Source organism: Macaca mulatta, chromosome 7, assembly GCF_049350105.2.
Source record: "Macaca mulatta isolate MMU2019108-1 chromosome 7, T2T-MMU8v2.0, whole genome shotgun sequence".
NCBI classification, from domain to species: domain Eukaryota; kingdom Metazoa; phylum Chordata; class Mammalia; order Primates; family Cercopithecidae; genus Macaca; species Macaca mulatta.
Window position 1 is genome coordinate 123,781,512 of NC_133412.1, and position 121,896 is coordinate 123,903,407.

The 121,896-nt window shown below is 37.6% G+C and overlaps 2 protein-coding genes and 1 pseudogene across 3 annotated transcripts; 1 reads left to right on the plus strand and 2 right to left on the minus strand.

Annotated features, from left to right (window-relative positions):
- The first annotated feature begins 12,298 nt into the window (after positions 1 to 12,298).
- ATL1 (atlastin GTPase 1) lies at positions 12,299 to 85,760 on the plus strand. 2 transcript variants are annotated; one of them, XM_015143636.3, is made up of 14 exons: positions 12,393 to 12,547; positions 40,598 to 40,845; positions 43,693 to 43,827; positions 44,290 to 44,394; positions 46,551 to 46,601; positions 48,241 to 48,297; positions 65,909 to 66,001; positions 67,014 to 67,152; positions 73,368 to 73,495; positions 74,593 to 74,649; positions 76,227 to 76,298; positions 80,771 to 81,202; positions 82,728 to 82,742; positions 84,931 to 85,375. In XM_015143636.3, exons 1-14 carry the CDS (start codon positions 12,514 to 12,516, stop codon positions 85,039 to 85,041), a joined length of 1,677 nt encoding a protein of 558 aa, XP_014999122.1. In that variant the 5' UTR covers positions 12,393 to 12,513; the 3' UTR covers positions 85,042 to 85,375.
- On the minus strand, positions 24,406 to 24,630 carry LOC100426629 (small nuclear ribonucleoprotein G pseudogene; annotated as a pseudogene).
- A 2,107-nt stretch (positions 85,761 to 87,867) lies between the features above and the next one.
- Positions 87,868 to 121,554, minus strand: SAV1 (salvador family WW domain containing protein 1). Its single transcript, NM_001261241.2, is given in 5 exon segments — positions 87,868 to 88,073; positions 93,994 to 94,137; positions 98,022 to 98,292; positions 118,645 to 119,088; positions 121,334 to 121,554. Coding segments are annotated over 5 exon segments (1,155 nt in total). The 5' UTR covers positions 121,428 to 121,554; the 3' UTR covers positions 87,868 to 87,871.
- Positions 121,555 to 121,896: the final 342 nt, after the last annotated feature.

Genomic DNA, 121,896 nt, shown 5'->3' on the forward strand with positions numbered 1-121,896 from the left:
ATCTGGAGACTACCCTACAAACCACCTCGGATGGCCTAAAGGACAGGGGATGGGAAGCCAACCCCAAAAAGATACAGAGGCCCAGGATAGCCATCAAATTCCTGGGAGTTACCTGGTCTACTAAGATGTGAAACATACCTGGAGCTGTCATTGATAAGATAGTACAGCAGCTTGTTCCCCAGACAGTAAAGCAACTGTAGGTTTTCCTAGGTTTACTGGGCTACTGGAGGATATTCATTCCTCATTTGGCACAAACCCTCAGCTCATTATATACCCTAATAAAGAAGGGTAAAAAATGGGACTGAACACACATAGAGCAAGAGCCATTTGACAAAGCAAAAATATTGGTGAAACAAGCCCAAGCACTAGAGGTCCCACTGCCACAGGATCCTTTTGTATTAGAAGTCACTAGAGATGCCACAAGGATGACTTAGGGTTTGTGGCAAAAGCAGCCAATGGGAATGGTAACTGTAGGGTTTTGGTCTCAATTATGTTTCTTTGTTTGTTTGTTTGTTTTGAGACGGAGTCTTGCTCTGTCACCCAGGCTGGAGTGCAGTGGCACACTCCCGGCTCACTGCAAGCTCCACCTCCCAGGTTCACGCCATTCTCCTGCCTCAGCCTCCCCAGAAGCTGGGACTACAGGCTCACGCTGCCACACCCAGCTAATTTTTTTTTGTATTTTTAGTAGAGACAGGGCTTCGCTGTGTTAGACAGGATGTGGTCTCCATCTCCTGACCTTGTGATCCGCCTGCCTCGGCCTCCCAAAATGCTGGGATTACAGGCGTGAGCCACCACCCGGCCTGGTCTCAATTATGAAAGGGGGCAGAATCCTACTATACAGTCCTAGAGCAACAGCTATTAGCCGTGTATAGAGCATTGCAACAAGCAGAGGCCATCACCACCAGAAAGAAGACCACACAATAAAAACTGCCTACCCCATAAAAGGTGGGTGGAAGGCTTTCTAACCAAGCCCACCTCTGGGGTGGCACAATTACATACCCTGCAGAAACGGCATGCCTGTCTACAACAAAGGGGTGTCCTGTCTACTAATCCTTTAAGTCAGCTTCTACAGGAGGTGCCTGGACCCATCCACTTTGAGCAAGTGGAGGGAGCCAAGATGGCAATAGAACCACCTACTGGGCCAACCATTGTATATAAGGGGACCCCACCAATACCCCCTAGGGCCTGGTACATTGATGAGTCTAGCAAAGGCACCTAACACCAATGGTCAGTGGTCATGGCACAAATGGATACTGACACCATATAACTGTATAGGTACATCATAAGAGCAGCCACAGGGTGGGCCACAGCAAAGGCAGCAGGCATCTCCATCCTCTTTGTAAATATTCTAGCAGCTGTTCAGAACTGTGAGACCTACTCACAGCTGAGACCTAGAAGGGTTCCTTCTGCACTAAGTCACATACCTAAAGCCATACAACCTCCATAGGACTGACAAGTCAATTTTATTGGTCCTCTGCCCTGGAATGGTGGGGAAAGGCATACCTTAACCTCTGTGGACACAATAGTGGGGTTACTACAGGCCTTCCCAATAAAACATGCCACCCAGCTGGAGACCGTTAAGTGTCTCACTGCTCTTAGTGTCATATATGGCATGCTATGAAGAATATATAATGATCAGGGCTCCCATTCGTGGGCCACACTATCCAACACTGGGCATCAGAGCAAAACATAGACTGGAGGTTCCACTACCATATATCCCAATAGGGGCAGGACTCAGAAAAAAAAAATGGCCTGTTAAAAACCCAATTACATGCACTGTCCCAGAATGGCTAAGTTTCTGGACTAAGAATCTCCCTGAAGCCATACAAATTTTAAATGAGTTACCCACTAACACACTTGGCATCACTCCCTATGAATGGGCCTGTAAAGTATGCCCCGCAAACTCTCAGCGTTACCTCTGAGACACTGAGTCATGCTTCTGAAGCAGAAGCCATGCTGTGCTTCTAAGAACACCAGTGGATCTGCCAACTGGCGATGGCTACATGGACCTGAAGTTGAGCTGGAAAGTGCCCCTATACTGTACTGGTTTTATGATGCTGGAGGGTGAATGAAGACTGCCGGAGGATAGGTGATCCCAGCTGTATGTACTCTTAGAGGGAGGTCTGAGAGCCTTATGGTATCAACATCAGCAGCACTGATACCTGCTGGAGTGGTCATAGTGCAGAGTGCATAGGCAAGGCTGGAAGCTTACCAATTGGCTAATATGCCCACTCTTAGAGAGGGAAGCCATGTGTGGTACTGTAAGCCCGAACTGAAGCCTGTGGCAGCCTCACTAATAGGGCCAATGGGAGAAAATATAGCAGTAATAATGTTACAAGGAGTGGCTATACCCTTGAGGGTCTCTGTTGAAGACCTGTGTTTGCCTTGTTTCTGCTACCCATGGCAGCTGGTAATGTCTTCTGAACTAGGCTGTGACTACAACAGCAGCCAGCAACCAGTCCTATTGTGGAGTATGTGGATACCTCCCCCTATTAAGTGGTAATAGTATGCCTTGGGATATTCTGCCTTTTGCCTGACAGAACTGGAGTGACTGGTTCAATAGCACCAATAAGGCAACCCAGGCTCACTAAGGATTGTCTCTGCATGGAGGCCTGATTGCCAATGCAATGGAGACTCAAAGATATGTGCCATTAGGCCACAAAACAAGTCTCAATAAATTTAAGAAAATAAAAATCATATCAAGTACCTTATCAGACTACAGTGAAATAAAACTGGAAAATAACTCCAAAAGGAACCCTCAAAATTATACAAATACATAGAAATTAAATAATCTGTTCTTGAATGATCTTTGGGTTAACAATGAAATCAAGATGGAAATTTAAAAATTCTTTGAACTGAACGACAGTGACACAACTTATCAAAACCTCTGGGATACAGCAAAAATGGTGCTAAGAGGAAAGTCACAGCATTAAATGCTTACATCAAAAAGTCTGAAAGAGCACAAATAGACAACCTAACATCATACCTCAAGAACTAGAGAAACAAGAAGCAAACCCAAACCCAGCAGAAAAAAAAATAACAAAGATCACAGCAGAAACTAAATGAAATTGAAACAAAAAAGTACAAAAGACAGATGAAACAAAAAGCTATTTATTTGAAAAGATAAAATTGATAGACCATTAGTGAGATTAACTAAGAAAAGAAGAAAAAAGATCCAATAAGCTCAATTAGAAACAAAACAGAAGATATTACAACCAATACTACAGAAATACGAAAGATCATTCAAGGCTACTATGAACACCTTTATGTACACAAACTAGAAAGTCTAAAGGAGATGGATAAATTCCTGGAAATGTACAACCCTCCTGATTAAATCAGGAAGAAATAGAAACGGAACAGACCAATAACAAGCTGTGAGTTTGAATCAGTGATTTTAAAATTGCCAAAAACTCCTTTCAGGACCAGATGGATTCATAGCCGAATTGTATCAGACATTCAAAGAAGAATTGGTACCAGTTCTATTGAAACTATTTCAAAAGATAGAGAAAGATGGAATCCTCCCCAAATCATTCTATGAAGGCAGTGTTACCCCAATACCAAAACCAGGAAAGGCCATAACAAAAAAAGAAAACTACAGACCATTATCCCTGAGGAGTTACTGGGGTTATCCCTGAGGATAATGGTCTGCATTATCATCAAAGATGCAAAAAATCATAACAAAATACTAGCTCTCCAAATCTAACAGCTTATCAAAAAGATAATATATCATGATGAAGTGGATTTCATACCAGGGATTCAGGGATGGTTTAACATATGCAAATCAATAAATGTAATATGACACATAAACAAAAATCATATGATCATCTCAGTAGGCACAGGAAAAGCACTTGATAAAATCCAGCATTCTTTTATGATAAAAACCCTTAAAAAATTGTCATAGATGGGACATACCTCAAAGTAATAAAAGCCATCTATGACACATCAACAGACAACATAATATCGAACAAGGAAAAGTTGAAAGCATTCCCCCAGAGAACTGGAACAAGACAAGAATACCCACTTTCGCCACTTCTACTCAACATAGTACTGGAAATCCTAGCCAGAGCAGTCAGACAAAAGAAAAATAAAGAGTATTCAAATTGGAAAAGAGGAAGTCAAAATGTTGCTGTTCACCGTTAATATGATCATGTACCTAGAAAACCCTAAAGGCTCATCCAAAAATCTCCTAGACCTGATAAATGAATTCAGTAAAGTTTCAGGATACAAAATCAATGTACACAAATCAGTAGCGCTGCTCTACACCAATAATGACGAAAGTGAGAATCAAATCAAGTACTCAATCACTTTTACAACAGCTGCAAAAAAATTAATTAAATAAAATACTTATTAACATACTTAACCAAGGAAGTGAAAGATCTCTACAAGAAAAACTACAAAACACTGCTGAAAGAAATCATAGATGACACAAACAAATGGAAACACATCCCATGCTCATGAATAGGTAGGATCAATATTGTGAACATGACCATACGTCCAAAAGCAATCTACACATTCAATGCAATTCCCATCAAAATACCATCATCATTCTTCAAAGAACTAGAAAAATATCCTAAAATTCATATGGAATCAAAAAAGAGCCCATATAGCCAAAGCAGTACTAAGAAAAAGAACGTATCTGGAAGCATCATAGTACCTGACTTCAAATTTTACTGTGAGGCTATAGTTACCAAAACAACGTGGTACTGCTATAAAAATAGGCATGTAGACCAATGGAACAGAATAGAGAACCCAGAAATAAAGCCAAATACTTATAACTAACTGATCTTCGACAAAGCAAACAAAAACATAAAGTGGGGAAAGGATACCCTATTCAATAAATGGTGCCGGGATAACTGGCAAGCCACATTTAGAAGAATGAAACTGGATCCTCATCTCTCACCTTATATCAAAATCAACTCAAGATGGATCAAAGACATAAATCTAAGAACTGAAACCATAAAGATTGTAGAAGATAACATCAGAAAAATTCTTCTAGACATTGGCTTAGGCAAAGAATTCATGACTAAGAATCTGAAAGCAAATGCAACGAAAACAAAAATAAATAAATGGGACCAGGCATGGTGGCTCATGCCTATAATCTCAGCACTTTGAGAGGCTGAGGCGGGTAGATTACTGGAGGTCAGGAGTTCAAGACCAGCCTGGCCAACATGGCGAAACCCTGTCTCTACTAAAAATACAGAAAATTAGCTGGGCATGGTGGCGTGTGCCTGTAGTCACTGAATAGACAATTAGACAATTCTTGAAAAAATATATACAGACAGCCAACAAACATAGGAAAAAATGCTCAAAATCACTATAAGGGAAACACAAATCAAAACCACAGTGAGATACAACCTCATTCCTGCAGGAATGGTCATAATTTAAAATTTAAAAAAAAATAGATGTTGGCTTGGATGTGGTAAAAAGGGAGCTCTTTCACGCTGCTGGTGGGAATGTAAACTAGTACAACCACTATGGAAAACAGTATGAATACCCCTTAAAGAACTAAAAGTAGAACTACCATTTGACCCAGCAATCCCACTACTGGGTGTTTACCCAAAGGAAAATAAGTCATTATATGAAAAAGACAAATGCACACTCATGTTTATAGCAGCACAATACACAATTACAAAGATATGGAACCAAGCTAAATGCCCATCAATCAATGAGTGGATAAAGTAAATGTGGTATATATACACCATGGAATATTACTTGGCCATAAAACAGAACAAAATAATGGCCTTTGCAGCAACTTGGATGGAGTTGGAGGCCATTATTCCAAGTGAAGTAACTCAGCAATGGAAAACCAAATATTGTTATGTTCTCCCTTAAAAGTGAGAGTTAAGCAATGAGGATGCAAAGGCGTAAGAATGATATAATGGCCTTTGGGGACTCGGAGCAAATGGTCGGAAGGGTGAGCAATGAAAGGCTGCATGTTTGGTACAGTGTACTCTGCTCCAGTGACAGGTGCAGCAGAATCTCAGACATCACCACTAAAGAACTTATTCATGTAACAAAAAACCATCTGGTGCCCAAAAACTATTGAAATTTTTTTTTTTTTTTTTTTTTTTGAGACGGAGTCTCGCTCTGTCGCCCAGCCCAGGCTGGAGTGCAGTGGCGCGATCTCGGCTCACTGCAAGCTCCGCCTCCCGGGTTCACGCCATTCTCCTGCCTCAGCCTCCCGAGTAGCTGGGACTACAGGCACCCACAACCGCGCCCGGCTAATTTTTTGTAATTTTTAGTAGAGACGGGGTTTCACCATGGTCTCGATCTCCTGACCTTGTGATCCGCCCGCCTCGGCCTCCCAAAGTGCTGGGATTACAGGCGTGAGCCACCGCGCCCGGCAAACTATTGAAATTTTTAAAAAGTTTTTTTTAAGCCACAAAAACCAATATGTACCCTTACAGACACTACCTGTTGTGCCTATATGCCTGATGAAGAGAACAGTGTCACAAATGTTTTAAATCATTTGTCAACTCAAATCCATTATATAACCTAATTAGGCTTCTTTGACTCATTCTCAAATTGGTTACACACCTTACCTACTCATTGAAGTTACATTTTGCTAACAGGCATCATAATTGTAGTTAGTTTCTGCTTTTTATGATGTTTTGTATACTGTAGATGTGGCTTGTACACACAAGCCATGGCTATACATTATAGGTCTGTATAGTTCTTCCCCTCATACCCCACTCAAGAACTTTCATGCAAGATTGGTGGGAAGAATATGAGAGCTGGGGAATGGGGTGGATTGTAGTGTGATGTGTCCCCACCAGGTTACTTAGAGTGTACGTCCACTGCTTGAACGGGGAAGGCTGGGCAGTGAGCCAAGACCATGATGCCCACTGGAGGAGCAGGTGTCTTACCAAGGAAAACAGTCTCATTGCTCAAACGCAGTAGGCAAAGAAGTTACAGAAAAATTGTTTAAAAGCAGTTTAGAGATGGGAGGTGGCATGGATCTCTAGAGCTGTCCTGCTGCTGCCCAGAAGTGTCCTGTATAAGTCTCACAAACTCATCCACTCGCCGGGCTGGACTTATCTGAGTCATTCTTCGGTCTCTTGGTTCCCTCCCAGCTTGGGAGAACATTTTTCTATATAATCCTGGATTTTTTTCATAACATCAACACACTGAAGATGGTAGAGTGCACCTTTGTCTTTTTGGCAAAGTCTTCTGGTTATTTTCCAATGTGTATTTCCCTTCTTTGTTTAGTATTAGACCCCAAAATTTTTGTTGCATACATGGTATGCAACAAATTTTTCATTGATAAAAATATTTATCAATGAGGTGGGACATGGTAAGTCAATGGTATTTGAGTGGAGATGATACGTGCACCTTCTGGATTGTACTCTCAGAGAGAATGGATATATTCACTTCTTCCCTTTTACCCTTCTGTATGGCTAGAATGAAAATGTGAATGCCCACGCTAGAGCAGCCATCATGGAACATATGATGGAAGCCCCGAGTGAAAGATGGAAGAAGGCATGAAGAACTTCCGTTCCTTCATTTTGTTGTTGTTGTTTTGTTTTGTTTTGTTTTGTTTGAGATGGAGTCTCGCTCAGGCTGAAGTGCAGTGGTGTGATCTCGGCTCACTGTAACCTCCGCCTCCTGGGTTCAAGCAGTTCTCCTGCCTCAGTCTCCTGAATAGCTGGGACTACAGGTGCACGCCGCCCAGCCCGGCTAATTTTTTTTGTATTTTTTAGTAGAGACGGGGTTTCACCGTGTTGCCCAGGCTGGTCTTGAACTCCTGAGCTCAGGCAATCTGCCCACCTTGGCCTCCCAAAGTGCTGGGATTACAGGTGTGAGCCACCATGGCCGGCCAGTTCCTTCATATTTTAAAGCCACAGTATTATCCCTGGATGACTTATGCTCAGGTTATTTTCATAAGACCAAAATAAATATTTGTCTTATTTTAGCCATTGTAATTTTTATAGCAGCCAAAGCTATATCCTAACTAGTATAGTCCATGATACCACTGAGCTGATGAATTGACCACCATAGAACCAATCTATCTTTAAACAAATTGTTGTGTGAATGTAAATGTTATTTTTTGGTTAAGCCATTTTGAGTTACCACCAAAAGTATTCTAATTGACATAAATATTTTTCTAAGATTGCTATTTATAGAGGGAAGGAGCAAATTGAACCATCGACTATTGAGAAACTTCTGATTGAGGGACCCCTTTACTTATGATGGAGGAAAATGAGCATGGTGAAAGAACCAATGGAAGAAAAAAGAATTGAGGTTACAGGGGGAAGAGAATAGTTTGTGGAGTAACATCCCAGAAGAGTCAAGAAGAGAGAGGATTTAAAGTACTAAAGTTCAAATGGAGTAATACCTTTTCTTCTTTTATTCTGATTTAAAATGAACTTGACCTTTGACTTTTAAAAAACATTTGTATTGAGACATAATTCACATACCATACAATTCACCAGCTTAGATTTTACAATTCAGTGGAGTTTTTTGTTTTGTTTCATTTTTTGAGACAGAGTCTTGCTCTGTCATCTAGGCTAAAGTGCAGTGGCCTGAATCCTTGAACTCCTAGGCTCGAGGGATCCTCCCACCTCAGCCTCTTGAGTAGCTGGGACTACAGGTGCACATCACTGCACCTGGCTAGTTTTTCTATTTTTTTTTTTTTTTTAATAGAGATGGGGTCTTTCTATGTTATACAGGCTGGTCTCGAACTCCTGGCCTCAAGTGATCTTCCCACCTCAGCTTCCCAACGTGCTGGGATTACAGGCATGAGCCACTGCACTCAGCCTAATCCAGTGGCTTTTAGTATACCCAAAGAGTTGTGCAAAGTTGATTTCATGATGAATTCTAAAACATTTTCATTGCCCCCCAAAGAAACCTCATACTCATTAGCAGTCACTCTCCAATTTCTCCCCAACCTCCCACTCCTTTCCTCTATCCCTAAGAAACAATTAATGTACTTTCTGCCTCTTTAGATTTACCTATTCTATAAATTTCATATAAATGGAATCATATAATATGTAGTCTTTGTGGCTGGCTACTTTCATTTACTATAATGTTTTCAAGGTCCATCCATGTTGTAGCATATATTGGTACTCAGTAACTTTTTATGACCAAATAATGTTCTAGTATATGGACATACTACTTTTTGTTTATTCATTCACTAGTTATTTGGCACTGGGATTGTTTCCACCTTTTGGCTATTATGAATAATGCTGTTATGGATATTCCTGTACAAGTTTTTCTGTGAACATATATTGTAATTTCTTTAGAGTATATATCTGGGAGTGCTAATGTATATGGTAATTCTATGTTTAACTTTTTGAGGAACTGCCAGACTTTTTCCCAAAGTGGCTGCACCATCAGCAGTTTATGAGGGTGCCAATTTCTCCACATCCTCACCAACACTTGTTATTATCTTTTTGATTATAGTCATCATAGTAAGCATTTTTAAACATATTCTGGAGAAAGTGAAACATTACTGTTCTAAGACTCAGAGTTATATAAAAGCATTACACTTAGAGAAATATCAGTCCCCCTAGTCCCTACTAACCTCTTACCATTCTTCCATTATTTCTACCCTATTCCCACCCATCTCCCACAGGTGACCAATCTCATTGGTTTCTGGTTTATTCTTGCTGTAGTTATTTTTCACAGATGAATGGATACTTTGTTTCATATCCTTTTCTCTTTCCAGGACTGGTGTACTATTTGCACTTTTTCCTTCTCATTTAACATTGTAATCTGGAAATCACTCTGTATTAGCTTATAAAGATCTTCTATATTCTTTCTCACACCTATGTAACATTTTATTGCATATATATATTATAATGTATTCAACCACTCATCCATAGATGGGCATTTAGGTTGTTTCCAGCATTTTACAATAACAAAAAGTACTGTAATAAATAACCACATATGTTTATATTTTCATAGTATTGAAGGTATTTCTTCAGAGTAGATTAAACTTACGATTTAAAAAATGTGTTCTAGCAATGTCCACTGAAACGGTCTAGAAACAGTGATACTTCAGCCAGCAATGAGCACAACTAGCACCCACGTCTTGGTTTCTAAACACCTTTGGGAGTCAGAGCATCTTGGAGAAATGGCTATTTTAGTTCTAAGGGAAAATACAAAGGACTCCTGAAACATTTTCTTGTACCAGAATACAGGGAACTGCTCAAAGACAAAAAGGGACAATGTTAAAAGGACACACGAGCTGACCCTCGGCTAAATTTAGGGCAATTTAGGCATTAAAAAGAATGGTGATGCATAACACAATTTTTTAAAAAAGTTTCCACTAATTTATAGTGGGACTCAACAGAGAAAGGTTGGAGAGGGAATGCCAGCTACTTAATTTAAAAGACATGGCATCGAGAGGCTGAGGTGGGCAGATCGCTTGAGCTCATGAGTTTGAGACCAGCCTGGGCAATGTGGAGAAACTCCGTCTCTACGTACAAAAACAGCCAGGCGTGCTGGCAACAGCCAGTAATCCCAGCTACTTGAGAGGCTGAGGCATGAGAGTCGCTTGAACCTGGGAGGCAGAGGTTATAGTGAGCTGAGGTCACGCCACTGCACTCCAGCCTGGGCGACAGAGGGAGACTCTGTCTGGAAAACAAACAAACAAACAAACAAACAAAATACAATTATTTTAAAGTCTCCATTTAAAAATCACTAATATGAAATTGATTCAGGCAAGGATCAATGAATGCTAAAATCAATGGATGAAAAGTTATTGGCCAACAGTACAAAAAGTCTTACACAGAGAGCTATTTATTTAAGCTTTTTTTTTTTTTTTTTTTTTTTTTGTGATTCACACAGTCTCGAAGTATTCACCTGCAGATTACTTACTAATTATAAAGGCAACAGTTTCTTAAAAAATTAATTTCTTTTTCAATTAGGCATAGGTGTTGCATTGTATAAATTTTTCCTTTTTGTGTGTGTAATCTATTGTACTCTTAAAAATGGGATTCATATGAAAGGGATTTTCAGCTGAGAATATAAGCTGAGAATGATAGTAAAGGAATATAAGAAGAAAAGCAGACCACACTCACACTTCTTTTTTGTTCTATGAACTTGGTTTATAGGTACAGGGATGAGATAATGTCTTCCCATGTTGTTTCATTATTGTCATTTCAACTCTGTTGAGCACAGACCTCTTTAAAACCATGGTGTAAACTCGATTACGGTGTTCACAGCTCTGCGGTCCTAGAACCAGTAACTGAAATATAATGCATAAGATTTGGCAGTGATGGGGGAGTTTATTTTCAGATATGTTGATGTTGAAATGTCCGGAGGAAAACAATGTGAGGATAACCTTAGGCAGTTATAAACACACCTCTGGTATGATGTCCTCTCTTCTAGAGGGCAGAAGACTAGAAGTATAGATTTGGGAATCATCCGCATGGAGGTCCTGTCTGAAGCCATCAAAGTAAATTACATTGAGAGAGTGTAGCGTGAGGAGTTGCTTACGATTAGGAATTAGCAGAGATCGTGGATCTGGTAATTACGAGGCTGGCAGTGATCTCCTAAGAACCGATCAGTAGAGAGTGTGGGTAACAACCAAATGGCAGGAGGAAACTGTAAGGGACGGGATGATGGTATCTTACGGTTGAGGTAGTATAAAGGGAGAGTGTCTCCAGGTTACTGAAAACAACTAAGTTTGTAGCAGAGAGAAAGAAAGCAGTGAAAAGGGAAAGATTGAAAATATTTTTTTTTTCTTTTCCCTTCAAAATTGTCTGCAACCTTTATGGCTGCCAGGGCCCACCCAGACTATGTAGTATGATTTCAGCTCAAATAATTGCTACTGGACTATCAGTCTGGACCTTATCTTTGCAAATCTAGTGGGAAATTTTACCCATTGGATATTGAGTTACAGATTACAATGAATCTACAGCTTTCATTTATCTTGATCTTCTTGATATAAATTTTGCTATTCTAATTTTAAGACAAACTACTCAGTATACATATACAAAAATGCATGATACCCTCTTTACTAACATGACCTTGCTTTTAAAATGGAAAAAAAAAATGGATGCCTGGTAGATAAATGCACATTATTTTAGCTACTTTGGCTATACGAATGTTGCCAGCTTGTTTGTGCTAATGTATAACCGTGCTTGAAACAGGTATTTGAACATCCAGAATCATGCAATATATCGGTTTGTGTATTTCTGATAATGCTGTTAAATTCTTTGAGAGTGGGTGCGAGGGGGGTGCTGTTTATTTGTGTGCGTTTTCCGTTGAAAATGTTGCAGTACATGGTCTATCACTGTCTTCACGCTCTGGGGGTGGGCTGAGGTAGGGAGGGTGTGACGCTGGTATTTGTGTGAACTCGGGCTTGTGATGCTGAGCTTGGTTCATCTGCTTTCTCCTCCCTTTTCCTCCCCACTCCTTCCCACCAGCGCCACAGCAACATCCTCAGAGTCTGAGCGAACTGCGCCCAGCGCGGGCACGGAGCCTCCCACCGCCAGCAACCTGCGGCCCCGGAGAAGGCAGCGAGCGCAGTGACAGCGCCTCACCGCCACCAGGTCCTGGACCACCATGGCCAAGAACCGCAGGGACAGAAACAGTTGGGGTGAGTAGCAAATGAGAACTTCTGCAGCCAGCACGGGGTCTGGCCCTCCGCTTTCTGCTTCTGGAGACAGGGAGGGCCAAGGACTGCTCGGTGCCTGCGTCCACGGCTGGGAGACGGGCCGTAGCCGAGCTGCTCCCTGTTTGGGCGGAGGAACCATGGCCGAGCGGTACCCGCGTCACCGAATCGCGCTGTCGGGGCGAGGGCTGCAGCTTCGCGCAGGCCGGGCCTCCAGCTCCTTCTTCCCCACCCCCCTGCCGCCTCCTCCCAGCATTTGGACAGCACCCACCAGGCGCCTCCGGGGACTTGTGGTTCCGCCTTAGCGATCAGTTGGGAGGAAGGCTATGGGGGTGGGCAGGGGGCTGTTGTTACTCGGCCCCAGAGGGGCGATGGGTCGGGGATCTAGAGCAGGCCAAGCCCCAACCCCCTCCCCGGGAGCCGCCAACTCGCTGGCCCTGCAGGGCGCGGGCTCCCGGCGGCGGGCGGCGCGCTGGAACAATGAGGCGGAGCGCGCGGGGTTCCCGACGGACCGTAGCAGACCCGAGCAACGGGGAGAAGGGCCACCCTCTTGAGAATTCCTGAGCACTGCAGTACTCCTCTTAATTTGGGGGGTAGGTGGGGAAATTGGGGAAGAAGGGGAGCAAAGTTGTGGTTTCCAGCCTTCTGCCCCACCCCGACGCGGTACCCCATTCAGACCAGCCCCAAGGGTGGCTTTGTTCTTTGATTTTACCTTTTGGAGACATTGGGCTCATGATTCAGCACCAGGCCGAGGGGAGGGGAAAGGAGAGGCGAGACCCAGTATGTTCACACCGCGAGTGGGTGGGCGGTGCTCACGCAGGCGGAGAAGAACGGGCGCAGCGATGCGGGAGAAATCGCGGCCCCGCCCGCTTTGCTGCTCCAGACCTAGTTCTGGACGGTTAGTGTGGGCAGGCTGGGCGTCTTTTTGTCGTAGGTTCCCGATTTCTTGCAGTCACAGTGCTAAACTCACCAGCATCTTAGGAACGAAAGCTCTCTAAGGCATTTATTTTATTATCTGAACCAGAGAGTGTCTCAGGCTACTGTGGCTTGGTGGGTAAAGAAATATTTTGTTCATCAGCTTGTTATTTGGAAATTGTTATTTGGAAATAACAGTTGTTATTATTTGAAAAGTTCAGAGCTGCTTGATTCTCTTCCACATCTCAGTGAGAGCTCTTCTATAACTGTTTATTTGACCAAGAGGAACAAATGTAAATTTTAATTAGTTATTTCAGTTTACTTTAATGAAAAGACCGTGTATCTCCTTGCCTCTGATTGTTCTAATGGTCACAGGATCCGGTAGGCAAGGTTTACATTTGGGAGATTATCCAAGGTTTGTGGTAGGCATGGAGAGTTGGAGCGGAGAGGTCTGTCATGACTTGGCTGAGTTTAAGAGAAAGTGGTTCCATTTTCTGAGATCATGAAACTTCAGGTTTAACAGATCTGACTATTGCGATACGTTTTATTTGCTTCTTCTGAAATTTAAGTAAACATTTGCAGTGTATCCCCATTTCCACCTGTTCTCTTGGCCTCTAGAGTAGGAATTTATTGAACACACAGAGTTAGGGTGCATATATTCAAGTCACTTTTGTTCTCAATCTCCATGAGTTGTTGTCTCCACCCTATTAACAGAGGCGTGTGAAAATGTATTCTGAGGATTAAAATTTTTCTCCTTCATGAAGTTTTGGATCATTATTGCGCAGAATTTCCTTTGGTTATAAACTTTTCTTTTTTTTTTTTTTTTTCTGAGACGGAGTCTCGCTCTGTCGCCCAGGCTGGAGTGCAGTGATGCCATCTCAGCTCACTGCAAGCTCCATCTCCTGGGTTCACACCATTCTCCTGCCTCAGCCTCCGGAGTAGCTGGGACTACAGGTGCCCACCACCACGCCCGGCTAATGTTTTTGTATTTTTAGTAGAGAAGGGGTTTCACCATGTTAACCAGGATGGTCTCGATCTCCTGACCTCGTGATCCGCCCGCCTCAGCCTCCCAAAGTGCTGGGATTACAGGCGTGAGCCACCACGCCTGGTCTTATAAACTTCTTATGTAGTGGAAGTTTTTTCTTCTTGGGGACATGGTTCTCACATCGGGTTTTCATAAAAATCACACAGAGACTTATTAGAAATGCAGACTCTCCCATCTTCTAGCCAGAGCTTTGGAATCAACAGATCTGAAAGAGGGCCTAGGAATCTGCCTTTTAATTAGCATTTTAGGTGATTGGGAAGCAGATGGTCTTTAGGTGTTATTTTGAGAAATACTACCTTGGATTATTTACATTTGATAGAAACATCCCAGATAGTTTACCCAGAAATCATCAGGAAAGTTTCAACTGAAGGGATGGATTAAGAAAAGAAATACTAGAATCACTATAGTGTTCACTGGAAATTATTATAGAAAAGAAATAGTGGAATTCTGGACTCTTACCTTGATGTTCTGTGGAAATGCTTTACTAGTCAGATTTTTCTTTGCTGTAAAGAATATATGACATAAATGACTTAGAAAATGTAGTAGATGGAGTAGGAGATAGAGGTTTTGGCAAAGATGTTAGCCCTGTCAGTCTTAATTCCATTTTATTACCAGTATCTAGTAGAATGACTAACACATAGTAGGCATTTAGTAACAGCAATAGTAGCCAACATCATTAAGCTAATATCATATGAAATAGATGCTGTAATCCTCATTTTACATGTTAAAAGGTATAGCTAGTAGATGATTGACCCAGGATTCCTGCTCTTCAGTTTGAATTCAGATTCCCTTATCTTCTATTCTATCTCTTTGTTGAATGGTTAATACCTTCTGTATTATATTATAGAACTACAGTTTCAGTGCATATTCATCTGCATTATTGCATTTGATCTTCAACCTCTTAAGTAATTATGTGTCTTAGGGCATATCACTATTTTGCAGATAAAAAAACTAACTCAGAGGTGAGTCAAATGATTTAGTGAAAGTCACATATTTGGTAAGTAAAAGGACTGAAATTAGAACCTGGGGTTTTTTCCTAATTTATTTTCTATAACATGATATTGTGGAATGTTTTTATGGAGAGAATGGGGTGGGGTGTGAAGATAATACAGAAAACAGATCCTCGTAGTAGACAGAGGTCTCTCATGAGAAAAATCTTATGAGAGCTTAAAAAATAAGCCAGTCGGCCGGGTATGGTGGCTCACGCTTGTAATCCCAGCACTTTGGGAGGCCAAGGCGGGTGGATCACAAGGTCAGGAGATCAAGACCATCCTGGCTAACACGGTGAAACCCCATCTCTACTGAAAAAAAAAAAAAAATACAAAAAATCAGCCAGGCGTGGTGGCAGGCGCCTGTAGTCCCAGCTACTCAGGAGGCTGAGGCAGGAGAATGGCGTGATCCCGGGAGGCAGAGCTTGCAGTAAGCCGAGATCGTGCCACTGCACTCCAGCCTGGGCGACAACGAGACTCTGTCTCAAAAAACAAAAAACAAAAAACAAAAAAACACAGCGAATTGGCCTTATCTAGCTAAGTAAGTATTTTTCAGACAAGTTAGAAAGAAAAAGGCATCAAGGTAGACAATCCAGAATGGGAAAATACGGTGATTTCCAAGAAAAGGGCAAGAAAGATATTTGCAAAATCAACCTGAGAGCTAAAATTTAGATAAGGAACCTAAGGACCATATCACAGGTGTTTTTATCTTAGTAGCTACAGACCTGTAGGTCTTACAGGGACCATGAAAGCTAGACAGCAGAAAAGCATCTCTGCTGACTACTAGAATTGAGGGTGATGTTTGAAGACCATACTCAGAGATAAAACTGGGAAGCAAGTCTGAGTAGAACTGAGCATCCTACCACCTGTACCTAAATCTACCCTTAAGATGTTTGAATAAATTTAAGCATATGCAAGTCAATTCTTCCAAAATAGGCATTAGTATTATTATGAATCATTTGAATGTATAAGGGATCTGAGATTCAGAGAGCGTAAGTGACCTGCCAGAGGTACCATAGTTTCTAGGTTATAAATCTAGTATTCAAATTCAGGGTTGTTTGCTTCTACAGTCCATGTGATGAGGGCAAGGACTAGTATGCCAAAAGGTACCACAACAAGCTTATCTAGGATTAAGCTGATATAAGAAATCGATGCTCTATAAATGTGATCACTTGGACTAGAGAAGTAGGCAAAGAATGTGCTAGTGTGGAAAATAAAGGGGACAGGTAAGTGTCAGAAACAGTAGCCCAGAAAGCAGTCTTTCACTGCTGGGTTAGAGCTTAAGTACTACCAGAAACAAAACAGAAATGCATACTTTGTTTGTTTGTTTTTGTCAAAGTTGCTTAAAAACTTGGGATACCACCTGGGAATTTGAATTTTCTACAATGTGACAGAAACAGATAGTGCGAAATTGCTTTAGAAAAATAGTATTTGCGCTAGGTGGGGCGCGGTGGCTCACGCCTGTAATCCCAGCACTTTGGGAGACTGAGGCGGGCAGATCAGGAGGTCAGGAGATGGAGACCATCCTGGTGAAACCCCATCTCTACTAAAAATACAAAAAATTAGCCAGGTGTGGTGGCATACACTTGTAATCCCAGCTACTTGGGAGGCTGAGGCAGGAGAATCACCTGAACCCTGGAGGCAGAGGTTGCAGTGAGCCAAGATCGCATCACTGCACGGGCGACAGAGCGAGATTCTGTCTCAAAAAAAAAAAAAAAAAAAAAGAAGAAGAAGAAGAAAAATAGTATTTGCACTAAAGTGCAGCTTTGACTGCCTTTAAAAATCACTATCTTGGCTTCATAGTAAGTGTAGGAAATGCCCAGTTGTTGAAAAGGCGTTTGTGGAAAATTAATTTTTAGGTTTCTGGTTTTGAGGAAAGATTTAAAACAATCTTGAGTGTGCTATAGTTACCTCATGATATTCTTTCTTTTCCAGTTGGCTACATTCTATTTTTCTTGAAATGAGACTGTTTGTCCCTTTTTACCTACCTCATCTTCTATATACCTAATTCTCTTAAAACAATATAAAATTTCTACTGGGTCTTGGCTGGACACAGTGGCTCATGCCTATAATCCCAGTACTTTGGGAGGCCGAGGTGGATGGATCACCTGAGGTCAGGAGTTTGAGACCAGCCTGGCTAACACGGTAAAACTCTGTCTTTACTAAAAATATTAAAAAATCGGCTGGGTGTGGTGGCGGGTGCCTGTAGTCCCAGCTACTCAAGAGGCTGAGGCAGGAGAATGGCGTGAACCCAGGAGACGGAGGTTGCAGTGAGCCGAGACTGCACTACTGCACTCCGGCCTGGGTCACAGAGTGAGACTCCGTCTCAAAATAAATAAATAAATCAAACAAAACCACCCCAAAATAGCTGGGCATGGTGGTGCACACCTGTAATCCCAGCTACTAGGGAGGCTGAGGCAGGAGGATCACTTGAACCCGGGAGGCGGAGGTTGCAGTGAACTGAGATTGCACCGCTGTACTCCAGCCTGGGTGACAGAACGAGACTTCATCTCAAAAAAAAAAAAATAATTTTCTACTGGGTCATACATGTACTGTGTGATGTGTACTGTATATAAGACATGTACTGTACATTTTCCTTCCCTACATTTTTTAACTTAAGTTGCCTTCCCTGCATCTTTTAAATTTACTTTTCCTATAGATATATATTTTTTATACTTAACATCTGCTTACCTTGTCTTGATGACTCATGGGTTACACCTTTGTTCCATTTCAGACTCTGCAGCCTTTATTATCTTTACAATCAGTGACTACACTGTAGGCAGAACCTATGATCACCAGGGAAATAATCCACCGTGTGGTACTTCCAGTAATAAAAAAAAGATTTTAGATTTAGAGGGTCTTCCTCTTTTACATAAAAATTCTTATGAAACATATGTATACAAAAGAACATATAAAACATATGTGTTCAGTTTTTTAAAAAGAATGAGCACCTGTGACCCCCAGCCAAAGAAATGGAACATTATCAATATTTTGTCACACCTTGTATGCCTCTCCTTAAGGACAACCTGTTTTGTTTTGGTTTTGAGACAGAGTCTTGCTCTGTCGCCCAGGCTGGAGTGCAATGGTGCAATGTCAGCTCACTGCAATCTCTGCCTCCCAGGTTCAAGCAATTCTCCTGCCTCAGCCTCCCGAGTAGCTGGGATTACAGGTGCCCACCACCATGCCCGGCTAATTTTTGTATTTTTAGTAGAGATGGGGTTTTCCCAGGTTGGTCAGGCTGGTCTCAAACTCCTGACCTCAGGTGATCCACCCACCTCAGCCCCAAAAAGTGCTGGGATTACAGGTGTGAGCCACTGCACCCAGCCAGCACAACCTGTTCTTATCCCTCTCCAAAAGTAAACACTTTCATTAATTTGAAGTTTCTAATTCGCTTGATAATTTTTACAGTTTAGCTAAAAATAAATATATATCCCTAAAAAATACACTATTTAGTTTTACATTTGAAGTGCCTAAAATAAAGAGAATCTGGAGTGTGCAATTTTCCACAAGATATTTTGTTTACTCCACATCCTTACCCATAGTTGGTATTGATATATCTGAAATGATATCTCATTGTAGTTTCAGTCTGCATTTTACTGATTACCAGTGAGGCTTGAGCATATATTTATTGTCCATTCATACTCCCTCCTCAGTGTCTGTTTGCCCTTTGCCCATTTTAAAATTAGGTTATCTTTTCTTCTTGCTTTGTAGGAGTTGTATACATATTTTTCATGTAAGTCCTTTGCTGATTGTCTTATAGATATCTTTTACCATTTTGTGCATGACTTTGATCTCTACAGTGTATTTTAACAAATAGATATTATGTGTTTAAGTGTAGTCCATTTAAACAATATTTTCCTTTATGGCTTGTACTTTTTATATTTTTAAAAATATCTTCTCTTACCTCAAAGTTGTAAAATAGTCTTTTATATTATCTGGTTTAAAAATTTTACACTTCATTTTTTATCAGGTTTTAAAATTTGTGGTAAAGTACATATAACATAAATTTTACCATCATAACCATTTTTAAATGTACAGTTCCATGATACTAGTACACAAATAAAATATTGTTGTGTAGCTATCACCACTGTCTATTTCCCGAACTCTTCATCTTGCAAAACTGAAACTCTGTGCCCATTAAACAGTAACTCCTCATCCCTCCTTCTCATGGCTACTAGCAGCCACCATTCTACTTCCTTTAACTATGATTTTGACTACTCTGTGTAACTCACGTTAGTGGAATGATACAGTTTTCATTTTGTGACTGGCTTATTTCACATAGCAAAATGTCCTCAAGTTTCATCCATATTATAGAATATATCACAACTTCCTTCTTTTTTAAGGCTGAATAGCATTCCATTGTAAGTATATACCACATTTTTTAATCCATTCATCTGTTGACAGACACTGGGTTGCTTTCACATTTTAGCTATTGTGAATAATACTTCCATGAACATGGTGTACAAGTATCCCTTTGAGACCCTGCTGTCAATACTTTTGGGTATATACCCAGAAGTGGAATTGCTGGATCTTATTATGGTAATTCTATTTTTAATATTTTGAGGAACTGCCATACTGTTTTCCACAGAGGCTGTACTATTTTGTGTTCTTATCAACAGTGCACACATGTTTAAATTTTTTCACATCTTTGCCAACACTTGTTATGTTCTGTTTTTTAAAAAAATAGTTGTCATTCTAATGGATGTGATGTGATATCTCATTGTAGTTTTGATTTGCAATTAATATTATGATTTCTCTTGTGATTTTTTTCTTTGATCCTTTGTTGTTTAAGAGTGTGTTGTTTAATTGTCACAAATTTGTGAATTTTCTAATTTTCATTCTGTTGCTAATTTCCAACTTCATCTCATTGTGATTGAAGAAAATATCTAGTATTATATCTATCTTTTAAAAATGTATTGAGATTTAATATGTGACCTCCCTTATAGTCTATCTGGAGAATGTTCCAGGTACACATGAGAAAAATGTGTATTCTATTGTTGTTGGCTAGAGTGTCTGTATTTGTCTGTTAGGTCTAGTTGGCATATTGTGTGGTTCAAGTTCTCTATTTCTTTGCACGTCTTTATTTCCTTTTTGTTTGTTTGTTTTATCCATTGTTGAGAATAGGATATTGAAGCCTCCAACTATTAGTAGAGAACCATTTCTTCTTTCAATTCTGTCAACTTTGCTTCACATATTTTGATACAGTGTTCCTAGGTACATAGATTTTTGTTATTGCTATATATTCAAATGCTGTATTAAAACTTTTATTAGTATATGACTTCCTAGCCAGGTATGGTGGTATGCGCCTGTAGTCCCAGCTATTCCAGAGGCTGAGGCAGGAGGATTGCTTGAGCCCAGGAGTTTGAGGCTGTAATGTGCTATGATTTTGCCTGTGACTAGCCACTATACTCCAGCCTGGACAACATAACAAGATACTGTCTCTAAAGAAAAACCAGTTCTTGTTTTTTGTTAACTTTTTTGATTTTTTAAAGGCTATCTTTTCTGATATTAGTATTACCACCTCTACTCTCTTTTGGTTTATATTTACATGGAATATCTTTTTCCACCCTACCACTTTCAATCTGCTTGTGTCTTTGGATCTAAAGCAAAGCTCTTATAGACAGCATATAGTTGGATCATGTTTTTAAATTCATTATGCCAATCTCTATCTTTTGATTGGAGGGTTTATATGTGTTTACATTTAAAGTAATTACTAATAAGGTGTGACTTCTTTTGTTTGTTTTGCTGTTTGTTTTCTGTGTGTCTTACAGCTTTTTTGTCTCTCATTTCCTGCATTACTGCACATTACCCTCTGTTGTGTTCAGTTGATTTTTATAGTGTAATGTTTTAATTCCCTTATCATTTCCCTTCTAGCTTTTTTTATGGTTACCATGGAGATTATATTTAACATTCTAAAGTTGTAACACTCTAATTTGAATGTATATTAGTTTAATTTTAATAACATACAAAAATTCTTCTCCTTTACATGTCCATCCTCACCCCTTTCAGTTTTTGGTATCATAAAATTATACATATTAAGTGTCCAAAAAACATAAACTAGTAACTGTTTTTTAAAATGCACTAGTTTCTCAACTGGACATGGTGACTCATGGCTATAATCCCAGCAGTTTGTGAGGATGAAGTGGGAGGACTGCTTGAGCCCTGGAGTTCAAGACCAGGAGTTCGGGTCAACATGGCAAAACCCTGTCTCCACAAAAAAAAAAAAAAAAAAAAAAAAAAAATGCAAAAATTATCGAGGCGTGGTGGTGCATGCCTGTAGCCCCAGCTGTTCAGGAGGCTGAAGCAGGAGAATCACTTGGGCCCAGGAAGTTGAGGCTGCATTGAGCCATGATCATGCCACTGCATTCTAGCTTGGGAAACAGAGAAAGACTCTGTCGGAAAAAAAAAAAAAGAATACATTAGTTTCTTAAATTATATAGAAAAGAAAATGTGGAATTACAGACCAAAATTACAATTATTATTATAGTAGCTTTTAGACTTATAATTATTTTTTAAAAGTATTAGTCTCTTAAATCATATGGAATACCAAAGATGAAGCTACAAACTATTATTAAAATAATACTACCTTTAATAATTGCCCATATATTTACCTTTACTGAGATTTTTATTTTGTCATATGGCTTTAAGTTACTGTGTAGTGTCCTTTCATTTCAACATGCAGAACTCACTACCTTTAGCATTTCTTGAAGGGCAGGTCTAGTGGTAACAAACTCCAGCTTTTGTTTATCTGGGGATGTCTTAATTTCTTCCTCATTTTTGAGGGACAGAGCTGCTGGATATAGGATTTTTAGTTCACAGGTTTTTTTTCTTTCAGTGCTTAGACTATGTCTGCCCACTGCTCTTTTGCTTCCAAAGTTTCTGATGCGAAATTTGCTGACAAATCTTGTTAATAATCCCTTCTATGTGATGTGTCACTTCTCTCTTGTTGTTTTCAAATTTTTCTTTGTCTTTGGCTTTTGACAGTTTGATTATAATGGGTCTCAATGTGGGTCTCTGAGTTAATCCTACTTGGAATTTGTTGAACTTCTCAGATGTCTATCTTTCATCGAACTTGGGAAGTTTTCAGCTGTTATTCTACAAATAATCTCTCTGCCACTTTCTCTTTCTTTTATTCTTCTGAAACTATTACAGTGTGTGTGTGTTGGTTCATTTGATGGTGTCCCACAGGTTCCTTAAGCTGTTTTCAGCTTTCTTCAATCTTTTTTCTTTCTATTCTTCAATGACTTGATAATTTCTATTTTCCTAATCTTCAAGTTTGCTGATTTTTTTTATCTGCTCAAATCTGTCTTTGACTCCCTCTAGTGAATTTTTCATTTCAATTATTATATTTTTAAGCTTCTTTTTTTCTTCTTTTAAAGATAGGGTCTCACTCTGTTGCCCAGGCTGGAGTATAGTGGTATGATCAAAACTCACTGCAGTCTGAAAATCCTGGCCACAAATGATCCTCTCACTTCACCTTCCCAAAGTGCTTAAGTTACAGGCATGAACCATCTTGCTCAGTGTGGAATTTATTTTTGGTTTACTTTTAGGTTTCCTATCTTTTTACTGAAATTTCTATTTTGTTTGTATGTCATTTTTCTTGACTTTCTGCATGTCTTCTGCTGGTTCTTTGAGTATTTATAAGACAGTGGTTTTAAAGTAATTATTGAGTAGGGCTGCCATGTTGTCTTTCTCTAGGACAGTTTCTGTTTTATTTTTTCCCCCTTAAATGGCTAGTACTTTCTTATTTCTTTGTATACTTTGTGATTTGTTGAAAACTAGACATTTGAAACTAATAATGTGGTAACTCTGGAAGTCAGAATTTCTCTCTTTCCCAGGGTTTGCTATTTTTTCTTTTTGTTTTAATTGTTGTAGGATGTCTCCATGTCAAGGATCAGCCTGACATGTAAACTTAAGATCTTCATGGTCTTTTCTGAGCCTATGCCTTTCCCTGGGCATATGCGGTAACTAATTTCCCCTGTGTATGCAGTTGCTTTTGAATGTCCTAGTCTTTAGTGTCTGGTTTCCAAAAGGGGGGAAAAAGAAAAATGAAGGGGTAGTTAAAGGAACCTGCCCTTTAAGTCCCCTGAAAGTCACTTGAGCTAGAGTGGGTGGGGCTTCCAACAATGAGAGGTGGGGTGTGCAACAAGGACAACTCACCTGTATCTGCACCTCCATGATCAGAAGCAGCAAATTATCAATCAGAATACAGATCTCCAAATTTTGGAAGACAGGGTTCTTTTTCCCACCTTGGGTCCCACAACCTGCATTCAAGCTGCTCCAGGAACACGTGTATGGCTGCATATGCCATGAGACTGGGAGATATGGGATGTGTAGCTCCTGCTGAACTAAGAGCTAAAATTGACTGAAATTAACTGCAATTTATGTCCAAGCTTATCCCTGGAAGTTTCAAGTCTTCAATGGATTCCAGAGTTCTTCTCAGAACTCTTCCCAGTCTCACTTCATCAGATTAAGACTTCATCAGATTTCTCCTTTATTCATAATTATTAGTTTTTAAAAATCATCACTGGATATTGAATTTTAACAAATGCCTTTCCTGCATTCATTCAAATAATTATATGGTTTTTTTCTAGTTTGTTAATATGTTTAATTAGATTAATAGATCTTTTATGTTGAAGTGATCTTGCATTTCTAGAAATCCAGGATAGTCATGCTGTATTTCCTTTTTCAATACATTACTGGGTTTGCTAATCTTTAGATGACGATATTTGCAAGCATGTTTACAACTAAATTTCTTTTTTTGACTATTACAAAAGTTTATTTAACAAAAAGTCTAATAAGAAAATGTATATGACCTAATTTTTACATCATAGTAAAATAGGCCCTTTGGAGAGGCAACATGGATTTCTCTTCTAAACGGTCATTATTTATACTCATTTCAAGGCTTCTAACATGATGGTACTATTTCCTTGTATTACCACCATTCCAATATTGTTCTGCTGTCCACTAGTTGCCATCTCCACACATTTATCTATCACAAGATTCATAAAGGGATCAAATCCCCACAATATTCCTTGGACATGTCTGCCACCATTTAATTTCAGTTATAACTTCTTGTTCATACATTTTTTCAACTCCAGAGGGTGAGCTTTGCTCATGGTGTCTTTTCCATGGGCTTACAGGTCACTGAATTTCCTTTCTTGCACTTTCTTTGTCTAACTTTGATATCAAGGTATCAAGGCTATACTAATTTTATAAAATGAGTATGGACATTTCCTTTTTAAAAAAATTCTCTGTAAGAATTCATGTAAGATTAGGATGATCTAGTTTGAGAAAACTAGTCTATTAAACCTCCTGGACCTGACATATAAGATTTTGAACTATTCATTCAATTTCTGTTTTGGTTATAGAATAATTAAAGTTTTCTATTTCTTCTTGAGTCAGTTTTAGTAATTTACATTTTTCTTGAAATCTGTCCATTTCATCAATCTGGCATAAGGTTGTTCTAAGTTTTCTGTTATTTTCTCTGCTTAATTTTGTTTACGTGTACCTTCCTTAGTATATCTTTTATCATGTGATTTCTCCTTTTTTCTTTTCTATTTATTTAATTTCTGTGCATCTGTATTATTATACTTTCTTTTGGTTTATTCTATATTTTATTCTTTGTAACTTAAGAAGTTGGATTCTGAGCTCATATATTTTCAGCTTTTCTTCTTTTTCTGATCTATGCATTTAAGGCTATAAGTTTTTTCTACATAACAATTTTGCTGTATCCTATATATGTTGATATGTAGTAGATTTATTATTGTTCAGTTTTAAGTATTTTAATATGTAATTTTAGTCCATTCTCATCCTGTAATAAGGACATACCCTAGACTAGGTAATTTATAAAGGAATTATAGAGGTTTAATTATAGAGGTTTAATTGACTCACAGTTCTGCATGACTGGGGAGGCCTCAGAAAACTTAAAATCATGGCATACGGGGAAGCAAACACATCCTTCTTCACGTAGCGGCAGGAGAGAGAAGCGCAGAGCTAATGGGGTAAAAGTGCCTTACAAAACCATTAGATCTCATGAGAACTCACTCACTATCATGAGAACAACATGGGGGAACCACCCCCATGATCTAATTACCTCCCACGAGGTCCCTCCCCTAACACATGGGAATTACAATTCGGATTACAATTCAAGGTGACATTTGGGTGGGGACACAGAGCCAGACCATATCATTGTTCATAATATATTTTTTTACTCATGAATGTGGTAAAAGTATGGTTTTTTCTAAATTAATGTTTTGTTATCAATTTCATACTTTATTATAGTCAGAATATATGTTGTATTGCACCACTTTCTATGGTGATGGAAATGTTTTTTGTCTGCACTGTCCAGTATGGTAGTCACTAATCATATGTGGCTATTGAGCACTTGAAATGTGGCTAGTTAGAATGAGGACCAAATACACTTAATTTTTGATTGATTTAAATAGTCACATATGGCTACTGGCTACAATATTGAGCAGTTCATGTTTATAGAACACCCATGCTTTGAACTTGGTTGAAATTTGATTTATGTACTAATGCATTTTTAATTTTTATGAATATCCCATGTGCATTTGAAAAGCATTTCATGTTTTCTGATTTTTGATGCAGTATGCAATATATGTCCATTAGCTCAAACCTACTAAATGTATTGTTCATATCTTCTATACTCTGATTTTGAACTGCTTGATCTACCAAATACTGATATCTGATAGATACTTTAAAGTTCTCAGATAAGTTTTTAAAAAAAACATGAAGTGCATTTGTCAATTTCCCCTTCTGTTCTGTTATTTTGCTCATAGACCTTTGAGCTATGTTAAGTGCACACAAATGTAGAATTGTTATATCTTCCTAATGAGTTTAACCTTTTATTTTTTATGCCACAAACCTCTTTATCTCTCATGATGCTTTTTGCCCCAAAGTCTATTTTATCTGATATTAATGTAGGTGCTTTATATTTCTTTTGCTGGGTTAGTTTCTGGTACTACTGAGCTGGGATAGCTAGGGAAGGAGATTGACTGATATCCATAAAATGAGTCACCTTGTGTACCTAATTACCTTGAGGGTCCTCAGCAGTGAATGCCCTTTGGAGGACATTCACCTGGGACTGAATATCCTTATACTCCATGCCTGTTCCAAAGCTCTATCACATACTTTTTCCAAGTGCCTGAGTATCTGGTGGACGTGTTAGCTACTGTCCACAAATTGGTGTAGTTCTGTGCCTTTGCCATGTGCTGCAAGTCTCATGGCTGCTGTCAGTTCACATATCTATTCTTTCTGTTAGAAGGCAATAATGGCTTTTCCTTCACCCTGTCTTCCAAATGTCATTAATGCTTTTCATTGGCAAAATCTAAACAAGAGCTCTCCAAGAATGGATTGTAAGAATTGTAGTGCCGTAGTTTCACAGTCTCTGCAGTATATTTCCAATCTTTGCAATGTAGAGAACAGCTTAGAATGATGGAGATAGAATTGAGCATGACACAGACAAAATTCAGCAAAAGAGTAATCATCCATTTTCAATATAGCTGACTCAAAGATGATTAAAGGACTAGGTATTTCTTTAGAAAACAACTGTGTCTAAAACTGACTTTTTTTCAGTGACTACAAAGGTATATGTATTTGTTTTTCTTAGTGGGAATTATGCCTTCCATCTGTTTTTCTTAAAACATGTGAACATATTTTCTTATGATGAGATTTTTTTCTATACCATGATTTTGAGTGGCTCCATATCTTGTATAATAGAACTGTGACATAATTTATTTACAGTATCCTACAGTTAGACATTTAGACTGTTTCCAATTTGTCACTATGTAAATAATGTTGTTATGAACCTCTATGTAAATAAATACACATGGAATTGTTTTATTAAAAGGTATGTGTATTTTTAAGTGTTTTTCATTGTTTTCAATACTGAGTGTGTGTGTGTGTGTGTATATATATATATATATATTTTTTTTTTTTTTACTAGTTATGATAGCCAAAAAGGCTATCTCTTTTTTCCCCTCTGTCTAGTCCTTGATTTAGGAAGGCTGTTTTAATTAGTTTGTCTTTAATTACTAGAAAGACTTAACTTTCCCCTCATGTCTATTATCCATTTCTATTTCTATTTTTATTAGTGACTTACTTTTCTACACACACACACGCACACTCACAGTGCCCTCATCATCATGTCATTGTTCTTCTAGAGACATCCATTGAATGGTTTATGGAATTCGTTTGTGTCCGATATAAATAAATAGCTTGTTATATAAATGACTGACTTAACCTCTTCCAAGGCCTTCATATTGCAGGATCTGCATTAATCCTTTTAACCCTCTTCTTCAAAGGCTATCATTAACAGCAGAACTACCTGAGAGTCTGTACGGAAGTGTTTTGAGATCTATTACATATAATCCCATATCTCTATTGTTGCTCTAACATTCTTAAGATTCACATTTATGAGTTAGTATTTTGTTTTTGTTTCCTTATCTCTGTTTGTCTCTGTATAAACTCTTTTGCTGTTACTTTGGAAGTCATTCTCAGTTTTTCATTCACACAATGTTTTTTATGTCATTCTCTTTGAGTTCTACTGCAAGGAAGAGATATAAATAGTTTAAGAAAAAGTAATAGTTCTTTTTAATTTTAGTTGCCAAGAGATAGTTTCCTTGGTGGTATGTTTTTTTTTCTCTATAATGACTGCAATATGCCCAGAGTGTGTCATCTTACTTAGTTTATGCTGGAAAGATAGAATTGTTTTTTACAAAGTTTACAATTGAGAAAATTAGAAATATACTTCCACAGCATTTCTAGTATATAAATATGATTATTCTCCACATTTGACATTTTTGAAGATTCCCCTTCTACATGGCTAAATTCAGTAGTGAGTGCCAGCTTCCAGTAACTCAGAACAGCACACAGAATGAAAAAGTCCCCAAAGTCCCTATAGTGATTGACTATAACACCAAGTATATAAAAAGGTGAAATGATATACAGACTGTCTCAAGTTATGATGGTTTGACCTATGGGTTTTCAATTTTACAATGGTATGAAAGCGATACCTATTCAGTAGAAATCATACTTCAAGTACCCATATAACCATTCTTTTTTCACTTTCAATATAGTATTCAATAAACTACATAAGATATTCAACACTTTATTATAATATAGGCTTTGTGTTAGATGATCTCACCCAATTGTAGGCTAATGTAAGTGTTTTGAGGATGTTTAAGGTAGGGTAGATTAAGCTGTAATGTTCAGTAGGTCAGGTGTATCAAATGCATTTTCAAAATATATTTTCAACTTACGATGGTTTTATCAGGATGTAACCCTATTGTAAGTTGAGGAGCATCTGCATAGTTGGTTCTTTCCTTCCTTGTGAGCTGTACATTTGTATTATTCATAGTAAAGTGCTAGTCTCCATCTGGTTTACTTCTGACCTGTTTCCTGCCCCGTCTCTTTTTAGGATTTGCATAGTATTCTGGGAATTGAAACTGAGTTTAATTTAGCAAAACATGTTTAAGAAAAAAGAAATCTGGTGCTGAGGAAACTTGTTATGCATTCCAAAGGATTTTTGAATTAAAAAAAATTTAGAGACAGGGTCTCATTCTGTTTCCCAGGTTGAAGTACAGTTGCATGATCATAGATCACTATAATCTGACATTTCTGGACCCAAATGATCCTTCTGCCTCAGCCTCCCGAGTAACTAGGACTACAGGCATGTGCCACCATGCTTGGCTAATATTTTAATTTTTTTGTGAAGATGGCAGCTTGCTATGTTGCCTAGGCTTGTCTCGAACTCCTGAGCTTAACCGATCCTCCTGCCTCACCTTCCCAAAGTGCTGGGATTACAGATATGAGCCACCATGCCCAGCCTATTTTAGATTAACAAGGATAATATTTATTGTGTAGATAATATATAGTTACGAATAATGAGTCAACTGCATAACATTTGTTCTTAGTAATACCCTGCAGTCCAATATTTTTCAGTTATTTATATTAAATATATGTAAATAAATATTTATTGAGCACCTACTGTGTGTGAACTTCTGTTATAAGTTTTCATTTGTTTGTTTTTGTTTTTGAGACGGAGTCTTGCTCTGTCGCCCAGGCTGGAGTGCAGTAGCGCAATCTCAGCTCACTGCAACCTCTGCCTCCCAGGTTCAAGCGATTCTCCTGCTTCAGCCTCCCAAGTAGCTGGGACTACAGGCCCATGCCACCATGCCTGGCTAATTTTTTGTATTTTTAGTAGAGAGAGTTTCACCGTGTTAGCCAGGATGGTCTTGATCTCCTGACCTCGTGAACCACCCCGACTTGGCCTCCCAAAGTGCTAGGATTACAGGCCTGAGCCACTGTGCCCAGGCTGTAAGTTTTTAAGAAATACAAAGATGAATAAGATGGTCTCTGCTCTCTAAATATTTTTAGTCTAGTTTTTTGGTTTTGTTATTTTACAGAAACTGAAGTTTTTCTAAATAGTTTTTTAACAGCTTTATTGAAATATATATTCCACATAATTCACCCATTTAAAGTGTACAATTCACTGGTTTTAGTATATTCAGAGTATATTTAGTATATATAATTCTGAAATTATTATAATTTTAAAACATTTTCATTAGCTCCCAAAAGAAACCTTATACCTGTTATACCCTCCATACCCTTCCTACTCCCCAGCTCTGGGTAACCACCAATCTACTTTCTGTTTCTATAAATTTGCCTAATTCTATACGTTTCTATGTAAATGGAATTACACAACATGTGGTCTTTTGTTACTGACTTTTTAACATAGTGTTTTCAGGATTCATCCTATTATAGTATATATTGGTACTGCATTTCTTTTTATTGCTGAATAATATTTCATTGTATGGATATACCACATTTTATCTGTCCATTTATTTGTTGATACACATTTAGATTGTAGCTTTTCTAAATACTTTTATATGTAAATGTTGATTACCATAATTATATGTATGGGCTGATGTTAATGATAGGTTTCTTTCTTAACTTTAACTTACATACAAACTAATGGCTATATATTTATAAATATTCCACAAATTCATTCTATTCTATTATTTATTTTCTCATTTAATAACAAATTATTTTTGTATTTTTATAAGTCTCTACACCAAGAAGGAATATTTAATATGGTATTTTGCGCACACATTCACAGAATGAGACTTCTTTGTATAAAGCATCTCAGTATTTGATACTGAGTGATAAAGAACTATCACAACTCAGGTATTTGTTTTATTTTGTAGCCTGTGTAAGTCATGATTAATAGACAATATCCCTCCTTTTCATTAATTCCATGTGTAACTCTTCAAGAGCCTTGAACATATAAACGTAAAGTTCAGTTATCTACCTAACCCACACCTAGTATACAAAGGCAGAGAAGGAAAGGATAATCAGATACCAATATGCACTGAAGTCTTTTCCATTACTCTCACCCATAATATCTACTCTCTTCCAAATCCTTTCAGATTTGTGCTCTGTCTTATCTTCCTGACCTGGCCCCTTATAACCTTTTCAACCTGCTCCATGCATACTGTACTACTTGCTATTCTTAAACATGCCAAACAGACTCTCCCACATACTTTTTTTGAGTTATGCCATACTGTACACACTGTATTATACCTTGAGTTATTTCTTATGATATATATTGGGCAATTGTTCCAAATGAACTTCCTCATTCTTTACAATTATATTTAACAAGAGGATGAACCATAATTTATTAATCAGTCCCTCATTGATGGACATTTACATTGTTTCTGGTGTTTTGCATATGTATGAGTATATCTGCGAATGAATTCTTTGAAATAGCATTGCTGGGTCAAGAATACATGTATTTGTGCTTTTCATAGTTATCTGCCAAATTGCAGCCCAAAGATGCTGTATCCATTTTAATTCCCACCTGTAGTATCTGTGAGTACAAGTTTACATCTGAACTAATGAAAAGAATTATTACACTTTTGATCTTTGTAAATCCAATATGTGAAAAAGTTATCAATGTATTTTTTCATTTTTATTTGCATGACGGTAAATATCTTTTTATATTTATGGGGTCATTTAATATTGTGGGTTTTGTCAATTGCTTATTTGTATCTTTTGTCCACTTCTCCTCCTCCAGGCATAGGTCTATGATTTATTTGGAACTGGTTTTTGTGTATGCTGAGAGCTAAGGGTGATGGCTCATTTTCCCCACACATGAATATTCAATTGATTTAGCATCATTTATTGAAAAGATCTCCTTTTCTCATTTATTGCAGTGGCACCTTTGTTGTAAATCAGATGATTGTATATGTATGGGTCTGTAGTCTTTTCTATCGGTCTGTTTGTTTATACTTGTGATATCACTGTGTTTTAATTACTGTAGATTTTAATTATCTATTGGTGTCTGTTAGTGTAAGTCCCCCAATTTTGTTCCTTTTCAAGGTTTTCTTTGTTATTCTTGGCTTTCTGCCTTTCCATATAAGCTTATTAATTTGCATAATAAATATTTATGCAGCAGAGAAATAAGCTTGTTAATTTGTACAGGAAAGATTGCTGAGAATTTGATTTTGGTTATAATCAATCTATTGATCAATGGGGAGCATTGACACATTTACAATACAGAGTTTTCTAATCTGAGAACATGTATATCCCTCTTTCAGTAACGTTTTATATTTTTCTGCGGAAGTCTTCAGTGTCTTTCATTAGATTTCAGTGGTATGTTGGAGCCAGCTCCTACTAGTTCATGAGAGCCGATCGGGTACCTCTCTTCCTGGCTCCACATTCAGTAAATCACATTGTGAGATTGAAGTGGGCCATGGTGGTAGTATTTATATCACAGAAATTGGCAAATGTCACAAATCAGGACTTTTCCCCACCTACCCACTGCTAAGAACTGGTTGTTAAACATGTGCCAACACATCACTTAGACTGATTACTAGATGATCAGGTTTTATAATGCTACATAAATATTTTTTCTCACTAAAAATAATTAAGTTATAATCTGCATACAGCAAAATTCACTTTTTAAATCTACTGCTCTGTGACTTGTGAGAAATGTGTATAATCACATTATGACTACCACAATCAATATTTAAAACTGTTCCATTACCCCAGATAATTTTCTCTATCTCTTTAGAGTCAGCTCTAAAATTGAATGTATCACAGTTATTTATCCATTTGCTAGTTAAAGGAAATTTGGGTTGTTCACAGTTTTTAGCAAATATGAATAAAACAGATATAAACATATTTGTGCAGGTTTGTGTCTGAACATGGGTTTTCACTGACTTTGGGAGAAAGCCTTCAGTATTTTAACAATAAATGTAACATTAGCTGTATTTGTAGATACCATTTATTGAATTAAGGAATTTTTCTTCTATTCCTACTTTTTGAGAGGTGTTTTTGGTTTTGTTTTCTTTCTTTAATCAGGAATGACTATTACATTTTCATACCTACTTTTATGCATCTACTGAAATAATCATATATCTGTCTCTGTTATGCAATGTGGTGAATTACATTCATTGTCTCTGAATGTTAAATTAACCTTGAATTCCTATAATAGATACCATGTGTTTGTGATATTTTAAAAATTTATGTCTAGATTTTATTTGCTATATTTTGTTTAGAGCTTTTGAGTTTATGTTGATGAGAGATAATGGCTTATGACTTTCCTTTTTTATAATGTTCTTGTCAGTTATTGGTATCAGAGATAGTCTGACATTATAAAATAAGTTGAGAATGATCTCTTATTTTCTGTTTCTTAGAAGTTTAAGATTGCTCTTCGCTGTTTTCTAAATGTTTAGAAGAGATCACCAGGGAAGCTGAGCCTGGAGTTTCCTTTGCATGAAGGTTTTAAATTATGAATTAAGTTGTTTTCTAGGTATAACAGTATTCATAGTTATTTGTCTTATGTAGTTTTTTTGTTTGTTTGTTTTTTGTGTTTTTTTTGAGACGGAGTCTCGCTCTGTCGCCCAAGCTGGAGTGCAGAGATGCGATCTTGGCTCACTGCAAGCTCCGCCTCCTGGGCTCACGCCATTCTCCTGCCTCAGCCTCCCCAGCAGCTGGGACTGCGGGCGCACGCTGCCACGCCCGGCTAATTTTTTTGTATTTTTAGTAGAGAAGGGGTTTCACCGTGTTAGCCAGAATGGTCTCGATCTCCTGACCTCGTGATCCACCCGCCTCGGCGTGGGACGTGATCCACCCGTCCCAAAGTGTTGGGACTAGGGGCGTCAACCACCGCACCCGGCTGGTTTTTTTATAAGTGATACTTTTAATTTGTTCATTTCATCAGTTATCAAATTTATTGTCATAAAATTACTCATATCTCCATATTATTTTTAAAATATCTGTAGGATCTATAGTATCTTTTTTTATATCTAATATGGGTAATTTGTGGGTTTTTTCTCTTATTTTCTTTGATCAGTCTTATAAGTTAATCTCACTGATCTCGATTTCTAGTTCATTTATTTTTGACCATTATTTCCTATCATTTCTTGTCTTTGAATCTAATTTGATATTCTTTTTATTGTTTCTTGACATAGATATTAGCTTATGATTTTTTTCAAACATCTTTACTACTTTATGCATTTCAAAGTGTAAGTTTCCTCTAAGCAAGTTTTGTATATGTCATCTTTTTAATATTTCAGTATAAATAAGATACTACAACCTAACATATTGATTCAATATTTATATGAAAAGGGTCAAAATAGCCAAGATTGATAGTAATTAGAAGATAAGAGGGCTTGTCCCATTAATATATAATGACTTTTCATAAAGCTATTTTGATGAATATAGTATTGTATTGGTGCTGTCAAAGACAAATTGACAAATAGATCAGAACATTCATCAGGTCATTTAGTTTACAATATTTTCTAGTTTTCAGTATACTTTCTTCTTTATTCCATAGGTTATTTAGATTTATTGCTTAATTTCCAAACACTTAGAGATTTTCTTAATATCTTTTTGTTACTGATTTCTAGTTTAATTCCTTTATGATGAGATAACATATTCTTTATTATTATAATTCTTTGAAGTTTGTTGAGATCTGATTTATAAACCAGTACATAGGCTATTTGGTAAATGTTCCATATGAACTTAAAAAGAATGTGTGGTCTATAATTACTAGATGTTAGATAGGTAAGGCTGGCTAATGATACTGTTCAAATCTGCATATTTACTGATTTTTGTCTGAATTTTAAGACAGTGGAAAGAAAATTCCTAGAAAGATAAAACGAACCAGAAGTATCTCAATAACTATCAAGCTTTATTGGTACTAATATAACAATAACAATCATAACTATTAAAGAAATTGAAGAGGGCAGGCACGGTGGTTCACGACTGTAATCCCAGCACTTTGGGAGGCCGAGGCAGGCAGATCACTTGAGGTCAGGAGTTCGAGACCAGTATGGCCAACATGGTGAAACACCATCTCTACTAAAAATACAAAAAATTAGCTGGGCTTGGTGGCAAGTGCCTGTAGTCCCAGCTACTCGGGAGGCTGAGGCAGGAGAATTGCTTGAACCTGGGAGGCAGAGGTTGCAGTGAGCCGAGATCGCGCCACTGCACTCCAGCCTGGATGACAGAGCGAGACTCCGTCTCAAAAAAAAAAAAAAAAAAAAATTGAAGTGACAGTTAAAAATCATCTCACAAATAAAACACCAGGTTCACAAAGTTTTACATGTGAGTTCTATCAAACTTTCAAAGAACTGTTCACTCCAATCTTTTATTACAAACTTTCTTTTCTTTTTTTTTTTTTTTGTAAGACGGAGTCTCACTCTGTCACCCAAGCTGGAGTGCAATGGTGTGATCTCAGCTCCCTGCAACATCCACCTCCTGGGTTCGAGTGATTCTCCTGCCTCAGCCCCCCAAGTAGTTGGGACTACAAGCATGCACCACCATGCCCAGATAATTTTTGTTTTCTTTTTTTTTTTTTTTTAGTAGAGACGGAGTTTTACCATCCTGGCCAGGTTGGTCTCAAACTCTTGACCTCAAATGATCTGCCCACCTTGGCCTCCCAAAGTGCTGGGATTACAGGCGTGAGCCATCATGCCCAGCTGCTAATTCATTTTATAAAGCTTGCAAAACTTTTATAATAAAACCACCCAAGGACAAAATAAGAAAGTAAAGTTATAGGCAACTCATTTATGAATATATATGCACAGTTCCTAAACAAAATCTTAGCAAACTGAATCCAGCATTATACTATACCCTGAGACTATTAGGTTTATATAAAAAATGCAAATATATATTATTTGCTACATTGATATGTTGGATGTAAAAAGCTATATGATGACCTCAATAGATGCAGAAGAGATTATTTGATAAAATCCATTATTTGTTTGTGATTTTTAGAAACTCTTAGTAAACTATACATAGAATTTCCTTCATTTGATATGATAAAATGTATCTATCAAACCAAGCCCAATAAAACTGTAACAAAAGTAACCCCAATAGGAAAATATTGGAGACATTCCCTTTAAAATCATGAAGTTATGCCTACTGAAATCAAAAGTTATGCCCATTATGACCCTTTCTATTCAACATGGCATTGAATGTCTAATAATTTAAGAAAAAAAAACATACATAAAGATTAAAAAGTTGGAAACTGTCATTACTTGAAAATTGTATTTCTGTTTCTATATTTTAAAAAAAAACCCAAAAGTATCTACATAAATTTTACAGGAAATAATAAAGTTTAACAAATGCTTCAATGTGAGACCAATGCATTAAAGCTAATTACAGTTTGTTATCCAAGCAACAACTAGAAAATATAATTAAAACAACAAATAAACCAGTCATAGCAACAAAAACTACAGTGCACCTGGGACTAAATGTAATAAACCTCTTCCTACTCCCCCAAATTATAAAAACATTACTGAAGGAGTTTAAAGACCAAAAATAGATGGAGAGATAGATCATGTTTAATGTATTGGAAGACTTAATACCATGAAGGTATTGATTCATTTCAAATTGATCTATAAATTTAATGTAACTTCAGTAAAGAGTTCAACTAACAGATTGATTTTAATATTTATATGGAAAGGGTTAAAATAGCCAAGACCAATAATAATTAGAAGGATAAGAGGTGCTTGCCATACTATATACGATAACTTTTTATAAAGCTATTTTGATTAGGATAGTGTAATATTGGTGCTGATATAGACAAATTGATGAATGGATCAGAATTGAGAGCTCAGAAATGAGTCTGTGTGTGTGTGTGTGTGTGTGTGTAAAACTCTTACTTATGACAGAGATCTCATGGCAGACCACTTGAAGAAAGAAGGGGCTTTGACAGAGCTCTGAAAAAATTTGTTTCTCATGTTTAAAAAAAATGGCTTTCTGTCTTCCACCCTACAAATAACAACTTCTGATGGACTAGGAATTTAAATATCAAAAGCAAACTTTAAAATTTAGAAAAGGCTGGGCACAGTGGTTCATTTCTGTAATGCCAGCACTTTGGGAGGCCAAGGCAGGTGGATCACTTGAGTCCAGGAGTTTGAGACCAGCCTGAGCAACATCTCTACAAAAAATACAGAAATTAGTGGGATTTGGTGGTGGTGTGTGCCTGTAGTCCCATCTACTCGGGAGGTTGAGGTAGGAGGATCGATAGAGCTCAGGGGGTGGAGGTTGCAGTGAGCTGAGATCACACCACTGCACTCCAGCCTGGGTAACAGAGTGAGACCCTGTCTCAAAAACAAAAACAAATACACTTAGAAGAATATATATGACTATTGGCTGGGCGCGGTGGCTCATGCCTGTAATCCCAGCACTTTAGGAGGCCGAGGCCGGTGGATCACGAGGTCAGGAGATCGAGACCATCCTGGCTGACACGGTGAAACCCTGTCTCTACTAAAAACACACAAAAAAATTAGCCGGGCATGGTGGCGGGCTCCTGTAGTCCCAGCTATTCAGGAGTCTGAGGCAGGAGAATGGCGTGAATCCAGGAGGCGGAGCTTGCAGTGAGCCAAGATCAGCTACTGCACTCCAGCCTGGGCGGCAGAGCAAGACTCTGTCTCAAAATAAAAAATAAAAAATAAAAATAAAATATATGTGACTATCTTTCAGATCTTGTATATGGAATCATTTCTTAAACATGGCATACAAAATGTTAACCATGAAAGAAAATATTAATAAAATCTATTACATTAAAATTAAGAATGCCTTTCATCAATTATAGCTTAAGGAAAGAAAATGAAAAGGCAAGCTCTTAGAAACTAGAAGACTTTTGCTACGCATATAACTAACAAAGGGCTAGCATTCAAAATACGTAAAGAACTACAAATCAATGAGAAAGACAAACTACCTAATAGAAAAATGGATAAAAGGAGATGCTTACCTTATTAGCAATTAGAGAAATGTATATTAAGACCACAATGAGATACCAATTTATACCTCTGCAATTGACAAAAACAAAGTCAGATAAAACCAAGTGTTAGAAAGGATATGGATCAATAGGATGTTAAACTGATGGTGGAAGCAAAGCATTTATATAGCCACTTAGAAAAAGACAATTTTGCATCATGTGTTAAAGTTGAATATTTGAAAAACTTGCAACCCAGAAATTCCATTTCTATGTGCATTCTCAAGTACCTTTTGCATATGTGTAGTTTGTTACAAACAATTATTTCAGTCTATAGAAAGTTATGATCTAGTTTTCTGCACCAAAGATGTTTGTCTATCCAAAATATTATGTCTAGCTTGGGTCCGTGATTCACATTTGTGTGCTCAGGTCATAATTAAATCATAGGCAAGGAGCATCATCAAATAAAATGTGTATTTGCTATTCTCAAAAAGGGCCTTTGTACTGAGGCTGAAATTAGATGGTAGGTAGGACTGTAATCAAACATGAATAGATAATAGCATTAATAACCATCACCGTTAATTAAGCATGTACTGTTTGTCAGATTCTTCAATTTTTATTGAATGGAAATTACTTTGTTTAGTCTTCACAAAGGCTTTCTAATATGGGTACCATTATTAATCTTTTTAAAATGGAGCATACTGAGCCATTGGGAAGCTAAATAATTTCCACAACTTTATGTTGTAAATTGTAAGGCTGGGGTTTAAACAAAGGCTCTCTGACTCCGGCACCTGTGATACGGCAATAGAGAAGCTATTATCTTTCAGATAAAAAGTCAACTTTTCTTAACTTTGCAGAGAGAACAACTCTGATTCGTGGCTATAGGCAAAGGTCTGTTGTCTCTAGATGCTTTGTACGATTGTTCAGAAAGTAGTGGTGTATGTTTATCTCTACTCATGCAAAACTAAAATTATATATTTTCAGTATTTCAATAGCATTATTTTATAGATGAACAGCAATAAAGTTATCAATGTGATATATATGTCAATGTGATCTGAAGACTTATTTAAAAGTATGCCAAGAGATATGATTGCCTTCTTTTATCTAGTTATAAAACTTCTTATCAAATAGACATCATGAAGAATGTCTACCTAAAGATATTTTCAAAAATTTAGATAAAAGGTTATTTAAAAGTCCAGTTTGTTTCAAAATTAGTATTATTGTCTTAGTCACCTTGGGCTGCTGTAACAGAAAATCATAGACTGGGTGGCTTAAACAACAAATATTTATTTCTCACAGTTCTGGCAACTGGATGAGATCAGAATGCCAGCAGAGCTGGATTTTTTGTAAGGGTCTTCCTCCTGGTTCATAGACTGCTTTCTTCATGTATCCTCACAATTCAGAGAAAACAGGCTCTGGTTCCTTAGTTGCCTTATAAGGGAACTAACTCTATGATGGGAGACCCTCATTACTTAATCTAAGCCTAATCTAAGGCCTCCCAAAGGCCTCATCTCTAAATACTGTCACATTGTGGATTAAGGTTTCTACAATAGCAATTATTGAGGGTTTCTTTGAGGCTAGATCATATATCTGATCTGAGGAATTAATTGGTGTATGTATAGACTTTCTGTTCTTATGATACAAAGCAAACGAGCCTATGTATGTATTGTCCAAAAGTTATTGGATTGCTACCAAAGAGGCAGAATTTTTTTTTTATTTTTATTTTTTATCGTAGTAGGAAGATCTGGGATGAAAGTTTTGACTCTTGCAATCTAATCCCAGGTTGGCAGTTACTGTCCATGTGAACTTGGACCTGTAATCTGTCACTTTCTAATAGTTGTGCTCCTGGGAAATTTAATTAGATTCTTAATTTTCTCATGTGTCAAAAATACAGATAATAAATACCTTACTGGAACATTACAAGGATTAAATAAATAACATGAGAAAGATATAGAAATCCTATATGAGGAAGTCTACCATTTCCTTCCTTCTAAATTCCATTTCCATCTCTTGGGCAAGGTCAGTCACGTCTTTGGCTTTAATTTCCTCATCTATAATAATGCCAATAGTATGCTTGAGAATCTGTGATTCCGAGCCCTTCTATGTATTTCTTCCTATGTATGTTCAGCTTTAAAAAGTATTGCAAGGATCCTTTATGTAAATAAGCTATTTCTGGGGGATAAAGAAAGTGTGAACTAAAATCATTTTATTCCTCTGCTCCAAAAGTAGAGTGCTTTGCTTTGATTTTCTTTCTGACTCAGCAAACAGAGACATCTGCACTGACTTAGAGTTTTCTTGAAAGTTTTTTTTGTTTCAGTCATATGATCAGAAAGAACAAATGTAAGTCCTTCTGGAATATAGTGTGAATGACATTAAAATATGTCACTAAAACAAACATTTCTTTTCTTTCTTTCTTTTTTCTTTTTTGAGACAGGGTCTCCCTCTGTTGCCCAGACTGGAGTGCAGTGGCACGATCACATCTCACTGTAGCCTTGACCTCCTGGGCTCAAGTGATCCTCCCACTCCTGCCTCCTGAGAGCTGGGACCACAGGCACGCACTACCACACCTGGCGAATTTTTAAATTTTTTATATAGACAGGATCTTGCTATGTTGCCCAGGGTGCTCTTGACTCCTGGGCTCAAGCGATCTTCCCACCTTAGCCTCCCAAGGTGCTAGGATTACAGGCATGAGCCATGGCACCCAGCATAAAGTGAGCATTTCTAATTCCAGTATGCTCCTGTGTCAGATGTTTGAGAGTTGAGAGATACATATACATTTCTTGGCACTTTGAATGATTAGCTGAACCAGTCACTGCTCTGTTCAACAGGTGGATTTTCGGAAAAGACATATGAATGGAGCTCAGAAGAGGAGGAGCCAGTGAAAAAGGCAGGACCAGTCCAAGTGCTCATTGTCAAAGATGACCATTCCTTTGAGTTAGATGAAACTGCATTAAATCGGATCCTTCTTTCGGAGGCTGTCAGAGACAAGGAGGTTGTTGCTGTATCTGTTGCTGGAGCATTTAGAAAAGGAAAATCATTCCTGATGGACTTCATGTTGAGATACATGTACAACCAGGTATGCAGGAAGTACTTCAAAAAGTTTTCTTTCTTCTGTGCTTCTGTCACTTCGTGTTTTTGTTTAATGGTGTTCAAAATGTTCATTTCTATTATTATGTACCCTATATATGAACCAGCTAAAGAAATGCTGTGATGTAACCATTCCAACCTCAGTGCTTTGGGGGCCAAACTACACAGACCAATTTTCTCTGAAGCTGCTTTGTTGCATTTCCCTTAGAATATGACTTATATTTTTATTCTTTAAAAAATAGACACAGAATATCCTGATTATACTTAAATGTTATAGTGTTTAAAATGTCACATAACTTTTGTATTGTAATCACTTTTTTCCGACATTTAGTATGACATATTTCAAGCATACAGTGAAGTTAAAAGAGTTTTATACTAAACATCTTGGTATCCACCACCCAGATTCTACCGTTAACATTAGTATTCCTGCGTTATCACTTATGACTCCATCTATTCATCCCTCTTTCCAGCCATCACTCCAAGTTATTCTTTGATGCATTTGAAAATAAATTGCTGGCCGGGCACTGTGGCTCACGCCTGTAATCCTCAGCACTGTGGGAGGCCGAGGCGGGTGGATCATGAGGTCAAGAGATCAGTACCATCCTGGCCAACATGGTGAAACCCCATCTCTACTAAAAACAAAAACAAAAACAAAAATTAGCTGGGCATGTTTTCCTTGTCCTTCAAGGTTATTTTTCAGGCTTATGGTTTTTATGAATATCTCAATGTAGATCATTGACTCAGAGTGAATGTTATAGAAATATTATTATGCTAATTAATAATAATCACAATTTATTCATTGAAGTATGCATCCCAAGACATTTTTCCAGGTAATACCTTATTGGAAAAATTTCAATTTCCACCTCAATAGTAATTATTTATTGACTACCTGCTAAATGTCCTAGATTGTGCTAGGCACTATGGTGGATACCAAAGAAAACATACCATAGATTTTGCATTTAGGCATCTCACGGTTTGGCCAAGGAGACAGAATAACGATAGGTGAAATATTTAGAGTATCATTACATGGTGATATGGTGATTGATATATTTCTTTCTTTCTTTCTTTCTTTCTTTTTTTTTGAGATGGAGTTTCACTCTTGTCACCTAGGCTGGAGTGCAGTGGCACAATCTTGGTTCACTGCAACCTCTGCCTCCCGGGTTCAAGGATTCTCCTGCCTCAACCTCCCAAGTAGCTGGGATTACAAACATGCGCCACCACACCTTGCTAATCTTTTGTAGTTTTAGTAGAGACAGGGTTTCGCCATGTGGGCCAGGCTGGTCTTGAACTCCTGGCCTCAAGTGATCTGCCCGCCTCAGCCTCCCAAAGTGCTGGGATTATAGGCATGAGCCACCATGCCCGGCCTGATCGATATATTTCTAAGTGTAGTTCAGGGAAGGGCATATAGTGGGCAAAAGTAACTGGAGAAAACTTTATAGAGATATTGGGAGTTAGAATAGATTTTGAAGATGTGTGGATCTGGATCAGAAAAGGAAAAATGGACATTCTGGACTATGAGGAAAAAGTATGATATATGTATTAAACAGTGTACACCTTCTTCCCTCGAGTGGAAATTAAGTATTGGAGATGAAGAAGAAATAAGATTGAATAGGTTATTGAGGCAGATAATAGAACAAATTCATAGAAGAACCAAAGCGCTTGGTAAGGGTTTAAAATGCCTTTTAGAACAAGATAAGATATAATTAAATAAGTTTTTCTTTAAATTAGTTTATGTAGATATTTTATCAGTCCAAGTAGTCCTCTCCAAAATTCCTCTGCATTCGTTAATGTAAGGTTTTAGATTGGAGAATTATCTAATGAGATCTTCCAAAAAACTAATAACTTATTCTCTGTAACAAATATCAAAATGGGGGTAACTACTATCAACCAAGGTCACCAATTACTGACTTACTAAATCTATGGGATATTTTCCATTCCTTATCCAACTTGATCTTCAGCCTTTATACAATTGATAGTTTTTCCTATTCTCTCTTCCTTTGGCTTCTCAAACCCCACTTGTAGCAGTACTTGTCTACTCCTTCCTGCTGTCCCGGCCCTGGTCAGGCCCTCAATCATATTTTTGACCTTTATTATAGCACCCACCCCTTATCCCTTCTAGCTATCATTTCCCTTCCCTACTAACTACCCCTACCTACTTCTAGAATAGTATCTCTCTACCACAACTATGATGATAATTCATCTCTGCTTCTTCATAACTTTCCATTGCCTGCAGGATAAAATCTGACTCCATTAAGCACCTTACAAGGCCTTTCAGAATCTGGCCATCTGTCCAGCCTTTTCCTGCTACTTGCTTCCTCCTCCCCCAAAACCAAAGCATAATATGCTCTCTACTTCCTTCCTTTCTGCCTGCCTGCCTTCCTTTCTGGAATGCCTTCTCCAAATTTGCTCCCCTGGAAAATTCCTAAATATTTTTCAAGTCTTAGCTCAAACATCCTATGTGGTCTTGCCTGACCAGGGTTATTTCTTTTTTATGCTACCATTTATGCATTATATATACTTCCATTTTGGCATGCATTTATTGCATCATAATGGTTTGTTTGCATGTCTGTCTCACTGTTAGGCTGTGAATTTCCTCTGGTCTGCAATGATATCTTTTCATTTTTATATCCCCAGGACATATAAAAAATGTGGCAGATGGTTGCTCCTCTGTAATTATTTTTTGGATGAATAAAGTGATTGTATTGATGCATTAGATGTGCATATGTTGTTTCCTTTTAACTAGAATTGGAGAGGGATAAGAATCAGAATGGATGAATGGAAAAAAAAACTATACACACATATCAAGTTCCATATCACAGACTTTATTATTTTATAGGAATCAGTTGATTGGGTTGGAGATTACAATGAACCATTGACTGGTTTCTCATGGAGAGGTGGATCTGAACGAGAGACCACAGGAATTCAGATATGGAGTGAAGTCTTCCTTATCAATAAACCTGATGGTAAAAAGGTATGATGCTAACTTCCTAAATAAAATTGAGTTTTCACTTATAACAGTTACTACTTTTTAGAATCCTTGAAGATGCGCTTTTGAAAATTAATTTTGATCATTTGATATGAAGCTTAAAGTGGGGTAGCATCCTATAGCATGATCTTTGTTTCCCTTTCTTGTGATCAGGGTGGGCAAAATTATAAGGATGATAGAATAGCAGATCAGCAAGTAACATCTGTATTTTGTTTCACTGCTACATAAAGTTTCTGTAATGTTGGATTACTAGTAAAAATTACTTATAATAGTAATCAGCAGTTAATATTTTTATTTTCTGTGGCATTCATGGTATGTGTAAGAAATTATCTAAAATAGTATTCATTAACAATGGTTTGCTTTAGTTCTTATGATATTAATATTATGGTAACCCTAATGACCTAGATGTTCTATAAAATATCAGTAATGTACTCTTCTTGCCTGTAGGTTGCAGTGTTATTGATGGATACTCAGGGAACCTTTGATAGTCAGTCAACTTTGAGAGATTCAGCCACAGTATTTGCCCTTAGCACAATGATCAGCTCAATACAGGTATGAAATAAAATAAACCCATTTTGATGATGTTTCTTTAACTAAAAATTATGAATATATGTGTTTCTATATACATGTGATAATGAGATAAACAACAGAAATTGGGAATCATATATATTATTTGACTCAATTAGCATGCCAGTTCTTGTGATTTCTGTAAGAGTAGAATTGTTTTTATTATTGTAGTCTAATTACTGACAAACTTTCAAATTGACTGCTTTGGTTAGAAAAGGTCATATTATCTTATTGGGATTTTTGTTGTTGTTGTTTAAAGCCTACAATAAACTCAGTAACATAAATTTTATATGAGTGTACATTGAGACCATCTATTATAAGTTACGTTTAATGAAACAGGATTTATAAATATAAATTTTGTTCTACATAGCCAGTAGAACTAAATGTAAAAACATTTACATGTGTTCATAGCTTTTAAAAACACCTTAATGTACATTTAGGAAAGCAAATATCTTGTATATAAAATTTATCTTTCTTTCCTTTCCTTTTTTCTTTCACTTTTTAAAAAGTTTTATTTTTGAGGTTATTGTGGGCTTTCTAAATTGTCCTGAAAATCCTTGTAGAGTTTTATTAGAACCATAGAACCCATAGCATAAAAGATTTTAAGACTATTTTTAGATATTTTCAATCCACTGGCAAAAGCAAAAAGAGAGAGTGGCCAAGGAACAGGGCAGATCAATAAAAAAAAGTAAGAGAGCTTAAAAATGCAGAAAAGGCAAAGTAATTAGGATGAGTGAGTCAAGGATGAAATTATAAGCAAGCATAGAGAATGGAACTAGTAAAGCAGCAACAAGGGCATCATATATGGTTAGGACAAACAAGACAGGGTAAACAGAAGGAGGAAGGAAAGACTGAATTTATTAAATAAAGGACTTTAAAGTAAAAGTCATAAAAAATGTTATGGTTATAACCTATTTAATCAACTTTTAAAAATTAACTTTTCTTTCAATTGACAAATAAAAATTATATATATTTATCATGTACAATATGATGTTTTGAATACATACATTGTATAAGCCTTTAAAATACCGACTTAATCTAATTTATTCATAATTTACAGTGTAAGCCATATTTATACAAGCCTATTTAAACCAGATTGAGTTTGCCTTTTCAGTATTACTCATTATTTATATTTGACCTGAATACATTGAATATTTTCATAGAAAAATCTGCTAACTCCTTATAATGACTATTTTTTATTATGTGAGAAATGATGTTATTTAAATAAGTATACAAAGTATTCTTTTTATATCACCATATAAACATATAAGCCTCCTTAACTTTTCTTTGAAGTTAATGATATTTATTCCCCTCAAAAAATGTCATCTTAATGCTGTGATCTGTTCATGAAGCAGCAATGCATATGTATAAGGCTGTGAGCATGATATTCAGAACCTAACTTCCATGTGATGAAACTCTGTTCAGACATAAATAAAATTATTAATTGTAAAGAAGTCAACATGATTTTTCTTTTCTTTTCTTTTCTTTTTTTGAGATGAGTCTCGCTCCGTCGCCCAGGCTGGAGTGCAGTGGCGCGGTCTCTGCTCACCGCAAGCTCAGCCTCCCAGGTTCATGCCATTCTCCTGCCTCAGCCTGCCGAGTAGCTGGGACTACAGGCGCCTGCCACCACGCCCAGCTAATTTTTTGTATTTTTAGTAGAGACGGGGTTTCACCATGTTAGCCAGGATGGTCTCGATCTGCTGACCTTGTGATCCGCCTGCCTTGGCCTCCCAAAGTGCTGGGATTACAGGCATGAGCCACTGCGCCCAGCCAACATGATTTTTCAAAACAAAATTTTCCATATGGCTTGCTGAGATTTAGATTGCTATTATTTTGTCTTGCTTGGAAGAATGAGTTTTTTTGACTCATTCTTTAGGTTCATAAAATAATTTAAATATTCTGTCTCCAGAGCAGATGGCTACTGTATTTGTAGAACCATTTTATAATCATTGTACATTCCTTATTGTCTCTCAACCTTCTTTTACTTCTCTCTCAAGGTCTTACAAATATCATCATGTAAGCAAGTATATAAGAAAGTTCATTTTTGTGATAACTGATATTTTTAAAAGTAGGGAATGATGAAGTAAGTGCTTAGGATGATGCCAATTATCTTATCATTGTGATTTTATTTCTTTATCAAGGTATATAACTTATCCCAAAATGTCCAGGAGGATGATCTTCAGCACCTCCAGGTAACAATATTTTCTTTTTTGTGTACCTGGTAGTCTTTGGAATATATATAGCAGAATTTTGGGGAATGATTTCAAAACATAATCAGATTCTGATTCTGCTGTTTACACAGGAACTATTGGCCCAATTAGGTGCCTGGTAATTACTGCCCCAGACTGGTTAATTTATAAAGGAAAGAAGTTTAATTGACTCACAGTTCAGCATGACTGGAAAGGCCTCAGGAAATTTACAATCATGGCCGAAGGCAAAGGGGAAGCAAGGCACTTTCTTCACAAGGCAGCAGGAAGAAGTGCTAAGCGAAGTGGGAGGAGCCCCTTATAAAACCATCAGATCTGTGAGAACTCATTCACTATCACAAGAACAGCCTCCATGTTTCACTTACCTTCACCTGGTCTCGCCCTTGACACGTGGGGATTATGGAGATTATAATTTAAGATGAGATTTGGGTGGGGACACAAAGCCTAACCATATCAATAAGTAACTACCTTTCTCCCTAGTTTGACATCAAATTTCATATATTTTTTAGAAAAAGAGTCACACTGCAAGTCACAGACATTTAAAAAAAAACACAACTGAGGTGATAAGGCTCAATCTAGCCTCAGGAAAACTACAGAGCAATCACTGCTCCAAAAGGAGCAGAAACAAAGAAGCAGAGATTCGGTTTACAAATAGTGACAGCACTGAGAAAGTTCCCAGGATTAGCACTAAGGAGCACAACTCTTCAGGTTTTATTATGCTCTGGGCACAGTGTATGTTTCTTCTCCTCTTTCGAATTCATTTCAAGATTCTCCAGGGCCGGATGCAGTGGCTCACACCTGTAATCCCAGCAGTTTAGGAGGCTGAGGCAGGCAGATTGCTTGGGCCCAGGAGTTTGAGACCAGCCTGGGCCACATGGTGAAACCCTATCTCTACCAAAAATGCAAAAATTAGCCAGGCAGGCGTGGTGGCACATGCCTGTAGTCCCAGCTACTCAGTAGGCTGAAGTAGGAGGATCACTTGAGCCGGGGACATCAAGGCTGCAGTGAGCAGAGATCATGCCACTGCACTCCAGCCTGGGTGACAGAGTGAGACCCTGTCTCCAAAAAAAAAAAAAAAAAAAAAAGAAAAGAAAAAAGACAAAGAAAAGGACTTTCCATTCTTAAACTAAATGCCTAATGTTTTTGTAGTAATCCAAGCCATTGTGCCATTAAATTTCCTCAGTCAACAGCTTTTGTAAATATATCCTACATACTTTACATCTCTCTGGTCTAATTTATATACGTTCTGCTTCTAAAGGTCATTTAGCATGTTTCCTTCTTCCCTTTTGTCTCCCACAAAAAATTAACCCACATTTTAGATATAAAAGGTGTTCATTTTAAAACATAAAAGGTGTTAATTTTAAAAATAAAATGTAAATTTTATTTTTAAATGTACTTTATGTCTTTTATTCTTAAATATCTAATTACCATGGCTCTGCTTTACCTATTCAATGTTTATTTCCTGAAAATGATTATTATAATCTTCTTAATATAATATTCTGTTATAGCTAGGGGAAAAAGTAAATGAAAGAAAGCCAAGAATTAAAACTTTGCAGATGCTAAAGTTCTCTCTGTCTCCTCTCTCTCTGTGTGTGTGTGTGTGTGTGTGTAATTTTTTTTCTAGCTTTTCACTGAGTATGGCAGACTGGCAATGGAGGAAACATTCCTGAAGCCATTTCAGGTGAGTGAGGGTTAAATGATGGTAAATTCTTACTAGATTTTCCTGAAGACTGTAACCAGGTATATTAATTAATGGGTCATGTTTCCTTTTCTTTTTATTTCATTGAGAAAACATTTTTGACCTATTTTATGCTATTTGATGCAAGATAGAATGAGATAGAAATGAGGAAATAGAATTTTAAAGAATGATTTTTTATAAAAGAAATGTGGAAATGAAAGATGAATTAGGCATTCTGGTTCCCAGCAAAATGTCAGCTTTTTTTTCCTGAACTCAAAGTGACTGTCAAAGTGCTGGGATTAGAGATGTGAGCCCCTGGGCGCAGCCTCATTTATGTACAAAAATTAAACATCCAGCCATATCTTATGAGATATATTAAAACATAAGAACGTGTTAATTTGAAAATAAAAGGATGGAAAAAGATATATCAGGCACATACTAAGTAAAGGAAAACAAGTGTCTATATTTTGTCAGTAAGAATTATTTAGAATAGAGAAGTTCATAATAATAAAAGGTTATTTCACCAGGAAAACACAAGAATTCTAGTCAGGCATGGTAGCACATTCCTGTAATCCCAGCTACTCAGAAGGCAGTGGTGGGAGGACCACTTGACCCCAGGAGTTCGAATCCAACCTGGGCAATATAGTGAGAGACTCTGTCTCTTGGAAAAAAAAAATTCTAAATTTTTGTGACAAATAGCCTCAAAATATATAAAAATCAATAGAACCATAAGAAGAAATGAGTAAATCCACTGAAACACCGCTCTCCTAAGTATTGATAAGTCAAGTAAGCAGAAAATTAGTAACAGTAGAGAAGATGTGAAACCTAGGGCTAACAAGCTTGCTTTATGGTGCATGTATAGAATAGTGTAAGTAACAAAGAAAACACATTACTCTTAAGCATGCAAGGTGTATGTACAAAAATTTACCACGTATTAAGCCACAAAGCAGGTCTCCACAAATTTCGAAGCATTGAATTCATACTGACCTCATTTTGTAATCACAGGACAATTTAGTTAAAAGTTAATAAGAAAGTGCTAATTTTAAAAAGCATATTTTGGAAATTTAAGCACACAATTCAAAAATAATTCATGGATTAAGTTAAACTCATAATAGATATAGGAAAATACTGCAAATTGAGTGCTTGAAAGAAAACATACATATTGAACATTAAATGCTATCATGAAAATGGTACTTAGAGGGAAAAAAATATAGCCATAAAAGTTTTCTATTAGAAAAAAAGAAAGGCAGAAAATTAGTGATAAGTACAAATTAAGAAGGAAAAATAGGCCAGGCGCACTGGCTCACACCTGTAATCCCAGCACCTTTGGAGGCTGAGGCGGGTGGATTGCTTGAGGTCACGAGTTCAAGACAAGCCTGACCAACATGGTGAAACCCCATCTCTACTAAAAATACAAAAATTAGCTGGGCGTGGTGGCGGGCACCTGTAATTACAGCTACTCCGGAGGCTGAGGCAGGAGAATCACTTGAACCTGGGAGGCGGAGGTTACAGTGAGCCAAGATCGCACCATTGTGCTCCAGCCTGGATGACAGAGCGAGACTGTCTCAAAAAAAAAAAAACAAAAAAAAACAAAAAAAGAAAAAAGAAAAAATAACAGACAAAAACTAATGAAAATAAGAAAGAACATTTATAAAAGCTATATGTCTCAAGATGGATCAATTTTAAAAACATAATGTGGATTAGAAAAAAGCTAGTTGCCAAAGACTATTTACAGTAGGATAACATTTTTTATAAAGGTCCAAAATGAGCAAAACTAAACAATATGTTAAGAATATAAAGACGTGTGATAAAACTATTAAAAAAAAGCAAAAGTAAAGTAGTATTTACTACTGGAGAGGAGAAATGGGGATGTATCAGGAAGGGACACACAGGAAGCTTCAATATTATTGGTATTTTCAATTATTTAAGCAGGTTTGTGGGTTCACGAGTATTTATTAATCTGCTTAATAGCATACATATATGTTACATGCATTCTTTTGTAGGTATCATATTATGTAATAACATTTTTCAGTCTAAAAAATCAATAGCATTTCTTAAAACCAGCGATTACAACTAGCAAATATAAGTTTTAAAATATATATACCATTCATAATAGCAAAACAAAACAAAAATCTTTAGTAATTAGCCACCAAAATATAAAGACCTTTCTGGAGAAAAATTCAAAGGTCTGTTAAAGACCATAAAGAAAAAATTGTATAAACCAAAGAGATATAATATGATCACAGATGGTATGATTTAATGTTGTAGAGAATTTAATTCTCAACAAATTAGTCAAACTCAGTGCAATTATAATTGAAATTACAACAGGATTTTTTTTGTATATCTTCTACAACTCATATGGAAGAATTAAGCCTTGTTTTGATTTGTCAGGTTTTCTTTTTTTTTTTTTTTTCTTTTTTTTTTTTTTCTTGAGACGGAGTCTTGCTCTTGTTGCCCAGGCTGGAATGCATGCAATGGTGTGATCTCATCTCACTGCAACCTCCGCCTCCCAGGTTCAAGCCATTCTCCTGCCTCAGCCTCCCAAGTAGCTGAGATTACAGGCGCCTGCCTCCATGCCTGGCTAATTTTTCTGTGTGTTTTTAGTAGAGATGGGGTTTCACCACGTTGGCCAGGATGGTCTCAAACTCCTGACCTCAGGTTATCTGTCCGCCTCAGCCTCCCAAAGTACTGGGATTACAGGTGTGAGCCACTGCACCTGGCCTTAAGTCAGTTTTTAAGAAGGAGATCTAAATTAGGGGGCTCAATACACACTGCAAAGCCATAGCAATGAAAATGGTGAGGTCCTACACAGATACAAGAGCAAAGCTCAACGGAACTAAACAGTTTAAATACACTCATATATATATGGGAGCCTGGTAGTCAATAGAGGTGGCAGGATAAACTGGTGGGAAATAAATGGGTTAATAGTTGGGTTTGGAAAAACGAGTTGACTATTTGGAGAAAGAGCTGGATTTTTACTAAATACCATAATAGAAGTAATCTCCAGATAGATCAAAGAAATAAATATGAAAGTTAAAACTATAAAGCTAATAGAAGAAAGTGCTGGAGAATATTTTTCTGAACTGAGGTGAAGAAACATTTATTAAACCCTCCAAAATAAACCATGTAGTAAAAAATTGATGCATATTACTACATCAAAATTAAGTATTTCTATTTATCAAACGACTTTATAATCAAAGTGAACAGATTTGTAGAAGATATTGACAATGTCAAAGTCAACAGAAGATTACTAGACAGAACATACAGGAAACCTGCAAGTAACCAAAACCTGGTTCCCAGTCAGAAAACAGGCAAAGAATATTAATAGCCAACTCACAGAAAGGAAACCTGAATGGCTAATACGTTTTTGAAGGGATGTCAAGTCTCACTGATAATGAGATAAATATTAAAACAACGATGAAATATCACTTTATACTCATTAAACAGGCAAAAAGTGGAATATGGAGATGATACCAAATGAAAGCTAGGATTTGGGCAAATGGGAACACCCAGGCCGTATCGTTGGAAGTGCAGATTGGAGCAGCCATTCCGTGGAGCAGAGGAAATATGTAAGGATATTTACTGATAGAGTAATAGTAGCAGGAATTTGGAGACAATTTAGGTGTCCATCACTAGAAGAACGGATACATTAAAATTTGGGGAAAACATGCTCTGGAATACTTTGCAACATCTGAAGGCAGTGAACCAAAAGTACATAGAGTAGCATGAATAGAGCGTTAAAATTTGTACTGAAGTAAGCAGGAAAAAGTATGAGATTTATAACATGATACTATTTATGAATATTTAAAATGCTATACATATACAAAATAATATATATTAAAGTGAGTGTGGATGGGAATGAATAGTTGAGGAATGGGAGTGAGATCTGGGAAAAATATGGTGAAGTGAAGTAGCACGGAGAGACGATGTATGCTGTGATGAAGGAGTATGAATTCTCCCCTGAGGGCTCGGGAACCTGGTGCAGGGAGGAGGTGAGGTAGAATAAAACCAGTCTTGCTTGCAGTCTTCTATATGTTTTACAATATCTACTAGACTCTGTTGTCTTTTTTATTTTTAATCATTTGTTAGGTTGATAGTCTAAGTGTTGTAAGGCTATTGTTTTGATTTTCTTCTTCTCTAACTTGTTACTGAGAACCACTGGCAAACCAGAGTAGGGAACTCCATTGTAAATTACCGAAAGGGACTGTAGGTCTAACCAGCAGATGTCACTGCTCCTTACATTTTGCCAGACACGCGAATACTGGAAAAGACCAATCAATGCTGTGATAAAACAGATGACAGATAGGTAAATATTGATAGAGTTACTGCTTTTGGTTAAAAAAAAATGAGTTGAAAACAAACAATGGAAAAAAACTTTAAGAGATTACCCTAGTTAGTAAACTGTTGGCATTATGAAATATCAGTGAAAAGAAAAAGATTTTGCTGACTGAGTCAACAATGACTCCTAAACATGTTTGGACTTGTAACTCTAACCATCTGAAATTGAAATGAGAAGCTCATTAAGTAGTAAAGGTGGCATCCAAAGCCATTTTATAATATTTTAGATTAAAGCAACCAAATCCAAAACAAAAAATACTATACATTATAAAATCAAAAGATAAAATGCAAATATATTCAAATCTCAAAACATACATGAGTTAAATAATTCACATTTCAATTAGAAAAAGCGTAGAGAAAAACTGCAAAGTAAAATAACTTTTAAATGAAATTTCAATTAGGCAATCTTTTTCAGCAGGTCACCACCTCCACCCTCTTCTCTTTGAGAAGTTAACAGCTTTATTCATTTGGGTAAAGGTGTGGGGAAATTTTAAACATTGCCCGAGACACTAAGGTGAGGGGTAATGAAATTTTAAAAATAATTTTGTATTAAAATTAAACTAAGGCCAGGTGCAGTGGCTCATGCCTGCAATTCCAACAGTTTGGGAGGTGGAGGCAGGAAAATTGCTTGGAGCCCAGAAGTTTGAGATGAGCCTGAGCGACATAGTGAGACTGTATCTCTACAAAAAGGGAAAAAAGAAGAAAAAAAAAACCTCCACAAAGAACTACAGCGCCTGTAGTCCCAGCTCTTTGGGGGTGGGGGCTGAAGTGGGAGGATGGCTTGAGCCCAGGGGTTTGAGGCTGCAGTGAGCTATGATTGCACCGCTGCACTCCAGCCTGGGCAACAGAGTGAGAACGTGTCTCAAAAAATAAATAAAATTAATTTAAACGAATTTAAAATAGAAGAATTCTTAACTCTGAAACAGAGTACAATTATAAATAATAAACAAGACCTATAATAAACAACAAACATGAAGGCAATTAGCTGGGGAAATGAATAGCTAAATTAACAGATTAACTTTATTCTTTAAAATACCAATTTATATCAAGCTGTAATCAAACACACAAAAATATGTTAGTGTATTTAAAAAACCATGGTTTAAAAGAGAGAATTAAAAGCTAAGCGATTCAGTTTAAAAGCAATATTGAAGTGCAAGTTTAACCAGTGGTGTGCTGGTAAAATGTTTAAAAGTGGCTGGGGAGAAGGGAAGAGGTGAGCCTGATATATATTATTTGCTAATTTTTATGGTGTAAATACTTTTACCATGGCCAATTTCAAGCTACCATGACATCAACCAACTTGCAAAAATTCCTCAAAATTTAACAAATGCTTTTTGCAAGCTCTAATGAACCAGTTCTAAACTATGTAGCATACCCTGGAAGTATAATTCATATTAACACACAGTATAGAGTTATCTAAGTGACATTAGTTATTTTCTCACCTGTTTTGCTCACTATGAGTATTTGAATTTAAAGTATAAAATCGGGCAGGAGCTACTTTATCAACATATCTATCTATAAAATAACTAGGTTCTTTATATTAGCTTCTCTACCTTAGGAATTCCAGTTTTTGTTGAGAATGACAATATTTTTTCATTAATTTAGACATGGCTGTATATAATAACTGTGCAAGTTTTATTTGAGTAATAACACCCAGTTTGCTGTAAGAACCTAGAGAAAATATCTTGTCATATGCAATAGATTTGTGTCTATATTGGTATGTTATGAGTGTTTTTTTCTTGGTCATTTAGACTTGCATAAGCCACACCTGGCCCCACGTTGCTCTGTACTGGGATGGTCACATCCTTGGGTCAGGATCCCTATGACTATTTCTGGATGTTTTTCATGTTGTCAGACATTATTTGAAGTTCATTCTAAATACAGGCTGCTTATCAACACCAAGCAAGGCTGCCTTCCTCTAATGCTTTGTTAAATGATCAGCCACCAGTTACTTGTTTCCCCAGGAAAGGCTCTTTTTCCACTTGTATGGCTCTGTGGCTCTCTCTGTGTGTGCTTGTCACTCTTGTCCTCTCAGTTCTGCTGGGCTGTGGTGGTGGAGAGGGTTTTCACTCTGTCATGTGGTAATACAGTAAGCTTGTTATAGGGCCTAGGCTAAAAACAGACCCCCCTTACTAAGAAGACCCTGCATTATACCTTTAAATGTACCCTTTGGCAATAGCAGCCCAGGAGTTTATGATTTAATCATTTCATGCCTTCTAATTATGTAGGCTATAAAGAAATAGAAACATTCCTTATTTGCTAAAGTGTATTATAGTCTCAAGATTCGCTTGAGTCAATGTTTTAGATGTCAATACATTTCTCAGTGGCATTTCTACATTGTGGGTCTGTTTCTAGTAGGCTAGTCTTCTAAAGCCTGTTTAATCTACAGCAGATTTAAATAGTGACCACGATGTTCCTGAGCCTTGGTTCCTTTAAGCCAGTCCTGAATATATCTGATGATTCCTGGATCTCTTTGAGGCCCAGAGCCCTGAGGTAGTTGGGAATTTTAGCAGGATTTAGGCTGCATGACTCACAGAGAAGAGATGGGGCTGCAGCATATCTGTAGCCTTGGTGATTGATTCCTAATTAGGTGTTTTAGACACCTGGGTTAGAATCATTTCTGAGCCATACCACAGTTCTACTGAATTGGAATCCCTGTGTTTAGACCAGGGAATCTGCACTCTGTATGTCATTCTTGAGCACATATTTGAGGACAGATTTAGCCACTGGGCACACTCCAGCAGACAGCATCTATGGCAGAAGGTTCTGGTAGCAGAGAGATAGGGCACCATTTCTATGTACATTTCTGTGTACAGGTAGTTAGTAGATTAAGGTTGGCCTATAATAAGAAAGTAGGAAGCATAATCCCTAAAAAACTTTCCTTCTCACAAACTTGACTTCTCTTAGAAGCCTTATTTCTTTCTTGAGCATATACTTTAGGACTATTTACATTTATTCTCTTTTCTTCCATCTCCTCAGTGTCAAGTACTTCACTTTCTGGAATTAATTCAGCCCAGTTTTCACCCATAGCATGTTTATTAACCATTTTCGTACACTTAAAAGCCCAGCAAGACCTTAAACTTTAGAAAGAGATTCAAATTCTCTTTGTGAGATAAAAGTAAAAACTCAATTCTTCACATTCCTTTCAGTGGAGATGTAATTATTAGTGAGCACATCAGTCTGTGCCAGTTTTAAGTTAAACTGAAGTTTGCTGAAAAATAATAGAAGGGGAAGCATATAATAATACTCTGTTACATTAAGACAGGTACTCTGTTTCTCACAATTTCTCATTCAAATGGGGCCTACACAGGGCAATTAGGAATTATTTTACTCTAGTTTTCTTAATTATGTTTGAGGACCATTTATTCCCATTATTTGAGAATATCCATTTGCACAAAATTATTTGATAGTGATTTAAGCTACTTTGAAAGAAAACATGTTTGGTCAAATATCTGTGATGATTATAACTGACAAGTCATACCTGATAAATGCATGACCTCACTGAGTAAATGAAAGGCTGATGTCTGTCAGCTTGGGCTGAAAATGAAAGGAAATGATGTGGAAAAAGACAGCTGAGGAAGTTATCTACCCTATCCCATGTTCTCTCGAGAGAGCAATTTAGGTGATCTGAGAGCTGTATGGATTAGAAGAAATACTTACCTGGCTACACAGAACTAGGTCAGTGGTGTAGACTAGGATTCTCCCAATTTCTACATTTAGGTACCTGAAATGTCTAGAAGAGCAATAACAGCAGTTTATTGCATGCTTATTCTGTGCCATGCACTGTGCTAAGCATTTTTCTTACATTGTTCAAATTAGTGATCATTACAGTTCTATAAAACAAGTAATGTTACCACTCCTTCTTTATTCTTATCTTTAATTTTTCTGTTCAATGAGAAGTACTGAGGCTGACAGTAGTTGAGAAACTTACTCCTGGTCACATGTATCTTTAAATTGTAGAACTGACCTCAACCTAGGCCACAACTCAGAGTGCTTGCACTTAATTACCATCTTTTAGTGCTTCTCTTTGCTATCTTAATCTGAGTCACTTACTGAGCTATATTTTATTATCTTACATTTTAATGTGCCTATCCCCTCTCACTAATTAAATTATAAATGCCTTATTAGCAAGAACTTTGTCGTTGACTTTTTGAAGTCTAGAGCATCTACCATGCTGTTAATAAAGCATGTGTTCAATAAATGTTCACTAAGGTGGTGGTATTTACATATTTGGGATTATAAATAGTCTGCATATACAACTCAAAATTGAAAGACCTGGATTCAAGATCTGGAGCAACTATTACATATCCAGCCCAGTATTGTCTCTTTATAATTTTAAGGTAAGAACTATAACCAAACAATATTAAGTCATAAGTTGACATGAGAGTGTCCAAAATATTTGTACTGGGCATGGTCCCTTCTTGAACTGGAAAAACACAATCATGAAATTCTCCTTCAATGGGTAAGGGTAGTAGAGTTGCTGCATTGAAAGTGTCACACTGATGGGTGGTAATACAAAAAGAAACTACCATATTTTGTTAGTTAAGACTAACAGAAAAATGTTGGGTGTTTTCAGTTAGCAATAGTGATTGTACTGTATGTGGTACCATCAAATTTAAAGGTGATCCTACAACGTGGTCTGCAGATACTTCAAGTAATTAGATGAAGCCGTAACTGCTCTGAGGCAAGAAAGATAAGCCTTGGTTACTGGATCAAGCAATGGGCCACAAAAGGCACTGAATCTTCACTGTTGTTGATTTAATACTTAGCATGGCTTTTCTTTTTAATAAATAGGAAAGAGTTATGATAATTTGGAAGGATTGATCTGCCCTCCTATTAGCTTGTCTCTAATTTTTCTGCCCATATCCTTGGAGAGTTTGTGCAAAGATTCTTCATTTTTTTTTTTTTAATTATACATGTTATAGGTATTCTTAGCTGCCTTGGGATACCAGTTCTTCCAGTGGATTTTCTGCCTGCAATATCCATAGACTTCCCTATCTATAGGTTCCTGATTCATAGAGAACAGAGGATATTTTGGTCTTGTTTTTATCTGAAGGGCCACAAATTTATTTTGATTTCTATTTTGCTAAATACCCAAGCCCTATGAAAAGTCAGTGATATACTGGAGATCTCCAAATTGGCAATTTCTCATTCAACCTTTTTTTTTTCTGAGTCCGTATTTTATATCTGAGCCTCATATGTTTTTTCTTCCATATTCATATTTGATGTCTGAAAGTTTCCTGAAGTCAATTTTTAAAGTTTCCTGTTGATTCATCTTTATTTTATTTATAATTTAGAATCTTTATCCAATTGATATTTAAGAGGAAGTCTTCCAAAATAGCCTTCTGTAATTTTTTTTATTTTTCTTGCCCCCTAAAGGCCACTTAATTGTTAAAATGTATTATCATTATGTTTTAATGAACAGCTGGATTACTTAAATATTCTCCTGGTCTTTCTTATCCCACTGTTTTTAACCTTTTTTTTTCCCACCTGAAGGTCTAACAATTAAGTGAACTAGTTGGAACAGAACTGATAGTTTAGGACAGTAAATATTTAACAAGACTGCAACAAATTTTTATCTTTCTGGGTTAAAAGAAATTCCTTAACACTCAGCTCAAGACCAGGGTTTAAATTCAACTTCCATAGAATAGCCTTGTGATCTAGCAGTTTTAAGTAGATTTGGGCAGTGTGCCCATTCCTTTCCTGTGAAAATTCCTGAGGAAAAAGTAGCTTGTTTAGAAGGTCAGGGGAAGGAGCAGAAGGAACTGAAGGGATGTACTGAGTGGTAAAAATAAAACTGAGTGAAAAGAAATGCAAGGAAGGCAGGTTTCAGAAGGTTACAGTGTCAAATGTAGAGACTGCATTTTGGAGTCAGCATTTTATTTTGAGGCCTCAGTTTATTATGTAAAGAAGCTAACTAATGAGTGTTGGTATTTGTCTCAATATTTAAAGAGCTCCTCTTAACTGTGTTGTTTATTTTTACATGTCCAAAGTTCACCATAATGGCTACAGTTATTCTCATTTTTTAAAAGTTTATTTACTATTATTGATACAAAAATTAGGGTTGTCATTTAATAGAAATAGGAAGCAGAAATTCTTCTAGGAGGAGGTTGTAGTTTTGATATAGAGAAACCTGTAACATAAAAGTTAATCAATAGTATGTGCTCATGAGAAGTGTTTTGGGTTCATTAAGCAAGCAGAGGCTAGGACAGAGTTGTATGATTAATAATCTGACAATTACTGATTTCGTATTATGTACTATACAAAGTGACTCATGCATGTATTGACAAGACAGAGAGTGTCCTCTTGAAGGTTTTGTAGGGAATCTAAGGCAAAATTTGATTAATTACTTTTGCATAAATTGGTTGCCAGCCTACCAGACTTCCAACCGTTAGTCTTTGGGGCAATGTGAATAGGACTGAAGACTTCTTAGGCCTATGCTTCCATCTGTTCTTTATAGAGCACTTTTGTATTCATTCAGTGATACAAAACAATTCAAGACAAAACAAAAACACATGAGACAAGACTCTGTACAAATTGTCAAATAAAAGAAAGCAAAGCAAGCAGCCAAAGAACAAGCAGGCTAATGGCAAAAATATTCATTGAATGGTGTGCCCCCAAACCAAAAGTTCTAAGAACTTTATACAAAAATTAGGTCTTATTATTGATCAGGTGAATGTACTTCCAAAACTAAAACTTGAGTTACTCTATGCAAAGACTTAGGACTAATGACCTTATGTAAAGACCTGTACGGTTACAAAATCCTAGGATAACAAATTAATTTAGCAACAAGAGCTCAATGAAGCAAATCAGAACTCAGATTGTTGTTGAGACAGACTCACCTGGAAGCAAACTGAAGGACAAATGGAATTTGGGAACAAGGCAGAAAGAGAATGCGCCTACTAGTCTAAGAGTCACAGAGAATGCTGCCAAGTGAGGGCGTTCAAAAATGGTACAATGAGACTTCCAGAATTGGCAAAGGATAAGACCATCGCTCAAAATATGACTTAAAAAAACAAAGCTAAATTTATTGCTTAATGAAGTAGAGCTCTGCTGGTGAGGCATAGTCTCATTGAGCAAAGCAAACTGAAGACCACATGTAGGCGTCAGAGGCTTGTTTTGGAGTTTTGTGTGTTGTGGAAGCAAGATGGGTTGACATCAATCTGAGAATATGTCTTTTGTTCAATGTGTTGGATATAGAGGTGAAAACAGTAAGTTTTCTGGAGTGAGTCTTTGTCCACTTGACTGACTTTTAAAGCAATGAGGCTCTCTGTTGGCTTTTGGTATGGGTTGTTGATTGAAGTAATTGTTACTTACTTTGGGTTTAAAACCAGTTCTGGTGTTTACTTTTATCTGAAACTGAAATTAGAAACTGATTAAATGTATTAAAAACCAGTTCAGGTATTTACTGGCAGTTTTAGAAGATGTAGTCTTTTTCCGTGACTGTAGGAATAATTTCATGTATTTATAATGGATGTGCACATAAATTTACTGTTATTTTTCAAATAACATTTATTTCATATAAGCTTTTTATACTGACATGATCAACTCATGTATTGATATATTCCACATACTTATTAGTAGCTGTGTGTTATCATATTAATGTACCATAGTTTGTATAGCTATTTCTCAATTGTTGAGCATTTGGATTTATTTCAGTTTTTCATGGTTACCAAGTCATGCTGTAATACTCCTTTTGAATAATTTCCTGAAAGATATAGTCTCCAGAGGGAAGCTAATAAAATTAATCATGATTTTAAAAAGTTAGATGATTATTTCATTTGTAAGCTAAGTATAGTATAGGTCCATCACTTGACCCAGTTGCCTGACTGAATTTAATTTTAAAAAGTATTTGTGGTTTCATATGTTTTTATCTGAGCAAATTAGGCTAATTTGTATTCTTGGTTTTTATCTCTACTTATATGCATACATGAGCAAATCAAGATTCTACAGTGTAGAAAAAACTGATAGATTTTGACATAAAGACTGAATTTCATAGAAATCCATACATGATGAATGGAAAGCATATAAATTATCTAGGGAGGGATGGGGGATAGTAGGCACGCTCCTCCCTATTCATGAGAACCAATTATTAAATATACAGGAATTATATAAACCAGTTATTAAACTTTTAATAGCTTGGAATCAGCTATGATGGGTATATTTACACCACAGAAACTGGCAAATGCTACAAATCAAGGCTTTCATTTTTCTTTTTGTCAGAGAGCCAGTTTATCAGCACATCACTGGATGAGAACATCAGGCAGGAAACCTAGGAGTTGGAACATTGCCATTAATTTCATGATTACTTTATATATTGGTAATTTTAAAAAATGAAACTATATTTGCTTCTATACCACACATGGTCCTCATTATTTTGAATTGGGAAGATGCCAAGTGAAAAAGAAAGATTAAAAGCTCCCAAGAAATATGCAAAATACAGCCAAATCCACATACTTGGTTTCATTTATCCTGGTTCATGAAACTCTATTTTGCAAAAGTTACTTCCCAGCTAAATCTATTTCCAAAATACATGTTTTAGGAAGAAATATTCAAAATACAAATTATTATATTTTGACAAAAATTGTGGCAAAAAATGGACATCTATTTAAAGTTAGCAGGCTACTTAAAGAGGGTGGATGTGGGTATTTTTAATTCTTTTCTCTACAAGAATCCCTCCTCTCTCCCACAAGAATCTACAAAACAAAATAAGAGGGAGGAGAGGCTCCATCTTATGGAAACAAGAAAGATCCATAATCACACACCACTTAGAAGTGACCCTGTTTAAGGAAAAAAGATGTGATTCAAGGATTTTATGTCCAGCAAAATTGACTTTCAGGTATAAAGGGCCACAACTATTATCAACATGTAAAATTCCAAGGAATATTGTTCCCATGACCCTTAATGCAAAATCTACTAAAGAATGAATTTTAGATCAGCAAAGATGACATAAGGACTAGGAATGATCATTAAATGTGTATTTGTTTGTGGAACTTAGACTAAACGAGGGACAAAAGGGAGAGAACATCATATGTAATGTCTATTTTCTTCAAATAAATAAATGAATAGATAAACTAAAAAGTAGGAGAATGAGGAGAGCATGTGCCAAATTAAAAAAAAAAGAACTTTCATTAAGTATTCCTAGTAGTTGATGGTGGTATTGGTACTGCTACTCTGCGACTGTTGGGTATGTATTATAGCATTGAAAAAATGAGTAATTATGGGATATCATAATTCAGCCATCCCTGATGCATTAACAATCAAGACTCTTGATTCAAGATTATTGGATAAGGAGATCTGGATATAATATAGACATTCAGTGGAAACTCTATAGTCCTGAATTTGAATTGGGAGTGTCAGTATGAATTTATGAGATATTTTTTCACAGACACACACACAATTTTATCCTAGCTCTGCCCACTGAAAAGGTCTAGAAACACTGACCAATGCGGCAGCACTTTGAGCATTATAATCTTGAAGTACCATATTTCACTAAAAGAAACCAGTGCTTCTTAGAGAAATGCCCAATTCTAGGTCTAAGGCAGGAAATGAACTTGGAACAACTTTGGGGAAAATAAAACTGTTATAAAGTTATGTTAGTTTTTTTTTTTTTGTTTGTGATACTTGCCAGTTTTTTGAATTTGTAATTTGTATTCCTCATTCTAAATAAATATTCACTTTCAAGCCTAATTCTGCATTCTTTTTCTCACAGAGGCTTTCCTCTGCCCCACACTACCCCACAGATTATGTAAGCTTCAGGCCCCATAAAACCTAGATTCCCACCTGCCTCTCTACCACATATGCATAATGAGAGCCCCTGAAGAAGAAAATGAAGCAAACGAGGAAACAATAAATGTAATAGAGGAAAAATATTTAAAGAGATGATAGAGGAAAACTTTTCTCGAATGAAACTTGAATCGTCATACTGTTTCCCTAGGGAAAACTGATACATTCCAGTCAATATGAGAATATACTTAGTAAAGTTATTGAACTTTTAAGAACAAAGGATCCACACAGAGTTTTCCATAGCAATATTCATGGAAAAAGATGAATGATAATTGACAAAGTTTTGAAAGAGTCACCCCAATAATTTTTATATCCTGCCAATTGTTCATTAACTATGAAAGCAACAGAAGATATTCTCAAAAATGTGAGTACTCAGGAAATACAGCAATCCTAATACTGCTTCTTGGAAAGCCACATGGCAAAATTTGGCCCACTTTTATTAAAAATAAGAGCTCAGATATGGAGAAGTTGACAGTGAAAGGATTTTTGATGCAGTGAATCCAATTAAATATAACACTAAAGCCAAACAACTTTGAATATTGTGAGTATAGAGCAGATTGTAAACATTTTAAACCCTGACATTCTGAAATTGATAATTAAAAAATGAGAAAATCATTTATTCAACAAATCTGTATTGAGCACTGATTCTGTGCCAAGCACTGTACTAGGTGTTAAGGATACTATAATGAGCAAGAAAGAGATTCAATGTTTGCCTCCAGAAGGCTTACAGTCTATAAATAATGCACCATAACATTATGGTTTGGAGTTATCTATTTCTTTTTCTGTCTAGTTCCCCTTCTAGCAATAGAACTCCTCTTTCCAATTCCCTTTGGTTCAGGTGAACCTGATGACATTCACCCCTTACATAGAGGTGACAATTCAGACCATCCCATCCCTCTGACCATAGTGATTATTTCTGGACTGGGATTATATGATCAAGTTGGGCCCATTCCTGGAAATTTCCTGAGATTGCTGTCATGAAAAACTGACTTGCACTGGTGTTGCTAAGCTAGCAGGGTGTGAATCTGGATCTCAGTGGTCATCTTGGCCATTATGTAGAGAGGACTGTTCAGAGAGAGAAAGAGCCTTGATGTCATTTAAGTGTCCCAAATCCTTCTGAAATCACCTACACCACTGACCTTTCCAGTTGCAGAACCAATTATCTACTTTTTTGCTTAAACTTGTTGGAACTGGATTTCATTACTTACAATTGAAAGAAGTCCACCAGATTCTAGTAGAAGTGTTATAATAGGGGAAGTTCAGGATGATATGGGAACACATAGCAATAGTACGTATATAAATTGTCTTATAATTTCCATATGCATTTTGTAGTATCTTTCAATGTTTATTATATTTTAAACATTTTTACTCAAACTGCTTTTGGTTTTATTTCGAAGTTATGACATGTTAAAAGTAGAAGGAAGGGAGGAATGGTAATAGGAAATCTGAGAATGCTGATTTTCTCATGGCAGGGAGTTAAAGGTGAAACATATATTTAAAAAGCATGACTCCAAACAAATCAGTAAAGACAAAAGACCTGATCAGCCTCTTCACAAAAGAGAATAAACACAAAGGGCCAACAAACATAGGACAATGTGCTTAATTTCATTAATCATCAGGGAAATGCATATTGAACACAATGGGCTAGGCTACTAAACCACACCCTCCAGAATGTTTAAAATTAAAAAGACAGAGAATATCAAGCATTGGTGAGGACAACGTGTAGCATCAGGAACCCTCTAAGACTACTGGTAAGGTTATAAATTGGTACTTTGGAAAACGGACAATGTCAGCCAATCCTGAACATGTGCACACTCTCTACCCAGTAATTCTGCTTTAGTTATAAATGCAAAAGAAAGAAGACAGAAAGAAGACCAGAAGACACATGAATGTTTGTAGCAACACTATTCATACCAGTCAAGAACTAGAGACACTGAAATGCCCATCTACAGAATGAATTAATAATTATTCACATAATGGGAAATTGTGCAGTAATGACTATGAATGATAAACAATTATGCAATAATATAATCTCACAAATATAATGTTGAGTGACAGAAACTAGACCAAAAGAATATGTCATGTATCATGTATGATTCCACTTAATGCAAATTATAAAAACAGGCAAAACGAACCGATGCTGTTAAAAGTCAGGCCCGTGGTTACCCTTGAGCAAGGGGTCATGACTGGAGGGTGGCAGGAGCAGGGGCTTGTGGAGTGCTGGACATTCTCTGTTTCTTGATCTAGGTACTAGTTACACAATGTGTTCAGTTTGTGAAAATTCATTAAGTTATATACGTAATGTGCAGTTTTCTGTATGTGGACTATATTCCAATCAAAGGTATAAAAAGTTAAACACATGACTCCCAGCTCAATGTTTTCCAAAATCTTTGTTCTTAACTTCAAGTGAATTTATTAGAACTTCTAATGGTAAAAAATCATTTACTTGAAATTCAGCAGTATTTTAAATGTCGTCTTATCTTCCTTTTAGTCAGTTAATTTCAAGTGCATTTTAATACTTTTTATTTAAAATGCCACATACAAAACAGTTCCACATTTTATAAAACTGTTTTTCTCCTTTTTCTTCCTTTTAGCCCTCCTCCATTTGTGTATGTACCTAGGGAGATGACTGGATGATATTCACCAAATGTTAATTATCGTTAAATCCAGGAGATGGGATTTGGGGTGCATTTTTTTTTTTTTTTTATGAGACGGAGTCTCACTCTGTCGCCCAGGGTGGAGTGCAGTGGCACGATCTCGGCTCACTGCAAGCTCTGCCTCCCAGGTTCACGCCATTCTCCTGCCTCAGCCTCCCCAGTAGCTGGGACTACAGGCGCCCGCCACCACGCCCAGCTAATTTTTTGTATTTTTAGTAGAGACGGGGTTTCACAGTGTTGGCCAGGATGGTCTGGATCTTCTGACCTCGTGATCCGCCCGCCTCGGCCTCCCAAAGTGCTGGGGTTACAGGCGTGAGCCACCGTGCCCTGCCTGGGGTGCATTTTTAAATTTTCTCTCTGGACTTTGCTATCTAGTTTGAACTTTTTATGATGAGCATACATACATATCATTTCTATAAAAACATTAAAACAATTTCTTTATAAAAGAAAAGCTAATCTCATATCTTATGCCTGTATTCAGCCATAGCCATCAGAAAGGAAGATTCCTAGGAACGTATTCTACACAAAATCTGATTATAGTGACATAGCTCCATTCAGGCAGTTTGGGAGTCATCTCTGTCATCTCTCAGTGGGGTGCTTTCATGCTGGCATTTTGTAGGCAGCTTTCTGTTCACACTTAATGGAAATAGGTAGGATGATCTCATAGGGGAGAGACTGCCCAGACACTTTCAAAGGTTTTATGTTTGATTTTTAATTCAGCAATGTGGGAAAGAACGATATTCAAATGACAATGATATTATAATTGGTTTCTGTAAAAAGCAAAGGGAGGCACCTTAAAGTCCTCATATCTATCCTTTCTTATCATTTTTTAGAGTCTGATATTTCTTGTTCGAGACTGGAGTTTCCCATACGAATTTTCATATGGAGCTGATGGTGGTGCCAAATTCTTGGAAAAACGCCTCAAGGTTTGTTAGATATTTAGGTGCATGAAATTTCACTGACAATAATCTAGAATTATTTTTGTTGGATCATTTGGTGAATAGATACTTAGTAGCCACAATCTCATTTGTTATGATATTAATGACACAGGTAAAGAATTCTTTGTATATACCTATAAAACAAGAATTTACTCCTAAAGATAAAACTTTTACTTTGAAGAACTAAGTCACTTCAAGACTGATAGTGCAAATATCAAGATTCAGGTTTTAGTAGAAGTTTCAAAGCCAATGTAACATATATCTAATTTTGAAATCCCTGGAGTCAATCTTAGAACACAGAATGTAAAATTAGAAGGCCTTCCACTTTCTGCGTCATGCTAGTTCAATACTGTACAAATTGTTACACTGAGCAGATATCACCAAAAGTGCCTACTGGGAAATCAGGGAGAAAGATCAAAATTTACAAAAATGTTCCTTGAAAATTGAGATCTCTGAACCTATTAGGTTTACAGTCATAATAGTTTGTCTATATTAAAAACTATCAAATATGTATCTACATAAGGTGGGAGGTGAGGGTGATTTGGCTTGTAAGTAAACACCCAACTATTCAGATTCCATTCTAGAATTTAAATATACACTTACCAGGTGATAGGAGGCTGTCTTGAATATCTACTAAAAAGAAAGTAGAAATATCTTACTTTCTCTTTGTGGCTCCTATGAGTACTTTGAATTAAAATTTGAATTTGTAGAAACTAGCCAGAGTAAAGCCCTATTAATTTGTATTAAAAATGGGAAGGCCCATTTGAGTTAGTATAAGGGTAGACACTTGCTAATTATAACTATGCCATGTGTTTTCTATACTTAGACATGACTGTGTGTGGCAAACCACCCAAAACTTTCTTCTTTCTTTAGTAGCAGCCCTGTCGTGTCATTTTTATCATTGTGGGACCAAAAAGACATAGCAAATATAAGATGCCACAGAATTCCTTTGCAAAATTTATGACGAAAGTAGTTCAAACTTCAGAATGATTTATTGCAGGTCTCAGGGAACCAGCATGAAGAACTACAGAATGTCAGAAAACACATCCATTCCTGTTTCACCAACATTTCCTGTTTTCTGCTACCTCATCCTGGCTTAAAAGTAGCTACCAATCCAAACTTTGATGGAAAATTGAAAGGTTTGTGTCTTTTAGTGAATATGTTTGCATCACTTAGTCTGATTATAAAAATGTCATTTTATCTACTGGGCTTATGGCTGATAGTTTAGTTTATCTACTGATAGGAGGCTGATGATTAGAAATTGTCAGGAGAATAGGGCATCCTGGGCTGGTGCTCCTCCTTGGCGAACTGTGGGATTCTGTGGGCGCTGAATATATATGCTGCCTGCAAAAATAGGCCAGATCCTGAGTTCCCCTAGAAGGCAGTAACCGTCACCTTCTCATCTCTGTGCACTGAGAAGTGCTCCTTCATGTTTTTATGCTTCATTTTCCTTATCTACATGAAAAAGGAAAACAGATGTTTATAGTATTGGAATTCTGTATTAAGTTATATAATTAGAGATTGAGAGAAATGCTCTTTAAAACTGCTCCTAAATAATTTAATTATAAATTATAAAAACTTCACTAAAAATGGAATCTTGTGTGGAAGAGGACCAGTTTCTTAAAAAAAAAAAAAAAAAAAAAACCACTAGAGTGTTTTTCAAATAGTGTATACTTATAGGATGTAATTATGTCTTTAATAGAGGACTGATTGTTACATGATTCCAAAGCAGCTGGACTTGTTAAACAAACAAACAAACAAGAGCGGGAGGGGAGGTAGGAGTCTGGGAAAATGGAAGTTAATCTTTCCCAAAAGATATCCATCAGGGCTGTAGACATATGCTTTGTAGTTAATATGACATAGTTCAAAGACATGACTTTTTAACTTGAAAGCATGGTATGGAATATACCACTGAATTCAGACATTTGTTTAATTTACTGTGGCCTTTGTGCGTCGTGCCAGGAGTGAGACAGTGACATTACAAGCTTTTCAGCACAATTGTTGTCAGAGGGATTTAAAATTACTTTAAAGAAAGGACAATACTGGCAGATTTGAAAAGCAAATGAATTATTTTTGTCCTTGCACCCATGACATTGACTCTCAGATACCTTATATTTAACTTTAGTAGTTAGTACCATAAATACAATACCAAATTTCTCAATCATTCATCAGCATGGTGCTTATACACATTTTGTCTTACTTTTATACAACAGACTAGATAGCAGTAAGCATATGGTACATATGGATGACAGGCTTCTATAATTTCACTGTCACATTTATGAATTCCAACCCACTAGTGGATGCACAGATCTCAGTATTGTGCAATTACCTAATGGCTTTGATGTGTTTTGAATAAATTACATAAAGAAAGGCTTCTTACATAAAGAGAAAGCTTCTCTTTCTCCTCTGGAGTTGGGAGACATAAACAGGCAGAGGAGGGGTGCGCCTTCAACAACAGTCCTTTATTGGAACTAAAAATTACCGTGGCTTGTTCCATTACTGCAGTATACAGCTACAGATCTTGGAATAACTGATACTTTTTGCAATGAAAGAGCTCAGGGAGAGAGTTTAAGACAAATCATGCAAATGCAGAATCCTACTTATTATTTGTATTTTTTATTTTTAGAGACAGGGTCTCACTCTGTGGCCCAGGCTGGAGTGCAGTGGTGCAATCCTAGCTCACTGCAACCTTGAACTCCTGGCCTCCAGCCATCGTTTTGCCTCAGCCTCCCAAGTAGCTAGGACTAAAGGCACACACCACCATGTGCAGCTAATTTTTTTTTTAATTTTTTGTAGAGATGAGGTCTTGCTGTGCTTCCAGGGCTGGTCTCAAACTTCTGGGTTCAATCAATCCTCCTATCTTGACCTCCCAAAGTATTGGGATTACAGGCGTGAGCCATTGCACCCAGCCACTTATTTTATTTTAGAGACAGGGTCTCACTCTGTCTCTCAGGCTGGAGTGCAGTGGTGCGATCATAACTCACTGCAGCCTTGAACTATTGAGCTCACGCAATCCTCCTGCTTCAGCCTCCCAAATAGGACTACAGGAGTGTGCCAGCATGCCTGGTTATTTATTTATTTATTTATTTTACAGAGATGGGGGTTTCACTATGTTGCCCAGGCTGGTCTTGAACTCCTGGCCTCAAGTGATGAATTACAGGAGCCACCATGCTTGGCCAGAATCCCACTTTTTAAGACATTTGTTCTCCATCAAATTTTATTCACTTCTATGAATATATTGACCTACACAATTGGTTTACAGCTAACTATAAGTTATGAGTTTACCAAAGTGGCTCACCTAGGAAAAAGAGAAGTGAAAGGTAGCTTCAATTTCCATAAAAGTTCCATTTTAATGAGACTTTTGTATCTTACAAGACTGCTGCTATAAGCCCTCTTGTGGGCAGAAAGGTTGTACTTTGCCTCCGTGTTTCTTTGGGCAGTTTTGAAAGTCTGCTATCTACATTATTTTTCTGTCCCACCCTGAATCTTACAGTTTGGTGTGATTTCTATCCAGGGTGTCTTGTCAGCTGACCATGATGTTCTCCAGAGGGCTGGCATCTCAGTGGTTGCCTCTGGTGAAGAAAAGTCTCTGAATAAACAATTATGCAAAAGTTGTTCTTGCCGGGCGCGGTGGCTCAAGCCTGTAATCCCAGCACTTTGGGAGGCCGAGGCGGGTGGATCACGAGGTCAGGAGATGGAGACCATCCTGGCTAACACGGTGAAACCCCTTCTCTACTAAAAATACAAAAAACTAGCCGGGCGTGGTGGCGGGCGCCTGTAGTCCCAGCTACTCCGAGGCTGAGGCAGGAGAATGGCGTAAACCCGGGAGGCGGAGCTTGCAGTGAGCCGAGATCACGCCCCTGCACTCCAGCCTGGGTGACACAGCGAGACTCTGTCTCAAAAAAAAAAAAAAAAAAAAAAGTTGTTCTTTGATAATAGTTTCTCATATACTCTTTCACACACAGAAATAACTTTTAGCTCATTATCAATAGTAATCATTGTTATAATAACTATTTGTTCATGGTCGCTCAAAGTATTGCAATTATTATTATTTTACCTATGTCTAGTGTTATTAAAAACTGATAATACTATGATTAAATTTAACTACTATTAATTTAAGAGCTTCCCAAAAGGAAATGAAGAAGATTAAAGGCACTTAATCACATTCATTTATGCAACATTCAACCAGCTCTTATTGGGTGCTTACTGAATACCTACCCTAGCATTGCAAATACAATTTTTTAAATAACAAGGAGTTATCCTTTTTTTTTTTTGAGGTTGCTCTGCATTATAGCACCATATGTAGAATGGGCAGATAGCCACATGATAAGATGTGGAGCTGCTTCCTTAGCAGCTGCGGTTAGACTTGAGAATGCATAGTCAAATGCGTGTTTCGAATCACTTATCAGAATCAGGAAATCCCGAGAAAATATCTTCCTTTGTTAATTTATACAGCAATACTATACTAGTGCATCTGCCCTGTGGAGTTCTTACAAAGCATGCATCATATTCTCAACTATTGTGGCAGATAACCACCACTTTGACCAAGCCACTAAAGTCCTTGGAAGATTTTACCATTGTGGAAGAAATAACCAAAGAAACTTACTGAACATAATTCTGAATCAGCTATTCATATATATTAATTGAACACTTGCAATGCCAAAGCTTATTAATACACCTCTGCAAATCAATTTGAACTGGTTTGCAGATTTTCTGGGTCATCTATTTACGGTGTTCAACTAACATTAGCAAGAGCTCACTACCTATGTATGTTATGAATATATTGTTCTTATTTTCTGAATCCAAAATTGGAATATGTAGCATTGGTTCCAGTGAGAACAAAGATGGCTACTGCCATCTTCAGACACATTTTTTAATCCAAATGTGTGGTTAGATGCTGGTTACTTTAATGATAATTAATTACCACACTTGCTGGTGCGTTAACACACAGTCATATCTTATTCCATTCCAATTGTATAAGGAATGTTTGGGGACAGAAATTTATATACATGTTTTGAAAGTGATTTTATAAGAAGAAAACTCTGTTTTATTCAGAAACTCAAGAATTGGTACATTCTAGATGTATAGTAATACTCTACTAAAGATGAAAAAACATAAGATCATATAGCAAAAAAGAAACCTATTAGTATCAGTGAATACAGATACATGGCAGGCAATAAAACAAAACAGGAATGTGGTAACATAAATACAAATATCAGTATTTTATTCCAGTGAATACTGGTAACTAAAAAGCAAACCGCAATAATAAATCTATATATAGTATAAAGCAAAATTATCAGTGAAGATTGGTACAATGCAAACAACAAAGTAAGTTTGAATAAACTCCACTACAAGTACCCATAAATCATGGTCACTAGAATTTCAAAGTGGCACAAAACATGAAACAAAATAACTTTGAAAGATATCCAGCATCATGCTTGTGTGTGTCATAAAAGAAGTAAAGAAAACAAATTCTAACATAAAATAGTATTTCAGTGTAGCCACAATGTTATAACTGGGGTTATAACAACAGGAAAAATGCAAACACAGTCTTAAGGTTTGAATCTTTAAGGCCTTCAAAATCACCAGCCCCAAAGCCTGAAAACTCAGTAACTCTGCTAAAATTTAGATTTTTTAAAATTACAGGCAGTTACTGAATTTACTTAGGAACCAAGCAAGTCACTGGACAGATCATGCTTTTTTACATAGTATGTGTATTTTTCCATATATATATGTGTGTGTGTGTATGTGTGTATATATATATGTATGTATGTATGTATTTCTTTTTCTTTTTTTGGAGACAGGGTCTTGTTCTGTCACACAGGCTGGAGTGTGGTGGCACAATCTCAGCTCACTACAACCTCCATCTCCGGGTTCAAGTGATTCTCTTGCCTCAGCCTCCAGAGTAGCTGGGACTATAGGCATGTGCCCCCATGCCTGGCTAAGTTTTTTGTTTGTTTGTTTTTTGTTTTGTATTTTTAGTAGAGGTGGAGTTTCACCATGTTAGCCAGGATGGTCTCGATCTCCTGACCTCATGATCCACCTGCCTCAGCCTTCCAAAGTGCTGGGATTATAGGCGCGAGCCACTGCGCCCAGCCATGTACAGCTAATTTTTATATTTTAATAGAGACAGGATTTCACCATGTTGGCCAGGCTGGTCTTGAACTCCTGACCTCAAATGATCCACCTGCCTCAGCCTCCCAAAGTGCTGAGATTACAGGCGGGAGCGACTCCACCCGGCCCCAATTTTTCCATATATTTGAAATAACAACTTAAGAAATTATCCCTGTGTTCAGAAGACTTCTCTGGTGATGATTTTCTATATTACTTTGCTAAGTCTGTAATGTTAAGCTTTAACCTACTGCTACAGCTTGGGTTATGTGTAATCAATTATGTCAAACATGACAGCTACATAACGCATACTACCTCTCATCTGCTTAAGTGGCCTTTTCTTGCTATTTTATTTTGTGTTGCTGAGTTCCACCACTAGAGGTAGCATCATTATCACTATCTTTTTGAACTCTGCAGTCCAGTTACCACAGCTTACCCAGTTTTGTACATTTCTTAGAAGATGGGCTCGCTATCTATGCATGGAGCAATTTTTGGATGCATTTTCTGGAGGGAATGCATTATAATAAGCCAGTAAAAATCTGGTCTCTTCCCCATTTATGAGCCTATGTATATAAAACCATAAATAAGACTTAAAACACGAACTGGTTATGGCTGGGCGTGGTGGCTCATGCCTGTAATCCCAGCACTTTGGGAGGCCGAGGCGGGTGGATCATGAGGTCAAGAGATCAAGACCATCATAGCCAACATGGTGAAACCCCACCTCTACTACAAATACAAAAATTAGCTGGGCATAGTGGTGTGCACCTGTAGTCCCAGCTACTCAGGAGGCTAAGGCAGGAGAATCGCTTGAACCCAGGAGGTGGAGGTTGCAGTGAGCCAAGATGGCACCACTGCACTCCAGCCTGGGCGACAGAGCAAGATTCCATTTCAAAAACAAAACAAAACAAAAAAGCAAAACAAAACAAAAAAAACCTTCAACTGGTTATATGAATGGGCTACATACAAAGCATACATGTAAAACCAAGCAAGCTAACTTATAATATCAAGAAAGCTAATTTATAGGTGGAAGACAAGATACATATGAAATGGGAGTGGAAATTTGGGCAAGGAGAATCATTCACTGTGAGAAGAGCAGGTTTCAGGAGTTGCTTAAGTGATAGGGAAGTGCATGATGGCATTATCACTGGGGAGGAAATGGGGGAGATCAAAGGATGTTTTATTCTGTGGCATGGAAGACTGGGAAGGATTCCAAAAATAATAATGGATTTGCTTTTATTTGTAGAAATAGACGATGAATTCATCAAAAACTTGAAAATACTGATTCCTTGGCTACTTAGTCCTGAGAGCCTAGATATTAAAGAGATCAATGGGAATAAAATCACCTGTCGGGGTCTGGTGGAGTACTTCAAGGTATCACTCTCATTTCTAGAGCCTTTTTGAGTACTTAGATTTGACATATATTGGATCGCAATTCCTATAAACAAAAATTATGGACCCTATAATATGAGAGCAAAGGTACGAGGAATCTATAAAAAGGATTTTTAAAATCCCTTTTAAAAGCTTTTTCAAATCCTTTCAGAAAGCTTACTTTCTGAAATTATTCTTTTGAGGAAACCACATAAAGGTAACTTTATTGTCCCCTTTTATACTGAGGGAACTGTATTTTGAAATATGAATGTAAGAGCTGGAAAAGTCTTTTGGGGGAATGGGGTGTTTCCCAGGGCCCATGATCTATTCTGAATTTTACCTTCATAATTCTGAAGATTTTCCCCAAGGGGATACCTTCCTACTGAAGAAAATACTTCCGCATTTCTTACTCTCTGCACCAAGAGCCAATATGAAGTGGAATTATTTTAAATTTGCATTTACCTGTTTGCCTTAGATAGCACTGAATACTTTTTAACAACCCATATATATCCTGGAGAATTTCAGTTAGCAACCCAATTCTGGACTGACACTCCAAGGACTAAAATATCAATTTTTAAAATTCATGGTTTGTCATTTAATATGCTGTCATATAAGTTCTGTACGATTTATTTACCTTCATGATTGTCAGCAATAAATGTAATGTTATTTATCTAAAATATGAATTTTTACTACGTGTAACACTGTGGAGGTGCTTACAATTTGGTAGGAGATTCAGAACCCTCACAAGGGTCTGTTCCATAAAGCTTATGACATCAGCAGGGTACAGATTCCTGTGGGTAACTGAAAAAGGGCGGTTACTCCCGGCAGAGGGGTCTAAGAACATTTTAAAGGGAGTAGCATTCAGTTGAGCCTTTAAGAAGGGCCAGATTGGCAGACAGAGATGTTTGAAAAAGGCATTTCGGGAAAGGGAAACAACATGAACTAAGAAAAAAGGGAATTTGAGTATGAGAAAGATAAAATAGTTATAAGTTCCTGAAAACATTTTTGAAATGTCAAGAGCTTAGAATGCAATTTCATAGAATTAGAGGAAATATTGAATGGAATTGCTTGAACATGAATCTTTCTTTTTTTTTTTTTAGGCTTATATAAAGATCTATCAAGGTGAAGAATTACCACATCCCAAATCCATGTTACAGGTATTTATTAATGAGGAGGCATGTTTTAAGACACGTGACTAAGGCTAAGATTTCTGGCTGTTGGAAATTACCAGATAATAATATTAGACAGAATGACTTATTGGAAGATTATTTGCCTAATAACTTTACCTATTTATGTTTTCATCTAAACATTTTTCACATAAACGTATTGCAGCCTCACTTGTGTTGAGACACACACACTTTATACCAAAGGGTTTTCATTCTCTTCGCACTAAATTTGTTTAGAAAACAGTCTTATATTATGATTTAGATTCATACATGTAACACACAGTAGAAAAGCAGGTCCAAGTTTTAAACAACTGTTTCTCCACAAACTTTTTCTTTTTTTTTTAGACGGAGTCTCGCTCTCTCCCCCAGGCTGGAGTGCAGTGGCCGGATCTCAGCTCACTGCAAGCTCCGCCTCCCGGGTTCACGCCATTCTCCTGCCTCAGCCTCCCGAGTAGCTGGGACTACAGGTGCCCACCACCATGCCTGGCTAATTTTTTTGTATTTTTAGTAGAGACGGGGTTTCACCGTGTTAGCCAGGATGGTCTGAGTCTCCTGACCTCGTGATCCGCCTGCCTTGGCCTCCCAAAGTGCTGGGCTTACAGGCGTGAGCCACCGTGCCCGGCCTCCACAAACATTTTTGTTTTAAAAGGAGCCAGGCACGGTGGCAGGTGCCTGTAGGCTCAGCTAGTCAGGAGGCTGAGGCAGGGGGATCACTTGAGCCCAGGAGTTTGAGTCCAGCCTGGGCAACATAGTGAGACCTCACGTATAAAAAATAAGTTAACATACTTTGGCTGGGAGTGGTGGCTTATGCCTGCAATCCCAGCACTTTGGGAGGCCGAGGTGGGCAGATCACGAGGTCAACAGATCGAGACCAGCCTGGCCAACATGGTGAAACCCCATCTCTACTAAAAATACAAAAATTAGCTGGGCGTGGTGGCGCGAGCCTGTAGTCCCAGCTACTCGGGAGGCTGAGGCAGCAGAATTGCTTGAGCCCGGGAGGTGGAGGTTGCAGTGAGCTGAGATCATGCCACTGCACTCCAGCCTGGGCAACAGAGCAAGGCTCAGTCTCAAAAAAAATAAGAATAAAAAAAATAAATTTTAAAAAGGGAGAAACTAGTTTCCTTATATATTTTTAAAATGTAAGTTCTTAATAGTTCCTTTTTGTTATCAGTGATACACTCTTCTATCAGCAGCAGTCCTTAGACATATTTGTGTATATTAGTATTTATAAAATGTACTGTGTATTATTCCCCATGAGTTTGGGTTTATAGATATTTTTACTTCCCAGCATTTAATGACAGGTTAAAAAATATTTTTTGAGAGGAAAACTCTTCCAAATGAAAATTCATTTTAGAACTATTGTGTATTGAGTAAAAATCTGTTTATGCATTTTTGAAACTTTTTTACTAATTTTTAAAATGTAGAAATATTGTAACCGTTTTAAATTACGTTGAGGACTTTGGTTTCTTGCACATTTCTTGCACATGATGCTCTGAAATGTGAACTGCCTGTGGAAGTTTAATCAATATGAACTGCATTTTACATCATATTTTGTATTTTGTCCAAAGGCCACAGCAGAAGCTAACAATTTAGCAGCCGTGGCAACTGCCAAGGACACGTACAACAAAAAAATGGAAGAGGTAAGAATTAAATGTTTTAAATGCTGTCTTAAACCAGTATTCTTCGTGCAACTCATTCTCTTTTTTCTTCCATGTTACACTGTACACACATGCAATGAGGTGGCTTTGACTTTTTCCTCAGCCTGTATCATGTGTCTATTTATTATATTCCTGAAATATTTTTTAAAACATTACGTGTGCAATTTTAAAGGCATTTTAAATGAATTGTCTCTCTCTGTAATATATTCCTATTCACATATTTGGGGGTGTGTCAGATCTTTCCACTATTTATAAAATCTAGTAGCTAAAATAGCATGTGATACCCTCACCACTACGCCTCCTTATATTCCACAATTTTGGTATTTCTCTTAAAGATGAAACCTTTTAGGAAAAAAAAAACCTTAAGGGCCAATATTTCTATTTATTACATTTCCTCATTTTAACACTCCAAATTAGGATGGATCTAATAATTATTGTGTATATGTACTACTGTGATAGATATTTTCTCTTGAAAATGTTATGAAATTAGGTTGGGTGCGGTGGCTCACGCCTGTAATCCCAACACTTTGGGAGGCCGAGGTACATGGATTGCCTGAGGTCAGGAGTTCGAGACCAGTCTGGCCAACATGGTGAAACCCTGTCTCTACTAAAAATACAAAAAAAATTAGCCAGGCATGGTGGCGTGTGCCTGTAATCCCAGCTACTTGGGAGGTTGAGGCAGGGTAATTGCTTGAACAAGGGAAGTGGAGGTTGCAGTGAGCCGAGATTGTGCCACTGCACTCCAGCCTGGGCAACAGAGCAAGACTCTGTCTCAAAAAACGTTATGAAATTAAAATTGCATCCAAAATTGAAGTCTTAGAATCAATGAAAATGTAGTATATGGAGTGGCATTGTTTATGACATAAGGACAATCAGAATGAAAGAATTCTCCGTAATAGTTAAATCTCAAATGCAGGTATACCTCATTTTATTGAGCTTCACTTTCTTGCACTTTTTACAAATTGGATGTTGCCAGCACTCCTATGTGGAACAAGTCTGTTGACACCCTTTCTCCAACAGCATGTGTATGTCTGTGTCACATTTTGGTAATTCTCACAATTTTTCAAACTTTTTCATGATTACTATATCTGTTACGGCGACCTGTGATCAGCGATTGCTGATGTTACTATTGTAATTGTAATTGTTTCGGAGTGCCATTAACTGTGCTGTTATAAGATGCTGAACTTAATCGATAAATGTGTTTTCTGCCTGCTCCATCAACCAGCAGTTCCTCCATCCCTCCCTCTCTGCAGTCCTCTTTTACCGGAAGCACAATAATATTGAAATTAGGCCAATTAATAACCCTACAATGGCCTCTAAGTGTTGAAGTTCAAAGAGACACATCTCACTTTAAATCAAAAGCTAGAAATGACTAAGCTTAGTGAAGAAAGCATATGAAAAGCTGACATAGGCCAAAAGCTAGGCCTTTGCACCAAATAGTTAGCCAGGCTGTGGATGCAAAGGAGAAGTTCTTAAAGGAAATTAAAAATGCTACTCCAGGCTGGGTACAGTGACTTATACCTGTAATCCCAGCAATTTGGGAGGGTTTTACACCTGTAATCCCAGCACTTTGGGAGGCTGAGGCAGGTGGATCACTTGAGGTCAGGAGTTTGAGACCAGCCTGGCCAACATGGTGAAACCCTGTCTCTACTAAAAATACAAAAATCAGCCAGGCATGGTGGCACACGCCCGTAGTCCCAGTTACTCGGGTGGCTGAGGCAGGAGAATCGCTTGAACTCAGGAGGCAGAGGTTGCAGTGAGCCAAGATTACGCCACTGTACTCCAGCCTGGGTGACTGAGACTCTGTCTAAAAAAAAAAAAAGCTACTCCAGTGAACACACAGATTATAAAAAAGTGAAACAGCTTTTTTTGCTGACACAGAGAAAGCTTTAGTTTGGATAGAAAATCAAACCAGCCACAACATGCCCTTAAGCCAAAGCCTAATCCAGAGCAAGGCCCCTAACTCTGTTCAATTCTATGAATGCTGAAAGAGTTGGTAAAGATGCAGAATAAAGTTGGAAGCTAGCAGAGGTTTTTGGTTCATGAGATTTAAGAAGCCATCTCCGTAACATAAAGTGCAAGGTGAAGTAGCAAATCTTGATGTAGAAGCTACAGCAAGTTATCCAGAAGATCTACCTGAAATCATTGATGACGGTGGCCACACCAAACAGAGATTTTCAATGTAGATGAAATAGTCTTCTATTGGAAGATGCCATCCAGGACTTTACCAGCTAGAGAGGAGAAGTCAATGCCTGGCTGCAAAGCTTGGAAGAACAGGCTGCTTTTCTTGTAGCTGGTGACTTTAAGTTGAACGCAGTGTTCATTTACCATTCCCCAAATTCTAGGGCTCTTAAGAATCATGCTAAATCTACTCTTGCTTGTGCTCTATTAATGGAACAACAAAGCCTACGTAACAGTACAGCTGTTTACACCATGGATTACTGAATATTTTAAGCCCACTATTGAGACCTACTAAGAAAAAGATTCCTTTCAAAATATTACTGCTCATTGGCATGAACTTGTTCACCAAAGAGCGCTGATGGAGATGTATTTAAAGAAATTGAGGTTTTCAATGCCTGCTAACATAATATCCATTCTGCAGCCCAGGGATCAAGGAGTAATTTTGATTTTTCAAATGTTAATAAGAAATACATTTTGTAAGGCTATAGCTGTCATAGATAGTGATTCTTCTGATAGATCTGGGCTTTGTACATTGAAAACCTTCCAGGAAAGATTCACCATTCTAGATGCCATGAAGAGAATCTGTGGTTTATAGGAGGCAAAAGTATCAGCATCAACAAGAATGTGGAAAAAGTTGATACCAACTCTTCTGGATGACTTTGAGGGGGTTCAAGACTTCAGTGGAGGAAGGAAGTGCAGGTGTGGTGGAAACAGCAAGAGAACTTAAAAGTGGAGCCTGAAGATGTGACTCAATTGTGTAATCTCATTTAACGGATAAGGAGTTGCTTCCTATGGATAAGCAAAGACAGTGGTTTCTGGAGATGGAATCTACTCCTAGTGAAGATGCTGTGAACGGTGTTGAAATGACAACAAAGGGTTTAGAATATTTTTTATTGATACACAATAGATGTACATATTTTTGGAATACATATGATAAATTGATACATCCATATGTAAAGATCAAATCAGGGTAAGTGGGATATTTATCACCTTAAACATTTCTTTATGCTAGGAACATTTGAATTATTCTCTTCTGGCTCTTTTGAATGTACAATATTGTTATTTACAGTCACCCTACTGAGCTATTGAACACTGTCTTACTTCTTCTAACTGTATATTTGTACCCATTAATCAACCTCTCTTCATTCCCTTCCCCCTGCCTTTTCCAGGGCTTTAAAATATTAAATAAAGTTAGTTGATAAAGCATTGACAGGGTTTGAGAGGATTGACTCCAATTTTTAAAGAAGTTCTGCTGTGAGTAATATGCTGTCAAACAGCATTCCAGGCTACAGAGAAATCTTTCATGAAAGGAAGTCTATCAATATGGCAAACTTTACTGTTGTCGTATTTTAAGAAATTGCCACAGCCACCTCAACCTTCAGCAACACCACCCTGATCAGTCAGCAGCCATCGACATCCAGGCGAGAGCCTCCACCAGCAGATTGATGTGCTGAAGCCTCAGATGATCCTTAGCATTTTTTTGCAATAAAGTGTTTTAAATTATGTACATGGTTTTTAGACATGCTATTGTACACTTTAATAGACTGCTATATAATTATAAACATAACTTTTATATGCATCAGGAAATAAAAAAATCATGTGATTCACTTTATTACAGTGGTCTGGAACCAAACACGTATTATCTCTGAGGCATGGCTATAACCAAAGTGAATGAATGGTATGGTTAACTGAGATCACCCTTGTAACTTTTCAAAAACTTGAAAATGTGATTCAAGAACATTTAATATACTCCTACTTAGTTTCTGGAAGAAAATACTCAATGGGCTCCATTCAAACAAAAATCAGTAAAACTGCTAAAGAATGTATTTCGCAGTTTACTTTGAGAGCTTTATAGCATTGATCATTGTTTATTAAACTTCATTGGTTAAAATGACTTTGGTGAAGATTTCCTAGAATTTGGATATATGTAGTTTTCTTAGATTTGGATTCATTCTGTGAATGAACTCAATTTTGTACTTCATGTTGTGTCACACATGTCTTTTCATCTTGAAGGACTTGAAGTGATGAATATTATTTTCCACAGCAAAAAGAGAAAAATGTAAAATGACTTTAAGCCACCTATAGAATACCAGTCCCATTTACAGTCATGCCTCATGGATAGAGGGTGGAAAGAGGTGGGCTGAAAAAACATATATGCAGGCTCCTGATTATTCATGTATTCTAACAAACTCAACTAGCTAAGTGAAAAATTTTGATACAGTTGCCAATTTTACTCTACATTGCATAAACGAATACTTCTCTGCCTGATACAGATTTGTGGTGGTGACAAACCATTTCTGGCCCCAAATGACTTGCAGAGCAAACACCTGCAACTTAAGGAAGAATCTGTGAAGCTATTCCGAGGGGTGAAGAAGATGGGTGGGGAAGAATTTAGCCGGCGTTACCTGCAGCAGTTGGAGAGTGAAATAGATGAACTTTACATCCAATATATCAAGCACAATGATAGCAAAAATATCTTCCATGCAGCTCGTACCCCAGCCACACTGTTTGTAGTCATCTTTATCACGTATGTGATTGCTGGTGTGACTGGATTCATCGGTTTGGACATCATAGCTAGCCTATGCAATATGATAATGGGACTGACCCTTATCACCCTGTGCACCTGGGCATATATCCGGTACTCTGGAGAATACCGAGAGCTAGGAGCTGTAATAGACCAGGTGGCTGCGGCTCTGTGGGACCAGGTAAGAACACTTTTAATTCACAACTAACTTCAGCACACATTTGAATGTCATCCGTGTGCCAGCCACTGCATTAGATGTTGGAAATAACACAGATCAACATGAATTGGGCCCCAGTCATCAAGAATGTTATGACCTGCCCAGATACGAACAACTAGCTATATAACACTGTGTAAAATGTGAAGTCCTATTTTCCAGTTAACATTTCAGCATTTTTAAAAAATACATCAATTTAGTAGTATATACATATTTTTTCTTTTTCTGGGGGGTGGGGACAGTCTTGCTCTGTTGTCTAGGCTGGAGTGCAGTAGCATGATCTCAGCTCACTGCAACCTCCACCTCCCCAGCTCAAGCAATTCTTGTGCCTCAGCCTCTGGAGTAGATGGGACTACAGGTGCACACCACCATTCCCGGTTAGGTTTTTGTATTTTTTGTAGAAATGGGGTTTCACCATGTTGGCCAGCCTGGTCTCAAACTCCTGACCTCAAGCAATCTGCCCGTCTCAGCCTCCCAAAGTGTTTGGATTACAGGCGTGAGCCACCCAGCCTACTTTTTATTATTCTAAAAATGTTAAATCTATTATAAGTTGTAAGAGAAAACAGCTTTTATTTAGCTAATTATGACTTGCATTAACATTATCTCATATTCACAACCTATGATATGATTAGCATTAGCTTTGTTAGGAGCTATATGAACCACTATCGTAAGTTGTCATCTCATTCTCTTTAGTTAAAAACTTCTGAAAGCAGTATCAGATTACTTCCGATTGTCTCTGTACCTGTAGGCAGCGGGTAATAGCTACAGTTCTTCCAGCATTAAGAACATACTTATGGCTGGGTGCGGTGGCTCATGCCTGTAATCTCAGCACTTTGGGAGGCCAAGTTGGGTGGATCACCTGAGGTCGGGAGTTCAAGACCAGCCTGGCCAACATGGAGAAACCCCGTCTCTACTACAAATACAAAACTAGCCAGTCATGGTGGCGCATGCCTGTAATCCCAGCTACTAGGGAGGCTGACGCAGGAGAATCGCTTGAACCCAGGAGGCGGAGGTTGCGTTGAGCCAAGATCTTGCCATAGCACTCTAGCCTGGGCAAGAGGGAAACTCTGTCTCAAAAACAAAACAAAACAAAACATACTTATATATACTTTATAACATAATTGTAACATGCCCTTTGAAGGATCTAGTTGAGATAAACGAATGGTAGCACAATGGGAAATGAATTAAAAACTGGATCCTCTGAGCCACTGTCTCAAATAGTGTCTCAACTGTAAGATTTAAGAGGGGTTACTTGAGGTCAATGTCAAAACCCTCCTAGATATGTTATGCTAAAACCTATGAGGAATACAGAATTGAGTTCTTCAAAGATTCTGATAAAATATGTAATCTAAACTGAAAAATCTGCAGGAGTATCTCTTCTGTTCTTAAATGCTCACAAATTAATACTGTAAGCAAAGTTGAATATTATAATGCTGTTAATAAAGCAGGATATATACTTTTCTTTTTTCTTTTTAATCTGCCTTTGCCGCAGGGAAGTACAAATGAGGTAAGTTAAATTTTTTAAAATTCAGAGTTATATATTTGTAAACATGATGATATTCTTATTTTATAAACTGACCAGCCATTAAAGGATGTCTTTGTGTAGATTAGAACAATCTTTGGTGACTTCTAACATTTAAATTTGTAATTGTGAATTTTTAACATGGTCTTAAAATATTTAACTTATTCTAGACATCATGTATGATTTGATCTACACACACACAAAATTGAATATCATGAGTATTTGTTCCATGAATGTGTAGACAATTTCAAAATTCTTAAGCTCTGAAAAGGTGGACTCTGCTCTACTGCAGAGTAAAGCAAGCAGTTATGAAACTTGAGGAAATGTAACTACTGGAGGGTATTTAAATGTAGCTACAACCTTTAGAAGTTGTTTTTAACTTTAGCTTTTGACTGACAGTAATACATACCACTTTAAGCAGGGCCCAGGCCAGTATGTATGCTAACTCTCTTGGCAGACCTCAGGCCTGACCTGTACAGTAAGTGTTCATTTCTCTTACTGCACATGTACAGCAACACTACATATCTCAGAAAAGACTCTAGGCATCCAGGAAGGAATCAGCTGTTACACTAAGAAAAAGTATCACTCTGGAATCATTTAAGTCATTATCTTCAGGAAGCAAAGCTGATCTTGAATAACTAGAGATAATTCTTTCCTCAGTTTCTACTGTGGCATATAAGTGGATTATGTCCTCAAATCAAATACCCCTTAATATTTACAAGTCAATAAGAAGTTATTTCATGCAAAATTCAGTAAGCAAGCTCATTAAAAAAGCAAAAGCAAATTTCAACTTTGGAAATCAAAGCTTAAGAAAAAAATAAGTTAGAGAATTAGAATTGAATTGAATGCCTTAGAATCAGAATATAATGGAAGACAGTACTATGCTGCACAAATATACATTCATAGATCTGAAGATGGTACCATTCAGACTTAATGCCATAAGAAAATCAAGGCCAGGCGCGGTGGCTCACGCCTGTAATTCCAGCACTTGGGGAGACTGAGGTGGGCAGATCACTTTAGGTCAGGAGTTCGAGACCAGCCTAGCCAACATGGTGAAGCCCTATCTCTACTAAAAATACAAAAAATTAGCCAGGTGTGGTGGCGGGCACCTGTAGTCCCAGCCACTAGGGAGGCCGAGGCAAGAGAATAGCTTGAACCTGGGAGGCAGAGGTTGCAGTGAGGCAAGATCGCGCCACTGCACTCCAGCCTGAGCGACAAGAGGGAGACTCCAACTCAAAAAGAAAACAAGAAAATCAAAAGAAAGTAGGTATACAGACTCACAAATGATAAAAATTAATGGAATTTCCTGGGAACATATTACTATTTAAAGGATCTCAAGCTTTTATGCAGCTTTTAAAAATATTCAAAGACTCTTTACAAACTCCAGAACTAAATCAGACAAGTCATTTGTAACTGACTGTCAAGTATGTGAAAGTCAGAGCAGGGGATGAACTCTTAGACACTAGCTGAGGGAGCCAGGAAACAAAGATATTTATGAACACTTACATAAAGCAATATACAATACACAGAAATTCCTATGATTCAAACATCATTAAAAGCCCACAGAGAACAATAAGAGGTAGTTTTAAATGAGGAAAGCTTGCTGAGGTAATGTTTTTGAATAGGGTTTGTAAGATATTAGCTAAGTCATGGAAACAAGGCAAGAGCATGTAAAGTGAAGGATCCTACTGTGCTGGGGGAAGGACACCATATGTGCTGAGCTGCATGGCTGTATCAGTAAATGATGGAGAATAAAATTGGTCCCACTCAGGAAAGCAAGTAGCCTAGCTATGCATAATAGTTACTGCCAATCAGAAGTTATGAGGTCTTACAATTCATCTAAAACTGCTAATAGTCACAATTTAAATTTTCAGCACACCCCTGGGGCAGAGTAGCAGCTCTCTGCTCCAAGAGGCATGCAAGGTAAAAGGAAACATAGTTTGAGAATAAAACATTTACCACAAAGGTCAACGCACGAAAGGATTAAGTTAATGCACACACTGAGGAGTTGAAAATACTTTTGAATTTTAAGGTATTAATTTATATATTGATAAAAAAAAGATTTCAAATTCAACATGCTAAATTTTATACAGTATGATAAACTAAAAAGGAAAAAAATTTTACATCTGTGTGTTTAATAAAATATTTTATAATCTTGATGCTTTTATTCTAGGCTTTGTACAAGCTTTACAGTGCAGCAGCAACCCACAGACATCTGTATCATCAAGCTTTTCCTACACCAAAGTCGGAATCTACTGAACAATCAGAAAAGAAAAAAATGTAATCCAAATTTTAAGAAATACAGGTGCATGACCAATTGTCAATTAAATATTCAGTTTTATGTCTCCATGCAAACATTCAAAGTGCTTCCATCAGAACAGAGTAAAATACTAAACACCTCTGAAGACTGCAAACTGGATTAGTTCTTTTACTTCAGTGTTTAATAAGCAGATGTATGTATGCATGGTTATACTATTTTGTTAACATGTACAATTTCCTGATTTTTCTTCAAAAATGCTGTTATAAAGTATTTGTCTATTTATGATAACAGTACCTGTGTTCTGCTTGAATTTACTAAATTCTACTACTGGGTTATCATTAAACCATGTGATATTCCACGTTTGGATATGCTCATTTAATTTCTACAGAAAAAATGTTAAAATTATTTCACATAGCCATTTGTTAAAGCACAGCATCATAACTCAGCAGGCTTGATTTAATCTGTATCATCTTATATATATCACAATCTTATTTTTAAGCACATTTAAGAGTCCTTCAGTTGCTTTATCAAAAACTATCTATTGCTTTTACATGATTTAATAGAATATAAACCTCTTGATAAAAAATGCACAAAAAAATCACTTTGTATATGTGAGTTTCACTGCATTGTATATTTTTTCATTTGGTACACAAAGAATGTATTCTTCATAGGTTTATTCTTTTAATATGTGAACTATTATTAAAGTTTACTCTGGTTCCTAAGATTAAAAAAAAATGCTTACTGAATTTGAAAATGAGAGGTGCTGATATAGAATGATGAAGGTTTATCTCTTTTTTTAGACTCAAGATGCATTTTATTTAATGTTGACATCAGTACAAACTTAAGTTTCTATTTTACAAAACATGCTAATTCCTTTAGGTAACTTCTAGTTCTTAATGACTAAAATCTCTAGTGGAGTTTCACTGAACAGACTTAGAGGAAGAAGGAAAGTGTGTTAATGAAAAAAGTAATATTTATCTAGGAGGTCCAAAACAGAGTAACTTCTAAGGACTGTCACAGAAATGGGTACAACTTAATTAAGTAGCAATATAAAGTAAGAAGTGACAGGAAAGAACAATTAAGTTAGAGGAGTGTGGGAGTTCATAAGATATATAAACTTACATCTTAGAAAAATCTGACCACAAGTTCAGCAAATTATCTTTTCCCAGTGATAAAATTCCACTAGCCATACTTTCATTTTTCAATACCCCTTTTCATTACCCCTTTGAATTAAATTGATTCCTTTGTCTATGGCCTTTTGAACAGAAAAATGAAATACCGCACTATGTCTAAAACATGGACTCAAAAACCACACGCTTAGTTTCCACAAAAATATATTTAATAAGCTTGTTATATAAAATCAAACACTCAACTTTGTCAACATTTCTTCAATAATTCAAACTCACTGATATGTAACTGGGAGCAGTTTGTATTCTGGAAGACTTCCTAAGCTAAAAGTATATTTACATATTTACAACACATGTAAATATAACGGAAGAACACTTCAAATAATGTTGAAATTCACAGAATTCTAGAGATTTACAGTTATAGTTTAGAAGTATCACCAAATTGTTTGCCATCAAATGTACAGCACTAATTATGAAAAATGTTTTAACTATCAAACCAAAAGGGGAGAAAAACTGGCAGGGAAATATATGGTGTTAAAGTCCTGTGATAAATACCTAGAAGATTAAAAAGTTATAATATACAATCGATTTAATGACCAAAAATTCTTTTTGAATCCCTGATTGTCATTTTTGGTAGCTTAACCCAGTCTTTCAGAAGGCAGTATACTATGCTGTCAGGAACTCTCCACTGTCTCATCAGAGCCATGCTAAATGCAGTAACAGCCCTGGCTGAAAATAAGGAAGATGATGTTAGCAACTTGGGAGTTTCACACACCTTCACCATACAGGCTAAGTACTTATGCTTGTATGTATTCCTGAAAGATTAAAAGGCCCGTCACCCATTCATACCAAAAAATACTTTCTCAACATGCTTTAAAAGGATTCCTTACTTTGTTTTCATTTTTTTATTTTTTGAGACAAGGTCTGGTTCTGTCTCCCAGGCTGCAGTGCAAATGGTGTGATCTTGACCCTGCAACCTCTGTGTCTCGGGTTCAAGCCATCCTCTGACCTCAGCCTCCCAAGTAGCTGGGACTAGAGGCACACATCATCATACCTGGCTCATTTTCTTGTATTTTTTGTAGAGATGGGGGTTCACCATGTTGCCCAGGCTGGTCTTAAACTCGTGAGCTCAAGTGATCCACCCACCTCAGCCTCCCAAAGTGCTGGGATTACAGGCATGAGCCACCACGCCCAGCTGGGTTCCTTACTTTGGAGGGGGAGACAAACATACATCATATATAAATATTTATCACAATAAGGTTCCAAATCCTATTTTATATTTAAACGGCATCATGGTAATATTTAAACCATCCCTTTCCAGACAATATTTCACACTAGAGCAGTAAACATTTTTTTTTAAAATACTGCAGATTCTTTTTTTTTTTAAAGAAGGTACTACTGCTATTAAGAAGTTAACAAGTGATAATTTCCTATTTAACATCTGTTCATAATGACATTTCCGCTGCATTCTTCCATCAGGAATACCAAAGCAGTTCCTAATATACAGCATCTGAAAGTGTTTGTCATATTGGCTCTTAAAATGATACACTCATTTTTCTTGTTCAATAAAAGAAAATTTCTAATAAAAAATACATGTAAAGTTAGAATTTTATAATCTCCACAAAGGAAGCTGCATTTATTAACCAAAGTACTTGTTTGTAATTTTTTATCTGTGAAAATATTTTAAAGCTCTTATAAAACTTAAATTTTATTTTTCAAAAATCAGCTCAAAAATTTTTTCCATGTTGTTGGGCATACCACTGCTGTCTCTGCTTTCGGTTTTCCAACTCTGTAAGGAGGGCTTGTCTGTATGCTTCATACATTTTAACAATCTGCTCCAATTCTTTCATGAAGAGCAACTTCAGCATTCCCTGGTACGTATCCAGGTCAGCCAGCTGAAAGAGTTCCCACTTCAGAATGTGGTCGTATCTGTTTTAAAACACAATCATATATATGTTCACAACACATACATAAACATGTATTTCTAGCAAGAAACTAGTCTGTTTTTTAAAAGGTCAACCTTATTGATAACTAAACAAACCATAAGTTTTAATTAAAAAGAACTGAGTAGCTGGGCACAGTGGTGGCGCCTATAGTCCCAGCTACTTGGGAGGCTGAGGTGGGAGGACTGCTTGTGCCCAAGAGTTTGAGACCAGCTTGGGCAACATAGCAAGACCCTGTTTCTAAAAATAAATAAAACAGTTCTTTAAATATCTGAGTTATTAAATGCTGTTTACACATAATTCTCTTTATTTTTTATTTTTATTTATTTTTTTGAAACGGAGTCTCGCTGTGTCACCAGGCTGGAGTGCAGTGGCGTGATCTCGGCTCACTGCAATCTCCGCTTTCTGGGTTCAAGCAAATTCTCCTGCCTCTGCCTCCCGGGTAGCTGGGATTACAGGCACGTGCCACCACACCCAGCTAATTTTTGTATTTTGAGTAGAGATGGAGTTTCACCATGTTGGCCAGGATGGTCTCAATCTCCTGACCTTGTCATCCGCTGGCCTCAGCCTCCAACGTGCTGGGATTACAGGCTTAAGCCCACCACGCCTGTCCTACATATAATTCTTCTAGGGAAAGGAGAAAACTGCTAATATTACTTCATTTCAATGTAAGTTAAAGAATACCTATTTCTTTACCCATTATTCTAATATTAACAGCAGATAGCCATGAACACAGATTTCAAACTACAGTGGTTCTATAATTTCTGAAGAACATATTTTGTGCTATTGTAAGTTCATCAAAAGTTAATTGTCAGGAACTTAAGAATATTTTAGACCATATTGTGCTTGCAAATGATAATGCACAAAAATGGATGGTCATTTGCATCATTCATGTTGATGGATCTTTTTGAGGAATGCTATTCACCACAGCCAACAAGGAACCAAACAGAAGGAGAAATGAAGAGGAACCCTCATTCGTGGATCTAAGTATTCCTGAGGCTGAGTACACAGCATCTAAAAAAACAAACAGGAAAACTAAAGAAGGAAAGAACTGTTTTTAAAATGAAAGAGTAAGTAGACCGTAGAAGGCTTCAGTGTGGTGAAGGATTCACAAAAGATTCTGTTTACACATATCATGGAAGACGGTTAGTAGTCTTTCAGTGGTAAGTAGATCCCTGCTTAGCAGTAGTACCTTTAGTAGTTGGCTACATAGTTCCATTTCAGTATCTGATGAAGACAGCACTCTAATATTCTCATTTTAAAGATGAAAAACACTAAAACCTAAAGAGGCTCTTTACCTCTTGCAAAAGTGTTTAGTGACTAGAAGTTCAGAAAGGAAGAGAACTATGGACCAAGATGCTTCAAAGTAGTGGTTTTGAATGTTAATATCCACTAAGACTAGATAAAGAACTTGAATTAGGGAAAGGCATCTTATACCTAAAATTATGCCTCTCAAATCATACTGCTGAGCAGACATAATAGGAAGCTCTGATTGCAAACTCTAGTATTATTTTTAATGATCGTTTATAGTTCTTCCTACCCAGTGGTTCTTTGATATTATACCATATTCTTTCAAAAGGACTAATATTTTAAAATGAGATTTTTAAAAAGGGAGACAGAAAACATACTGAGCAGTTGTGTGAGCTACTATACTTAGCATTTTGACACGTTTCTGTCCAACTTAAGCATGTGTAACAGAAATGTCAGTAACACAACATGCAAAAACTGGAAGGTATATATATTTAATTGGACTCCCAATTTTACTCAGTTACTTGAGAGTTGCAAATTGATTTTTTATTTTATTTTATTTTTTGTTTGAGACAGAGTCTTGCTCTTTTGCCCAGGCTGGAGTGCAGAGGCGCGATCTTGGCTCACTGCAAGCTCCGCCTCCTGGGTTCACGCCATTCTCCTGCCTCAGCCTCCCGAGTAGCTGGGACTACAGGCGCCCGCCACCACGCCTGGCTAATTTTTTGTATTTTTTAGTAGAGACGGGTTTCACCATGTTAGCCAGGATGGTCTCGATCTCCTGACCTAGTGATCCAACTGCCTCAGCCTCCCAAAGTGCTGGGATTACAGGCGTGAGCCACCGCACCAGGCAAGAGCTGCAAATTTATTAATAGATGCAGATTTCTTTGGTAGGAAGCTTTGTTCTTTTTAGTGGGAAACTCCAACTACTTGTGAACATAAATTAGAGTGATACTGTAAGAAATACTCAATAAGCCTCCATGAAGAAACAGTTATAAGGTCCTTAGAACGTCCACCTTAGAATGTCCACCTTAGAACGTCTTAGAACGTCCACCATTCACGTAACCATTCCCATAACTTAAGATTTTATGTGTTTCTTGGAAACAAATTCATAATTCCTAACAAAAAATCTTAATCTCCCAGAGTTAGCTATGAGGCAATTCAGCAATGTCTACTAATTCAAGATGGTTACATTTATACCAGGTGAACTACAACAATGTTAAACTAAACTAGCATCTGTGTACTTTCTAGCAAGGGAAACGAAGAACAAGAATAAACGTAAATATTATACTTATTTTTAAGACACGAATATTCTGTATAAGTATTTGAGTTATGTCTAAAGGAAGAAAACAACCCTTCAAACAATTTTGTGGCCTTTTTTTTTTTTTTTTTTTTTTAGAGATAAAGATCTACTGTTTCCCAGGCTGAAGTGCAGTGGCTAATCACAGGCACAATACCACTACTGATGAGCACAGTAGTATTAACCTGCTCCATTTCCAACCTGGGCCAGTTCGCCCCTCCTCAGGCAACCTGGTGGTCCCTGCTCCTGGGAGGTCACCATATTGATGCCAAAGAGTACAGACATCTGACTGGCATAGTGCACCACAGCCCAGAACCCCTAGGCTCAAGCAATCCTGACTTAGCCTCTCAAGTAGCTCGGATTACAGGCGCACCACCATGCCTGGCCAAGTTTCTGACTTGCCAATCAGCATTCAGCATCAAGAGTACGATCATGGGTAGAAGCAAAAAAATGAGATTAGAGAAAATCCTTTTGGGGGAAGAAAGTGCACTCCAAGAAGGGCACAGATGTGAAAAAAACTGCAAAGCATGGAATGGAAATCCTATTCCAAATTCTTTCTTCTGTAGCTTCTATATAGTTACTACCCTTCTGCCTATAATCACCTAAGTGTGCCTGCTTTTTCTGAAAAGTATAAACTCCCATTCTTTCCTTTTTAATTAGCCATGAAATCTGCTTCCACAAGTTTAACTTTTAGTCATTTATACTGTATATACACAGGTAAATCATTCAGAAAATTGGGTGTAAACCACTCCAGTAGTCTATGCTTTTAGCATCTCTTTTGCTCTGTTTTTCCTAGGGCAGTATTCTATTCAAACACTACTTATAAATAACCCATATATACAAAAACCAGTTGCTATAATGCTACCAAAAACAACCTGTCCACATTGCATGCTGACTTCAAGATCAACAGTGCTGCCATCCTCAGCTCCAGGTATCGCCATGTAGCCTAAGTCTCCTGCACCCACCCGCCTAACACTGTGCCCACTCCTCCCTTTTTCACCTGTATCCAGAGCAGAGTCAATGGTGATACTGCAGGATTGCCAAGCCACTGGAATAAAAAATACCCCTGCCACACACTGCTGAGAACTAGTGTTTTGGTGTGCGTGTCAGAAATAACAGAAAGTATGTATGTTCTTGACAATGTTTTTGCTGTCAAATATTAAATTTTATTTTATTTTATTTTGAGGTGGAGTCTCACTCTGTTACCCAAGCTGGAGTGCAAAGGCGTGATCCTGGCTCACTGCAACCTCTGCCTCCCGGGTTCAAACAATTCTCCTGCCTCAGCCTCCCGTGTAGCTGGAACTACATACAGGCGCGTGCCATCATACCTGGCTAATTTTTTGTATTGTTAGTAGAGATAGGGTTTCACTGTGTTATCCAGGATGGTCTCGATCTCCTGCCTTTGTGATCCACCCGCCTTGGCCTCCCAAAGTGCTGGGATTACAGGCGTGAGCCACCACACCCGGCCTAAATTTAAAAATTTTATCCTATAGTTTAGCTTGAGTACAGTTATACTAACGATTATAGACTTTTGTGAGCAGACACAGGAACACAATTTTACAAAAATTAAAAAAAAATTGAAAACACAATCTGTTTCTAAATCAGGTTTTAGAAGTATATGCAAAAACTGTGTTGGTAAATTACTGCAAGAGATAGGATTAAAGAATTTCAGATTCTCAATTGTCTGAAAAAAGAGACAGGCACTTTTTTTTTTTTTTGCAAAAAATGTCTCTTTTTGTTGTGATAATTGATTCTTCATTATCTAATTCATAGATAACCACTCACCCTTTGTTGACAGAATGTTAACCATTTCTCAAAAAATAAAATAAAATAAAATGAATAAAATTAGCCAGGTGTGGTGGCAGGCGCCTGTAGTCCCAGCTACTCAGGAGGCTGAGGCAGGAGAATGGTGTGAACACAGGAGGCAGAGCTTGCAGTGAGCCGAGATCGTGCCACTGCACTCCAGCCTGGGCAACAGAGCGAGACTCCATCTCAAAAACAAACAAACAAAACACAGAATATTAACCATTTCCATCCTCTTCAGAAACATTAATTAGAAGTAACTAGAAAGCAGCAGGCTTCTGGACCTCTTGTTTTAAGTTTTTAAGCAGTAAAGACGTATAGTACTTGCTCTCTTGTTGTCAGTCTGGCCCATTTTGGAAGAGTTACAACCTATTTGCTAGTTTTCTTGAGTTTTATAGTTAGCTTATAGAACCACAGAACTGAAAAAGACTATAATCTTCAGGAATCTGTTTCTTTCCGTAAGAAACCAGGAATTCCATTTAAGTACTATCTCTTCCACCCAAAAGGAAAGCTTATTATGCTATTTCTTATTAAACATGACGACAGAGTAGAAATAACATACAATAGAAAGAATAACTCTTCTCAACCATATCCACCCCCAGAAATACCAAGGCTAACAGCTGGGCACATATTCTTCCAGATTTAAGGAAAATAAAAACGCATGCAGATATTTCGTATGCTTTAGAATCAGCACACAAACATACAGTAGTAAGTCAGGTGGTATCAAGGGAGAAAAAAAAAAAGACGAAAATAGGAAAGAAAATGCCATCTGCTATCATTCCTCTTTTCGGCAGTAGTGGGGAGGCAGTCAGGGTCTCGCTCTCTGTCACCCAGGCTGGAATGCAGTGGCACAAGCATTGTTCATGGCAGCCTCGAACTCCTGGGCTCAAGCGGTCCTCCCACCTTAGCCTCCCAAGTAGCTGAGATCACAGGCATACACCACAGCATGCTGCTAATTTTTAAATTTTTTTGTAGAGACAGAGTCCTGCCATGTTGCTCAGGCTGAACTTGAACTCCTCAGATCAAGCTATCCTCCCACCTCAGCCTCCCAAGTACTTGGGACTACAGATCCATGCCAAAAAGCCTGGCTAATTTTTAAAAGTTTTTTGTGGAAATGGGGCTCTTGATACGTTGCCTAGGCTGCTCTCGAACTCCTGGACTTAAGAGATCCTCCTGCCTCAGCCTCCCATAGTGCTGGGATCACAGGTGTGAGCCACTGTGCCAAGCCCGGGTCCTTACTTTTATCACAAGTACTGTATCACTTATTTACAAATTAATCTTCCCCTATGAGAATGTAAGTTTCTTACTTGTATCCCTTATAGCAGACGTCTGCACACAAAGAAATGAAGATTCTATAAATGTTTGAAGAACTAATATTTCTAATTAATGATTTTCACACATTATAAACTATGATATCCTTTATTCAAGTGAAGTATTACTTAGAAGCCCAATATTATTAAGAGTAAAATATGGCACACTACTTGGATTAAGCAGCCCAGAGACTCCATTCAGCCCTTCACTCACTCCTCAAACAAATTTGTGCTGTAAATGTACTTACTTCACAGGGGCTCGAGCGTAAACCTGAAGCCAGTCAGGAATTTCTGCAGTATGATATGGATTTGCAGGTACCAGAAGGGACTGATTTCTTTCAGTTTGCTGTGGCTGGTATGTGACAGGAGGTGGTTGATCATACCGAGGTACACTAAGAAGAGAGGAGTGACATTCTTTAGGATAAACGTCCTAAAATCTAAACAAGAAATTATAAAGAACAAATAATACTTAGGCATTTTTCAGTGTACCTTCTGCCCAAACTGACTTATACCACCTAAAAGGTAATGTATTTTAAAGACATTTCTTCTGGCTGGTATTTAGTCTTTTCAAAAACAGGTTCAAAGGAGGATATGAAAAAGCTGGAACTAAGTTTTAACCTTTACACAAAGACTTAAAACTAGAATAGCAAATCCCCACAAGAAATAGTTATCAGCTGTAAATTCGTATCAGAAAGGTTGACAGTTTCTAAGAAAGGATGTTTCCTTCCTCCTGTAGGCTGAAAATGGGAGTTGGGATATGTAGTGAGGCAGCAGTGAGTATTGTGTTGGAAATATCTCTATCCAATGTAGATAACTTTTCAACTTTTGCCAAATCAAGAGAACATATGGGAGTCAGAGTTGATTAGAACCTATTTTAAGTCACAGAGATAAAAAATAAATAAATGCTTTAGTTCTAACAGCCTGTGTATGCTGTGGGAAGCGGACATATTATATGGGAAAGTGTAAGGAAAGCACTGAACCACCTGAAGGTTAATAACTGAACTCGAGGAGGCCAAAAGGGTCTATTTGAGACTGAAAGGGGTCTTCGCCTTCAAACACAAAGATTTATGTGTATATGTGGCCAACAAGCATATTAAAAAATGCTCATCATCACTGATTATTAGAGAAATGCAAATCAAAACCACAATGAAATAAATACAATTCCACATCAGTCAGAATGGCTATTATTAAAAAGTCAGAAAATAATAGATGCTGGTATGGTTGCAAAGAAAAGTGAATGCTTATACACTGCTGGTGGGAATATAAATTAGTTCAGTCACAGTGGAAAGCAATTGGGAGATTTTTCAAAGAACTTAGAACTACCATTCAGTCCAGCAGTCCCATTACTGGGACTATTTCTACAAAGGGATAGAAATCATTCTACCATAAAGAAATATGCATGCACATGTTAACTGCAGCACTATTCACAACAACAAAGATATGGTATCAACCTAAATGCCCATCAATGGTGGGCTGGATAAAGAAAATGTGGTACACAGACACCACGGAATACTACCCAGCCATAAAAAAGAACAAGAGCATGTCCTTTACAGCAACATTGATGGAACTGGAGGCCATTATCCTAAGTGCATTAATGCAGGAAAACTAAATACCACATGTTGATAGGTAGGAGCTAAACACTGAGTACACATGGACACAAAGAAGGGAACAATAGACATTGAGGTCTACTTGTGGGAAGAGGATCGGAGAAGCATGAGGACTGAAAAACTACCTATCAGGGACTGGGTGTGGTGGCTCACGCCTGTAATCCCAGCACTTTGGGAGGCCGAGGTGGGAGGAGCACCTCAGGTCGGGAGTTCGAGACCAGCCTGGCCGACATGGAGAAACCCCATCTCTACTAAAAATACAAAACTGAGCCAGGTGTGGTGATGCATGCCTGTAATCCCAGCTACTCAGAAGGCTGAAGCAGGAGAATTGCTTGAACCTGGGAGGCGGAGGTTGTGGTGAGCTGAGATTGCGCCATTGCACTCCAGCCTGGGCAAAAAGAGCAAAACTCCATCTCAGGAAAAAAAAAAAAAGAAAGAAAAGAAAAACTACTTATCAGGTACTATGCTTATTACCTGAATGATAAAATAATCTGTACCAAATCCCCAAGCCATGCAGTTTACCCATGTTAACCTGCACATGTACCCCTGAACCTAAAATAAAAGTTAGGGAGAAAAAAAAGAAAATGTGGTATATATAACAGTGGGGAGAAAAAAATGCACGTGTATATTAGAAAAGGTCACTGTTTATAAACTGGGATTAAAATAAGGTTAGATTATGCTGTGGTTAACGATTTTAAAAGATCAATGTGCAAATGGCACTGAATTCTATCTTCAACTCTTCTTTCCTAAATAGGTTCAAAGGAAAATATTCTTTGATAGTACAATTGGGGTGGGGAAGAATTGGGACTTTGAAGTCAGGTATACCTGGATTTGAACCTCAGTTTTAACACTTACAAACTATGCAAATATAGGCAAAACTCCTCCACTCTCTAAGCCTCAGCCTCCATACTTTTAAAGTGGAATAATAAATTCATACCACAGGTGGTTGTTCTCAGGATTAAATGACCTAACGTAAGTCAAGAATTCTGTATAAGGATTGGCCTAAGATAGACAACCAGACAGTTATTAATACTACATATGTGAGCTTAAGGGCAGTGTTTATTCTCTCATGTTCAACTTCTACCAAGTTGCCGAGAGAAGTAAATTAATTAATTATGAAATTGCTTTAAAAAAACTATTAAAGTTATGTAATAACATAAGGTTAATGATGATTGTTCAGTCTATTTTCACACTGCTATAAATAATTACCTCAAACTGGGTAATTTATAAACAAAAGAGGTTTAATCGACCCACAGTTCCATAACTGGGAGGCCTCAGGAAACTTACAATTATGGCAGAAGGTGAAAGGGAAGCAAGGGACATCTTACATGGCAGCAGGAGAGAGAAGGGGGAACTGCCACATGCTTTTAAACCATCAGATCTCGTGAGAACTCACTACCAGAACAACATGGGGGAAACGGCCCCCATGATTCAATCACCTCCCACCAGGTCCCTCCCTCAACACATGCGGATTACAATTTGAGATGAGATTTGGGAGACAACACAGAGCCAAACCATGTCAGTGATGAACAGAAAAGTAAACTCTCAAATCTGGTTATCTGGACTGCAACCATCATTGCCACCTGATGACCACACCACAAGTTTGATTCTTTCAAAGGACAACAACCTCAGTAGTTGAATAAACACTGATTGGGTGCCACTACATGGAATCATGGGAAAAAACAGATTTTCAAAGTTGAATTAATAAATCCAAATATGTAAAATAATTAAAACAACACAATAATGACAAAGCTTAGTTTTCCACTTGGTAATACTAAAACATATATTCATAACTATTTTAATGGTTCTAAGAAAATACAAATGTCCACTATAACCAAAAAACTGTATTATGCCAGATGACACTAAGCAACATTTATCAAAATGCAGATGATATTTTACTCATTCTTAATCTTGTGGCTCAGCTTTTGAAGCTCACATGTGGTTAATTTGAAATATTTGCAACTTCATTACTAAACTAATACTAGTTTTTATGTACTTTGAAATCCAGTGTGTATTTACACTTACAGCACATCTCAATTTATATTAATCACATTCAAGTGCTCAACAGCCACATATGACAACTGGCTACAGTATCAGGCAGCAAAGAGCTAAAAGTCTGGCAACAAAGCAGATCTACCCGGCCCAGTATCAATCAAAATAGCACAAAGAATTACTGGCTATATTTATTAAACAGATATGGGATGTTTTGTTCAGTCCCAATTTTCACTTTCTTGTCTAGTAATAGCAAGAAACAGAACATACAATCATGTCTGAAATTGAATAAAAACAGCAAAATGTTGTAATTCAATTGTGCATTGTGACTTAGGGGGTAGGTCTGTATTATTTGTAAAAATTTAAGTGTAAGAAGGCAGAAGCCTTAATTATTTCATTTTCTGGACACCTATAACAAAAACATTCTGGCATTATTATAGCAGAATCTGATCATAAGAACAATGACCCTGATTTTGAGGTAGTTTAAAAAGTACTTTTTTAACTTATTAAAGTCATTTATTGCTAAACATATGTTCAGAGAAAAGTGTAAATTTTGAAATGTAAGGCTTTCAGGTCTCAAGCTTTAGGATGCTTTTCTCTTGGATGAAAATACCAGTCCAAAATCTAACATTAGACAATCCAGAAACTAAAAGTGGAAAATAAAGTTGATACTCTACCTAGGAGCACAGGGATGCCTGTACTGAGCCTTCTTATTTGTGTGATCTACATAATACGTTCCAAATTCCGATGACTCAACTCGTTCCCATCCAGGAGGAAGCCCTTCTCGCTCAAGAGGATGGCTCCAGTGAGTTGTATTTGTGTTATGATCTATATAGTATTTTCTCCCTCTCATTGTCCAGTCCACAGACCAGCCAGGAGGAAGGGGTAAATCTTCAGAACCATGGTTAGTCAAATTTCCTAAAGATGTAGCAGCAACTCTCCCAATACCTATGGGAAAAGAGAAAATGACAGAGAAGAAACAGAACAATTATTCAATGTAAAAAATGTGTCAGCTAGCAAAGTCATGACATTAACTATCCTGATTGTACTCTTCTATTTAAATTCATGATTATGTCCATTATGATGGTTTTCATAAAACTAATCAGTATTACTACTAATTAATTATAAAAATGGGGAGGAACTAGACTTTGAAATTGTGGAGGGTTTCTGGCTGATGCTTCCATCAACAGGCCATATAAACATTTAACTACAGGTTGAGCATCCCTAATCCAAAAATCTGATATTTGAAATGCTCCAAAATCCAAAACTTTTTGAGAGCTGACATGTTGCCACAAGTAGAAAATTCCACACCTGACTTTATGTGATGAGTCATAGTCAAAATTCAGTCCAAACTTTTATGCACAAAATTATTTAAAATATTATATAAAATTACCTTCAGGCTATGTGTAGAAGGTATATACGAAACATAAATGAATTTCATGTTCAGACTTGGGATTTCTTCCCATGATATCTCATTATGTATATACAAATATTCCAAAATAAAAAAAAAATCCCAAATCTCAAACACTGCTGGTCTTAAGCATTTTGGGGTAAGGGATAATCAGCCTGTAGTAGTAAAGCTACTTAAGTATGTATTCTGCCAAAAGAAAAGTGGGAAAAAGAAAATTTCCCGATTAAAGATTTGACATTTCATCTTAAAAAAAAAAATGCAAAAATGAACTTGTAAAACCAGTTTCAGTTATAAATTCTTAAAAGTAATCTGGCTGTGCCCTAGAATTCTTAAGTAAGCTTAAGGTAGCAGGGTGTAAGGTCAACATACAAAAATTAATTAAATATTTATATATTAACAAGCAACTGGAAACAAGTTATTGAGATAATATCATTTATAATAGCTCCAAAAAATTGTGCAGGATCCATATGCTAAAAACTATAAAACACTGATGAAAGAAATAAAAAACCTATCACATTAATAGACTGAAAAATTCAACATAAAGTTAAGATGTCAATTCTCCTGAAATCATCTTTACAGTAGTCCCCCCTTATCCATGGGGGGATCCATTCCAAGACTCCCCGTAGATGCCTGAAACTGGAGATAGTACATAACCCTGTGTATGCTATGTTTTTTCCTATACACACGTATCTATGATGAAGTTTAACCTATAAATTAGGCACAGTAAGGGATTAACAACAACAAAATCGAACAATTACTACATTATAATAAAAATTGGGTGAATGTGATCTCTCTCCCTCTCTCGAAAGATCTTATTGTACCATATTCATCTATTTTCAGACTGCAGTTGCAGAGGTAACTGAAACTGTGGAAAGCAAAACCATGGATAAAGGGAGACTACTGTCATTCCAATAAAAATTCCGGCTGGGCATGGTGGCTCACACCTGTAATCCCAGCACTTTGGGAGCCTGAGGTGAGCGGATCACCAGAGGTCCAGAGTTTGAGACCAGGCTGACCAACATGGTGAAACCCTGTCTCTACTAAAAACACAAAAATTAGCCAGACGTGGTGGGGGGCACCTGTAATCCCAGCTACTCAGGAGGCTGGGGCAGGAGAATCGCTTGAACTCGGAAACAGAGGTTGCAGTGAGCCGAGGACGCGCCATTGCACTCCATCCTGGGCAATAAGAGTGAAACTCCATCTTAAAAAAAAAATAAAATAAAAAAATAAAAAATAAAAAAAATTCCATGGAGTTTTTGTAGATACAGATAGTTATTAGACAGATTTTAAAATGTATACTGAAAGGCAAAAGAACTAGAGAAGCCAAAACAATTTTTTTGAAAAAGGGATAAAGTTGAAGGACTCACACTACCCGATTTTTAAGGCTTACTATAAAGCTACAGTAGTCAAGACAGTGTGGTACTGTCAGAAGAACAGACAAATAGATAAATGGAACCGAACAGAGAATCCAGAAGCACACCCACACAGACATGGTCAACTGATTTTTGATAAAGGTGAAAGGGCAATAGTGGGGAATGACGTTGCAACAAATGACGTTGCAATAACTGGACATCCATATGCAAAAAAACCTCATCACAACCTATACCTCCCACCTTATATACAAATTAACTCAAAATAGATCATATATCTAAATGTAAAACTATAACACTTTTACAAGAAAAAAACAGAATAAAATTTCATGAGTTTAGTTTAGACAAAGAGTACTTTTTTTTACCATGATGCTGAAAGTTCAACTCATAAAGAAAAAATACTGATTAAATTGAACTCCGTCAAGATTAAAAACACTTGTGACACTATGAGAAAGAAAATCAAGCTGTAAACTGGGAGAAAACATTTGCAAATCACATTATTAGCCAAAGAACTTTGACATAGAATATACAAAGAACTTCCAAAACTCAACAGTAAGAAAACAACCCTGAGCCTGGTGCAGTGATGCGCACCTGTAGTTCAACCTACTCAGGAAGCTGAGTAGGAGGGTTACTTGAGCCCAAGACTTCAGGTCTGTAGCACACTATCATCATGCCTGTGAACAGCTACTACTCTCCGGTCTGTGCAACAGAGTGAAACCCCTTCTCTCAAAACAAAAACAGAAGAAGAAAAGAAAATGACCCAGTTAAAAAAAAAAAAGGGGGGGGGTAAGAACTTTTAACAGGCACTTCACCGAAGACAACATATTGACAGTAAATAGCATATGAAAAAATGCTCAGGATCATAATTAGCCATGAGAGAAATGCAAATTAAAACCATAATGAAATGACAATACACATCTATGAAAATGGCCAAAAAACAAAACAAAACAAAACAAAAAAAACCCTGACAATACAAGTTGGATACAGAACAACTGCAGTGCCCATACACTGCTGGTGCGGACGCAAAATGCTACAGTCACTCTTAGTAATTTCTTATAATTTCTTAGTCAAGTTTAGTAATTTCTTATAAAGTTAAATATATGCTTTTCATATGCTACAGCAATCCCATTCTCAAATATTTACCTAGAGAAATGAGAAGTCATATTCACACAAAATCCTATTTGTGGATATTTACAATGATTGCATTCATATTTGCCCCAAAGTGGAAACGATACACGTCCTTCAACAGAATGGATAAACAAACTTTGGTGCAACTGTACAGTGAAATCTACTCAGGAGTAAAATGGAACTAATTATTGGTACATGCAAGAATCTCAAAGATGAATCTCAGAAGTATCATGCTGAGGGAAAGCATCCAGTCTCAAGTGGCTACAAACTGTATGATTCCATTTTTATGACATTCTTGCAAAGGCAAAACTACTAGGACAGAAAACAGTGATTGCTAGGAACTGGGGGTGAGGAACAGGAGTTGACTACAAAAGGACAACATAAGGGAATTTTGGAGGGTGTTTGAAATGTTCTATATTCTCATTACACAGGCATTACATGAAATCTATACATATGTTAATACTAAGAACTGTGTAACTTGAAAAAAGTTAAATTTACTATACTTTTTAAAAGAATAATCTGGCTGCATAATTTTATTCTCACACAAGAATACTAATAGCATATGTATAAAACATCACCCCAAACTCAGTGGCTTAAAACAAGAAGTATTTATTTGGTTCACTACGGTTGGTGATACTGGCTGAGCTCAGTAAGTTTTTCCTTGACATTTGGTACAAGTTATCTTTACTGTCTCATTACTTGATGAAAGTTATCTCCTGTATAACTTTCAATATGAAGCCTTACTGATGATCAGACCTCCATTTCTTCTCTGACTTAAGCTGCTATTTTTTTTTTAACCCCTAGATCACTCTGTTCCAGCCACACTCACCTCCTGGATGCTATTCTCAAACATGGCAGGCACTGGCTGTTTATTCTCCCTAGAATATTCTTCCTTCAGATATTCTCTTGGCTCACTCTCACCCTCTTCAAGCCTCTTCTCAAATGTCTCAATGAAGCTTATTCTTACTATGGCAATCTACATCTGCCGAGCTTCTACTTACCGTTTTACATTTTTTATAATTTTAGTTTGTTTATTAACCTACAAGAATCCCACAAAGAAGATTCTTAGGACAGGAATCTTTGTTTTGTTCACAGATATATCTCCTGTCTCTATAACAGTGTCTACAGAATAAAGCACATAGTAAGTGTTAAATAAATAAGCTGCAGTAATAAAGACAGCGTGGTATTAGTGGAGGAGATACACACATCAATGAGACAGAAACTGCATAAATATTTTCCTTGATTTTTGGACTTATTTTGCCTCTTTCACTCCCACATTTTACTAGTTCTGAAACGAAGGTGTTTATCACAAGAGAGTAAATTTGTTAGCCACTAGGCAGCAAATATAGATATATTATCATTGCTGGATATGTTCTAACACAGTCTTAGGAAGACAGTATATGGTTCATGCTATTATTAATCCTCATTATTTGTAATGGTTGCACCCCAGACAAAATTTTAATGTAAATTTGAATCCCTGTCCCTTAAAGGTACAAGGATACAGCATTTAAGTGAAAAGTCAGTGTGTTAACAGAAGACTGCCAGTCAACCCAAGGCCCTAACTGCCAAATTTAGAATATCTCAGAATGGTCAAAATAAGAAAGACTGGGTGACCATTGAGGTGCGAAGGAGTACCATGCCAGAGCAAAACATCTACTAGTCAAAAGTTCCCAGCCGACTTTGAAGAGCTTTTAAAATTACAGTTGGCTGGAAACTAAGGCAAAATGAAAACATCAAGTTTACCTTTAAGGAAAGGCAAATGAAACAGACCCCAGTGACAAAAGGTAATTTAGAAGAAACTTTAAAATTAAGGTAAATGCTTCAATTCAAACTCAGATTCTAAAGAAGAATATGTAAGTGTATGGATAAATACAGGTTATTGGCATGTGGTTTAAGAAACAGTTTTTATTTAAATACAACATACAATGCATATGCATAAGGCTAGTCACTGCAGCAACATCTGTAGTAGCAAAAGGCTAGAAATCAACCAAATGTCCAATAGCAAACTGGATGATTACACTACTACACGCACAGAACAGAGTACTAGATTATATAGCTGTAAACATGAATGAAGATGATTTCTCTTTATTGCCCTGGAATAATATTCAGGATGTATTAACTGAAAAAAGAATCTGGACAGTACACCACTATATATATACATATATACACACACACACACACATATATATACACACACACACACATATATATGTAGTAGCCAGCCAGTAAGGTGGCCCTGGGCCCCAATTATCCCTGTCCTCCTAGTATTCACACCCTTGTCTGTGTGACCAATAGTTCATGGCAGAAAGGATGGTGTGTGACTTCTGAGATGAGGATATAAACGACCCTGCAGCTTCTGCCCTGGTCAAGTGTACTTGCTCTCTCATCACTCACTCTGGGGGAAACCAGATACCATATCATGAGAAGCCCATGAGTGAGGAATTGAGGCCTCCAGCCAGAACTGAAGCCTCCTGCTAACAGCCTTGTGAGTGTACTTAGAAGTGGATCTTTTGGCCGGGTGCAATGGCTCACACCTGTAATACCAGCACTTTGGGAGGTCAAGGTGGGTGGACCACCTGATGTCAGAAGTTTGAGACCAGCCTGGCAAAGATGGCAAAACCCTATCTTTACTAAAATTACAAATAATTAGCGGGTGTGGTGGCACATGCCTGTAGTCCCAGCTACTCAGGAGGCTGAGGCAGGAGAACGCTTGAACCTGGGAGATGGAGGTTGCAGTGAGCCGAGAGCGCGTCACTGCACTCAAGCGTGAGTGACAGGGAGAGATTCCGTCTCCGAAAAAAGAAAGAAATGGATCTTTCAGCCTGAGCAAAGCCTTCAGATAACTGCAGCCTCAGCTGATATGTGTGTGGACTGCAACTTCATGAGAGATCCTGAAGGTCAGAATGACCTGGCTAAGCCACTTCCAAAATCCTGACCCACAGAAACTATGATAATAAATGTTTATTGTTTTATGCCAATGAGTTTGGGAGTAATGTGTTTTACAGCTACAGAAACCTAACACAATATACATGAAAGAGAAGAATATGAGTACATATTATATATATTTATATTTATTTTCATAAAATGTTGCAATGAAGTACGTAACAAAAATTAATAAAATTGGGTATTGGCCGGGCGCGGTGGCTCAAGCCTGTAATCCCAGCACTTTGGGAGGCCGAGACGGGCGGATCACGAGGTCAGGAGATCGAGACCATCCTGGCTAATACAGTGAAACCCTGTCTCTACTACAAAATACAAAAAAATAGCCGGGCGAGGTGGCGGGCGCCTGTAGTCGCAGCTACTCGGGAGGCTGAGGCAGGAGAATGGCATAAACCTGGGAGGCGGAGCTTGCAGTGAGCTGAGATCCGGCCACTGCACTCCAGCCTGGGCGACAGCATGAGACTCCATCTCAAAAAATAAAAAAAAATAAAATAAAATAAAATAAAATTGGGTATTTACAGGGGGAGGAAGAGGATAGGGATAGAATTAATTTTCTTTTTTTTTTTTTTTTTTGAGACGGAGTCTCGCTGTGTCGCCCAGGCTGGAGTGCAGTGGCGCGATCTCGGCTCACTGCAAGCTCCGCCTCCCGGGTTCACGCCATTCTCCTGCCTCAGCCTCCGAGTAGCTGGGACTACAGGCGCCCGCCACCACGCCCAGCTAGTTTTTTGTATTTTTAGTAGAGACGGGGTTTCACCGTGTTAGCCAGGATGGTCTCGATCTCCTGACCTCGTGATCCACCCGCCTCGGCCTCCCAAAGTGCTGGGATTATAGGCTTGAGCCACCGCGCCCGGCCTAGAATTAATTTTCTAAATGTACTCTGTTTTATTGTTTTGATTTTGCAACCTTTTAAATATCCTATGTAACTTCCAAACAAAATTAAATCAAAATTTAGAAAAAGCAATCCCTAAAAGTGAAAACAAAATGAAGCAAATGAATCTAAGAGTGCATGAAGCAGCTAAAGCATACTTCAGAAAAATTATTCAAAGTGAATTTTATATATTTATTGTTATTTATTTTTGAGACAGGGTCTCACTCTGTCACCCAGGCTGGAATGCAGTGGCATAATTAAGGCTCACTGCAGCCTCAACCTCCTGGGCTCAAGCAATCCTCCCACCTCAACCTCCCAAGTAGGTGTGACTATGGGCATGCACCACCAAACCTGGCTAACTTTTTTTTATTATTTTTTGTAAAGACAGGGTCTCGCTATGTCACCCAGACTGGTCTCAAAACCCTTAGACTCAAGCATTCCTCCCATCATGGTCTCCTAGTGTGCTGGGATTACAGGCATGTGCCCCTGTGCCTGGCCCAAAGAGAATTTTCAACACAATAAATTGTACTTCCTCATCAGGAAATATCCTAAATTTAAAAAATAAACTACAAAGAAATCTTCTGTTTTATTCAGTAATCACATTGTCGATGACAGTATTTTTAAAGCTAGTTATGCTACAGATAAAGCAAATGAATAGTTATGTAATTGTCAACAGGAACCAAGATTTTCAGTATGAGAAAAAAATAAAAACCTAAGGCAAAAAGAAGGTAGCTCAATGTGAATGTACTTACTGCCACCAAACTGTACACTTAAAAATAGTTAAGATGGTAAATTTTGTTATGTGTATTTTATCACAATTAAACTTTTTAAAAAGCAGAAAGTAAAAACTTGGAAATCTTAAACTGCAAACAGTATGAACTCATAATGAATTTCTATTTCCAGAAAACAACAAAACATATTTCCTAGATATGTCCACTGAAAAGGTCTACAAGCATGAATCTATCAAATAGCAACGAGCACAAGCGTGCAATCCCTGAATACTACTTCCCCATTGAAAGGAACCAGGGATCCTTAGATAAATGGTTGAGTACAGGACTGAGGCAGAAAATGCACAAGATGAGCCTGGAATATCTAGTCACATTAGAAAGCAAAGAGAAATAAAAAGGAACCAACATTGAAGGGGCTCCTGCCATCAAAGAAACAGCAATTTAAACATCAAAAGGAATACCACACCAATAATTAAAACTAAGTCTTAAAAATCTTAAAATCCACCAGTTCATCTTGGAGAAATGACTTCTGGGTCAGAGGAAATACACAATAATATGGAACATGAGAAAAACATCAGACTTTTGAAATTGAAAAAAAAGGTGGGGCACAGTGGCTCACGCCTATAATCCCAACACTTTGGGAGGCCAAGGCGGGTGGATCACCTGAGGTCAAGAGTTCAAGACCAGCCTGGCAACATGGCGAAACCCCATTTCTACTCAATATACAGAAATTAGCCAGGTGTGGTGGCACGTGGCGGTGATCCCAGCTATTCAGGAGGAGAACTGCTTGAACCTGGGAGGTGGAAGTTGCAGTGAGCCAAGATTGCGTCACTGCACTCCAGCCTGAGTGACAGAGGCAGACAATGTCTAAAAGAAAGAAATTGAAAAAAAAAAAAAAAGAATTGAAATTGAGGTACAATCTACAAAACATTTTGTACTCCTCAAAACTGTCAAAGTCATAAAAAACAAAAGACTGAGAAACTAGCATAGATTAAAGACTAAAGACATACGACAATTAAATGCAATGCAGTACATCTGGAATGAATCCTAGAACAGAAAATGAACATTAATTAAAAAATGATAAAATCCAAATAAAGCTTGGCGTTAAAAATCCATGAGTTCATGGTTACTTCTGTACGTGGCCAGGGTATCAACTCATTATTTTGAAATAGCAAACAAAGGAAAAGATCTAACATTTAACCCTTCTTTCCTATATGAACAGCAACCAAATAATTGATAAAGTCCTTAACTATAATATTCCAACTAATAAAGAAGAAATGACAGAATTCAAGTGTCACAATTTGCAACACTTAATGAAATACAGACATACTTTGGAGACATTTCAGGTTTGGTTCCAGATTACTGCAATAAAGTGAATATAGCAATAAAGTGAGTTATACGAATTTTTTTGTTTCCCAGTGAATGTAAGTTATCTTTACAGCTGGGCGCGGTCGCTCACACCTGTAATCCCAGCAGTCTGGGAGGCCAAGGCAGGTGGATCACGAGGTCAAGAGATCGAGACCATCCTGGCCAACATGGTGAAACCCTGTCTCTACTAAAAATACAAAAATTAGCTGGGCCTGGTGGCGCACACCTGTAGTCCCAGCTACTCGGGAGGCGGGGGCAGGAGAATCGCTTGAACCTGGGAAGTGGGGGTGGCAGTGAGCCGAGATTGCACCACTGCACTCCAACCTGGCAACAGAGCGAAACTCTGTCTCAAAAAAATAAAAAGTTATCTTTTACAATATACTGTAGTCTATTAAGGGTGCAATAGCATTATATCATTAAAAAAAGTACAGGTCTTAATAAAAAAATTTTATTGCTAAAAAAATGCAAATGATTGTCTGAGCCTTTAGTGAGTTCACAGCATCTTTTTGCCAGTGGAGGGTCTCGTCTCCATACTGATGGCTGCTGACAGATTAGGCTGGTGGTGTTTGAAGGCTGGGGTAGCTCTGGCAATTTCTTAAAGTAAGACAACAATGAAATTTGCTCCATCAATGGACTTTTCCTTTCGTGAAAGATTTTTCTGTAGCATGTGATGCTGTCTGATAGCATTTTACCCACAGTAGCATTTCTTTCAAATTGGCATAAATTCTCTCAAATTCCACTGCTACTTTATCAACTAAATTTATTTAATATCCTAAATCATTAGTCATTTCAACAATATTTACAGCTTCTTCACCAAGAGTATATTCTATTTCAAGAAACCACTTTCTTAGAAAGCTCATCCATAAGAAGCAACTCATCTGTTCAAGTTTTATCATGAGACCAGAACAATTTAGTCACATCATCAGGCTCCACTTATTTTAGTTTAGTTTGCACATGAGTGCAATTCCTTGTGATGCCCCAAAACAATTACAATCGTAACATCAGCAATCACTGATCACAGATCACCAAAACAGGCAGAAATGAAAAAGTCTGAAATATTGTGAGAATCACCAAGATGTGACAAAGACATGAAATGAGCATGTGCTGTTGGACTGCCACAAACCTTCAATTTGTAAAAAACACAGTTATCTGCAAAACACAATAGAGCAAAGCATAATAAAATGAAGTATGCCTGTAATAGTGCTAGCCACTTATCATTAATGGCTGCCAAAAACCAATAATAGATAAAAGGCTTATGGAGAACTCCATGATGGATGAATTAAGCTGACATCTGTACCCATGGCTGCATCTTAACATCACAGACAAATCCATCATTATACGTCACTGGAACCTATGCGATAGAAAGTACACAACATTATCTATGAAGCATTCTGGCAAAAAGGATGCAAGAACAAAAACAGACTAAAGATCACCCTTGTCCAGTACCCTATGAAAAAGAAAGCTAATATGTAATTTTTAAAAAGATGGTGACAATAAAACAGAACAAAACAAGCCTTTTGGTGAAACTGACCTTAGGCTTCTATTAAACTGCAACTGACGGTTTAATATATATAGTTTAAGCAACTTCAGTACTTAAAGAGAAAATAAACAGAAAAGCCAATGTATGAAACACATGTACACAGCAAATGACTAATATCACATCGTAGAAACACACAATTACTTTACACTCTAATATGTTCATTATGTTAAAAATGCTTTACAGCCAAAACCAAGCATAGCAATGTAACAAATTTTTTAATGCATAGTCAATTTAGTGTATTTATATTTATTTATAAAAGCCATAATATTTTAGCTAACAGAGCTTCCCTCAGGAACCACATAATAGAAATAAATTTCTAAATACTGCATTATTAAAAACAAAAGCTGCCTTTTTTTTTTTTTTTTTTTTTTGAGACAGAGTCTAGCCTCGTCGCCCAGGCTAAAGTGCAATGGTGCAATCTCGGCTCACTGCAACCTCTACCTCCCAGGTTCAAGCAATTCTCCTGCCTCAGCCTCCCGAGTAGCTGGGATTACAGGCACCTGCCACCATGCCTGGCTACTTTTTGTATTTTTAGTAGAGACAGGGTTTCACCGTGTTGGTTAGGATTACAGGCGCTGCGCCCGGACTAAAAACAAAAGCTTTTACAGTAATTAAAAACAATACAGGGCCCGGGTGCGGTAGCTCACGTCTGTAATCCCAGCAGTGGGAGGCCGAGGTGGGCGGATCACCTGAGGTCAGGAGTTTGAGATCAGCCTGACCAACATGGAGAAACTCGGTCTCTACTAAAAATACAAAATTAGCCAGGCATGGTGGCGCATGCTTGTAATTCCACCTATTGGGGAGGCTGAGGCAGGAGAATCACTTGAACCTGGGAGGCGGAGGTTGCGGTGAGCCGAGATCGTGCCATTGCACTCCAGCCTGGGCAACAAGAGTGAAACTCCATCTCAAAAAGAAAAACAAAAACAAAAACTATACAGGTTTAGAGAGTATTAAAAGTTTGTGGCAACTTCATCTATTAAGAAAACCCATATTTCCACATACGTACTGAACTTGCCTAAATCTAGAACCACATGTACTTTTACATTTAAACAACATTAGGTACCAAAAGCCGTATCTGAACCATAAATTTGTAATTCATATTTAGAGGAAGCACAACGACCTCTCTGTAAAAACTCTCATTTTTAAAGCCTGACAATTTGTTAAAGGAGCCATGAAGTACCCAGAAAGTTGCAAATAGGCACATCAGCTTTACCAACGCTATTAAAAAACCCCAATGCCCTGTAAAGCCATGATTCCTAAACTTCTTTAGAGATATTAATAATTTCAAAACATACCCCAGCTGTACTTTTTGTTTTTCAGATAGTCTCGCTCTGTCGCCCAGACTGGAGTGCAGTGGTGTGATCTCCGCTCACCGCAAGTTCCACCTCCCGGGTTCACGCCATTCTCCTGCCTCAGCTCCGGAGTAGCTGGGACTACAGGCGCTGCCACCATGCCCGGCTAATTTTTTGTATTTTTAGTAGAGATGGGGTTTCACTGTGTTAGCCAGGATGGTCTCGATCTCCTGACCTCATGATCCGCCCATCTCAGCCTCCCAAAGTGCTGGGATTACAGGCGTGAGCCACTGCGCCCGGCCCCAGCTGTACTTTCTGAAAGCGCAATGTGTGATATATTTTTTTCAAATTATTATTTGGGATAATTTTATAAAATCTATTGAGATAAATGTATAGTACAAAATAATGCAAACCACTGTTCTAAAGCATAAAGCATTACTAGCAATAAAACAGATCTAGCAGACTAAAAAATAAAAAATAAAAATAAAAAAGCTATGTCAAGCTCTAACACATCATTCCTCCAGTATGAGTTACACCAGAAAGCTCAAACTTCAATAACCAACATACCAAGTATGTGAGAAAAGAACAGAACACAAAACACTCACTTTTTCCTTTTTTTTTTTTGAGATGGAGTCTCGCTCTGTTGCCCAGGCTGGAGTGCAGTGGCGCGATCTTGGCTCACTGCACCCTCCACTCTGCGGGTTCCCGGGTTCAAGCGATTCTCCTGCCTCAACCTCCCGAGTAGCTGGGATTACAGGCACATGCCACCATGACCGGATAACTTTTGTATTTTTAGTAGAGACGTAGTTTCACCATATTGGTCAGACTGGTCTTGAACTCCTGACCTCGTGATCTGCCCGTGTCAGCCTCCCGAAGTGCTGGGAAACACTCACTCTTACAAAGGATATGTGCAAACAGTTATGGATGTGTATTCTATCCCCAGCCCTTTCCATATGTCTTATTTCATAGCCAAAACTGCCTTAGGAGGTAGTACTATTACCACCAATTTACAGATGAGAAAACAGGTTCAAGTGAATTATTTTAGCAGTGGTCACACAAGTGGTGTAAGGTCAAATGACAAACCTATTACTAACCATGTAATCTTAGCAACAAAAGATCAACTGTTATTTATTCTTTAAAGAAAAATAGGACTGCCACAAAAGAAAAAGCAAGCCACCAATTTCGAACCAAATCAGTGAGAAAAAATGAGAACTTCAGTTTTTGAGTGACAAAAACAAAATTAGCTTTCCGTAATTTCAAGTAGTCCTTCAAAGTAATAAACTGGATTTATAATTAATCCTCAAAAACAGCTTCTATTTGCAGGAATTAACTGCACAAACACCTTCTATTAATATAAAGTAAAACATTCATATACTCAACATATGACTTAGTCGAAGACACAGATAAAGTATTATTTTCTCTCTCTACCAAGCTCTCAGTAGATGTGCCAAAAAACTTAATCTCATACAACCAGGCAGATATTTATGAGAGCCACCATTATGAATAAAACTCAAATAGGCCGGTTTCCAAATGTTGTAGTGGCTACAGAGAATAAAATGGATCTAGAGGTCTAATACAGTTCCACAGGGTCCCTAGTAATGGATACTATACATTATTAGCGTGTTATAATCAAGATGTTGATAAAGAGATCTAAGTATTAAACCCAACCAAATGCTTTCTCTCTTCCTCTGCAAAATAAATGCAGAAAAGGTGGTGTCTCTAAAGATTATCAACCGCTCCTCAAAGGTTTCTGGTTACACAAATATTTACAACATTACCCGAGTAATTGCAAATCCAGTACTTCTTGATAAAGCCCACACTTTTCAGTTTGATGTTTGTATCCTGATTTCTTCAGTCATCTTTAAATGTTTAAAAATGTTTTCAAAACAGAACTAAAATTTAAGCGCAAAACAAAGGAATTCAATCTGCCTTTAGTATTCCAACTAAAGACTTCCTGTTAACAGCAGGATTCCTTCCTTTGGCACATACAGTAAGTGCGTGACTGGTATGTGGCCAAGAACATAAAAGGTCAAATTTTCTAATCTGAAAGTTCTAAAGCTAAACGTAGAACTTTCTAGGCTCTAAAACTTTCTGAGATTACACAACTTGTTTTTGTGCTTCTACTAAATACAATAAGCTGAATTTAACCCTTGACATAAGGTGTTTCCTGAAAATCTAATAACTAATTGACAGGAATTACTATTGCCATTAAGTCATTACAAAACAAATTTTCCAATCTTTTTATGCTTATGACAATCAAAATTGAATGTTTGTGAAAATAAATCTATCACACATCCCTATCCTATCCTCCTATAAAGTTACTTTCTCCTTTCTATTCATTCAAATTCCTTGAACCCTATTCAGCATAAATCCTAAAAGTATGTTTTAAGTCTTCGCAAGGTGAATTCAAGAAACTTTCAGCTACTGTCTCATATTCAGATTTTTGCCTTCTGGAAAAGGAAGCTTATTAGGCTTTTCTGTTTGGCATGTAATTAGTTATTCATCTTTCCCTGCAACTTAAGTGATTCCTTCAAAAAAAGTATTTTTTTCTACAAGGTAAAATATTAAATCTATATTGCCCTGATAAAAATTAATGTTATCAAATGAAGTATCTCAAGCAATGTATCAACTGCTGTAAAGAATTTTTTTTTTTCTTGGTTGGGGGAGATACCTTATTACCAGAGAGATTCTTCAACTACCTGCAACCTGCTTTAAGCCTAACGCAATCTGATATAAAAGAGCCAGGGAGGAGATTTCGATTGCAGAAGTCTACTGTCTCATTAAAACAAGGTCTTGGCTATTCCACGAAATAAAATCTTATTTCACTGTATGTACGTTCCAATAAAACTTTATTTTAGTGCAGGAGGCAAGTCTATTTGGCCTATGGGTGTAGCTTGCTGACTCCTGCTGAAACCTCCCTCATAAAATTAAAAACACCCTCAAGATTAAAATTACAGTAGGAGCCTGAATTTTAATAAAATATTTTCCTTCTTTTTCCACCTTCATGTATGGCTGCTTGCAAATAGTCATTTCAACAAATGGCAGTCACTAATAATTATCTTCCTGTAGTAGCCCCAGGGCAGGCTGCCCATAAGATTAACAAACTTGCTTCTTTTAAAGAACAATAATCCAGACTGGGTGCTATGGCACATGCCTGTAATCCCAGCACTTTGGGAGGCCAAGGCAGGCAGATTGCTTGAGCTGGGGAGTTTGACCAGCCTGGGTAACATGGTGAAATTCAATCTCTACTAAAAACACAAAAATTTAGCCAGGTGTGGTGGTGCATGCCTGTAGTCCCAGCTACTCAGGAGGCTGAGGTGGGAGGATCGCTTGAGCCCGAGAGGTCGAGGCTGCAGTGAGCTGTGATCACACTACTGCACTACAGCCTGGGCAAGAGAGCAAGATTCTGCCTCAAAAAAGAAAAGAGAAGAGAAGAACAAGAAAACACTGATCCTAGATCACACAGACTCCCTTGATGGTTTCCAGAAGTTGGACTGGCCAAAGAGGCCAGGCCACTTTCATCACTGGTGATCTCACCTCCTGCAAACTTTTCTGCTAAGCTATAGGTTTAAACAGTAACCTGCCATTTTTCCCCCAGCTTTCTTTCCATAGTAACTGGCAGTCACAAACACTACTGTAAAACCTAAGACTGGTCCTTGAGATATTTTTCAGACTTTGCTTACAAGTGGACCAACTGACACCAACTGGACCAGTGTTCCATGAACTCAACCATGGAACTGACTTGGTCTTGCAACTCCCCAACTTACCAGCAATATCCCAGACCAGTCAACAGCCCCCATCCCCTAGCCCCCTGCTTACCAAATCGTGTTTAAAACCCTAGCTTCTGAAGTCTTGCAGTGATGACTCCGAGAAACATTTCCCATCCTCCTTACTCAGCTGCCTTGCAAAAATTAAACTGTTTCTCCTTTACATTATCTGCTGTCTCAGTGTTCAGCTCTATTTGGATAGCAGACAAGAGCCCAGTCAGGTGGTAATACTGTTTTATAGCATTTTTTGGATATATAATATTTGCACGTTTATGGGGTACATGTGATATTCTGTTACATGTACAGAGTATGAAATGATCAAATCAGGGTATTTAGGGTATCCATCACCTTGAGTATTTATCATTTCTATGTGTTGGGAACATTTCAAGTCCTTTCTTCTAGCTATTTCAAAATGTTAACTGTAGTCACCCTACTCTGCTATCAAACCTTGGAACTTATTCCATCTAACTGTATGTTTGGACCCATTAATCTACCTCTCTTTACCTCCCCTCCCATTCTTCCCAGCCTCTGCTATCATTCTACTTTCTATCTCATGAAATCAATGTGTTTCGCTTCCACATGTGAGTAAGAACATGAGACACCTGTCTTTCTGTGCCTGATTTCCCTTAACATAATGACCTCCAGTTCCATTCAAGTTGCTGCAAATGACATGATAAACATGGGAGTACAGGTATTCCTTTGATATACTGATTTCTTTTCCTTTAGATAGATACCTAGTAGTGGAATTGCTGGATCATATGGTAGTTCTGTTTTTAGTTTTCTCAGAAATTTCCAAACTGCTTTCCATAGTGCCTGTCCTAATTACAACATTCCCACCAACAGTCTGTAACAGTTGCCTTTTCTTCACACTCTAACCAGTAGTATATTTTTTGTCTTTTTAACAATAGCCATTCTGACTGGGGTAAGATACCTCACTGTGGTTTTGACTTACATTTCCTTGATGATTAGTGATGTTGCACATTTTTTCACATACCTTTTGGCCATTTGTATGTCTTCTTTTGAGAAACGTCTATTCACGTCCTTTGCCCACTTTTTAATGGGATTGTTTTTCTGTTGGCTTCCTTGCATATTCTGGATATTAGTCCCTTGCTGGATGAATCTTTTGCAAACACTTTGTCCTATTCAATACGTTGTCTCTTCATTCTGTTGTTTCCTTTACTGTGCAGAGGTCTTTTGGTTTAACATAGTCCCCTATGTTTATTTCTCTTTTTGCTGCCTGTGCTTTTGAGGTCTTAGCCATAAAATCTTTGCTAGATTGATGTCCTGAAGTGTTTCCCCTACATTTCCTTCTAGCAGTTTTACAATTTCAGGTCTTAAGTCTTTAATCTATCTTGAGTTAAATTTGCATATGGTGAGACCAAGGTCAGATTTCATTCTTCTGCATGTGGATATCCAATTTTCCCTGCACTGTTTATTGAAGAGTGTCCTTTTCCCAATGCACATTCTTGGTGCTTTTGTAAAAAATCAGTTGGCTGCAAATATGTGGATTTATTTCTGCATTATCTATTTTGTTCCATGGGTCTATATGTCTCTTTCTATACCAATACCATGCTATTGTGGTTACTACAGCCTTATAATAGATTTTGAAGACAGGTAGTGTGATGTTTCTAGCTCTGTTCCATTTGCTCAGGACTACTTTGGGTATTTGGGCTCCTTGCTGATTCTGTGGAAATTTTAGGATTGTTTTCTTTTATTTCTGTGAAAAATGACTGGTACTTTAATAGGGATTGCACTGAATCTGCAGATTACTTTGAGCAATATGGTCATTTTAATGATGTTAATTCTTCTGATCCATGAGCACGGGATGTCTTTCCATTTGTTTTTGTGCTCTTCAATTTCTTTCATCAGTGTTTTGAAATCTTATTTATTTTTTTAAAATAGATTTATTTATATATTTTTTGAAATGGAGTCTCACTCTGTCACCCAGGCTGGAGTGCAGTGGCGCTATCCCGGCTCACTGCAAGCTCGGCCTCCTGGGTTCACGCCATTCTCCTGCCTCAGCCTCCCGAGTAGCTGGGACTACAGGCGCCTGCCACCATGCCCAGCTAATTTTTTGTATTTTTTTTTTCAGTTGAGAGGGGGTTTCACCGGTTAGCCAGGATGGTCTTGATCTCCTGACCTCGTGATCCGCCCACCTAGGCCTCCCAAAGAGCTGGGATTACAGGCGTGAGTCACCGTGCCCGGCCTGAAATCTTATTTTTTTAATGACATACTTGAATTTGAAAACGTATCCAATTAACTTGTACTTTACTTTGAAGTTGTGACTGGAAAGCTGTTTTAAAGTCTGTCTTTAAACTTACAAAAATTATGTCAAATTGTTCCTAAGAGAGGATCAGTAGACATTTAGTTCTCATAGTATTTCCTCAATTATATGTTGCAAATCAGATTTTCAAAACAAGAGTTTAACTTGTTATCAATTCTTCATATTTACATACTTAAACCTCAGGTAGAAAAGTATTACAAGCTATGAGTGACATCTGCAATATAGATGGGAAAGGTGAATGCAAAGAATAACACATATTCTATATTAACAGTAAAAATAGCTATTTCTATTCTCCCTCAGCTACCAAAAACTGTCTTAAGTCTCCAGATTTATAACCGCTGGGTTCATTCACTCATTCAGCCATTTATTTTTGTGAGCATCTCTTAGGCAGTCATGTGCTGTGCTAATCCTATCTGACTCTCCCCTCTCCTTTGTCCTTCAAACCCCATTAGCGGCCAAGTCCCATTAATCTGGGCATGTCTCACTTCTTCCTCTTTCCAAATTTCTTAAGTATAGGTCAAGTCCTCATTAACCACTGAATATGCACCAAATGGAAGATTATGCAGTCATTAAAACCACTCGTAAAAAGTATACAACATGAAGAAAATCATTCAAGTAAAAAGAACAGAAAACTGTACAAAATATTGTATAATCACATCCATGTAAAAAAAGAATTTGGCATGGAAAAAGATGAAGAAAATAACATACTAAGAGGATCTCTGGTGGAGAGGTACTTTGCCTTTATGTTTCTGCATTTTGCAAATTTCCTATAATAAGCAGTTATTATTCTAGAAGAAAATATAAATGAAAAACTCACTATTAAACTTACTATTTTAGTTAGATAACAAATTATTCCTGAGGTTCAGAACTGTGTATCAGAAATAACCAAAATAAACACTCAAGCATGCAGCTAATTCTTTAACCTAATTTTTTAAAAACTAAAAGGTGCTTACCCATGCCTCTTACTGCATTTCCACATGCCTAGAAAACCTCTCCTCTTCAATGTTCCAGTGAGACTCTGATGTCAGCTTTCATAAAATAAGTTGTTCTTACCAACTATTCCACATTATTTTAAAAACTTCAGCGATTTGCTTTCTCCTAAACTCTACTTCTCATTTTTCCTTCAAGAGAGTCCTAGATTTGCCTTTTCCTATTACCACTGGTATCCACTGGTACCTGCAATCCTCTTTTCTCTAGGAATCTACCCTTAATTCTAGTACAAAACTAATCTTTAAACACTGCTTTCATAAAATCACTTGTCTTTCAAAATGTGCAAGAGCTTCCGTTTGACTCAAATCTAAGCCTACTGTTGAACCACAAATCTCCACTCGACCTTACATCTTATTTCTTCAAACCAGGCAGAACTATACTGTTCCTTAGATTTAAACCACGCCTACTCTGTTTTCATTGTGCTCTTCCCAATTTTCCACGTAAAATGTCCTTCTTCTCGCCCATGTTAATCTAAAGGCCAAGCTCAAGGCCCAGTCCAAGTCCTACCTCTTCCATGAATCATCTCTTTAAGTATTCCAGCCTATACCGATCTCTCTTCTGATTCCCTGTTGCACTTACAGTTAGCATCACAAAGTATAACAATTGTTCTGTGACCATTGTGTATAAATTGGTTTTGTTTCTCCAAATAAGGTACCAGACAAATAAGGTACCAGAAAGCAGAGACCAACAGACCCAAGGAAAACGCTAGGCACATAAACAGTTAATACTAAATGAATAAATTTTTTCTACAGTCAAAATACTAATGCTCCAAACCATTTTTAAGTCGCCTTTTGAAGTTATGTGAGCCAAAAAGTAAATCTGTCTCACATTTTATTTTTATCCTGCCAAAATTTAAAGTCTATAACTTGGTAGAAAAAAACAATCGGACAAAAAAGTTTAATTTTCATCTCGCTTCATTTTATCTAGTAAAACCAGGACTTTAGGAATAAAGTAGAACTGTACATTTCTCCAATCTCTTCTGCTCCTTTCAGAAGTATTTCCAAGTCAGGAGATACGGAAAGCACCTTCTTTTCCTAAATTAAATGGTAATATTTTTTGTCTGTTACAAAAAGAATAAAGACGTGCTCAACACACAATTAACCATGTGACAAGTCTTTCTGATCAACTCAGGAAATAATTCTTAAACTACTTTTTGTTCAGAGAAAAAGTGCAGGATCTAGTGAAGTAATGCGGTTGCTCAGGGTCTCACTGAGCATGCCCAGTTGTTCCTATTCTGCTTTCCTTTCCCAAGTTTGTCAAGTGTCTCTGAAGACTCACCCTTCCCATTATTCTACCAAACCTAAACCTAAATTCAGACCAACTGGAGACATTAAATTCTCTAGGTTTTCAAGGGTCACACACAGGATTAAGAGTCTAGACAGCCTTGAGATAAGTACCAGGTTTATATAACAGGAGTTAATAAAATAAATGGACACAAGGACTCTTCCATTCAGTGTAGATTAACAACTATTTGCACACAGGCTTAAGCAGAACTAGCAAAGTGGAAAAAATTTCGCTAGTAGTATTTGTTCGCGTCCCAAGAAAATCTAGAAAAGAACATCTTTTTAATTGACATGTCAATAAACTACTATATTATTTATAATGTTAAGCTACCTGAAGCATGCCTCCCCTGATTCTGTGGCATTCTTTGGAAGAGATCATGGTTGTATTCATAATATCTGTACTCTTCATGTGCACGATCTCCAAGTGGCCGCTTTCTCTGACCATCAAAAAAATTGTCTGAATAATAATATCGGGAACCAGAGTCTCCATTTTCAACAGCAAAACTAACTTCCGTTACAAACGACTGAGAAGAACCATACTCCCTAGGGACATCTGCTAGACTTCTGGCAAGATAAGAAGGTGCAGATAATCTGTTGCTTTCTCTTCTCATTATTTCATGAGGTGTTCTCTGAATTGGAGTTCTAAGGAAACTCTGGTTTCTTGAAACTACTCCATCTCCAGAAGTTGAAAAGGCATTAGGGCTTGAATCTGGAAGACAGATATCAGTTCGTCTTGGAATTGTTGGACCATGCCGGATGAAAGAAGGCATAAGATCTATAATAAAACAAAGGATAAAATTACCCTTTCATCAGTAAGTAACAAAAGTTTTCGAAAGTTGTTCATTTACATCTACCACCCCAAAATCAAATGTCAACTTAAAACACAATTTTAAATTTTGGTTTAGGATGGTACTTGGGCATTTTAAACTGAAGAAGGTTAATATTTTCCCAATCAAATGAATTTATATAACTTGCATTAATATGCTATGTGTAAAAGCTCAGCTAGAATGAAATGTATTCTGCATACTACCATACATAATATGATAAAATGCCAATAATCTTATCTGTGAACTACACATTAATGACATGGTCATGAATTAATGAATAATAGGAAACAATCTAACAAACTGATAGTTTCTAGTTAATTAAGCTAGTAGTTTATTTTGTTGTTCTCACTTCATTTTAGAAACTGCCAAAAATCCTTCTTGAAGCAAACACAATTTCAAAAATAAAATAGAACTTAATGCTACTCCCAAGTATGTAAAAGTGGATTCCTTTAAAGATTAAAAAATTAGTAGCTCTTTCTTCTCTTGGAATTACCTAGCACTAGCACAGTAATCAAAAGCTAGAAAGCCAAAAATTTACGTATGAAAATTGAAAATAAAAAGCTCTCATTTCAAAGAGGCACACAAATGTTGAATTGGCTCAAAAAAACCAAGCCTGAAACTATGTAATTATAATTCAAAATAGTAGACAATAGAACAATGGCTTTTAGGATACTGTACTTTTAAACACGAAACTTGAAAACAGCTTAAGACATTTCTAGTTAGAAAGCAAATACCTTTAAAACAAGAAAAAACCTGAATATGGAGACCCTCTTATTATTCATTAAGTAAACAATATTGGAGACACTCATATTAATAAGCTTCAGAAACTAACACTGGACAGAAACAAATATCCGAATAAATAAGGCTCAACACTTGATGTAACGACAACAACACAAAGTATATCAAAAGTTATTTGCTTAATTGTGACAAACATGAATAAAACTGCATGTTCTGCATATGTACCCCAGAACTTAAAGTATAATAATAAAAAAAGTGTGACAAACATGATTCACGATTTCAAGTAATGTTTGATAAACTTTATTTGTAGCAAACAGCAAGCTATCACTTAAAAACAGCCAAAAACCTAACAGCATGTGTAACTGAAAATCAAGTTTAAAAAAAAAACTTAAAAATCAAGTTTCCAGTTACTGACATGCTCAACTGACATATATTTTGTTGAAAGTATTGCAAGTACTACTATAAATCTGGAAGGCTGACAATGTGGTTATAATGGAGAACATGCTCTCCCATCTGTGTGATCTTGGGCAAACACTAGAAACCTAGCATTCCCAATTACAGTATGAGGTAATACTTAAGTCACAAGGTTACTACCAGCTTCCAAGAAGGAAACTTACGCAAAGGGCCCGGGGCGCAGTATAAGCACCAAAATACCAGCTCCATGCCTCACAAATGTCCTGAACACACAATAATTAAAAATCCAAGAGATTCAACTCAAAAATCAAATACTTAAATTAAGAAGAAAAGTAGCGGGGGATCGGAGGTGGGGGTTGAGGGTGGGATATACCCTATCAAAAAAAAAACACTTTTCCGGGGGTGGGGCGGGGGACGGTGGAATTTCTCTAACACGATAGAAATAATTTTGAGTTGCCTTTTTGGAATCTCACGAATATAGCCAAATACAAAGGCTTTTGGCTCTCTGCTCTGGGATGTGCTTTGGGTGGCAGCCACAAGAACTATGGTGTGCTTTTCACCTTCTCAAGTCTGCATCCGGCAGCAGGACTAAGGAATTCTGCCCCAGAGTTTGCACAACTTGCAGCACGGTCGAGAGACACCAACAATGTTTGCAAACATGAGGCACATCTCGACGCACCCAGAAGAGTAAAAAGTGTCCCTGTCTAATTACTCATTAGGTTATAAACAATTTAAGTGTTTTCTAGTCTCTCTTCCAGTACTCAAAACCAACAACTCTCTGCCAGGCGGGGTGAGGAAGTCTGTTATTTTTAGGGGGTGCTCTTGGCGCGGTTAGGCGCGGGGGGACTAACCCAAGTTTCTTAGTCTTACGGGCTTTCAATCAACGAATACCACTTCAGGCACAAGAAAATCTCAAAACCAGTATTTCACAGCGACCAGCGACGAAGGAGAAGCCCTGGGGACCCGCCGGCGCCCCCGCCCAGGTCCCCGCAGCCCCCGGCCGCCTGGGCCAGGTGTGGGCGCGCCCCGCCTGACACTCACTCCGAAGCAGAGGCGACGTCTCCTTCTTCACGTACTTCCCCTGCACCTCGGCCGGCTTGGACACTTCGTTTTTGGTTTTCTTTCGGGACAGCATCCTTCTCGACGAGGCCCGAGGCCGCGCTGAGCTGCCTCCCTAGGGCTCCGCGCCGGGCGCCGGCCGTCTCCGCCGCCACCTCCGCCGGCGCCGGCGCCTCCTTCCCTCCTGAGCCGCCGCCTCCGCCGCCGCCTGTCCGGAGCCCGGGGTTGCCTGCAGGGACTGCCGCATGTTCAGGGCGCTAAGCGCGCCGGCCGCCGCTCAGTCGCTGGTCAGTTCCTTCCCGGAAGTCGGCCCGCTCTGCGACGCTGCTCGGGGACGCCGTGAGAAAAGCCCAGCGACGCCAGGCCAGGGCCATGGTTCGCCGCGGGCCGCCGGGCAACCGCTACCACTACCGCCGCCGCCGCCTACATCCCGTAAACTTTCCCCGCGGCCGCTGGGAATTCTGGGAAGCTCGACGCAGCGCGGGCCACCGCCGCCCCTCCCCCACCACAGTCCCGGCGCGGCTCCGGGGCGGGACTCGGGTGCG

Bases quoted from the DNA above. Each gene is read 5' to 3' on its own strand.
- ATL1 (XM_015143636.3), top strand. From the start codon at position 12,514: ATGGCCAAGAACCGCAGGGACAGAAACAGTTGGG. The intron at 12,548-40,597 runs GTGAGTAGCAAA...TCTGTTCAACAG, and splicing joins CAGGGACAGAAACAGTTGGG to GTGGATTTTCGGAAAAGACA. The intron at 76,299-80,770 runs GTAAGAATTAAA...TGCCTGATACAG, and splicing joins ACAACAAAAAAATGGAAGAG to ATTTGTGGTGGTGACAAACC.